General features: G+C 44.2%; 4 protein-coding genes, 1 long non-coding RNA gene and 2 pseudogenes across 5 annotated transcripts; 4 read left to right on the top strand and 3 right to left on the bottom strand.

Moving 5' to 3' along the window:
• Positions 1-29,701: 29,701 nt before the first annotated feature.
• Positions 29,702-66,837, top strand: LOC114229942 (adhesion G protein-coupled receptor E2-like). The gene is made up of 17 exons (XM_054718333.1): positions 29,702-29,741; positions 32,892-32,942; positions 33,119-33,241; positions 33,733-33,891; positions 46,497-46,646; positions 47,043-47,089; positions 47,211-47,288; positions 47,696-47,873; positions 55,348-55,455; positions 55,643-55,873; positions 56,059-56,225; positions 57,320-57,517; positions 57,788-58,023; positions 65,179-65,245; positions 65,516-65,607; positions 66,437-66,605; positions 66,691-66,837. Exons 1-17 carry the CDS (start codon positions 29,702-29,704, stop codon positions 66,835-66,837), a joined length of 2,241 nt encoding a protein of 746 aa, XP_054574308.1.
• On the bottom strand, positions 37,226-38,094 carry LOC129149480 (probable 18S rRNA (guanine-N(7))-methyltransferase; annotated as a pseudogene).
• Positions 66,838-79,415: 12,578 nt separating the features above from the next.
• On the top strand, positions 79,416-80,357 carry LOC103304709 (olfactory receptor 2Z1-like). The gene has a single exon (XM_008161530.3). The coding sequence runs from the start codon at positions 79,416-79,418 to the stop codon at positions 80,355-80,357; it is 942 nt and encodes a 313-aa protein (XP_008159752.3).
• An 8,773-nt stretch (positions 80,358-89,130) lies between these two features.
• On the bottom strand, positions 89,131-99,247 carry LOC103304710 (uncharacterized). Its single transcript, XR_008556224.1, has 3 exons — positions 99,116-99,247; positions 89,383-89,509; positions 89,131-89,176 (listed from the first exon to the last, which is right to left on the bottom strand). It is a non-coding gene; the product is annotated as an uncharacterized LOC103304710 (long non-coding RNA).
• Positions 99,248-106,871: 7,624 nt separating this feature from the next.
• On the bottom strand, positions 106,872-107,544 carry LOC129149288 (60S ribosomal protein L21-like; annotated as a pseudogene).
• A 7,486-nt stretch (positions 107,545-115,030) lies between these two features.
• On the top strand, positions 115,031-115,597 carry LOC129149565 (putative methyl-CpG-binding domain protein 3-like 3). Its single transcript, XM_054718334.1, has one exon. It carries the CDS (start codon positions 115,031-115,033, stop codon positions 115,595-115,597), a length of 567 nt encoding a protein of 188 aa, XP_054574309.1.
• Positions 115,598-128,730: 13,133 nt separating this feature from the next.
• Positions 128,731-129,297, top strand: LOC129149566 (putative methyl-CpG-binding domain protein 3-like 3). The gene has a single exon (XM_054718335.1). It carries the CDS (start codon positions 128,731-128,733, stop codon positions 129,295-129,297), a length of 567 nt encoding a protein of 188 aa, XP_054574310.1.
• Positions 129,298-144,179: the final 14,882 nt, after the last annotated feature.

Below are 144,179 nucleotides of genomic sequence, written 5' to 3' on the forward strand. Positions count from 1 at the left end.
AAATTACAGATTGTTACTTAACCGGGAATGAAGACAGAATGAATGATCTCTTATCTGTGGGCTAGGCTGTTTGTGCTCGCAGGTGACTCAGGTAAAAGCTGACAGGTTCCATCCTCTCTGACCCTCTCCTGATGTACCTACTGGCCTCCCAGACTCATGGGGCCTCTGAGAGGAAGGTCTCTGTGTGGAAGTCTGAATTGCTCCCTGGATGGTTGATGATGGAGACTGAAGCTCTGCCCCACAGGAGACAGCAGGAAGGAGTGAAGCATCAGTTCCTGAGCCAGCTTTGGAATCAAAAGCAACAGCCATTCCCTGTCCCCCAGGGTTGTATAGACTGAGGACTGCACAGGGGGGATATTTACAGCTCATCAGGCACATTTCCCTCATGTTTTTCCAACATCTAAGCACGTGATTTCACTCTGGGCCTCTGGAAAAACAAAGGAAATTTTTCCTAATGATTCTCTGATCCTAAAAGGCCAGGTTGGAAGTCGTTAATTCAGTTTTTATGACTCCTTGTCTTAATCTCACATGCCTTCTACTACCCTATCCCATCCCTGATTTCACAGATTCTTCAATGTCTGATTGCGGGGGGGACAGTGACCTGATATCTCTGGAAAATTGCTATTCTCCTCTTCAACAAGGCAGAACTATGCTCCTTTGATATGCAATCCAGGGCTCCACATTCTTTGGCTTCCTGACACATTTGTCAAAATCATTAGGGATGCCGAAACCGGTTTGGCTCAGTGGATAGAGCGTTGGCCTGCAGACTCAAGGGTCCCAGGTTCTATTCCGGTCAAGGGCATGTACCTTGGTTGCGAGCACATCCCCAGTAGGGGGTGTGCAAGAGGCAGCTGATTGATGTTTCTCTCTCATCGATGTTTCTAACTCTCTATCCCTCTCCCTTCCTCTCTGTAAAAAATCAATAAAATATATTTTTTAAAAAATCATTAGGGATTTTATACTTATATATCACATGTTAAGAGCTGTCATTTAATACCTCTAATTACCAAGGCCAGTATGGCTTGTGGAATTGGCATGGAATAAGGGACAGTTAAACACTCAGAGGTTCAGGAAAGTAAGCTTTTATTCAAAGCAGCGCTGCTGGTTCAGGGGACTCAAAGATCCAGATCCTGAAAACCTGGACAATGAGATTTTCTCCTTATATATTACTAAGTTTTTTTTGTTTCCTAACTACCAAGCTTCTGTGGTGCACTTTCACAGCCCCTCCTGAGTCAGTTAGAATGGTTAATTTAGATTGTATCTAATGTCTATCCTGGGTGGCGCCAGTGACCTCCCTCTAGTTAAGCTGTTACATCCTTGGTTTATGGCCCTTGTAAATTGGGAGTATTTAGGTAATTAGGTCTTGCAAGACCAGATAATTAAGGAAGGGGCAGTGACTTGATTATGCGCTTACACGACTGTGCATTGGGGATAGTGATTAGCTATGTACAGAGTCAGGCTGCTAGCCTCCTACATTCTTTCACAAATAGAGTTAATTATCAGCTAGCAAGAGTGTGCTTTAGAATGCAGGTTACTGCCACAGATTCAGATTGCTAGCCCCTCTCCCCCCACCAAAAAAATGTCTTATGTTCCCCATCTACTCAGTTGGTTGAGCATCATCCAATGCACTGAGAGGATGCTGGTTTGATTCCTGTCAGGGTATATGCCCCAGGTGTGGGCTCCATCCCCACTAGGGGGCATACAGGAAGCAGGTAATTGGTGTTTCTCTATCATAGATGTTTTTCTCCCTCTCTATCTGAAAAAAAAAATCAATAAAAACATATTTATAAAATATTCATTAATGATAAGAGATATATTTAGATATTGTTATGCCACATGACTTGAGCTAAGCATTTTCTAGGAATTATCTGATTTAATTTTTAGAAAAGTTCATTCTCTATTCCCCATTGCAGGAATAGGGCTCAAGTGAGGTAACTGATCTGCTCAGAGGTCAAACTGGTAAGAATTCTGTCAGGATGCCTCTAGTTTTCACTGTGGGGCAGTGGTTCTCATCCAGAGATGACTGTGCCTCAAGGGCTCTTTGGCAATGTCTGAAGGCTGCTGCTGAACACTGACAATACCCAACACACGTAATTATCCTGCCTCAAATGTCCACATGAAAAGGTGAGAACACCTAGTCCAGACCAGCACTTCTCCAACTTCACTGTGCATACGAGTCACCCAGGAGTCTAGTTCAAATACAGAATCTGAAGTATCAGGTCCCGGAGGGATTGAGATTCTAAAATCACACAGTCACCCATGTGATGATGCTGCAGGTCCTGGCCGGAGGACCACTCTTTGAGTAGAAGCCTGTGGTTCTCTGTTAGAGTCGGGTGCAGGTAGTTTTAGATTTTCTGAACAAAAAAAAAAAAATCATAGTTGCATGTAATTTTTAAAAAATAGGGTATTCACTCATTCAAGAGGCTATTATAAATTCATTGTTTATTTACTTTATTTAAGGATTCTTGAAGGATACAACATGATATAGTCCAAAAAAGCCTCCTTTAATCCTTTTATATAAGGGTCCTTGAGAAACCCAATAATATATTACTGAAAAAGATTTTATAGTAGGCAGAATGAGCACCTCCAAAACATGCTAATATTCTAGCCCCAGAAAATTATAATATGTCATTTTTCATAGCATAGAACAATTAAGGGGTAAATGAGATATGTTCGCTAATCAGATGACTTTAACATAAAATTGGCCAGACATCAAAAACAAAAATAAACAAAAGGCAGAGGACGGTGGGCAGGTGAGAAGAGATCAACCAATGAACTTGTGTGCATACATGCATAACCCATGGACACAGACAATAGTGGGGTGGAGGCCTGGGATTGGGGACAGGGGCAGGCTAGAAGGGGTCAGTGGAGGAAAGATAGGACATATGTAATACATTCAACAATAAAGGTTTTAAAAAACAAGTGGGACTAAAATAAACCGAAAAGCTTTGCCCAGCATAAAACAACAACAGCAAAAACGAAAATACCAACAAGACAAAAAAGCAACCTACTAAATGCAAGAAGATATTTGCAAATGATATAGCTGGTAAGGGGTTAATGCAAAATTTAGAAATAACTCATACAACTCAACATAAAAAACAAACTGTTATGTTAAAAAATGGACAGCTACAGAGGAGACCTGATGCCCCTTTTCCCTGGAAGAATTCAGTGTCAAAAATCCATAAAGGGAAAATAGAACAGGACAGGACGAATACAGTTCAACAATAAGACCCCTTCCATATAAATCTAATTTCATAGATATGAGATGATAATACTAAATGAGAGGGGGAAGGACATGTAGTAAGAGTAGAACCACAGTTGTTTAATGATTATTCACCTTACTAACTACAGATAGATTTTCTTACAGACCCTGGGAAACTGACCGACATGTTACAAGGAGATCAAGCCATGGAGACAAGGTATCCTGAAGCCCAGATCAAGGATGGAACCTATCTGAAGGGAGAGAACATTCCAGGGCTAATCTTTGTAAGGACAATGAAAGAAGCAAACCCTGGGAATTCACTAGCTTTAAATTTTTTTCCCCACCCACTAACTCTATGTGAGAGAGTGTTTAAAATTAAATGTTAGAGCAGAATTTCCAGGGGGAGCGACTGCTCTCTCCATACTGCTAGCACGATTGAAATAAATGCTCAGGTATTTCTTTCAATAATAAATATATGGTTTAATTTGGCTCAAGTAGTGATAGGCATTCTTGGACCCATTGTATCTGGCATTGTAACCAGACAAACAATGGGTCCGTGCTGCCTGTCACTACATGAGCCAATTAAGCAGAGACTGGGTTGAATCATTTATGATTGTTTGTTCCAATATTGCCGGCAGTATGGGAGAGCAGCAGGTTATCCACAAAAATCTGCTCTGCAGCCCAGCATAAGCCAGCTGCTTCTATAGCAAAAGGGCAGTTTACAGATATGCAAAAGGACTAGGGGTCTTCGAAGGGTTTAGTGGTATGCAAGGGCTGGGGTTACATAGAGAAATACCAAAGGGAGTGCCAAAACCAACAGGTAAGCAGGCTGGGGATTTGCAAAGGCCTGCAGGTGTGCAAAAAAAGGCTGGGGGTCCTCAAAGGGCTGGTTGTCTGAGAGTTTAACCAATTGTTATGTAAATTCAGTCCATCTGGTTTCTGTCACAAATCTTTGTTAATCTTTTCATGATGATAGGCAGCTCCAAATGGAGAGGAAGGGCTGCATCTTTAGGGTCAGCTCCAGCCAGGGTAGAATGTGTCTTCTTTAATCAGAATAAAACAATCACGGTTAACAGAGCACGATTACTATTTCTTGCAATACTAGCTGGCTCCCCAACATTCTATTGCTGCCCCGTTTCAGTACCACAATCATGTATTTCAGTTAAATCCAAGCTCTGCTTGACATTTATTAGTTGGCTAATCTAGTAGTTTTAATAGTTCATGTGATGAAGAAAAAGAAATAACCTAATGCTAGTTTCACAAAATTAGTAATCCTAGAGAAATAATTGAAGTCCAAGTGTGTGGGTTCCCTAAGACCTTGAACCAGCTCTTGCTGTTTATTCTGCATAATCTTTACCATCAAGCACTGCCTCATGGGTAATGCTGCCTCCCTTCAGCTTAGCCAGGATGTGATGGCAGTGGTTATGCTAGTTTTTACCAATGTCTGGAAATATCAGATCTGGTAGTCTGCTTAAAGAAACGTGTCTCTATACTATATTGTTTTTCAATTTTAATTGAAAGTCTCACTTGCTCTACTCCAGGCTTATGAGCTAAAGACTAACTTGCAAAACTGTTGTTTTGCTTAAGTTATGATGGACTGAAATTTACATAACAATTGGTTAAACTCTCAGACAACATGTAATACCCTATTTAGGACATAATACTGCAGAGGTTCTTAAGCTCCTCCTCCTCCTCCTCCCTCCTCCTCCTCCTCCTCCTCCTCTTCCTGCTCCTCTTCCTCCTCCTTCTCCTCCCTCTCCTCTTCCTTCTCCTCCTCCTCCTCCTCCTCAAGTATCCTTACCAGCAGAGGAATGTGAAATCTTAAGCGGTTTGGGGCAGTTTGTCACCAGCTTTCAATTTCTTTGAAGTGTCTGTTTTTTAATCTTACAATATCAGAGGATTTTACATACCACTCTATGATATGTTAATGTTTGTTTTGAATTTTCAAAATATTTTACATTGTCAGGTAAATTATGTAACTTTCCCTTCCAGTTATTTTTTCCTTCTTCAAATGCTTCTTTTTTAAATTTTTTTTTTTATTCTTGAGATTATTACAGATGTCTGCCATTTCTCGCCCCCCCCTTTGTCCCTCTGCACCCAGGTTCCGCCCCACCACAAGCCTTCACCGCACTATTGCCTGAGTCCTTGGGCTATGCATATCTATAATAATCTATAATAATAAAAGCATAATATGCAAATCAAATGGCTGAACAGCAGTATGACCATCCAGATGACCATGCTATGACACACACTGGTGCCAGGCCAGCCAAGGCGGGTGCGATGAGATTGGTCTGAGATTGGTCGGGGCGGTGTGTGTGGGGGGGGGCGGGGGGAGGTGTGTGGCCTGCCATCGCCCCACAATCACCGCTAAGAGGGAGGCCCAGGTCACCCACTGCTGCACGCAGGCCCGTGGCCTGAGCCTCCCTCTGTGGGGTGTTCAATCGCGGAGACCCCGCCCCAATTGATCGCCCCATTGACCGTGGCCTGGACCTCCCTCTTTGGGGCAATCGCCCCGCTGGCCAGTGCCCTGAGCCTCCTTCTGTGGGGCAATTGTGGGGCGATTCTGGGGAGATGGCGGGGGCCCTGACTAATCACATCACACCCGACATGGCTAGGACTTCCAGTACTGTGTTGAATAAGAGTGGTAAAAGTGGACATGATGTTTTGTTCCTGGTTTTAGTTTTTGCTAATTTAGCATAATGTTGGCTGTAGATTTGTCATATGCGACCTTTATTATATTGAGGAATGTTCCCTATATTTCCATGTTGCTGAGAGGTGTTTTTTTTTTTTTATCAAAAATGGCTACTGGATTTTGTTGAACGCTTTTTCTGTGTCTATTTATATGATCATGTGATTTTTATGCTTCATGTTTTTATGTAATGTATCATGTTTATTGATTTGTGAATATTGTACCAACCTTGCATTCCTGAATAAATCCCAAATGGTCATGGTGTATTTTCCTTTTACTGTATTGTTGAATCCAATTTGCTAATATTTTCTTGAGGATTCTAGCATCCATATTCATCAGGAATAGTGATCTATAACTTTTTTTCTTTGTGGTATCTTTATCTGGTTTTGAAATTAGGATAATCCTGGACTCATAAAAAGAGTCTGGGTGTCTTCCCTCCTCTTGAAATTTTTGGAATAGTTTGAGGAGGATTGGTTTTAGTACTTTTTTGAATGTTTAATAAAACTCCCCTATAAATCCATCCTGTCCAGACTTTTATTTGCTGGGAGTTTTGTGATTACTGCTTCAATTTCATCAGTTGTTATCAGCCTCTTCAGGTTTTGTGATTCTTCCAGATTGAGCTTTGAAAGATTGGATGTTTCCAGAAATTTACCAATTTCACCCAGGTTGTTTAGTTGGATGGCATATAGATGTCCACAGCATTTTCTTACAAACCTTTGTGTTTCTCTGGTGTTTGTTGTTACTTTGCCTCTTTCTTTTATGATTTTATTTATTTGGGTCTTCTGTCTTTCTTTCTTGATGAGTCTGGCTATAGGTTTATCAATTTTGTTTACCTTTTCAAAAAACTAGCTCTAGGTTTCATTAATCTTTTGAATTGTTTTGGGTTTTTTTAGTCTATATGTCATTTATTTCCACTCAGATCTTTATTATTTCCTTCTTTCTACTTACTCTGAGCCTTTCTTGTTGTTCTCTTTCTAGTTGTTTGTTTGTTTGTTTGTTTGTTTGTTTTGTGTTTTGTTTTTTTTTTTAGTTATAGGGTTAGATAGTTTAATAGATATTTTTCTTGTTCTTGAGGTAGGTCTGTCATGCTATGTACTTCCCTCTGAGGACCATTTTTGCTGTATCCTATAGATTTGGGATTGTTGCATGTTTATTTTCATTTGTGTCCAGGAAGTTTTTTATTTCTTTCTTGATATCATTGGTAACTAATTCATTATTTAATAGCATGCTATTTATCCTCCATGTGTTTGAATGTTATTGAGAGTTTTTATTGAAGTTGATTTCTAGCTTCATGCCATTGTGATCCAAGAAGATAATTGATATGATTTCAATCTTCTTGAAATTGTAGAGATTTGTGTTTTGTCATAACATGTGTTATATCTTTGAGAATGTTTCATGTGCACTTGAGAATAATGTATATTGGGCAGCTTTTGGATGAAATGTTCTGTAATATCAATTAAATCCATCTGATCTAGTGTGTCATTAAGGTCACTTATTCCTTTTTAATTTTTTGTCTGGAAGATATATCCAGTGTAGTCAGTGGGGTGTTAAAGTCCCCTACATGATTGCATTGCTGTCTATCTCTGCCTAAGTCCTGCAAGTGTTTTTTTATATATTTAGGTGCTCCTATATTGGGTGCATATACACTGAGTGGCCAGATTATTATGATCTCTGAATGCATTATAATCTGGCCACTCAGTGTATATCCTATATAATAAAAGGCTAATATGCAAATTGTTCCCTCGGCCAAGAGTTCAACCAGCAGGCAGGCCAGCCAACCACCCATGTCCCTTCCCCCTGGCCAGGCTGGCTGGAACTCAAATTCATGAACCGGGCCACTAATATATATACAATAAATAAATATATAATAATATATATATATAAATATATATACATATATATACACACACACATACTGAGTGGCCAGATTATTATGCGTTCAGAGGTCATAATAATCTGGCCACTATGTGTATGTTTACCAGGGTTATATACTCTTCTTGGATTGATCCTTTTATTGTTATGTAGTATAATTATTTGTCTTTTGTATGGCCTTTGTTTTGAAGTATAGCTTCTCAGATATAAGTATTGTTTCCCTTGCTTTTATTTTGCATGGAATATATTTTACCATCTCTTCTCTTTCATCCTATGAGTCTTTTGTTCTGTGTTGAGTCTCTTGTAGGCAGCATATATACACTTCATATTTTCTTAACCATTCAGATATCCTCTTTTTTTATTAAAGCATTTAATCTATTTACATTTATGGTTACTATTTTTTGGGTACTTATTTATTGCCACTTTTATTCTTTATGCCTCTGTTCTTCTCTCTCTCTTTCTTCATCTTCTTACAGCAGTCCCTTTAACATTTCTTGCAATGCTGGTTTGTGTTAATAAACTCCTTTAGTGTTTCTTTTTTGTTTATTTGCTTGCTTGTTGTTGTTGGTGGTGGTGGTGGTGGATTTTTGGTCTGGAAAGCTCTTTATTTCACCTTCAATTTTATTTTTATTTTATTATTATTTTTTTTAATTTCTTTATTGATTAAGGTATCACATATTTGTCCTCATGCCCCCATTCCTATCCCACACCCCTCCCCACACATGCCCCCACCCCCCTGTTATCTCACCTTCAATTTTAAATGGTAGCCTTACTGGATAGAGACGTCTTGTTTACTATTTTTCTTTTTTGTTACTTTGAATACTTGATGCCATTCCCTTCTGGCCTAGAATATTTCTGTTGAGAAATAAGCTAACAGTTTTATGGGAACTCCCTTGTAAGTAACTGACTGTCTTTTTCTTGCTGCACTTAAGAATCTCTTTTTGTCTTTAATGTTTGCCATTTAATTATGATGTGTCTTGGTGCAGGTCACTTTGGGTTCATCTTCATTGTAACTCAGTGTTACCTCAGCTTTGTGACTTTTATCTTCACAGGGTTATGTAAGTTTTCTGTCGTTATTTCTTCAAGCAGGTTCTTGATCCCTTGCTCACTTTCTTCTATGCACCCTGTGATGCGGATGTTGTTATGTTTCATGTTGTCCCAAAGATCCCTTCATCTGTTCTCATGCTTTTAAAGTATTTTTCTTTTTGCTGCTCTGAAAAACTTATATTTTCTTTCTTATTTTATAATTCTCTGATTCAATCCTCTGCTTTTTCTTACCTACTACTAATTCCTTCCATTGTATTCTTTATTTAAGCTATGTCATTCTTCATTTCCAAATGGTTGTTTTTATGGTTTCTATGCCCTCCTCCATTCTGTTGAGCATTCTAAAAACCATTACTTTCTACTCTGTTTCTGCCTACATTTCATTTAGCTCTTTTTCTGGGGATTTCTCCTGCTCTTCCATTTGGAGGCTATCTTTGTTGTCCAATTTTTCTGTTCTTTTGTGTTTGTTTTTGTGTATTGCATAAGGCTGCTATGCCTCTGAGTCTTGGTAGGGTGTCCTCCTTATGGAATCCAATTTTGTAGTCTCCTTTATCTTCTGAGATGGTTGCTCTAGGAATGTTTATTGTGTTGGTTGTGTAGGTCTTTATTGCATTTGGGTCTTGATTGCTGATGTCCCATTTGTGGGTGGGCTCAGCCCTCAGTCTTGCTGAGTGTGATGCTCTAACCCAAACATGTTGTGCCAACTATTATACAAGTGCTTGTGTCTGCTATTTGTGGAGCTCACTGGATTTTTATGTGATGTTGTTGGATCTGGCCCACTGGTATATTGGACCTGGGCCTCCTGGGAGGTTTTCTACTGCAAACCTATGTGAGTTATTGCCTTTGCCTAGTCTTGGCCAGCCTTACTAGATCACAGTAGGGCAAAAACCCAAGTAGTCCAGAGGGTGGGGTCTTGTAGCCCAGAGGCTAGGTCTGCCTGTCTTTCACTTTGAATGTCCCTATTCGGAGCTGTTCTCTCTTCCTCCATGGAACTGAATTCTGCAGGGGTATCTGGGTCTTGACCAGGAAGGTTTAAACAGACTGGAATAGGGGGTGGGTGGGCACTTCCTCTCCTTCTAATGCCTCAGCGATGCCTAGCTGTCTTGCAACACCTTACAAACATCCCAGTGAGGAGGGGCTAAAAAATTAAAAACTCAGCCCTGCTTGTAACTCCAATATTTCAGACTGCCCTCACTGGGAGTGGCCACCGTGTAGGCTCTGAACAGGCCAAATGTCTGAGTCCCCTCTGCCACCAGATAAGCCACATGGGCACAGATTTCAAGCCCAGAGTCGTTCCCCCTTGCCTCAGGTCCCAGCAGGGCAGAGCAGTATCATCTACTCTATAGATGGGGAAAGGCGCATTCCCTGTGCTTGAGGTGGGCAGGACTGATCTTCTCTCCCTGGATCACACTATCCAACCCCCATCTTGCTTACTGTCAGTTCTTCTAGAGAATAAAGGGTCCCTCAGTTTTACTGGTGGGTGTACTAGTCAGACCTCTCCATCAGCCCTGAGTTCTTCCACGTGGCCCCTCCTACAGACACAGGTAGGGGGCAAACATCCCAGGCTAGTGTTGTGACAAAGCAATTGCTTTTTGCCTGCGATAGTGCAGTCTGAGTCTCCCAATTGGACCAAATCACCACTGATTCCCACAGCCCAATGCTACATGGGCTCCCCTTTCCTTCTCTGTTGCTCTGACTGGGGATCCGTTCATGGGGCTAAGACCCCATGCTCCCAGGGGCATAGGTTGTGCTGCTGCATCTTCCCTCTGACTTCCCAGCAATGTAGCTGCACAAGTTGGCTCACCCTCTCTGAGTCTCCTCCTGTACCCTCTCCTTGCTCCCCATTCACAATATTTCAGATAAGCTACACTTCAACTGGTGTTTCTATCTGAATGCTCTGCAGTTTAGCCACAAGTCTGGACCAGTGCTTAGAGCAAGCTAATAATAAAGCTACTCTACAGCCATCTTGGAATCCTCAAGAGGTGACATTTGAACAAAGATCAGAAAGAGGTAAGCCAAGCAATGTGTGGATGTCTGGGAGAGGAAGCGTGGAGTAAGCAGAGGGAACAGTCCATGCAAAGGCTCTGAGGTGGGAACATGCCTGAAGTGTTGAGGAACAGTGAAGAGGCCTATGTGGCTGGAACAGAGTATGTGAGGACAGCAGAAAATAATGATGGTAGAGAGGGGACAGGGCAGAGTGTTTGGGGTCATGTGAGAGGACTTGGGCTTTTGCTCTGAGTGAGGTGGGAGCCATGGAGGGTTCTTGAGTAGAGCAGGAATGGTCCCTGACATGGGTGCTCACAGGCACCCTCCAGTTGCTATGGAGTGTGAGGGTAGAAGTGGGGGACAGGGAGTGATGATGGGAGCTGGATGCAGGAAGTCACCCAGAGTCTACATTCCTACCCCAGTGTAGCAGAGAGCATCAGGATTCCCAGCTCTGCCTGTATGTATGTAATTCTGCATAATCCCACCCCACTCTAGCCTGTTTCCCCACCTGTAAAATGGCTCATGGCCAGTCTTAGTTCATGTGTGGGTGTGAAAAGGTCTGTGGACAGGTCTGTGCTAGCTGCCATGGAGGGTCCCAATGCTCCTGGTACTCAACAGAGGCTATCAGAAATGAGGGGTACAATAAAGAACCCACACAGGGGTGACAACTCCAGTCTGAGTAGTAAATACTTTTTAATTCAACTCTCACTTTATTATGTGCTACATATAATGTCACCCCATTATTTCTCCAGCCTTATCTTCTACATCTCCCCCCCGCTCCCCCCCAACCACACACACGCACACTCAGCTTCAGACACACAGGCCTCTTCCACACCAGGCTCTCCCCTCCCTCAGTGCCTTTGCACAGGCTTTTCCCTCTGCCTGGAACATTCTTCCCCAGATATCTTCATAGCTCTTGCCTCCTCACTTCCTTCAGGTCTTTCCTCAAATGTCACTTTCTCAGGGAGGCCTCCCCACCACCCTACTTAGTTTGGTAACCCCACCCCCACCGACATGCCCCTCCCCGTTCATTAACCTGCTTAATGTTCCCATTCCTGACATTCTCCACAGCATTCTCATGTATCATGTTCATGATCTCCCATGGGGTAGAGGTTTTTCTCTGGCTTTTTCACACCTGTATCCCCAGAGCCTAGAACAGGGGTTCTCAAACTTTTTTTTTTTTTTTTTTTTTTTATTTTATTTTATTTTATTTTTTTTTAAATTTCTTTATTGATTAAGGTGTCACATATTTGTCCTCATCCCCCCATTCCCATCCCACCCCTCTCCCCACGCATGCCCCAATCCCCTGTTGAACTTAACCGTTGGATAGGCTTATATGCATGCATACAGGTCCTTTGGTTGAACTCTCCCCCTCCCCCCACCCTCCCCCTATCCTTCCCTATCCTCCCTCTGAGGCCCGATAGTCCGATCGATGCCTCCTTGATTCTGGTTCTGTTCTTGTTCCTCAGTCTATGTTGTTCATCATTTCCTCTAGATGAATGAGATCAAATGTCACTAGATATATACTAATAAGAACTGAATGTGAGACGAGCAATAATATTTATGCTGACAGGCAAATGAATCAATCTGTAGCGAGCTTCCCCCTGGACCAACAGTTCTTTTGAGACCCAATTTCGATGTCCAGTAGTTCCTTATGTGTACATGTCAGCACTGACCCCTCAGCTCTGGATGGTGGACAAATGGTGGTAATGGAGGTCCGACTCCCTCTGGTTTGGTCTCGGCCGAACCCAGGGGCACGGCGTCACCTGGACTAAGGGGCACGTGGCCTCACCCATACCCAAGGGGCGCGTGGTCTCACCCGGGTCTGGGACCCAGCCTCACCCGGATGGATCCAGGGGCGCACGGCCTCACCCGGACCCAGGATCTGGCTTCACCCGTACCCAGGGACGCTTGGCCTCTCCCAGACCCAGGGGCACGTGGCCTCACCCGGGCTTAGTTGCACAAGGCCTCACCTGGATCCAGGGACACATGGTCTCACCCAGACCCAGGAACGTTTGGCCACTCCCAGACCCAGGGCCACTTGGGCTCACCCGGGCCTAGGTGCACGAGGCCTCATCCGGATCCAGGGACGCATGGTCTCACCCGGACCCAGGGACGCTTGGCCTCTCCCAGACCCAGGGCCACTTGGGCTCACCCGGGCCTAGGTGCACGAGGCCTCACCCGGATCCTGGGACACATGGTCTCACCCGGACCCAGGGATGCTTGGCCTCCCCCAGACCCAGGGCCACTTGGGCTCACCCGGGCCTAGGTGCACGAGGCCTCACCCGGATCCAGGGACATATGGTCTCACCCGGAACCAGGGACGCTTGGCCTCTCCCAGACCCAGGGCCACTTGGGCTCACCCGGGCCTAGGTGCACGAGGCCTCACCCGGATCCAGGGACACATGGTCTCACCCGGACCCAGGGACGCTTGGCCTCTCCCCGACCCAGGGCCACTTGGGCTCACCCGGGCCTAGGTGCACGAGGCCTCACCCGGATCCAGGGACACATGGTCTCACCCGGACCCAGGGACGCTTGGCCTCTCCCCGACCCAGGGCCACTTGGGCTCACCCGGGCCTAGGTGCACGAGGCCTCACCCGGATCCAGGGACACATGGTCTCACCCGGACCCAGGGATGCTTGGCCTCTCCCAGACCCAGGGCCACTTGGGCTCACCCGGGCCTAGGTGCACGAGGCCTCACCCGGATCCTGGGACACATGGTCTCACCCGGACCCAGGGACGCTTGGCCTCTCCCAGACCCAGGGCCACTAGGGCTCACCCGGGCCGAGGTGCACGAGGCCTCACCCGGATCCAGGGACACATGGTCTCACCCGGACCCAGGAACGCTTGGCCTCTCCCAGACCCAGGGCCACTTGGGCTCACCCGGGCCTAGGTGCACGAGGCCTCACCCGGATCCAGGGACACATGGTCTCACCCGGACCCAGGGACGCTTGGCCTCTCCCAGACCCAGGGCCACTTGGGCTCACCCGGGCCTAGGTGCACGAGGCCTCACCCAGATCCAGGGACACATGGTCTCACCCGGACCCAGGGACGCTTGGCCTCTCCCAGACCCAGGGCCACTTGGGCTCACCCGGGCCTAGGTGCACGAGGCCTCACCCGGATCCAGGGACACATGGTCTCACCCGGACCCAGGGACGCTTGGCCTCTCCCAGACCCAGGGCCACTTGGGCTCACCCGGGCCTAGGTGCACGAGGCCTCACCCGGATCCAGGGACACATGGTCTCACCCGGACCCAGGGACGCTTGGCCTCTCCCAGACCCAGGGCCACTTGGGCTCACCCGGGCCTAGGTGCACGAGGCCTCACCCGGATCCAGGGACACATGGTCTCACCCGGACCCAGGGACGCTTGGCCTCTCCCAGACCCAGGGCCACTTGGGCTCACCCGGGCCTAGGTGCACGAGGCCTCACCCGGATCCAGGGACACATGGTCTCACCCGGACCCAGGGACGCTTGGCCTCTCCCCGACCCAGGGCCACTTGGGCTCACCCGGGCCTAGGTGCCCGAGGCCTCACCCGGATCCAGGGACACATGGTCTCACCCGGACCCAGGGACGCTTGGCCTCTCCCAGACCCAGGGCCACTTGGGCTCACCCGGGCCTAGGTGCACGAGGCCTCACCCGGATCCAGGGACACATGGTCTCACCCGGACCCAGGGACGCTTGGCCTCTCCCAGACCCAGGGCCACTTGGGCTCACCCGGGCCTAGGTGCACGAGGCCTCACCCGGATCCAGGGACACATGGTCTCACCCGGACCCAGGGACGCTTGGCCTCTCCCCGACCCAGGGCCACTTGGGCTCATCCGGGCCTAGGTGCACGAGGCCTCACCCGGATCCAGGGACACATGGTCTCACCCGGACCCAGGGACGCTTGGCCTCTCCCAGACCCAGGGCCACTTGGGCTCACCCGGGCCTAGGTGCATGAGGCCTCACCCGGATCCAGGGACACATGGTCTCACCCGGACCCAGGGACGCTTGGCCTCTCCCAGACCCAGGGCCACTTGGGCTCACCCGGGCCTAGGTGCACGAGGCCTCACCCGGATCCAGGGACACATGGTCTCACCCGGACCCAGGGACGCTTGGCCTCTCCCAGACCCAGGGCCACTTGGGCTCACCCGGGCCTAGGTGCACGAGGCCTCACCAGGATCCAGGGACACATGGTCTCACCCGGACCCAGGGACGCTTGGCCTCTCCCAGACCCAGGGCCACTTGGGCTCACCCGGGCCTAGGTGCACGAGGCCTCACCCGGATCCAGGGACACATGGTCTCACCCGGACCCAGGGACGCTTGGCCTCTCCCAGACCCAGGGCCACTTGGGCTCACCCGGGCCTAGGTGGACGAGGCCTCACCCGGATCCAGGGACACATGGTCTCACCCGGACCCAGGGACGCTTGGCCTCTCCCCGACCCAGGGCCATTTGGGCTCACCCGGGCCTAGGTGCACGAGGCCTCACCCGGATCCAGGGACACATGGTCTCACCCGGACCCAGGGACGCTTGGCCTCTCCCCGACCCAGGGCCACTTGGGCTCACCCGGGCCTAGGTGCACGAGGCCTCACCCGGATCCTGGGACACATGGTCTCACCCGGACCCAGGGACGCTTGGCCTCTCCCAGACCCAGGGCCACTTGGGCTCACCCGGGCCTAGGTGCACGAGGCCTCACCCGGATCCAGGGACACATGGTCTCACCCGGACCCAGGGACGCTTGGCCTCTCCCAGACCCAGGGCCACTTGGGCTCACCCGGGCCTAGGTGTACGAGGCCTCACCCGGATCCAGGGACACATGATCTCACCCGGACCCAGGGACGCTTGGCCTCTCCCAGACCCAGGGCCACTTGGGCTCACCCGGGCCTAGGTGCACGAGGCCTCACCCGGATCCAGGGACACATGGTCTCACCCGGACCCAGGGACGCTTGGCCTCTCCCAGACCCAGGGCCACTTGGGCTCACCCGGGCCTAGGTGCACGAGGCCTCACCCGGATCCAGGGTCGCATGGTCTCGCCCGGACCCAGGGACGCTTGGCCTCTCCCAGACCCAGGGGCACGTGGCCTCACCCGGGCCTAGGTGCCCGAGGCCTCACCCGGATCCAGGGACACATGGTCTCACCCGGACCCAGGGACGCTTGGCCTCTCCCAGACCCAGGGCCACTTGGGCTCACCCGGGCCTAGGTGCACGCGGCCTCACCCGGATCCAGGGACACATGGTCTCGCCTGGACCCAGGGGTGTGTGGGCTCTCCCTGACCCAGGGGCGCTTGGCCTCGCCCGGGCACGGGATCCAGCGTCATCCGGGTCCAGGGGCACTTGGCCTCACCCGGACCCGGAGTCCGGCCTCACCTGGACCCAGGGGCATGTGGCCTCACCTAGACCCAGGGACGTGAGGCCTCACTTATACCCAGAGGCGTGTGACCACACCCGAGCCCAGAGGCGCGCAACCCCGCCCGCACCCGGGTCTCAGTGGGGCCCCGTCTTCCCGATCCCAATTCCTGCCGGTCAATCCCCCCTCAGCAATTCCCTTGGCCATCCTTCCGGGGCTCCAGTATGGCTGCTGCAGAACTCGTCGGGCGGCGGCTCGGCGAGGCTCCAGTGCACCCGGTGCATGGCGGTGGGCCAGTCTGGCGTCGCTGTGTCGGCCCTTGGGTCTGCATCGGTGGCCGGTCGCCGAGCATGCGCACCTGGCCGCTTCCGGGGCGTTGAGATTCTTGACGGACTCAGAAGTCAGCAAGCGCGGAGTCTCTCACCCCATGTCTCATAGGGGCTCGTCTGTCCGTGCTTGGCTGCCAGTGGAGCCGTCCCCTCAGCCGGAGACCGCCGGGGGAACTGCGCCGAGCACGTTCCAGGCCGCTGTTGTATCGCCTGAGCCATAGTTCTTTTGTGTCGCCTGAGCTGTAGTTCTTAAAGTGTGGTCTTTGGGTCACCGGCATCAGCATCATCCCACATCCCCCTCTTTTATTCTAGTTGTAGAGCATCTACTCAGCCAGCCCTATGGTGGTCTTGGATGGTGTCTGCTCTGCTCTCTTGTCGTAGTCTCAAAGTTGTTGTGGTAGGCAACAATCAGGCTTCCGCCCTATGCCTCCATCTTGGTCCTCCTTTGTATAGTTAAGTCTTGATTGGTGTTGGTGTCACTGGGGGGGCTCTCTTTGTCTATAAAGGAAGAGTTGCTGTGCAGGAGATACGTTTATGGGCCGGGTCTTGGTGCAGCAAAGCTTTGGCGCTCACTGAATATTCCCGTTGAATGTGTCCCTTATGCACGTGGTTGAAATCTGGTGTCATCTCCCACAGACCACTAGATGCCCTCGTTTCTGGGTCTCCAATGGGGTGTAGATCAGCTACTGCCTTAGGCACTCAGCAAGGATTACAGCAAAAACTGTAGTTTCTTCCTCCTGTCTGAGTGGCCCTGGAGCAGTCCGACTAGAACAGCAGATCATCTGGTCCGCTGCCAGAGGGCAGTCCACCCACATGCATAAGCCGTTGCTTGGGGCGCAGGTGTGCCTGCAAGACTTTCGGGGCAGGTCTTCAAGACGTGCGGGGCGGGTCCCAGGGCGGGGCGGGGTCTCAGGGCGCCAACAGGCCATGGTGTGGCGAGCCTCGATGGCTGTGAGTCTGGTCCTTCTGCCTTCCATGTATCTAAGTCCCCTCGTTCCGCACTCCAGCGCAGCAAACACTGATTGCTGGGCGCACCTCTGCAAGAGTCCCGCCTCTCCCCGCAGGCATCTGGGTCTCCCGGGGTTCGCCAGAAGATGGGTTTCAGGGTGATGGAGAGCTAATCTCCCTTAGGTTTGGAACAAAAGCCCCTTTCCCCTGCCACCAGCCAGACCCACACACCTCCACACCTCATCCCCTCCGATTTCGCTGGGTGCGAGGCAACAGAACAGCCTTTAACCTCCGCCGCCATCTTTTTCAAACTTCTCAATTTGTACTTCTTAATCCCTTCATTTCAGTCAACTTTACTGAAGTCTAGCGCCGCCGGGAGGTGCACGGAAAGGGCGCCCGGGCCTCCGTCCGGTGCGCGGTGCGCGCGTCCCGCGGAACCAGGCGTGTGAGGGCCGCGCGGCTGGGACGGGCGCTGGGCGGCCGCCGAGCTCCAGGCACCGCCATCGCCGTGTTCCGGACGTCGCCGCCGCGGCGTCCCCCCAATTTATACTTCTTAATCCCTTGAATTAAGTCAACTCTACTGAAGTCTAGCGCCGCCGGGAGGTGCACGGAGAGGGCGCCCGGGCCTCCGTCTGGTGTGCGGGGCACGCGGCCCGCGGCACCAGGTGCGCGGGGGCTGCGCGGCGGGGACGGGTGCTGGGAGGCCGCCGGGCTCCGGGCGCCGCCGCTGCGGCGGCGTCCCCAGCGTCCCGGGCCGGGCGGCCTGCGGGGGCGGCGGAGTTGCGAAAGTGAGTGAGTTTCCCAGGGTTTCGCCCGGAATGGGGTTCAGTGCAATCGGAGCCGGTGCTCAGCGCACTCCGGAGCCTTTATCTCCTTCCTGCCAGTGAACTCCGGCCAGGTCTTCAGCCGCCCCCTCCTCTCCGGTTCCATCCTCCCCGCAGGCGCGTGTGCTCGTGTCTCCGCCCGTTTCTCCATACCTCAGGCTTTTACGGCTTCCCCGACTGTCCCCGTGGCCTTCTCCTTCCCCCCAGCTGTGGGCATTTCAGTCCGCCAGCTCTCCTGTGGTTCTGGACGATGTCCGTTCTGACCTCTAGTTGTATTTTTGAAATTGTTGTGCCCGGCTGCAGGTTAGGTGTTTAACCTATGCCGCCATCTTGGTTTCTCGGTTCTCAAACTTTTTAAACAGGGGGCCAGTTCACTGTCCCTCAGACCGTTGGAGGGCCGGACTATAGTTTAAAAAAAAACTATGAACAAATTCCTATACACACTGCACATATCTTATTTTGAAGTAAAAAAAAAACAAAAAACAAAAAAACGGCAAAACACGCGCATATGGACCACGGGCCGTAGTTTGAGGATGCCTGGCCTAGAATAATGCCTGGGATGCAGCATTTGTTGAGTGAATATGTGACTGTCAGATCTGTAAAAAGGAGGAGGGTAATGCCTACTTCAGATCAGACAGTGGAAAGATGAACTAAGGGGCAACCTGTGAGGCACAAAGGAGAGGCTGTGACAGCAGAGATGCCCAGGGTGGGGCTGGGGGACAGTGCCATCACCCACTTGGGATTTTTTAAAGCTGGGCTGAGATTCACAATGATGTGAAATTTACCATTTAAAAGTGAAAAATCCAGTGGCATTCATCACACTTACATGCTGGGTGACCCCCACCTCTATCAAAACTTCATTCCTTTTTGTGACTGAATACTATTCCATTGTGTGCATGGATCCCATTTTGTTCATCCATTCATGTGTCAATGGAATCTGGTTTGTTTCCACCATTTGGCGATTGGGACTCTCGCTGCAATGAACGTAGGTGTACAAGTATTTGTTGGAGTCCTTGCTCTCAGTTATTTTAGGTACTTACCTAAGAGTTGAGTTACTAGGTCATGGGGGAACTCTGTTTAACTTTTAAAGGATGTGACAAAAATGTTGTATACAACTGGTGAAGGGAGACCCCAATCTGATAGAGTGCTGGGGATGGGTTTAATCTTACTGAAGTCCCTGGCTCTCAGAATACATCACTTCTGTCTGAGACTGGTCATGACCATCAGCACCATTGCCCAAGACCCCAAAAACCTATGATGGAGGGCGGGGTGCAGCTGGGGAAACTGAGGCACAAAGAGAGGTTGACTTGGGCATTCAGCCTAAACCCTCTTCCTCCCTCTGCCCCACCCCAGCCCACATTCTGGTACCCCCTTGCAGGTTCCCTGGGAGACAGGAGCCCTTTGTCACTGGGCACTCCCAGGAGCCCTTGCAGAATGGGAAAGAAGCTCTGAGCTTCGATAAAGCGACCAAAAAAGTACTGACTGTTATCAGCTCCATACTGCATAGCTTCCTGTTGGCCGCTGTCAGTTCCTCCACTACCCACCACCTCTCCCCTCCCCCCCTAGCTCATCCCCTTCCCCACTGGGGTCTCCCTAAGACTGGGAACATCTTTCCATCTCTTCTTCCTCTAATCACTTCTCATTAGAGACTTAAAACATTTTAAAAGTTCAAAAAGAAAGTTTTACAGTGTCTCAGATTCAGAAAATCAATTTCCCATGACCAGCTCTAGCCAGTTTGGCTCAGTGGATAGAGTATCATCCTATGGACTGAAGGGTCCCGGGTCCAATTTCAGTCAAGGGCACATTCCCAGGTTGCGGGTTCTATCCTCAGTGTGGGGCGTGCAAGGGGCAGCCGATCAATGATTCTCTCTCATCATGGATGTTTCTATCTCTCTTTCCCTCTCCCTTCCTCCCTGAAACCAATAAAAATATTTTTAAGAGAAAATATATATTTAAAACTATTTCCCATGACCAGCTTTATTTTATTTTATTTATTTATTTATTTTTAATCCTATAAGGACCCCCCTTTTCAGTCCCCCACCAAGAACTGGGACATGACCCTGCTCTCTCCCTCCACCAGCTCAAATTTTGTTTCCTGTTCTCTCATTCATTTTTTTGTCTATTTGTTCTCTTGCACATCTGTATGCCAAAACCTTGTTTCATTCTCTCTGTGTCTGAGCTTTATGACAACGGTGGCTTTTGTATGGGTCTCTGCGGAATTCTCTTTGATCAAGATTTTACTACAACCAAATCATTAGGTAATACCTTTTAAATATATTTTAATTTATTTGTCCATTGTGCCTCAGTAAACCTGATAAACTAAGATTCTACTACAAAATCCATCAAGCAAATTAAGATGTTTGTACATCACTCAGTGATTAGAATCCAGAAAGGAGTATGTTGTTAAGACTCAGCCATCGGGGGAGGACACCTCCGGCACAGAAGCCATGCCATCTTGAAGAACAGAACTGTTTCAGACTAGGATCCTAGCCTCACAACCACCCCATCTGGTCTCAGACGCAAACCGGGACCCTACAGCCACTTGGGTAAAAGACCTGCAACCACAGCTGCAGATCCACAGACACCAAGACTCCAGGCATCCAGGCCTCGGATTTCTGTGAGTCACAGAGCTCATCCCCCTCTCCACCTGCCCTTTGCAGCTGCATAGGAACTGCTAGACCCGCTCTGCTCCAGGCAAGCAGGCCTCCTGCCCACACATGGTGGCTGTGCTACCCAGTTTAGCCTGGGTGCGCGGACTCGGGGAGTTAGTTCCCCACAGTGCGCACTCCCACGACCTGATCCCACGCCCACACAGGGCAGCTGCCCTACCTAAATTTGAGCCTGGGTGTGCAGACACGGGGTGCTTGTTCCCCACAGCAGGCACTCCGTGACCTGACCCCATGCCCACACAGGGCGGCTGCGCTAACTGAATTTGAGCCTGGGCCCATGGACACAGAGAATCCGTTTCCCACAACACGCCTTCATGCAACCAGACCCCAGGCCCACACAGGGCAGCTGTGCCATCTCACTCTGATGCTGGATGAGGGCACATGGAAGTCTCTCTCCTGCAGCACAGGATTCAACCTCCCGCTGACACAGCGCGGCTGTGCAACCCTGTCCTCCAAGCAAACCTGGGACCCTCATTCTCCATGTGAGAGACAGCACTGAGCACCAGTGACTTGACTCTGTTTCTCATTGCCTGCGCACGGGATCCCTGATTTCGAGTCCATGCACAATAAGAGACGGTGACTCAAATTCTCGGCACGTGTGCCCACAGGGGCCCTGGGACAGGGGATGGAAACACACAAAATGTTAGTGAAGCATAGTAACCTCCATCTTGTGTAAAAACTGCTGTTTGAAATTTTAACCCTGCTATTTTGGCTTCTGTAAACACTTGCTTGCTTAACTATTGGGGAAAAATAAGACTACTCCCATTCCAGAGAGACCATAAGCTATGCCCCAGACAGAGTTGTCAGTGCTGGCACCAGGCCAGGCCTTGAGATATGGTCTCACGGCCCGTCCCAGCATGCAAGCCTTCTTTCTCAAAAGGTCTGGAAGTCTCGTAGTCTCGTTCCAAATTTGTTAGACAAAAAATAAATAGGGAAGACTTCCACCATGTTGGGGCCCAGAATTTGACAGAGATATTCTACTCTGAGCCCACTAGCACTAGCATATTAAAAAAACTCCAAATTAATTTGGCTTGTTGATTAAGGGGTCTCCTGTTTTAGTTCACTGATATACAATACAACATTAGAAGGTTCAAATCCCCAGAGTCCTCTCTCTCTTCTTCTTGTGCTCCCTCTATCTCTGTGACCCGCACTCACCCCTGCGTTCCCATGCTTGCCTCAGTAGCCATGTGACCTTAAGCAGTCATATAGCCCAAGGCTGGACTGGACTGGATTTTAATAGGGAACAGAAGTTCTGGGCAATGACCTTAATTCTGGCCCTGCTGAAGACAAGATTGGACTTTTTCCATGACGAGATGAACAGAGATGGGACCTTGGAGGGGAACCCGCTTAAGTTTACATCATCAATAAAACTTTCTGGAGCGAGAAAAGATGGCGACCAGCAGGAAGGTAGGGAGAGAGAGAGTGTGAGTGAGGAACCCATAGAGGAGAGTGTAGACATGTGTGGTGTGTGTGTGTGTGTGTGTATGAGCTAGGGTCAGTTAGATTCTGCACGTCTTCCAAGGGGCTGCCTAACCGGGCAGTCCTAGACGGCGGAGCCCCGCGCACAAAGCAGACACTTCTCGGCGGCTGGTGCGGACGCGAAGACCACGCCATCTTGAGAAACAGAGCTTCCGGAGACTCGGATCCTGGCTTCTGACACAAACCAGAACCCTGCAGCCACTGGGGACAGAGAACTGCTATCACAGCTTCAGACCAACAGACAACAAGAATCCAGACTTCCCGGGAGATTTCTGTGAGTCAAAGAGCCTATCCCCCTCCCACAGGCGCGCAGATAGCGCCATAGTAACTGATAGACCCGCCCCTCACCGAAGCTGCAGAGCACCCTCAGCCTCGCAATAGCACCAAAGTAACCGATAGACCCGCCCTTCACCCAAGCTGCAGAGCTTTGCACAGGGACTCGCTCCCTCTTAGGGAATTTGGCGCACACGGGACAGAAGCAGCTCCCCGTCGGGGAAATCTGTCAGCTCCCCGTCGGGGAAATCTGTCAGTGCTCACAGAGGGTTCCCCTTCGGGGAATTTGGCTTGAGGGTCACAGCTCCCCCTTTGGGGAATCTTGGAGCATGCACAGAGGGGCTTCCCTCTGGGGAATTTGGCGCACAGGACGGACTCTGCCCCCCTTCCGGGACTCTGGGAGAGTGCATGGAGCCAGCTCACCTTCGGGAAATTAAGAGTGTGCGCCCTAGCCGGTTTGGCTCAGTAGAGAGAGCACACACAGGACACAGCTCCACTTCAGGGAATTTGGCATGCCAGACACAGCTGCCTGGGATCCCTGACTCACAGCGCATTCACACTAAGAGCCAGGGACCCCAATTGTTGGTGCATGCACACAAAGGGACCCTGATTCTCAACGAGAAACCACACAAGGCAACAGAGACTCTGACACTTGAGTCTTGGTGCAGACACAGGGAAACTCTGACTCCTGGCACATACTAAGGATCTCATTTTCGGCACATACCAACAGTGTGGTGCAGACAGGGCCCCTGATTCTAAGTGTGCACATGAGGCCAAACGGAACACTGAGGACACTGACGCTGGGCAAGTCTGGTTCCCACCAACCAAAGGCATCCACAGTCCTAGTGTCAGAGCACTTCAGTGAAACTCGGGTGGAGCGAAGTCCCCACAGCACATGGCCCAGGTCCACGCAAACAGAAGCTTGAGCTTTCTGGTGATAGCCAGAATGGGGAAACGAAATAACTCACAGAGGAAAGAAAATGTGGAGTGGCCAAGAAAGGAAATTAGTGAAACTGAAGCTTGCAACATGACCGAAAAGGAGTTTAGAGTAATGGTTGTGGAATTTATACATCGGATGGATGAGAAAATAAACAACTTATGCAAGAATCAGGAAGAAATGAAAAGTGATATAGCTACAATCAAAAACACCATGGAAAGTTTCAATAGTTGACTATAAGAAGCAGAGGACCGAATTAGTGAGTTAGAAGATCAGGTACAGAAATAAGCTCAATCTGAACAGCAATTGGAGAAAAAAATTAAAAAGCAGGAGGAAAGCCTAAGGGAGCTTCAGGACAACATGAAACGAAGTAACATGCATATAATAGGGCTGCCAGAAAGACAAGAAGAGCAGCAGAGATTAGAAAATCTATTTGAAGAAATAATGACAGAAAACTTCCCGGATATGGGAAAGATAAAAGTTACGCAAGTACAGAGAGTCCCAAGCAGGATCAACCCCAAAAGACCCACACCAAGACATGTCATAATTTCAATGGCAAATATAAATGATAAAGAGAGAATCTTAAAGGCGGCAAGAGAGAGACAGAGAGTTACCTACAAAGGAATACCCATCAGATTGTCAAATGATTACTCAACAGAAACACAACAAGCTAGAAGTGAATGGAAGGAGGTATACAAAGTATTGCAAAGCAAAGGACTGAATCCAAGAATACTATATCCAGCAAGACTATCAATCAAAATTGAAGGGGAAATCAGGAGCTTCACAGATAAAAAAAGGCTCAGGGAGTTTATCACCACCAAACCAGCAATGCAAGAATTGCTAAAGGGAATACTGTAAAAAGAAGAAATAAGCAGGTAAGAAGGAATACAGACACAAAAATAGATATGACTACAAAAATATACCTTTCAGTAATAACTTTAAATGTAAATGGACTAAATGCTCCAATCAAAAGACACTGAGTAGCTTAATGGATAAAAAAACATGACCTATATATATGCTGTCTACAAGAGGCCCACCTCAGAACAAGAGACTCACACAGATTGAAAGTGAAGGGATGGAAAAATATCTTTCAGGCAAATGGAAATGAAAAAAAAGCTGGGGTAGCAATACTTATATCTGACAAAATAGACCTCAAAGTAAATGCCATAACAAGAGATAAGGAAGGCCACTTCATAATACTAAAGGGAGAAGTCCAACAAGAAGAAATAATTCTGGTAAACATATATGCTCCCAATATAGGAGCACCCAAATACATAAAAAACTCCTGGAGGATATCAAGGGAGAGATTAATAGCAATACAATCATAGTAAGAGACTTTAATATCCCACTATCACCACTGGACAAATCCTCTAAACAAAAAATCAGCAAATAAATCCTAAATGACTCACTAGACCAGATGGAATTAATTGACATCTTCAGAACATTTCACCCCAAAGCCACAGAATATACATTCTTTTCCAAAGTGCACATGGGTCATTTTCAAAGATAGACCATATGCTGGGTCACAGGCAAAGTCTCTTCAAATTCAAGAAGATAGAAATTATATCAAGCATCTTCTCAGATCACAGTGGCATAAAACTGGAAATCAACTACAATAAATACAATCCAAAGAAATCAAACACATGGAGACTAAACAGCATGCTATTAAACAAGGACTGGGTCACCAGAGATATCAAGGAAGAAATAAAAAACATCATGGCAACAAATGACAATGAAAACACAACAATCCAAAATCTGTGGGACACAGCAAAAGCAGTCTTGAGAGGGAAGTTCATAGCTCTACAAGCCTATTGCAAAAAACAAGAAACAATGGTAATAAATTACTTAACCCTACAACTCAAAGAGCTAGAAAAAGAGCAGCAAGAAAAGCCCAGTGTAACCAGAAGGAAGGAAATAACAAAGATCAGAGCGGAGATAAATGACATAGAGAAACAATACAAAAGATCAACAAAACCAAGAGCTGATTCTTTGAAAGGATAAACAAGATTGATGGACCTCTAGCCAGGCTCACCAAGAAGCAAAGACAGAGGACCCAAATAAACAAAATCAGAAATGAAAGAGGTGAAATAACAACAGACCCCGCTGAGATACAAAGGATTGTTACAAAATACTACGAACAACTCTATTCCAACAAACTGGACAACCTGGAGGAAATGGACATATTCCTAGAAAAATATAACCTTCCAAAAATCAATCAAGAAGAATCTAAACAGCTCAATAGGCCAATAACTATGGATGAAATTGAAGCAGTCATCAAAAAGCTTCCGGCAAACAAAAGCCCGGGGCCTGACGGCTTCACAGGAGAGTTTTACCAAACATTCAAGGAAGAACTAAAACCTATCCTCCTCAGACTATTCCAAAAAATTCAAGTGGAAGGAACACTTCCAATCTCCTTCTATGAAGCCAGCATCACCCTAATACCAAAACCAGATAAAGACAACACAATGAAAGAGAATTACAGACCAATATCCCTCATGAACATAGATGCCAAAATCCTCAACAAAATTCTAGCAAATCGGCTCCAGCAGCACATTAGAAAGATCATACACCATGACCAAATAGGATTTATCCCAGGAATGCAAGGATGGTACAATATCCGCAAATCAATAAACATGATACATCACATAAACAAATTGAGAGATAAAAATCACATAGTCATATCAATTGATGCAGAAAAAGCATTTGACAAAATCCAACACCCTTTCTTGATAAAAACTCTCAACAAGGTGGGAATAGAAGACTCATACCTCAACATAATAAAAGCTATATATGATAAATCCACAGCAAACATCATACTCAATGGACAAAAACTAAAAACATTTCCCCTAAGAACAGGAACAAGACAGGGATGCCCACTCTCACCACTCCTGTTGGACATAGTACTGGAAGTATTAGCCATTGCAATTAGACAAGAAGAAGAAATAAAAGGCATCCAAATTGGAAAAGAACAAGTAAAGCTGTCTTTATTTGCAGATGACATGATATTGTACATAAAAAATCCGAAAGACTCCGTCAAAAAACTAATAGACTTAATAAATGAATTTGGCAATGTAGCAGGATACAAAATTAACGCCAAGAAGTCTATGGCCGTTCTATACACCAATAGTGAACTTACAGATAGAGAGACTAAAAAGGCAATCCCATTTACCATCGCACCAAAAAAATTAAGATACCTAGGAATAAACTTAACTAAGGAGGTAAAAGACCTATACACAGAAAACTACAGGACCCTGAAAAAAGAGATAGAGGAAGATGTAAACAGATGGAAGAACATACCATGTTCATGGATTGGTAGAATCAACATCATTAAAATGTCCATACTACCCAAAGCAATCTACAGATTCAATGTACTCCCCATTAAAATACCAATGACATATTTCACAGACCTTGAAAGAACTCTCCAAAAATTCATCTGGAATAAAAAATGACCCCAAATAGCCACAGCAATGCTGAGAAAAAAGAATAAAGTAGGAGTGAGCTCAATACCAGATTTCAAGCTGTATTACAAAGCCACTGTTCTCAAAACAGCCTGGTACTGGCATAAGAACAGACATATAGATCAATGGAACAGAATAGAGAATCCAGATATTGACCAAAACCACTATGCTCAATTAATATTTGACAAAGGAGGCATGAACATACAATGGAGTCAAGACAGTCTCTTCAATAAATGGTGTTGGGAAAATTGGACAGATACATGCAAAAAAAAATGAAGCTTGATCACCAACTTACGCCATACACAAAAATAAACTCAAAATGGATACAGGACTTAAACATAAGACAGGAAACCATAAAAACACTAGAGCAATCCACAGGCAGCAAAATCTCAGACATATGCCAAAAGAAATTCTTCACCGACACTGCCCGTAGGGCAATGGAAGCTAAAGAGAAAATTAACAAATGGGACTACATCAAAATAAAAAGCTTTTTCACAGCAAAAGAAACCATCAACAAAACAACAAGAAGGCCCACTGCATGGGACAACATATTTGCAAATGGCATCACTGATAAAGGTTTAATCTCCAACATCTACAGGCAGCTTATACAACTTAATAAAATGAAGATAAATGATCCAATAAAAAAATGGGCAATGGACCTAAATAGAATATTTTCAAAAGAAGACAGAAGGAGGGCCAAGAGACACATGAAAACATGCTCAACGTCACTAATTATCCGAGAGATGCAAATCAAAACAACAATGCGGTACCATCTCACACCTGTCAGAATGGCTATCATCAACAAATCAAGAAACGACAAGTGTTGGCGAGGATGCGGAGAAAAAGGAACCCTCATGCACTGCTGGTGGGAATGCAGACTGGTGCAGCCACTGTGGAGAACAGTATGGAGTTTCCTCAAAAAACTGAAAATGGAACTCCCATTTGACCCAGTAATCCCACTCCTGGGAATATATCCGAAGAAACTAGAAATACAAATCAGAAAGGATATATGCACTCCTATGTTCATAGCAGCACAATTCACCATAGCTAAGATTTGGAAACAGCCTAGGTGCCCGTCAGCAGATGACTGGATCAGAAAACTGTGGTACATCTACACAATGGAATACTATGCTGCCATAAAAAAGAAGGAATTCTCATCATTTGCAGCAACCTGGATGGAATTGGAGAACATTATGTTAAGTGAAATAAGCCAGTCAATGAAAGAAAAATACCACATGATCTCACTCATTTATGGATAATAAAGAACATTATAAACTTGAACAAAAAAATAGATACAGAGACAGTAAAGCATCAGACTGTCAAATTACAGGGGGAAGGTTAGGGAGAGGTGGGGAAGATAAGAGATCAATCAAAGGACTTGTATGCATACATATAAGCATAACCAGTGGATGCAAAACTCTGGAGGGTGAGGGCATATATGGGAGTGGGGTGGGGGTGGCAATGGTAAGATATGTACACATATAATACCTTAATAAAAAAATAATAAATAACAATAAAAATAAAAATAAAACTTTCCACGAAACCCCATCTTCCCCTGCGGCTTCAGCAAATCTTTTCCTTGCAGCACCCCAAGAACTCCACTTCCACTGATAACAATGGGACAACCTGAAATAAAAACTTTTAAACTAAAAACTAGTCATGGAAGGTAGCCAAGTCTTAGACGTGTATCTTCCCTGACAAAGGCCAAGATTTACCTTCACTGAGCTTGTCTATTGTCTTTTTGCATCTACATAACATACCTTTGCAATGTTAGGATAACTTCCTTACATCCAGTCCCTCAGAGCACACTCTCCCACCTGGACAGGAGACCACAGAACCCCTCACTGTTATTGTTATCATGTGGATTGTGAACTCTTCACTCTCCTGTACCCACCTGCATAAAGGAGTCTGCGTCTGTTCCTTTTACTTTTTATCCAATCCCAGAGATTTCTGTGCCTGCCTCCCCAATCTACCACCAGTGGATTTCTTGTAACCCCCTTCTGCCTCTTCCTTTGATGGTAATGTATAAAATAAGGTGCAAAACTGCCATTCTTGGGAGAATTTTTTCAATCTGTTGGGATTTTGCTTCTAGGCAATTGCTGTCAGTTTGGCTCAAATAAACTCATAAAAATTCTCTACAGGTTGGAATGTTTCTTAGGTTGACAGAGGGGAACAGAGTGTGGGGACAGGAGCCAGGGCACCGATGTGGGAGATGATGGGGCTACACCAGGGTGGGGCCAATGAGGAGAAGTGGGAGGATTTGGGGTCTAGTTGAAGTCAGAGCCATCCGGCTTGCTGCCAGGCCCGGTTATAGTGGTGGTGGCGGGATGTTCCTCTTCAGGCCTCCCCCAAGCTTGCAGCAAACATCTCAATGCATTTCCAGTATGTTACCCCAGTTCTGCCTCATCCTGCTGCATGAAGCCAGTGGCAGGCATTGTATTCCCATTCATCAGACAGGAAGACTGAGTTCCAGACAGGTTAGGGCTCAAGGCACATCCCAGGGGTGGAGAAGGCAAAACAATAGATGATTCTGTGGATGGTGTGGGGACACCGCCCTGGGCAGTGGCTCCTCCACCCCCACTCACAGGCTGTATAAGGGCCAGGAGGCCACAGAAGGATGCACAGCTGCCCAGCCTGACAACACGGAACCACCCTTCCCAGGCCATGGGAGGCCCCCACCTCAGCGCCCTTCACGTCCTACGCGGTAAGAATTTGGGGCTCCTAAGGGAGGGGTAAGAGAGCTCCTGGTAGGACCCCTTTGGTGCCTCCATTTCCCAGTCTCCCTACACCACCCCCACCGAGGAGAAATAGGAGGCACCGCTGGCAGCTCTGGGGCCTGACATGGAGGAAGCCACATGGTTAGGCGGGAACCAGGGAGCCTCAGCACATGAGAGAGCAGCCGGCAGTGCCCGGGTACCCCCACGCCCGGGCAGGAACCCCCCGGGTGCTCTAAGGGTCTGTTCCCCACCCCCAGAGGGATCTCCAAGCTCCTTCCAGATCCACTTGGGAAGCTGCTCCCTAAGAGGGGAAACTGGAGCCGGTGGAAGAGAGGGGGCGAGTGAGTGCTGTGACCCCCTCAGGAAGTCACTCTTAACAGAGGGCAGAGAGGGGGCTAGGGAGCTAAGGGGGACCCTTCCACAATGGGGTGACGCCCACACATCTCCATCGTGTGGCAGGGGAAGCCCAGAGACCCCCCTCTTATGCTCCCCCAGACCCAGCTGGGACTCAGCTGTGCGTTGAAGGCTTTGCTGCTGTGGGTTGAACCTGAGCTCTGCTGTGACTTCCCCCTGGCCTCCCCTTCCAGCCCCACCCAGGGTGGCTCTAATGGTTATCAGGTTATCAGGGCAGCTCGTTGCCTGGGCAACCGGGCAACAAAGAGAGTTAAGAAATGACATTTGGGGTGCCACTCAGAACTTCCCCGGGCCTCAGGGATGGGGCTCCCTGTGCGGGCCCTGGGTGCCAGGCAAGAGCTGGGTTTTTTTGTTGTTGTTGTTTTTATCAAAGTGAGGTGTAATTTACACAGCATGTAATTGGCCTGTTGCATGATTACAATTAGATGATTTCTAGTAAATTTGCCCAGTCCCTGTGGAGCTCACCTGCAGGGGGCGATGTGTCAGGGGGCCAAGTCACAGAGCCCCTGATCCTCACTTTCCAGGTCTGTGAAATGGGGCAGAGCAAGACTGGTCTCCACTTTACAGGCTTTTGTTGAGGGTTGAGTCCTGGATCACAGTAAGAATTAAGTAAACGTTGTTGTTGTTGTTGTTAATGTTACTATTATTATTTTTTCACTGGAGGGTCTGGGGGATGGGCTGTGGGGGGGGGGGGGATCCTTAGCAGGAGGAGCCAGGAGAGAATGACTGCCCCACCCCTGCCACAGGGGCCCCAGGCAGGAATCGGACTGCCCAGGGCTCAGCTAGGGGAATGCAACCCAGATGGGACTGGGAGCAGGGGACCAGCCACCCTCTCCAGGCTCCTGTTTGGGGGACTTCCTGGCCCACAGGTGGGGGTCTGGCCCAGCAGCTTCTGTGGTGGGTCAGTTAAGCCCAGCTCAGCACAAAGAACCCCCTCCAGGCAGGGTCTGGGGAACTTGACCCCTCACTTCCATCTTCCCCAGCCCCCTCTTCACCAGATTCTCCATAAGCCTTTTCTGGGCTCTGAGCCTCAGTTTGTCCATCTGCAAAGTGGACATAAACAGAGCCTCTGTCTCCTAGGGCAGTTGTGAGCATGGAAATTGCTACTGGGACTTTGGGTGCTGGGGACGAATCGGCCCAGGAACAACCCTGCCAGGGAAGGTCATTTTGTGGTCTGTCCTACAAAGAGGAAGTGGATTTCCACCAAAGGGAGAACTAACCAAACCCTGTGGCCAGAGAGGAGGAAGATGGGAAGTCCAAACTCAGTTTACCACATCTGCGTGGGCCTCAAGGAGGGTGTGGGGGTCTTTGCCCTCTGTTGGCCTGAGGGGTATCAAGTTTGGACATTGGGACTGAGTGCTCAGGGGACCCTCCAGTCTGCACCCTCCACAGCTCCCCAAGTGGTGCTCATACTGACAGACTCAAAATTCCCCTGGGAGCCCCTTCATAGGCAACTGGGAGCCATAAGTTATCCCTTCATTTGGCCCAGGAAGTGACTCACTCCTGCCCTGTCTCCCTGGCCCCCATCCCTCCACCCACTGCCCCCCATCTGTTCTCTGGATTATCTGGGTCTGGGCTGCCTCCCCAGCATCTCTAGACCAGCAGAGACTGGATGGATTCATCAAGCCCTCCCCACACCCCACTGCTGCCCAGACACTCACCCTTACTCCTCCCTTCTACCCTCCTTCCTTTCCCCTTCTGTTTCTCTATCTGACTCTCAATCTCTCTATCTCTCTGTGTCTCTCTGTCTAATCTCTGGCATCCGTGTCTCTTCCTTTCTAGGCGTTCCCTATTTCTCTGTCCATCTCTCTAGATCACTGTCTTCTTAACTCTGCCTCTCTGTTTCTCTCTCCATTTCTGTCTTCTCTCTCTCTCTATCTCTCTCTCTTTCTTTCTCTCTCTCTTTATTTTCTACCATCTCTGTCTCCTTGTCTGTCTCTCTGATATATAGGTCCTCATATCTAGACCCCCTGCTGACTTAAGGAGAACCTCCAGGACATGCCCTGGGATGGGGTGCCCCTGAGCAGCAGGAAGAGCAGGACTGGGGGACCCATGTACCTCCACCCCTAACATGAGCCCCCAGCATCTTCCTCTGTGCAGGGAGCCCGGGGGGTGAAATGTCACCACTGGGTCCCAAGCTGGTCGTTGTGGCTGACAGATGTGGGTGCAGTGTGCTTGCACCTGTGTCCCTGAGGAAAGGTGTGGGCCGGAGCACCTTGGATTTGGGAGATCTGAGAGGACACCTGGCCCAACCCCTTCATTGTTACATAAAGAAATGACGGCAGTAAGCACTCTGACACACCAGGCAGTACTGTGTGCTTAACTCTCACACTCTAGGAAAGGGCCCCCTCTTCATCCCCATTCTACAGAAGGGGAAACTGAGGCACTGAGGCACCTGACCAAGGTCTGGGAGTAGAACCAAGGCCACCTGGCTCCAGTATGTTCCCTGAACTGCTGCCCACAGGTCAGCAGAAGCCAAGACCCCTGCCAGGCTCAGGCCCCTCCCCATCCTTCAGTTCCTGAAAGCCCCCCTCAGGGGATGGGTGCAGACCCTCTGGCCAGGGGCATTGGAGGCCAGGGAGGTGCCACCTGCCACTCTCTCCTTGAGTAATGGACAGAGCCCGAGCCTGGGAGGGGTGAGCAGCCCCTTCCCTCAGATGTGTCACCCTCAGACCTCCCTTCCCTGTTCTGTTCCCCCCTGACCCCCCATCTCTCTGTTCCAGGGCTGTGTGTCTTGCTGATTCTGTTGAAAGATGGACCCCAGAGCACCAGGGGTGAGTCTGCTGGGAGTAACTCCGTCCACAGGAGAGTCCCATCCCCCACCTGCACCTCTCAGCCCAGGCAGGAGAAAGGCCTGTTGCAGGGGAAGCTCAGGAGGGTTGCCCCTCCAAACACCCCGCCCCAGCCTCTGGCTCAGCCTCATCTTCTGACCATGGTCTCTGTCCCACAGCCTCTGCCTGTCCCCCGAAGTGCCCTCCAGACTCCTCATGTGTCGGTGGCACTGCCTGTCGCTGTAAACCAGGATTCCAATCTATATCTGGGGAAATCGTCAACCCCGGGGAGACTTGTGAAGGTACAGAGGCTTGGGTGGTGGATGGCTACATGGAGAGGGAATGGTGGTTGGTGGCCTCAGCCTTTGTTCTCAGACCATCATGAAGGACAGAGAAAAGAGAAAGAAAAAGATATGAAGGTGGAAAATGAGAGGTGAATGAACATGACTTCATACAGAGGGAGGAGCTGGGTCTCTAGGAGCCTGGAACTTATGCCTCAGTTTACCCTTCCAGGCCTGGGAAGGGGGATACAGAGCTTTCACCCACCCACCACTTCAGCAGTTGCTCCTGTATCCAAATCCAGGTGACAGACAGAAAGCTGAGCAGAGCAGAGCGGACTTAGTGGTTTTCAGGAATGGCTTGCTCCAGCCACAGCAGTGTTGCCTGAGAGTCTAATTATTTCCTAAAAGACACTGATGGAGCATCAGGCTCCATGCTGGGTATGGGACCAAGCTCTCTGCCCTGAGAGCACTCATGGCTTTGGGAGGTGACCCTTTATCCGGTTTTGTTGCAGACATTAACGAATGTGAACAAGGCAGGCCAGGGACTGCCTGTGGAAGAAGCGCAGACTGCCACAACACAATGGGGGGCTACTACTGCACATGCAGCCCAGGATACAGGCTTGTCTCTGGGGCAACACAGTTCAGTAATGCGAGTGAGAACTCCTGTAAAGGTAAGAATGACCCTGCATCTTCATCTCCCCGTCCATGAGGTTTGAGTCACCATAGCCATTCCTGCAGCATACAGGGGGCCGGACCCTGGTTCCAGGTCTGAATGGGACAAGTGTGCCTGTGCCTGTCCCACTAAAACAGAGAGGTGGGGTGGCCTTTGAGCCATGACCCAGGTCCTGGTTTTGTACTTTGACAGCTGGGCATGCAACACCAGCCAGGACACTTATTCAGAAACTAGAGGCCCAGTGCACAAATTCGTGCGCCAGTGGAGTTGGGCTGAAACTGGGTCTCTGACATCCCCGTGGGGTCCCAGATTGCAAGAGGGTTCAGGCCAGGCTGATGCACCCCACAAGTGCAATATCGGGGTCTGGGAAGGACAAGGGAGGTTGGCCAGCCAGGGAGGGAACGTGGGAGGGCTCCACGGCATGTCCAACCCATCTTGCTCAGTACCGGCTGGACCACAAGAGCAAGCTAACCTACTGGTCAGAGCATTTGCCCCCTGGTGGTCAGTGGACGTCATAGCGACTGGTCGACCAGTGGACTGTCTGCCCCCTGATGGTCAGTGCATGTCATTGCAGTTGAGCTGCCTTAGCATATCATTAGCATATTATGCTTTGATTGGTTGAACAACCAACCAGTCAACTGGACACTTAGCATATTAGGCTTTTATTATATAGAATCACTGGTAACGTGCAAGATGTGATAATATTACTGTGATTATGTGTGTGTGTGTGTGTGTGTGTGTGTGTGTTGTGTGTGTGTTTTAAAAGAGTGCCTACCTTTTACAGATTAAAAACAAAAGTAGCTATACCTTTTGTTAACTGTATGACCTTGGACATGTTCTTTACTGCTCTGTGCCTCAGTTTACCCATCTGTAAAAGGGAGTGATAATTTTGCTTACCTACCAAAAATGCTAGGAAAGTATAAGTGATTACAGAGCACAACATAGTGGTGGCTGTTGGGTTTTTAGACTATACTCATTCTTTCTCTTTACTTTTTATCTTTATTGCTGAAAGTATTACATAAGTCCTCTTTTTTTCACCATTGATCTCTTCCAGCCCGCCCCCGCCTCATCCCCTCAGGTCCTCACCATCTCATGATCTATGTCCATGGGTTATTCTTATGCATAAGTTCATTGGTTGATCTCTTCCCACCCATCTTCCCCTGCCTTCCTTCTGAGGTTCAACAGTTCGTTCCATGCTTCTATGTCTCTGGGTCTATTTTTGTTCATCAGCTTTTTTATTTTTCTTTCTCTGACTGGCTTAGCATAATACTCCCCTGGCCAATCCATACTGCTGCAAATGGTAAGAGTTCTTTCTTTCATACATCCATGTAGTATCCCATTGTGTAAATCAAACATGTCAAACTCAAAGGCTAACAAGTGCCAAATAAATGAGGCATGCAGCCTGCAGGCCACGAGTTTGACAAGCTTGGTGTAAATGTACCAATGTTTTTTTATCCACTCATCGGCTGATGGGCACTTAGGCTGTTTTCAAATCTTAATTATTGTAAATTGCACTGCTATGAACATAGGGGTGCATATATTCTTTCTAGTGAGTGTTTTGACTTTCTTAGGATATTTTCCTAGAAGTGGGATCACTGGGTCAAATGGGAGTTCCATTTTTATTTTTTGAGGACACTCCATTTCATTTTCCACAATGGCTGCAGCAGTTTGCATTCCCACCAGCAGTGCACTCGGGTTTGCTTTTTTCCTCATCCTCACCTACACTTGGCATTTGTTGATTTGTTGATAATAGCCATTCTGCCAGGTGTGAGGTGATATCTCATTGTTCTTTTGATTAGCATCTCTCTGAGGAGTAGTGACTTTAAGCATTTTTTATATGTCCTTGGAATTTCCTTATGTCCACTTTGGAGAAGTGTCCTTTTAGGTCCTTTGCCCAGTTTAATTGGATTGTTTATCTTCCTTTTGTTAAGTTGTATAAGTTCTCTATATATTTTGGATATTAACCCCTAATCGGATATCATTGGCAAATGTGCTCTCCCCATGCAGTGGGCTCTCTTGTTGTTTTGTTGACGGTTTCTTTTGCTCTTCAGAAGCTTTGTATTTAGATATAGTCCCATCTGTTTATTTTCTCCTTAGTCTCCATTGTCCTAGGAGATTTATTGGCAAACATATTGCTACAAGAGATGTCTGAGATGTTGGTGCCTATAGTTTCTTCTAGGATTTTTATGGTTTCACATCTTGCATTAAAGTCTTTTATCCATTTTGAGTTTATTCTTGTGTATGGTGTAAGTTTGTGGTCTAGTTTCATATTTTTGCAAGTACCTGTCCAATTTTCCCAACACCGTTTATTTATTTAATTTTAATATATTTTTATTGATTTCAGAGAGGAAGTAAGAGGGAGAGAGAGATAGAAACATCCATGATGAGAGAGAACCATGGATCGGCTGCCTCCTACAAGTCCCCCACTGGGGATTGAGCCCTTGATCAGAATCGAACCTGGGACTTTTCAGTTCGCAGGCAAATGCTCTATCCACTGAGCAAAACCGGCTAGGGCCCAACACTATTTATTAAAGACACAGTCTTTCCTCCATTGTATGCTCTTGCCTCCTCTGTCAAGTATTAATTGAGCATAATGGCTTGGGTTGATTTCTGAGTTCTCTGTTCTATTCCATTGATCGATATGCCTGTTCTTGGGCAGGAGACAGGCTGTTTTGAGTATGGTCGCTTTGTAGTATAACCTGATATCTGGTCGTGTGATTCCTCCAACGTTGTTCTTCTTTCTCAAGATTGCTGCAGCTATTTGGGGTCTTCTTTGGTTCCATGTAAATTTTTGGAGTGTTTGTCCTAGGTCTGTGAAATATGCTGTTGGTATTTTAATAGGCATTGCATTGAATCTGTAGATTGCCTTGGGTATTATACACATTTTATTTTTTTCCATAGAAAGTGGTTTATTACTTTTACAACAAAATAAGATGCCATTAGAACTTTAAAGAAGAAAATAGCATTAGAACTTTTTTAAAGTTGTTAATCCTCACCTGAGGATATTTTTTTCCATTGCTTCTTCAAAAAGAATAGAAGGAGGGGGGAGAGAAACATCGATGTGAAAGAGACACATCAATTGGCTGCTTCCTGCACACACCCCGACCAGGGATGGGGACCAAACACATGACCCTTTGGTGCGCAGGCCGACGCTCTAACCATTGGGCCACATTGGTCAGGGCTATTAGAACTTTTCTAGACACTATTTTGTAAGCTAATGAAGTTGATACTTCAATATACAAAACTTTTCAGATGCAAGTGCCTGAGCTGGATGGCACAGCTCACAATTGTATGGACCCTGAGCTGTCTCACCATTCAATGCAGTGAACTACTTAGAAGTAGGGCTTGCACTTGCGGCCTGTGTACTGAGTGTCAGGTCTGACTTCCTTGCCCTGGCCTCTACAGCGCTCTTTCTTCTCCAGCACCCACTCCCGGGTCTTCCTCACCACCCCACGCCGTGCAATCCTGTACAGGACCCTCTTGTTGGTGATGTGGATTCCTTTGCCTCCTCTTCTTCCTTAATTTCATTTAGGCCCTTTGGCAGAAAGGCTGATGGCCCAGAAAACAAACAGAGGTAGCACTTCTTTGCTTTGGCACTGTTGGGGAGGTCCACCACTACACCACCATGAAACCAGCCCTGGTGGCCTGGGTCGTAATTAGCTCCAACTCTTCTGAGTTCTCAAGGTATAGCTGCAGAACAGCTCAGGCTCCATGGACCAGCACAGAGTAAAGAGAAGAAAAAAAGCAGTACAAGCGCTTGGCAGGAATGTCTGACTTCTTGTTAGCATTACAGAGCCACTGCACAGCAGAAATGCTGATACAACAATCAAAGGAGCCCGGTTTGAAGGGAATGCCCTGGCCCATGTCCCCCAGAAGTAGGTCTCCTTGTGCTTCTGGGTCCCAAAGCTGCATCCAGCATGGCAAGGCTGATGTCTATGCCCACCCAATAGTGCCCCTCATCAGAGAGATAATCTCCACTCAGCCCAGTACCACAGCCAATATCCAACAAGAAACAAGGCTTCTCAACAGGCAGATCAAGGAGCTGCAATGCTCGCCCAGTCATCTTGGTCTGCACATTAATCATCCTAGAGTTGCGCATGTATTTCCGGGCTTCACTCTTGTTGTAAAACAGCTCTGGGGGTCCACCGTGCTCTGTCAGCACCGGCAACACACCATACCCAAGCCTCAACTGCACAACCATTGCTGGGGTCTCCTGAGTCCCGCTTTTAGATCATCAGGTCCACGACTGCCTCGTAATACACATCTAGTATGGACATTTTAATGATGTTGATTCTGCCAATCCATGAACATGGTATATTCTTCCACTTGTTTATATCTTTCTCTATCTCTTTATTCAACATCCTGTACTTTTGTGAGTACAGGTCTTTTACCTCCTTGGTTAAGTTTATTTCTAAGCATCTTAATGCTTTTGTTGCAGTGGTAAATGGGTTTATTATTTTAGTTTCTCTTTATGAGAGTTCATTATTAGTGTATAAAAACGCCATGGATTTTGGGGTGTTAATTCTGTATCCTGCTACATTTCTGAATTCATTTATTAAGTCTAATAGCTTTTTTTGTGGAGGTTTTAGGGTTTTCTATGTAAAGTATTATGTCATTTGTGAATAATCACAGTTTTACTACCTCCTTTCCAAGTTGGTGCCTTGTATTTCTTCTTCTTGTCTGATCTCTATGGTTAGGACTTTCAATATTATGTTGACTAAGAGTGGTGAAAGCAGACATCCCAGTCTTGTTCCTGTTCTTAGGGGAAATGCTTTTAGCTTTGGCCCCTTGAATATGATGTTGTCTGTAAGTTTGTCATACATGCCTTTTATTATATTGATGTATGATCCCTCTATTCCCACATTGCTGAAAGTTTTTATCAAAAAATGGTGTTGCATTTTGTCAAATGCTTTGTCTGCATCAATTGATATGATCATGTGATTTTTGTCTTGCAATCTGTTTATGTGCTGCATCACATTTATATATTTGTGAATTTTGTACCAGCCTTGCATTACTGCAATAAATCCCACTGGGTCATGGTATATGATCTTTTTAAGATATTGCTGGATCTGATTTGCAAATATTTTGTTGAGGACTTTAGCCTCTACATTCATCAGTGATATTGGCCTATAATTCTCTTTATTTGTAGTGTCTTTATCTGGTTTCGTATTAGGATAATGCTAGCCTCATAGAACGAGCTTGGAAATGTTCCTTCATCTTGGATTTTTGGAATAGTTTAAGGAGGATAGATGTTATCTCTGTTTTGAACATTTGGTAAAACTTCCCTGTGAAACTGTTCAGACCAGCGCTTTTGTTTGCTGAAAGGTTTTGTTTTCTTTTGTTTTTTAATTTCTGCTTCAATTTCAGCAATAGTTATCAGCCTATTAAGGTTTTCTGATTCTTCCTGATTGAGTTTTCTAGAAAAATGTCCATTTCTTCTAGGTTGTCCAGTTAGTTGGAATAAAGTCATTCATAGTATTTTTTTTTTTTTTTTTTACAATCCTTTGTATTTCTGTGGGGTCAGTTGTTACTTCATCTCTTTCATTTCTGATTTTGGATCCTCTCTCTTTGTTTCCTGGTGAGTCTGGCTAGAGGTTCATTGATCTTGTTTATTCTTTCAAAGAACCAGCTTTTGGTTTTATTGAACTTTTGTATTGGTTTTTGTTTGTTTTATTCTGTGTCATTTATTTTCTACTTTCTACTTACTCTCTACTTTTCTTGCTGTTTTATTTCTAATTCTTTAAGTTGTAGTGTTAGTTAACTTATTATGAGCTTTTCTTCTTTTTTGAGGTAGACTTGTAGTGCTATAAACTTTGCTTTCAGGACTTCTTTCACTGTGCCTCATAGATTTTGGATTGTTGTATGTTCATTTTCATTTGTTTCTAGGATGTTTTTTAATTTCTTCTTTGTTAACCAATCCATTGTTTAATAGCATGCAATGTAGCCTGCGTGTGTTTGATTGTTTTTGCGTGCTTTTCTGGTAGCTGATTTCTAATTTCATGTCATTATGGTCAGAGAACATGCTTGATATGATTTCAATCTTCTTGAATTTGTAGAGACTTATTTTGTGTCCTAACATGTAGTCTACCTTTGAAAAGTTCCCTTGTTGCACTTGGGAAGAATGTATATGCTGTAGCTTTAGGATGGAATGTTCTGAAGATGTCAATTAGTTTCATGTAATCGAGTGTGTAACTTAGGATTGCTGTTTCATTGTTGATTTTTTTTTTGTCTTGAAAATTTATCAAGTTTTGTCAGTGGGATATTAAAGTTCCCTATTAAGAGTGTATTGCTGTGATCTCTCCCTTGATATCCTCCAGAAGTAGTTTTTATATATTTGGATGCTCCTGTATTGGGGATGGATATATATATATATATATATATATATATATATATATATATATACACACACACACACATATACACTAGGGGCCCGGTGCACGAAATTCGTGCTCTGGTGTTGGGGGCTTTGGGGGTCCCTCAGCCCAACCTGCCCCCTCTCACATACTGGGTGTGCCCTCAGGGTATGTCCTACTGATGGCTTAGGCCCACTCCCCACGCTCCTTTGTGGGAGGCAACCAGGCTGATCAGGGGAAGGCACCAGCCCCATCACCCTGCTGCTGCAGCCACTGCCAGTCACCACAGCCACCAAGGTGTTTTCATCAACACGGACTCCAGTCCCTTCACCAAGGAAAAATGACAACTTTCTTTAGGCATTTTCAAGATGTGTCTTTCATAGGATATGCATTTTTTTTAATCCTCACCTGAGGGTATGTTCCCATTGATTTTTAGATAGTGTGGAAGAGAGAGGGAGAGAAAGAGAGAAACATCAATGTGAGAGGGACACTTTGATTGGTTGCTTCCTGTATGAGCCCTGACCATGGGCACCAGGCTGGGGGGCATGCAGGGACCCCTGGGCCACACACAGCAGTGGCCACCAGGGGTCTCCACACACCCCAGAGGCCAGCAGCCAGCCCCCCGTCATGTGCGCCAGGCTGGGGGCATGGACCCAAACTGCCTCTTGGTGCTGGAGCATTCCCAAGCAGCTGGGGGCACTATGGTGACATGGGATGTTCCCGCCCCGCCCAGCCCCCAGCCCCTTGGCACCTGCACCTATAGGCTCAAAGTGGCCAGGGGGTGTTCTGGGACCCCTGCCACTCAGGACCTAAGCAAGGGGCCTACAGGCTCGGACTGGCCTGAGTCCTAAGGATGTTTGCGGGACCCAGCCCCTTGGCGCCTGCATCCTTAGGCTCCAAGTGGCCAGGGGACATTCTGAGCCCCTGCTGCCCAGGACCTAAGCGCGGGCATGCAGGCTCTGAGCGGCTTAGGACTGGAGGATATTTTCCCAGTCCCAGACCCCAGACTGCTGCAAGTGTTTGGGGGTGGGAACATTCCTGCATCACTATGGCGATGTGGGAATGTTCCCGCCCCGCCAAGGCTCCCAGTGGCCAGGGGGAATTCTGGGCCCTGCCGCTCAGGACGTAAGTGCGAGCCTACAGGCTCTGAGCGGCCTGGGTCCAGAGGATGTTTATGGGACCCAGGCCGCTCAGTGCCCGCATATGCAAATTAACTGCCATCTTGTTCACTCTGATTGGCTGTGGGCGTAGCAGAGGTGCGGTCAATTTGCACGTTTGTCTATTATTAGGTTAGATATGTTTACCAGAGTTATATCCTCTTGTTGTATCAATCCTTTTAGTATTATGAAGTGGCTTTCCTTATCTCTTGTTATGGCCTTCATTTTGATGTCTCTTTTGTCAGATATAAGTATTGCTACCCCAGATTTTTTTAAATTTCCATTTGCCTGAAAAACACTTTCCATCCCTTCACTTTCAGACTTCATGAGTCCTTTGTTCTGAAGTGAGTCTCTTGTAAACAGTGTATATATGGGTCGTGTTTTCTTATCCATTCAGCTACCCTTTGCCCTCTGATTGGAGCATTTAATCCATTTATGTTTAAGGTACTCCTTTGTTGCCATTTTTATTCTTTATGCCTGTTTTCCTCCCTCCCTTTCTATTTCTTCTTTTTACAATAGTCCCTTTAGCATTTCTTCCATTGTTAGTTTGGTGGTTATAAACTCCTTTAGCCTTTTTTGTCTGTGAAGCTCCTGACTTCACCTTCAATTTTGAATGATAGCCTTGTTGATAGAGTGTTCTTGGATTCAATACCTTGATTTTTATCATTCATGCCATTGCCTTCTGGCCTGATGTGTTTCTATTGAGAAATCCATTGACAGTCTAATGAAGATCCCTTTTAAGTAACGTTCTAGCTCTCTCTTGTAGTCTTTAAGATTCTTTCTCTGTCTTTTACATTTGCCCATTTAATTATGATGTGTCTTGGTGTAGGTCCTTTGGGGTTCATTTTGATTGGCACTCTCTGTGCTTCTTGGACTTGTGTGACTTTTTTCTTCCCCAAGTAAGAGATGCTTTATTTCTTCAAACAGGTTTTCTATTCCATGCTCAGCTTCCTCTCCTTTGGCACCCCTATTATGCAGATGTTGTTGTTATTGTTTTCATGTTGTCCCAAAGCTCGCTTAAAGTCTCCTGCATTTTAGTGTAGTTTTTTTTTTTTTTTTCCCAGTTGCTGCTCTGCTTGGGTGTTTTTTTCTACCTTGTCTTCTAACTCACTGATTCTGTCATCAGCTTCTTCTAGTCTACTGTTGAAACCTTCCAGGGTGTTCTTTATTGCACTATGTCATTTTTCATTTCCTCTTTATTCTTATTCATGTTGATGTATTTCTCATTCAGCTCCTTATACTTCTCATTGAGTTGCTAGTAATTTCCATTCAGGTGTTTGAGCATCCTTATAACCATTACTTTGAATTCTTTATCTGACAAATTATTTACCTCCATTTCATTTAGTTCCTTTTCTGGTGATTCTTCCTTTTCCTTCATTTGGGGGTTGTTTCCTTGTCTCTCCATTTGTTTGTGCCTTCATTTATTTCTTTGTATTACTAGTAAATCAAACTGCTATACCACCTAGATTTTTTGAGTTGGTCTTATGTAACTCAAAAAAGGCAATCATTCAAAATTGAATATGTGTTTTGTGGGACCCAGAGGTGTAGTCTCTCAGGTTTCCTGGGATGGGTGTTCTAGGAAGACCACCCCCCCCAATTTGGATTCTCCTGTTGTTGTTGGGTCTTGAATGTTATTGTCCCATTCGTGAATGGAGTCTCCTTCCAGGGTGTCTGATTATGTGGCTTACCCTGACCACACTGTGCCAACCATTATGGAAGTGCTGACCAAACAGCACAAAATACAACAAAAGAAAACATGACACAGGAGAAACAGAACAAGAATGTACGTAAGTCCATTATAGCCCCAACAAAAGTGACCATCAGAGAAAAGAGAATTAGGAAAGAGAAAATAGAGGAAGAATGATAGAAAAAAGAAAGAAAGATATGGGGAGAAAACACAACACAACAAACAAAAACACCAAGAAATGGGGGAAGAATCTGTAAATACAGAGCTTAAATAAAGAAACAAGAATAAAGAATTAGAGGAATAGGGGAAGGAACATGGTGTAGAATAAAGGAGGGAGAAAAGAAATGAGGATATAAGATAAAAAATTTTTGAAAAGGAAAAATAGCAGATAAACCTAAATTTAGGAAGTGAATCGAGAAGTTAGTAGAAAAAGAAAAAAGAAAGAGAAGAGAGAAATAAAATGAGTGGTGAATAAAAAGAAAACAGAATGGAAAATTGAATAGGAGAGGACAATTAGATATATGAACAAAACAACAGAGACTAGAATAATAACAAATCAATATAGCAGAGAGATAAAGAAGATAAATTTTAAAGGAGGGGGCAGAAAGGAAAGAGAAAAACTGAAAAGGATCAAGGAGAATAAAAATGGGAGTGAACAGGAGAAGAAAGGAAGGAAAAAGTTGGGGGGGAAAAGTGAAGTGTCGTTCATTTCAACTGAGTTTTAATGCCCCATGGGAACTGGCTTAGGACCCTACTCTTTTGTTCTGTCTGCCAATTCTAGGTTCCTGTTAAGTATTTAGGGGCTAACTACTGTCAGGTACTGTCTGTTGGCTTTTAGAACCTGCTTCGAGCTCCAAGCAATGCACCGGTCCACCGTTTGTGTCTGTCTCCACAGGCCTTGGCTGTAAGCAGGAGGGGCCAATCGGCCCTCTAGAGTAGGTTGGTTAGCTGCGCAGGGCCAGGGCTGGTTCAGCACACTTCCCCCGATTCCCCAGTTTCCACCTCTTCCCACCTTGGCCTGTCAGACAGCTGTCAATCTTAATCACTCTACAGTCTGTTTCTGACAGGGCTTTAGGTAGGTAGGTGCTCTTTTGCTTTCAGGGAATATGATGAGGGTGTTTCCCTGTCCCAGAGCGAGCTACTCTTCCCTGAGTGGCCCAACATATTCCTCTGCCCTTGGCTGGACAGAGATCCTTGTACGGAGACCAATGTGGTCAGCTGGGACCCTGCAGTTTTTATCAGTCAGGATCCTAGAATAGTGCGGCAGATGGCCCCTCCTCCAATCTGCTCACTGAGGGCTCCTTGAGACTGTTCTACTCTTAAACTTGGCCTCTACCTTTGTTCCCTCAGTAAAGCTCAAAATTTGGGGTCTGGCAGCTTGTATCACCTAGGGCAGGGTTTATTTCTTTTCTTTACCTGCCCTCTGGGGGTGGGGAGCAGCTAGCTCCTCCCAGGAAAAGTGGTCGTTTTGGAGGTGTACAAAGGACCCAATACAGGACTCCTGGCTACTGTTTTTTTCAAGTCTCCCTGCACTGCTTCCCACCCCAGCTCTCCTCAGGCACCTCAAGTCCTTGCCTCCCTCCCTGGCCAATGCAACAAAACTGCTGCAATCTCTCCCACTGGCTCTGGTCTGCTGGGCCTGGACTCTGCTACTACCACCAGCCCTGCTACCTTTCATAGCTGATTGGATGACACGTGTGCCGTGGGTCACACCACAGGTGTGTGGAGCCCAGCCTGTGCTCCTGGCTCCTCTTTTCTGAGGGAACAGTTCTCCCCATAGCACAGTGCTCCCTCCTCTCTCAGCTCCCCTCCTCTCACAGCCTCTCCCTTCCTACCTGTCTCCAGGTGTTTCCTGTTCTTCCTGTTATAAGTTACATCCTCAGCTGGACCTCAGTTGGTAATTCCAGGTGAATGTTCTCTAATTTAGTTGTATTTCCAGACTGGCCCTGGGACAAGGTACCCCACAGGTCTGCCTATCCGGACACCATTTTCTCCTCCCCTCTAGACTACAGTCCTTCTGATCTCACACACCCTCTCCGGGTTGGACATCCCAGGGGACCATGCCCAATAGTGGGTGCTCAGAGAACAGCTGGCCTGGCCGATCCCCTCACCAGAGTCCCAGGAGAAGCCAGGCCTGCACACATCACCAGGCTCTGTTCACTTTCCAGGGAACAGGGAAGGGGCTTCAGGCATCCACAGGTAGATGGGGCCAGCAGTGGTCAGGCAGAAGCCACAAGTCACCCAGAGAGAGGGGCTTAGTGCAGAATACAGAGAGCGGGGGAGGAGGCTGAGCTGGGGATCCTAGAGGCTCTGAGCAGGGTCTACAGGCCCGCCCTGCTGAGACAGAAGAACCTGAAACCAGGTGTCATCAGGGACCATAGCCGCAGGTTCAATCCTCTCCCGAGGATATCAACCCAGATGTCATGGGGGCCCATACCAGTAGTGGACAGAAGACGGAGGCTGAGCCCCTCTGGCCAGGCCCACAAGTCTGTGTCCCTGGTGGGAGATCAAGGAGCCAGATGACAGACATGCCTGCCACTCTTCACCCATCAGCCCCTGCGCCTGCTCCAGGCACCCAGCCCTTGCCCACCACTGGCCTTGCTCACATGTGGATTCTCATCACTCCCTGCCAGTCCAGGGGATGCCTTCAGGGGGATCAGAAGGGGCACCTTCCCACCCCAAGGCTGCATGGCTGGATGTCAGCCCTACTGCCCTCATGGCCAGGCACCCGCTGTCCAGGTGGCCCTGGCCTGTCTGGCATCATTTTCACATTTTGCGCCCCGGCCTAAAAGCCTTGTCTGAGAGGGGTCAGGCTCAGGGGTGGTTCTCGGTCCATCTCCATGGGCTGGAGTCTCAGGAGTCGTGTGGATGGGAGAGCGCTGTCTCAGCAGAGTCACCAGGATCCAAGGAGATCTCAGCCAACAGCCCCCCCCCCCCCCCCCTGGGGAGCCAGGACCAAGGCCGCCGAAACGAGCCTGCTCAGGCCCGCAGCACTTCTCCCGCCCTTGGTTCCAGGAAGGCCCAGCCTGGCCTTTGCCCAAGTCCTCAGGCTGGGACCCAGGTGGAGGTGCTGTCGCTGCCTTAGCTGGGAGCTGCCCAAGGGGGATGGTGGTAGAGGGAATCAGAGGGAGGACTTGGGCCGCTTCTGGCCACATTTGGACAACAGAGCGTCTAGGCCACCATGCTTACCCACAGGACACCTCCATGTGAATTAGAAAAGGCACCTCTCACCTGGGAGGAGGCAGTGGGGCCTTCCAGCCGCTTCCATGACCGGAAACGTGGCTGACTCCCAGGCTTGAAGGCTGCCCACGGCTGCAGGCATCCACCACCCTATCCTCCCCCTTGCAAGAATGGACGAAAGGCAGCTGAACCCCGAAATCTGACACTGTCTCTGCTTTGTCCTCAGATGTGGATGATTGTAAACCTGGGCAAAACTCCTGCCACAAATCCACCCAATGCCACAACACCGAGGGCAGCTATGAGTGCCGCTGCAGGTCTGGCTGGAAGCCGGTTCCTGGGTCCCCCAATGGCCCACACAACACCGTCTGTGAACAAGGTTCGGAGTTCAGATGCCACATGTTCATGGGCAGCCGCAGGAACCCAGCACAATGAATGCTTGGGGTGCCAGGCTTCCATTCTTTGAGACTAAATGGGAAAAGATCTGGGGGTCCTGTGGAAGGAGCTGGGGTAGCAAGGAGAAGGCTTCTGGGGGACCCCAGGCAGCAGTTAATTACTAACTGGGACAAAGATATCTAATAGCTCACAACCTGTACCTCTGTGTGGGGCTCACCTGCTGTGTGTCAGGCCTCTGCACACTTCCCATAACCCGTGCTACCCCCACTCAGGGATGTGTAGTCACCAGGTGTCATCAACACACACACACACACACACACACACACACACACACACACACACACACACCCCTAATGACCTGCTGTTCTGTCCCCTGCAGAGATCTCCTTCCCTACCTGGACCACACCCCCTGAAATCAAGAGCCAGGTGAGTGACTCCAGCGGGACCAGAAGGCAAGGTCCCTCCACTCAGCTCACTGTCCACCCATTTCCCCATGCCCCCCCCACCCACACATGAGGGCCTCTAAGGCCTCATCTCCTTTCTCCAGAGTCTCTCCCGCTTCTTTGAAAGAATCCAGGACCTGCTCAGAGACTTCAAGCCTGCCTCGGCCCAGGACACCATCCAGGTAAGGACAGGACCCAGGGGAGGCAGGTGGAGGCATTCCATAGAGACCCGAGGAAGCCTTGGTCTGGAAGGAGACCGACCCCAACACCAATGGCACCCTGCTGTGAGGCCCTGCTCTCCCAGGGTGGGTGGGAAGAGCATACCATGTATTTGTACTCACTGTTAGACCCACTAACACCTTTCCTCTTGTTTCTGGCCACTGGAATTGCATTGTCTTTGGTAGTCATGACCAGGGTTTGACCTCTGAGTGGCGGATTGCACTAGCAAAGACCCAGGGAATCCCATCCGATACCACCTTTATCCCCAAATAGACAGGCTCTAGGATTTGTTCTCAAAAGCTGAGTGTCAGGGTCTTCTTGAATCTTCTCTGGCACAAGATCCACTGGTTCTGTGTCTCCATCCCCCCAGGACATCATACAGGAGGTGGATAATCTGCTGGATTCCCCGGGGGACCTGCTTACCCTGCCTCTTTCAGAGCAGCACTGTGTGGCCACTATCCTGCTCACTGGCCAGGAGCAGATCCTGAGAGAGCTGAGCAAGGCCTTGCCCAATGGGCCACTGACCTTCGGGACAGCTATAGGAACAGGCAAGTAACCCCGCCTATCCCCAGGCCCTGCTCTGCCTGCTCCTCACCTCATTCCTCTTCCCATCGCACTAGAGCTGAGTGTACCTCCCTGTTACTCTCATAAACATATTAAGATAAGAGATCAAAAGAAAATGAAAAAAATTATCAATACTACACATTCTCATTGTAATATAAATTATCAGCAGATGAAATAATTATCCTATCTAATATAGAGGGAATATGCTAATGGAACCTTATGCTGTTGCAGAGATGGCAGTACCCACAGCCAATAAGGAGGGAATATGCTAATTGACTTCCACACCCTCAAAGATGGCAGTGCCCCAGCCAATAAGGAGGGAATATGCTAATTGAATGCCATGCCCTCAAAGATGGTAGCACCCACAGCCACAAGATGGCAGCACTCAGTCTCCTCAGCCCCACCAGGGCAGCAGGTGCATGGCAAGGCTGGGCCTGTCGCTCCATGCTCCAGCCTCCAGAGTCTCCCAGTCCCCTCAGCCCACCAGCCACCCAGGGCCAGCCTGAGGTCAGGCAATCCTCGGATGGCAGCTGCCCAGCCGCCCAGGACCACCCAAGGCTCAGGTAACCAGGGCCAGGCGAAGCTTGCACTGCCAGCAGTGGCAGCAGCACACATGTGATGGGGAGTCACCTTCCCATGATCACCGGGTCACTCCTGCTCCTGAGGGCTCCCAGACTGTGAGAGAGGGCAGGCCAGGCTGAGGGATGACCCCCTTCAGTGCATGAATTTTCATGCACCAGGCCTCTAGTAATAAGTAAATTAGATAAAATAGATATGGCCTAAAAGAAAACAAATTATTAAATTTGGAGGAATACAATTTAATATTATCTGATATTTAAGTGATTTGTTTTATTGAGGTGAATTTCACATAACATAAAATCCACCATTTTAATCGAAGTGTACAATTCAGTGGCATTTAATACATTCAGAGTTGTACAGCCAGCAACTCTATTTCTTTTCTTTTTAATATATTTTTGTTGATTTCAGAGAGAGGGAGAGGGAGAGAGAGATAGAAACATCAATGATGAGAGAAACCAAAGAACCTATATACTTACATGCATAGCCTATGGACATGGGCAATAGGGTAGTGAAACCTGGGATGAGGGGGGAGTGAGGATAGGGGCTTGGAGGAGGGGGGTAAAGGAGGTAAAAATGGGAGATATCTGTAATACTCTTAATAATAAAAAATATATTTTTAAAAATGTATTTTAGCCCTAGCTGGTTACACTCAGTGGATAAAGCATCAACCTGTGGACTGAAGGGTTCTGGGTTTGATTCTGGTCAAGGCACATGCCTGGGTTGCGGGCTTGATCCCCAATAGGGGTCATGCAGGAGGCAGCCAGCCAATGATTCTCTCTCATCATGTTGTTTCTGACACTCTCTCCCTCTCCTTTCTTCTCTGAAAGCAATAAAAATATATTTAAAAATATATTTTTTTATTTTTTCTTTCTTTTTTTTTAATGGTGGCTGCCTCCTGCACGCCCCCTACTGGGGATTGAGCCAGAAAGCTTAGCATGTGTCCTGATCTGGAATCCACCTGTGACCTCCTGGTTCCTGGGTTAATGCTCAACCACTGAGCCACACCCGCCAGGCCATCACCTCTATTTCTAAAGTATTTTCATCACCCCAGAAGTGAGCACTATACCCACTAAGCAGTTACTTCTCATTTCTCCCTCCCTCAGTCCTTGGCAAGCATTTATCTGTTTTCTGTCTCTATGAGTTAGCCGATTCTGTACATTTCATACAATACATGACTTTATAGTCTAGCTTCTTTCACCTAGCATACTGTTTTCCAGGTCATCCACATGGTAGCATATAGCATATGGTTGAATACTATTCCATTGCATGCATACACCATCTTTTGTTTATCCATTCATCCATTTATGGACATTGGATTGTTACCACCCTTTGACTATTGTGAATAGAGTTACTATGATTTTGGTGTACACATTTCTGTATGAATAACTGTTTCAGTTCTTTGGGCCCATATGTAGGAGTGGAATTGTTGAGTGATATGCTAATTATATGTCCAAACTTTAGGAGCCACCAAACTGTTTTCCAAAATGGCTGTGTCCTCCACCCCCAGCAATGTGTGAGGGTTCCATTCTTTACATGCCCAGCAAAACGTCTTACTTCCATTTTGTTTTGGTTTTATTAAAGCCTTTCTAGTGTGTCAGGTGATATCTCATTAGGGCAAGCATGTCAAACTTGCAGTCCATGGGCTACCTGTGGCCCTCAACGAGTATTTTTGCAGTCCAGCCAATATAGTGGTATGTAAAAAAACGTTTTAATAAAAATATTGTAACTTAATGTTTACAATATCCTGTTATACATAATTATTAATAACAAACTACAACATTTGCTAATGACTGATTACTATAATCATTCATTACTATAATGAATCATTGCATTCATTTCCCTTACGCGCCTTACGTGCAGATGCACCTTTTCTCTCCACTAATACCAGCAGCGAATATTTTAGCAGCCAATTGCCAAGTCATTTGTCTTTTACTGACTTGTTTGGTGTGTGCAACAGAAAATATTTTGCTTTCGGAGAACAAGAAAAGTAGGTTGATTTGCGTTACGCCTATTAATTTATGCAGTTATTCAGTGTCTGGTAAGCTAATGTTCAAGAAAAAATATTAATTTTTATAAAAATTTTCTATTATTTTATGTTAACAATTACTCATTTATTTCAGCCCTTTGTATTCAGCATGTCCCTATCGAAATCAAGTGGTAGTAAAACTAAATGAAAAATTGGTGACAAACATCGAAATTTCCAAGAAAAGTGGAAATTGGAATATTTTTGCTCTGAAGTAAAAATAATCTGCTTGATCTGTAATAATGCTATTATACATTGAAAATTGAAGCTTTTGTTTTTTTGCAGCCCACATAAACTTAAACTTTGTTTATTTGGCCCGTGTTAGCCTTTGAGTTTGACATGATTGCATTAGGGTTTTGATTTACATTTTCCTAATGACTAGTAATATTTAATATCTTTTCAAGTGATTGTTGAACATTTGTGTATCTTTTTTGGAGAAATGTCTGTTCAAGTCTTTTGCCTATTTTTTAATTGGGTTGTTTGGCTTTTTGTTGTTTAGTTTTAAGTGTTCTTTATGTATTTGCTAGTAGACCCTTATGAGACATGTGATTTGGCCGAAACCGGTTTGGCTCAGTGGATGGAGTGTCAGCCTGTGGACTCAAGGGTCCCAGGTTCGATTCCGGTCAGGGGCATGTACCTTGGTTGTGGGCGCATCCCCAGTGTGGGGTGTGCAGGAGGCAGATGATCGATGTTTCTCTCTCATCGATGTTTCTAACTCTCTATCCCTCTCTCTTCCTCTCTGTAAAATATCAATAAAATATAATAAAAAGAAAAGAGACATGTGATTTGCTAATATGTTTTCCCATCCTATAGATTCTTTGCACTTTCTTCATAATCTTTTTACTTTAATAAATAGATGTGTGAAATTTTGATAAAGACCGTTTTGTTTATTTTTTTCTTTTGTTGTGCATTTTGTGTCATATCTAAGTATTGATTGCCAAATCCCAGGTCATGAATATTTACTCCTGTGTTTTCTACTAACTTCTATTTTTATTTTATTTTTAATGTTTTTATTGATATTTTTAGAGAGGAAGGGAAAGGGATAGAAAGATAGAAACATCAATGAGAGAGAAGCATCACTGATTGGCTGCCTTCTGCACACCCCCATGGGAGACAGAGCCTGCAACCCGGGCATGTGCCCTGTCCAGGAATCAAACAGGAGGGGAAGGAGGGTGCCTCTTGGTTCCTGGGTCAACCACTGAACTACATGGGCTGGGCCTCACTGCTCTATTTGTAGCTCTTAAATGTAGGTCTTTGATCCATTTTGACCCACTTTTTATGCATTGTGTGAGGTGTGAGTCCATCTTCCTTTTTTCGCTTGTGCATAGCCAGATGCCCCAGCGCCATTTACTGAAGCGACTATTCTTTCCCTCATTGAAGGGTTCTGTTGAAAATCGGTTGACCATAACTAAATGGGTTTATTTCTGGACTCTCAATTTTATTTTGTTGGTTTATATGTCTACTCATATGGTAGTACCATACTGCTCTGGTTATTGTATACTAGTAATAAATTTTGAAATCAGGAAGTGTGAGTCCTCCAACTTTGTTTTTCATTTTCAATATTGTTTGGATATTGGGGCCTCTTACAATACCATATGAATTTTAGAATGAGCTTTTCCATTTTTGCAAAATATATATATATATATATATATATATATATATATATATATATATGCTTTTGGAATATTGTTAGTATTTCATTGAATCTGTAGATCAGATTTGGGAATCTTGCCATGTTTAAAATATTAAGCCTCCCAATTCATAATCACAGCATACCTTTCCATTTATTTAGGGTTTTTAAATTTCTTTAACAATATTTTGTAGTTTTCAGTGGACAAGTCTTAAGCCTTCTTGGATAACTTTATTCCTAATATTTTGTTGAAGATTTTTGCAACTATATTCATAAGAGTTAAAGTCTATAGTTTTGTTTTCTTTTGATGTCTTTTTCTAGTTTGGTTTTTAGAGTAATTGTGGCCTCATAAAATTATTCAGTGTTCCTTTTCATTCTATTTTTTAGGAGTGTATAAGAATTTGTGTTAACTCTTCCTTAAGTGGTTGGTTGAATTCAGGTCTGAACTTTTCACTTAGAAAGTTTTGATTACAGATTTGATCTTCTTACTTATAACAGGTCTGTTCAGACTCTACTTCTTCAGTTACTTTTATAGCTCATGGGTCTGTAGGAATTTGTTTATTTCATTCAGGTTATATAATTGGTAGTTACTCTGATAATCCTTTGAAAATTCAGATTGGTATATATATCATTATTACATATATAAAATACGTGTCTTATTATAACACTAGAGGCCCGGTGCATGAAATCGTGCACAGGGTGTGTGTGTCCTTCAGCCCAGCCTGCATCCTCTCCAATCTGGGACCCCTCAAAGGATATCCAACTGCCCATTTACACCCGATCCCATTAGGATAGGGCCTAAATGGATAGTCAGACATCCCTCTCACAATCCAGGACTGCTTGCTCCCAATCGCTCGCCTGCCTGCCTGCCTGCCTGATTGCCCCTAACCACTCCACTGCCAGTCTGATTGATGCCTAACTGCTCCCCTGCTGGCCTGATTGCCCCTAACTGCCCTCCCCTGCTGTCATGGTCACCCCTACTGCCCTCCCCTTCCAGCCTGGTCTCCCCCAACTGCCCTCCCCTGCAGGCCTAGTACCCCCAACTGCCCTCTCCTGCAGTTCTGATTGCCCCCAACTGCCCTCTCCTGCAGGCCTAACCCCCCCCAACTACCCTCCCTTGCTGGCCTGGTTGCCCCCAACTGCCCTCCCCTACAGGTCTGGTCCCCCCCAACTGCCCTCCCCTGCAGACCTGGTCCCCCCCAACTGCCCTCCCCTGCAGGCCTGGCCCTCCCCTGCAGGCCTGGTCGCTCCCAACTGCCCTCCCCTGCAGGGATGCCCCCCCCCAATTGCCCTCCCCTGCAGGCCTGGGTCTCCCCCAACTGTCTTCACCTCCAGGCCTTGTCGCCCCCAACTACCCTTCTCTGCCAGCCCAGTCACCCGTAACTGCCCTCTCCTGCTGGCCTGATCACTGCCAACTCTCCTCCTTTTCAGGCCTAATCACCCACAACTGCCCTACCCTGCTGGCCATCTTGTGGTGACCATCTTGTGTCCACATGTGGGCAGCCATCTTTGACCAGATGGAGGAGGCTATTTTGTATATTGGAGTGACAGTCAATTTGCATATTACCTCTTTATTATATAGGATATATATGACATTATTTGGTATACCTATAATAATATCACAGATAACATTTTTTATATAGTGAAACAAAATCTATACTAATAAAATGGTAATATGCTAATTAGACCGGGTGACCTTCCAGACATCCTTCCAGACAAAGCCATGGTTGTGGGGCCAAGACAGAGGTGGTTAGGGGCAATCAGGCTGGCAGTGGGGGGAGAGCAGTTGGGGGCAAGCAGGCCAGCAGGAGGGGCAGCTGAGGGCAAGCAGGCCAGCAGGGGGTGGCAGGTAAGGGCGATCAGGCTGGCAGGGGGGGCAGTTGGGGGCAAGCTGGCTGGTGGGGGATGGCAGTTGGGGGTGAGCAATCCACTGGGGGGGGGCATTTGGGGACAAGCAGGCTAACCACTCTGCCTGCTGGCCTGATCAATCCCAACTGCCCCCCCCCCTTCTGGCCTGATCATCCCTAGCTGCCTGCCCCAGCTGGACTGATTGCCCCCAACTGCCCTCCCTGCCAGCCAGCTCGTCCCCAAATGCCCCCCATTGGCCTGCTCACCACCAACTGCCATCCCCCACCGGCCAGCTTGCCCCCAACTGTCCCCCTGCAAACCTGATTGCCCCTACCTGCCACCCCCTGCTGGCCTGCTCACCCGCAACTGCCATCCCCCTGCTGGCCTGCTCACCCCAACTGAATCCCCCCCTGCTGGCCAGCTCGCCCCCAACTGCCTATTTACACCCGATCCCATTAGGATAGGGCCTAAATGGACAGTCGGACATCCCTCTCACAATCCAGGACTGCTTGCTCCCAATCGCTCGCCTGCCTGCCTGCCTGCCTGCCTGCCTGATTGCCCTTAACCACTCCACAGTCTTGGGGTTCAGGGGCTCTCCCATCTGCTTGTGAGAGGGATGTCCCAGATTGGAAAGGGTGCAAGCCAGGCTGAGGGACACCCCTCCCCCGTGCATGAATTTCATGTACCAGGCCACTAGTCTATACTAATAAAAGAGTGATATGCTAATTAGATCAGGAGACCTTCCAGACGTCCTTTTGCACAAAGCCATGGTGGTGGGGCTGAGGAGGCAGAGGCGGTTAGGGGCGATCTGGTTGGCAAGGGGGAGGCTGGTGGGGGCAAGCAGGCTGGCACAAGGAGGCAGTTTGGGGCAAGTTGTCTGGCAGGGAAGGCAGTTGGGTGTAATCAGGCCGGCAGGGGGGCACAGTTGGGAGTGAGCAGGCCAGTGGGGGGGGCGGAGTTGGGGGCAAGCAGGCCGGCATGGGGGGCAGTTGGAGGCGAGCAGGCCCGCAGGGGGGGCAGTTAGGGGTGATCAGGCCAGAAGGGGGTAGCAGTTGGGGGCAATCAGGCCGGCAGGCAGAGTGGTTAGGGGCGATCAGGCAAGCAAACAGACAGGTGAGCAGTTAGGAGCCAGGGGTCTCGGATTGCAAAAAAGATGTCGGACTGCTGGTTGAACTGGTAGTCAGACATCCCCCGAGGGGTCCCAGATTGGAGAGGGTGCAGGCTGGGCTGAGGTACACCCCCACTCTGTGCACGAATGTTGTGCACTGGGCCACTAGTATACATATAAAAGATATCTATACATTAAAATGGTATTATAGCTACAACTGCAGGCACAGTTACTAATCTAACTCCCTTATGTAACTCCCACAACTCATAGAACTATCCCTGGAGGTGAAGGAGCAAGAAGACAAGAATGTCACCCTGAGTATTAATCAGGCAACGATGATGGTGAACTGGGATGTGGTGCAGGACTCAGGTGGCTCAGGTAATGATAGATATGGAGAGAAGGTCAACGAGGCTTTACAGTGGAACATGACACCCAAGGATGTGACAAACAGAGAATTAAATATTAAGGGAAGTATGGGTTGTGGTTGGTCAAAGGAGAGAATGCATCCAAGAAGGAAGGGGGCCTTTGGGACACCGCAAGATGTCAACCTTGTCCTTGTCTGTAGGCCCTTCTGTGGTGGGCCTTGTCTCCTCTCCAGGGATGGGCAAGTTGCTGGCTGAGGCCCCACTGGTCCTGGAAACTGAGGAGCAGTCAGTTCTGCATGAGACACACAAGGGCCTGTTGCAGGAACGCTCCCCTGTCCTGCTCTCAGATGTCATATCCGTCTTTGTGAGCAATAAGGACTCTCAGAACCTCAGCTCCCCGGTCACCTTTGTCTTCAACCACGTGAGTGCTGGTGAAATGGGGCTGTGGGTGTGCAAGAGGCATGAGTCCTGGACACAGTCTTGGGGTTCAAGGGCTCTCCCATGGGTGCATCTTCTCCCCAGGAAAGCCCATCACAAGCAGGATTTGGGTCAACATTTATGAACACCAGAACCACCTGCTCACACCTCGCCCTGTTCCTACAGTCAGTGACCCCAGGACCAAGGCAGAAGGTATTCTGTGTCTTCTGGGAGTCTGGCCAGAATGGAAGTGGTCATTGGTCCACCAAAGGCTGCTGGATGGTGGGCACCGGAGACACCAGTACCACCTGCCAATGCACCCACCTCAGCAGCTTTGCGATCCTCATGGCCCACTATGAGGGGCAGGTGAGAGCCTTGAGAAGGGACTTTGTTCAATGTCTATTGCTATGTAATAAATTCCCATGCATGTTGCACCTAAAAAACATAATTTATTATTCTGCAATTTATGTAGGTCAACAAATAAACATGGTGCAGCTGGGATATCCAGTCAGGGTCATACACAAACATCTCATCTGAGGATTGCTATCCTCCATTTTCTTTATCATATTCACACTTGTTTTTTTCTCTCTCCATCCCTCTTTCTCACCTACTTACACTAAAATTAATTTTTTAAATATATCTCCTTATAGATTTAAGATAATTTGAAAAATCAGGCAGGAAAATTTTTAATCTTTAAAAAACAGGCAGGAGCCCTAGCCACTTTGTCTCAGCGGCTAGAACATCAGCATAAGGACTGCAGGGTCCCGCTTTTGATTCTGGTCAAGGGCACAAGCCCGGGTTGCAGGCTCAATCCCTGGTAGGGGGTGTGCAAGAGGCAGCCGATCAATGATTCTCTCTCATCATTGATGTTTCTAGCTCTCGCTCTCTCTCCCTCTCCCTTCTTCTCTGAAATCAATACAAATATATTTTTTTAAATAAATAATAAAAAATTAGGCTGGAAATATTAATTTCAAGCTACCACCATCATCAATACTTTTCCTTCTTTAATCAAGGATTTAAGTCTGTAAGGAACAGGTGTTGCAGGGATGAGGTGAATAAGTCCAAGGTGGGAAGTTGATCCCTGGACATCGAGTCTCTGGATACAGACTCTGTCACACAGTATCACTTCATGGGGATGGAGGATGATGCTCAACATGGAGCCGTGTGCCTCTGTGACTCTCACATGATAATCTATAAGCTTAGTCATGAAGGAAAATCAACCCTATGATTTCCAGGGCTTGGTCCTGAATGAGGACTCTCTTATCCCTCAATGTGTACAGAGTCTGAATTAGTCAGTTCAGGACCCCCTAGAATTCTAACAGTATCCATAAACATCACAAATTTACCTGGCTCCTCTACTCCTAATTGTGTTGTACCCTGCCCAAAACTGAAAATGGTAGAAGGATCATTAACCCAGATTAGGAAAGTATGACTGCTCTCTCCTCTTTGCTGGGTCCCAGGAGGAGGATCCCGCCCTGGCTGTGATCACCTACGTGGGGCTGAGCCTCTCTCTGCTGTGCCTCCTCCTGGCGGCCCTCACCTTCCTGCTGTGCAAAGCCATCCAGAACACCAGCACCTCACTCCACCTTCAGCTCTCGCTCTGCCTCTTCCTGGCCCACCTGCTCTTCCTCACAGCCATCGACAGAACAGAGAACAAGGTACTGACACTGTCCCAAAGGATGCATGCCCTGACCATGGAATGAGGAGTACATTTGCATTGGACACCTTAATAAAATGACTTTGGGTTTAGGGAAGGTTAGAGGGGTACGTACCAATTTTACATTGACTGACCCAAATAGAAATCATACCTTCTTTGGACAATTCCTTCATATACAGCAGAGTTCTCTCAAATGGCAAGGTATAGGAGAGGTCCTGGGTCCATGCTCCACCCTGACAATCCCACCTGGTGACTCTCACTCCTCCCCCAGGTGCTGTGCGCCATCATCGCGGGTGCCTTACACTATCTCTACTTGGCCTCCTTCACCTGGATGCTGCTGGAGGGCCTGCACCTCTTCCTCACCACACGCAACCTGACGGTGGTCAACTACTCCAGTGTGAGCAGGTTCATGAAGAAGTTCATGCTCCCTGTGGGTTACGGAGTCCCAGCTGTGATTGTGGCCATTTCTGCAGCATCCAGGCCTCACCTTTATGGAACACCTGCTCGGTAAGGGCAAATTCCCATTTCTTTTACTTCTCCATGACCATGGCTTTATGGAACCAACATAGCATTCTGATTATGACAGATCATATGAATAGAGACAATAAGTGATGATGGTTAGAGCATCTTTCTGATGGCTTTCCTATATAATAAAAGGCTAATATGCAAATTGACCAAACAGCGGAATGAGCAGTCGCTAAGATGCGCACTGACCATCAGGAGGCAGATGCTCAACCCTGGAGCTGGCCCCTCGTGGTCAGTGTGCTCCCACAGGGGGAGCACCGCTCAGCCAGAAGCCAGGCTCATGGCTGGCAAGTGCAGCAATGGTGGCGGGAACCTCTCCCTCCTCCATGGCAGTACTAAGGACCCCTTGGGGGATATCCATCTGCCGACTTAGGGGAGCAGGCCTAAACTGGCAGTCGGACATCCCCAAAGGGGTCCCAGACTGTGAGAGGGCACAGGCCGGGCTGAGGGACACCCATCCCTCCCACCGCCAGTGCACAAATGTCATGCACTGGCCTTCTAATTTATAATGCTTACGAAGAATGTCTCTAAAACTCTCCATAAATAACAAAGGTATAATGAAAAAAGGTGCTTAGGACATCATTATAAACAATTTAACCTACCTCTTTATCCAAATCGTACAGGTTGTCCCTAATTTATGTTTGGAAAAATAGAGCTGATTTAAATAATTTAAACTATAGATTGTAACATAGTTGAGATTAACATGATGCTTACTCTGTGCCAAGCCTTTTTTAAAATATTTACTTCAAAGAGAAAGGGAGAGGGAGAGAGAGAAACATCAATCATTGATTGGCTGCCTCCTGCATGCCCCACACTGGGAATTGAGCCCACAAACCAGGAATTGAACTGTGACCTCCTGACTGGGAATCAAACTGTGACCTCCTGGTTTATAGGTTAACTCTCAACCACTGAGCCATGCCGGCTGGACTGTGCTAGGCCCTTTTGTATTTCTTTTTAAAAATATATGTTTTTATTGATTTTTAGAGACAGAGGAAGGGAAAAGAGAGATATAGGAACATTGATGGGCTGCTTCCTGCATGCCCCCTACTGGGGATGGAGCCCACAACATGGGCATGTGTCCTGACTGGCAATCAAACCAGCAACCTCTCAGTGCATAGGATGATGTTCAATCCACTGAGCCATATCAGCCAGGCTGTGCCACGCACTTTTCTAAGCATTTTTATATTAGTTAGTGCAATGCTTCTTCACACCAATACTGTGAACTAGACACTGTGATTTGACCCATTTTACAGATAAGTAAATCGAGGCACAAATAGTTTAAATAAATGCCCAATAAAAAGGGCACAGCTAGTAAGTAGCAGAGCTGGGATTCAAATCAAGGGAGTCAAGCTCCAGAGCTTGCACTCTTTTATTTTCACCTTTTTATACTAGGCTTAATGTTTTCACTTCTTTTTGAAATATATTTCACATACCTTTAAAGGGTTCTTCCAATAATCACAGAGTTGTACACCTATCACCACAATCAAATTTCACAATGTTTTCAATTCCCAAAAGGAAACCTTGTGCCCTAGATGGTTTGGTTCAATGGACAGTGTGTTGGCCTGTGGACTGAAGGGTCTCAGGTTTGGTTCCAGTCAAGGGCATGTACCTCAGTTGCAGGTTTGATCCCTGGTCAACCCCGGTTGTGACCCAGTTGGTCAGCATGCTTTCAGGAGGCAACCAATCAATGTGTCTCTCTCACATTGATGTTTCTGTCTCTCCCCCTATCTTCCACTCTCTCTAAACATCAATGGAAAAATATTCTCGGGTGAAGATTAACAACAACAAAAAGAAAGAAATCTTGTATCATGCAGAATCATGCAGTCCTCATTCCTGCTAGCTACTCCTCCTCCCCAACCCCTGACAACCACTAAACTATGGATCTACCTACCCTGGATTTTCCCATAAATGAAATCATAAGTGCTGTGTTTTGTGACTAGATTCTTAGCATGATGTGTATAAGGTTCATCATGTTGTAGCAAGTATCATGACCTGTAGGCTATGGAGTCCCGGCTATGATTGTGGCCATTTCTGCAGCTTCCAGGCCTCACCTGGAATTGTTGTTGTTTCTGGTATTGTTATTTTGTAAATAATATTCCATTATATAGATATATCACATTTTTTATCCATCCAACAGATGACAAACATTTTGATTGTTTCCATTTTTTTTACTACTGTGAAAAATGCTGCTATAAACATACAAGTACAAATTAAAATATTTTAAATTAGATTTATTGGGGTGACATTGGTTAATAACATTAAATATGTTTTAAGTGTACAGTTCTATAATACATAATCTGTATATTGCATTGTATGTTTACCATCCAAAGTCAAATCTCCTTCCATCAACCTATATTTTCCCCCTTTACCCTTTACTTCCTCCTCCTACCCCTCTTACCCTCTGGTAACCACCATACTGTTGTCTGTGTCTATGACTTTTTTTTTAATATATTTTTATTGATATCAGAGAGGAAGTGAGAGAGGGATAGAAACATCAATGGTGCGATAATCATTGGTTGGCTGCCTCATGCATGCCCTCTACTGGGGATCAAGCCCACATGTGCCCTTGACCGGAATCGAACCCGAGACCCTTCAGTCCACAGGCTATCACTCTATCCACTGAGCCAAACCAGTTAGGGCTGTGTCTATGACTTTTTGTTTGTTTATTGTCTTGTTTGTTCATTTCTTGCTTTCAGTTTTGTATCTTACAAATGAGTGAAATCATAGGATTCTTGATTTTTTTTTTTGGTCTGAATTGTTTTGCTTAGCATGATATTCTCAAGATCCATCTTTGTTGTCACAAAGACAATTTCATGTGTCCTTATGGCGGAGTAGTATTCCATTGTATATAATAAGTACATCTTCTTTATCCAACCATCTATCGAAAAACACTTTGGTTGTTTCCATGTCTTGTCCACCATGAATAATGCTGCAGTGAACATAGCCATGTATATATCTTTGTGAATAAATGTTTTAAAAATTTTTGGATAGATATCCAAAGGCAACCCACTAAATGGGAGAAGGTATTTGCAAACAACACTTCTGATTTGTTGTTCCATTTATTTATGCATTCTTGTTGATTTATTTATGCATTTATTGGTTGATTCTTGTATGAGCCCTGACCTGGGATTGAACCTGCAACCCTGATGCATTGGGACCACACGCCAACCAACTGAGCCACCCAGCCAGGGCCTCAGACAAGTTCTTGTTGACACCACCTGAAATCACAGCAAAGTTACTGACAGGCATGCCCTAAGGGCAGGCTGTTTTTGTCTCTCACTGAGATGAGCTTTCAGTGGAATAAAATGCACACCAAATTTGGAGACTACAGGTTTCCCAGATAGCTAAAGGGTCAGAAAAAAATACTGACTTTGCTCTGGAGATAATGATGATACTTTCAAATGAGCTCCAAAAAATGCCAGATCTCCCTGTTGTCTGCCATGCTATCAGCTGTTGGCGGCCTCACCACTAAGCTGGGGAGAGAAGGAGTGGAAATAGTTCAGAGTTGAAACATCACAAAGTCCTTCCTCACCAACCTTATCAAGCTTCAGTAGTTTCTCTTGGATAGACTACTTCAGTTTGTTGTGTGGCTTTGGGTAGTTGTCAGAGTTTTGAAATGGTTGGTTTTAGTTGTTTTGCTTATGTGTTTGTTGTTTTTAGAAGGAGAGCAAGTCTGCACACTTACATTCAGGAAGTCAGTCTCCCAGAAGCTGCACTCTTCCCCACAACATGCTGCTCAAACTTACGTGTGCCTGCATCAACTCAACTCTAGAGAGATTCCTTCTTGGACACATTAGTTCTTTCTTGCTTACATTTTTCTCAGTGTACATTTCAGTGTCCTACTACACTCTCCATTGCCCTGAAATGTCCTCTGCACAAGCGTAGGCAAAAGGTTTACAATTGTTGGTATGGAAAACAATACAATAATTAATAAGTAATAGTACAAGAATAAACTGCTTCACATATATACAACTGTAAGCCTACTTTTTCCCACCCCTGTTCCTTACCCTAAAGTGGATCAAGAGAGAATTCTGTCACTGTTTATCAGTAAAACCTTAAGCCCTTTATACTTCAGTTACAAACCTGTAATCAGAAGAGAACTGTTTTGCACTGTTGTTAAAATTAAGTGGAACAACTCAACAACAAAAGACAACCCAATTTAAAAATGGACAAAAGAGAAAGAGGACCTATATTATACTTTCAACAATAAAGATTTAAATAGCTCAGCCAGAGTGGTTCAGTGGTTGAGCATCAACCTGGAAACCATGAGGTCCTGGGTTTGATCCCATATCAGGGCACATGCCTGGGTTGTAGGCTTGATTCCCAGTGTGGAGTGTGCAGGAGGCAGCTGACTGATGATTCTCTCTCATTATGATGTTTCTATTTCTCTTTCCCTCTCCTTTCCTCTCTGAAATCAATTTTTTTAAATTAAGATTTAAATAAATAAAATAAAAAATAAATAAGTGAAAATGGACAGATTTGAATAGACATTTCTTCTAAGATATGTAAATGACCAGTGAGTGTATAAAAAGTTGCTCAACATCGTCAGTCATTAGGAAAGTGAAAATCAAAAATATCAAAATGAGATGTCACTTCACTGCAATTAAGTTAAAAGGTTAAAATAAAGAGACTGCCCTAGTCGGTTTGGCTAAGTGGATAGAGCATCAGCCTGCGGACCAAAGGGTCCTGGGTTGATTCAGGTCAAAGGCACGTACCTTGGTTGTAGGCTCCTCCCTGGCCCTGATTGAGAGCGTGTGCAGGAGGCAACCATTTGATGTGTTTCTCTCACATCAATGTTTCTCTCCGTCTTTCCCTCTCTCTTCCACTATCCCTTAAAAAAAATCAATGGAAAAATATCCTCGGATGAGTAATAACAACAAAAATAATAATAATTTTTAAAAAAGATTATTCAGCCATAAAAACATAATGCAACATGGGTGAACCTTGATTGAAAACATGCTAGGTGACAGAACCCAGTCATAAAATACCACGTATTGTACAATTCCATTTATGTCCAAAATAAGCAAATCCATAGAGACAGAAAGTAGATTAATGATGCCATGGGGCTATGGTGGGTGGTGAGGTACATGGAAGCAGGAATGAGGAGTGACTGCCAGTAGGAATGAGTTTCTTTTTGAGGAGTTGGAAATATTCTAAAGTTAGATTGTGGTAATGATCGCCCAACACTAAATTTTTTTAAATATATTTTTATTGATTTCAGAGAAGAAAAGAGAGGTAGAGAGAGATAGAAACATCAATGATGAGAGAGAATCATTAATTGGCTGCCTCTTGCACGGCCCCTACTGCAGATCGAGCCTGCAACCCAGGACCTTTCAGTCTGCAAGCCGATGCTCTATCCACTGAGCAAACAAGCTAGGGCAACTCTATGAATATTTTAAATGTCACTGAACTGTACAGTTCAAATGGGTGAATGTTCTGGTTATGTGAGTTACCTCTCAAAAAAGCCATAATTTAAAAAACTCAGCCCTAGCTGGTTTTGCTCAGTGGATAGAGTGTTCCCATTTTTGTTTTGTTGTTGCAGGGTGTCTCATTGTGTGTCTGTGAGATGTGTGGGATTGAAGGCCATGCTTACTTTCTTCACGACGGTATCTTCAGAGCCAACCACAGAGCTTATCACAGAAGAGACACTCAATGTTTGCTGATGAATGAATTAATGAATGAATTTGCATAATTGTTCTACATTTCTAAGGACCGATGCATTTTTATTTTTTTTTTATTTTTTTATTTTAATTAATTTCTTTATTGATTAAGGTATCACATATTTGTCCTCATCCCCCCATTCCCATCCCACAACCCTCGCATTCCCCCACCCCCCTGTTGTCCTTAACCACTGGTTAGGCTCATATGCATGCACACAAGTCCTTTGGTTGATCTCTCACCTTTACCCCTACCCTTCCCTACCCTCCCTCTGAGGCCCGACAGTCTGATCCATGCCTCCTTGTTTCTGGGTCTGTTCTTGTTCATCAGTCTATGTTGTTCATTATTTCCCCTAGATGAGTGAGATCATGTGCTATTAGAAATACACTTAATAAGAACTGAAAATGAGACAAGCAATAATGGTTATGCTGACAGGCAAATGAATCAGTCTGTAGTGAGTTTCTTTCTAGGCCAACAGTTCTTTTGAGACCCAACTTCAATTGGGTCTCAAAAGAACTGTTCCTTATATCAGAAATGACATTTCAGTTCTGGATGGTGGACAAATGGTGGTAATGCAGGTCCGACTCTCTCTGGTTTGGTCCTGGGCAACCTGCAGTGACGTACAGCTGCTAACTGCTAGTATGGCAAGGCGACGTCAGCGTCTTCCATCTCTGGACTGCTTCTCTTCTGTCTTCATGCTGGAGTAGTCTTGTCGATTCCTCTCTGTCGCTAGAATCCACATGGTCTCGGAGTTGTTTTCTGAAAATATACAAACATATTCTCGACCAAAAGTTAATAAAGGAATTTTTTCTATAAATTTGACTTGGGATCCTATTTCATTTTTTGCCCAAATGATTTTCTTCTGGCTTGTTTTGACACCTTGTGTGTTTTTTTATGGGTGTCTTGCTTTTAGCCTTACAATTAATTTTCTAAAGTATTAATTTTCTAGATGTAATTTACTTATAGGATATTTTTTCTTACATGATATTCTTCTACTATTCCCCCCCTTTTTTATTTAAATATTAGGAGGCTTTTGAAAATTTTATAATGTAGTCTTGATGGCTTTTAAATTTTAATTTTTTGCACTATAATCTGTTTTAGGTTCATTCCATGGTGCGCAATTTTATCATGAGATGCACTACCAATAAAAATTTTAGTTAACACTTTAGGAACTGCTTTTTGTCCACTACAATTAATTTTTCTAGAATATTTGCTTGTTTCAACTAGCCAATTTAAATTTGCCTGAAAACTTGACTACTATTTTACTGTCAAATTTATTACTCTAACAACAATCTTATTTTACCCTGTAAATATTAGTGGAAAGGATTATTTGCCTTCTTGAGTAGGTCCTGAGCATTCCTGGTGGTAGGCTGGATTTTGATATCATAAACCCACTTCCCCACACCATGGGTACAAGACAACTCAAAAAATTCTTGTTGGAGTGAGACGATGCATTTTTAATTCTCTCTCTTTTCTTAGCTGCTGGCTCCACCCGGAAAAAGGATTTATATGGGGCTTCCTTGGACCAGTCTGTGCCATCCTCTTTGTGAGTGAAGACATCAGAGCATCCTTAAGGCTCAGCTGAGGGTCATTAGACTTATAAAGAGGTGGGAGGATGACATGAGCAAGAATGTCCCTGGGTTGCCTTGGGTTTGCTTTGGTTTCCTAAGACTGCTCCTAAAACTACAAGCTCTAGCTTTAGTAGTTTAGTAGTGTAATATGAAAACTACTTAAATGTGGAATTTCTGTGGAACAGGCTAGGCTAGAGATAACAAACTAAAATTGTATTCACTAAACCTTGTGTGTTTTCCTGAAGGTCAATCTAGCTTTCTTTCTGATGACCCTCTGGATTTTGAAAAGCAAACTGTCTTCACTCAACAGTGATGTGTCCACCCTCAAGAATACAAGGTAAAATGGAGAAGAGGGTGACAACCCCACAGACATGTGTGGTCCCAAGAGCAAATCCATGTGCCTTAGAAGCCATGACGTCTCTTCGCAGGGTCTTCTGAGGGAACCCAGAGTAAAGAGATGCAGCTGTCCTCCAATGGCAGCCAGCTTGGATTCAGTGGTGGGCTGCTCACCTTCCAGCTGCAATGTTCTGTCTCTAATCTCAGCTTGTAACTCCCTCAGCAACAGGAAGGATTGACATTGGTTGATAAACATTCTTTGGACTTTTGTCAGCAGTCCTACAACAAAAGTACAAAGAACCTGTGTGCACTTAGAAAAATCTGTGACTCCTCCCAAAACCCAGTCTATACTTCAATACCCACTCTCAGTCAGGCTCCTTCTCACCCCTCTCTAATGTCCTTTCTACATTTTGCATGTCATTATTCCGTTGTGTTAGTCATTGGAATAGCCTGTGACCTTTATGAAAATAGAAATCTTGCCTCTGTTACTTTTAATGCCCGGGCCCCAGAACACAGCCTGATGCACAGAACACACTCAGTAATGTTGGTTGAATAAAATTAGGCATCACCAGGGAGCATTATAGAATTTTTTTGAAACTGACATTATGAAGTGTCACAACCCTACTCAGTTCAATCAAAATGCCATCCTGGACCCAAGTAGCATTTCTGTTGTGGAGAATCATTGACAGTCAAGGTCAAACCTGAACACAACTCTGTCTGTGAACTGATTACCAACAAGGGGAGTCAGGAACATTCATAGGGAGGAGATGAGAATGGCCTTATTCTGTTGCTCTGGCTGCACCATGGGCCTCTCTTCTCCTCCTACCCAGGATGCTGACATTTAAAGCGATAGCTCAGCTCTTCATCTTGGGCTGCACGTGGTGTCTGGGAATCTTGCAGGTGGGTCCAGCTGCTCTCGCCATGGCCTATCTCTTCACCATCATCAACAGCCTGCAGGGCGTCTTCATCTTCCTGGTGTACTGTCTCCTCAGCCAGCAGGTACCATTGTCCACCTCCTGCTCAAGATTCTTTCCACTCTCACTCCTCTCAGTGAGCTGACTCAGAGCATGCTTTGCCTCTGCAGGTCCGCCAACAATACAGGAAATGGTGGGAAGGGGTCAGGAAAACCAAAGCAGAGTCTGAGCAATACACCCTCTCCAGCGGACTCCTGTCGGATGCCCCTAAACACAGTGTGGTAAGGTCATGCATTGCTCCCAGAGAACTTCACTAACTGATAGAGTACCTCATGCCCAACACACTGGATGACATGGTTATACAGCAGGTGATGCCCGAGGATGGCTCCCACTGAATTTATTCTTTGATTCCTTAACCTTTAGCAATGGTCTCACTTAGAAAATATATATTTTGCTCTTACTCCTGAGGAACTGTGTTCATCTTGACTTTTACACATTAGCACTATTATTGAACACCTGCTGTGTGCCATGCATGGTTAGCTAAATAAGCAAGAATCAATGATATGAAGCAAGAATGCCTGTTCCACTCAGACGCACATTATCTTACCCTTCATCTACCTCTATCTCGTAGTCTCTCAGCACCACACAACAAAAAGAGAACTGCGAGCTAGAATAAAATTCCTGACAACAACAGGCTTTGTTTCAAACGGCCAACTATTTTCTATGTTAATCTAACCTTCCATACAAGTACCGTATTTATCCAACGCCTTCACAAGTATAAAAATCTTTCATAAGGAACCTATCTGCCCCAGCCGGTGTGGCTCAGGTGGTTGGGGCACGTCCTATACACCAGAAGGTGGCGGGTTTGATTCCCAGTCAGGACAAAAGGGGAAGGCAACTGGGATCGGGTCTAAACGGGCAGTCGGACATCCCTCTCACAATCCAGGACTGCTGGCTCTCAACTGCTCGCCTGCCTGCCTGATTGCCCCTAACCGCTTCTGCCTGCCAGTCTGATCACCCCGTAACCACTCCGCTGCCAGCCTGGTTGATGCTTAACTGCTCCCCTGCCAGCCTGTTTGCCCCCAACTTCCCTCCTCTGCCAGCCTGGTCACCCTTAACTGCCCTCTCCTGCAGGGTTGATCACCTCCAACTGCCCTCCCTTGCAAGCCTGGTCCCTCTCAACTGCCCTCCCTTGCAGGCCTGGTCCCTCACAACTGCCCTCCCTTGCAGGCCGGGTGCCTCCCAACTGCCCTCTCCTGCTGGCCATCTTGTAGTGGCCATCTTGTGTCCACATGGGGGCAGGATCTTTGACCACATGGGGGCAGACATATTGTGTGTTGGAGTGATGGTCAATCTGCATATTACTCTTATTAATAGTATAGAGGCCTGGTGCATGGGTGGGGGCCAGCTGGTTTGCTCTGAAGGGTGTCCCGGATCAGGGTGGGGTTCCCTTGGGGCGTGGGGTGGCCTGAGTGAGGGGCCTGTGGTGGTTTGCAGGCCGGCCATGCCCCCTGGCAACCCAAGTGGAGGCCCTGGTATCTGGAATTTATTTTCTTTCTACAATTGAAACTTTGTAGCCTGGAGTGAAGCCAAGCCTGCTGCTCCCTCCGGGGCAGCAGCCATTTCTGTGGCAGTTAATTCACCTTCTACAATTGAAACTTTGTAGCCTTAAACAGGTGAGCCCAGCCAGGGTGTGTGGAAAGCTTTGCTTCCCCTGTTGCCACTGGCAACCCTGGCCTGCTCTCTCAAGCTCCATTCTGCTGCCATTTGTTTGAATTTGTTTACCTTCTATAATTGAAACTTTGTAGCTTGAGTAGAGGGTTAGGCCTGCAAAGGCTATCAGAAAGCTTGGCTTGCTCTGTTACCTGGGAAACCTTGCTCTCTGTGGCTGTAGCCATCTTGGATGGGGTTAATTTGCATACACACCCTGATTGGCTGGTGGGTGTGGCTTATGTAGTGGAGTGGTGATTAATTTGCATATTACCATTTTATTAGAGAGGATGTATATATTTTTGCTTAATCCCTTCACCTTTTTTTACCCAGCTCTCCAAAACCCCTCCCATCTGACAGCGGTCAGTCTATTCTATGTATCTATGCTTCTGTTTCTATTTTGCTAAATTACTTTGTTCATTAGATTCCACATATAAATGAGTTCATGTGGTATTTGTCTTTCTCTAACTGGCCTATTTTACTTTGCATAATAATCTCCAGGTCATTCATGCTGTGGTAAAGGATAAGATTTCCTTATTTTTTTTATAGCCACATAGTATTCCATTGTGTAAATGTACCAACAGCTTTTTTATCCACTCATCTACTGATAAACACTTCAGCTACTTCCAAATCTTGGCTATTGTAAATAATGCTGCAATGAACATAGGTGTGCACATATTTTTTTGATATTAGTGTTTTGGGTTTCTTCAGATATGTTCCCAGAAGTGGAATCTCTGGGTCATAAGGTACTTCCACTTCTAATTTCTTTTTAATTTTTTTCTAATACTCACCCAAAGACATGCTTAGAGAGAGGGGAAAGGAGAGAGAGGTGTGATGGCAAAACACTGATTGGCTGCCTCCCATACTCTCCCTGACTAGGGATAGAACCCACAACCCAGTTGTGTGCCCTAACCGGGAATCAAACCCACAACCTTTCAGTTTCTGGGACAATGCTTCAACCAACTGAGCCACACTTGGTCAGGGCCCATTTTTATTTTCTGAGGAAACTCTGTACTGTATTCTACAGCAGCTGCACCATTTGTTCTTCATGTGCTCTGTGCTAAAGTGGGGAAAGGCCAATGGGCAGAGAGTGTGTGCTGGTCCAATCCATCCCCTTGGTTCTCAGTGCCTCCCAACTTGTGGCACCTTCCCATTAGTGCTCATTCTCAGGCATGACAAAACGCAGTCCCTCAGGCAGCCCCTCAAAATGTTAGAATGCTGGAATACAATTCAGTCATCTCCTGTGGTAAGATGGTGCCATGAATTTTCTTACTGGCTTCAATGCAGCAGGTGTCATACTCAATTGGGGTGCAGGAGCCTCTCAAGCGATCTCTGGATTTTTCACAAAGGAAATGGATTCATGTACTGTTGGTGAATTGATGTGTCCATGAGGGGAAGTCTGGAGCTTTCTATTCTGCCATCTTGCTGACATTACCCCTAATCTCCCTTCTTTGAGTAAGGACACAAGTCATATTGGGTTAGAGCTCATCCTAAGGTCCTTATTTTAACTTAAAACCTCTTTTAAAAACCCTTTGTCTAAGTATAGTCATGTACTGAGGTCCTGGAGGTTAGGATTTCAACATATGAATTTTGAAGGTATAGAATTCAACCAATAACAATGGTACAACATGAATGACCCTCTAAAACATTAAGCTAAGTAAAAAAAAGAAATTCAGATATAATAGCAGATATAATAGGTTATATATTGGACAATTCTATTTATATGAAATATTCAGTATAATAAATCTGTGGAGACAGACAGTAGATTGGTTGTTGACAGGAGCTTGGAGAGGGTGATGGGAAATGACTACCTAATGAACATGGAGTCTTCTTTGAGGTGATGAAAATATTTTAGAACTAGATAGAGGGGAGGAGTGCATATAGCAAATGTACTAAATGCCACTGAATCATACACTTTCAAATGATTTAATTTATGTTATATGAATTTCATATATTATATAAGTTTGTAAATTTGATATTAAGTGAAAGTGTGTGTGTTTATGTGTGTATAAAGAGATAAAACAGCCGAAACCGGTTTGGCTCAGTGGATAAAGCGTCGGCCTGCGGACTGGAAGGTCCCAGGTTCGATTCCGGTCAAGGGCATGTGCCTTGGTTGTGGGCACATCCCCAGTGGGGGGTGTGCAGGAGGCAGCTGATCGATGATTCTCTCTCATCGATGTTTCTAACTCTATCTAGACCTCTCCCTTCCTCTCTGTAAAAAATCAATAAAATATATTAAAAAAAAAAAAAAAAAAAAAGAGATAAAACAATGTCATAAAAGAATATAATTGGTTACAAAAGAATATAATATAAAATAATTGGTTAAAGGTACATGAATGTTCCTTTAAATTTTCCAGAAAAACTGAGAAAAGATTTGAATATTTATTTATTTATTAGCCATTTCCATAATTTTAGTTTTATCTCTTCCCCAGGTAAAAGATGATGGAACAACAGCAGAAAAGAGAAAATTAAGTCAATTATAAGAAAACTAAAAGTGAGTGATTAAAGAAAAACAGGTAAAATCATATGATTTTTATCCTTTTCTGTCTGACTTATTTTACTTATGTCCTAATACTCTCAGGACTGATGTTGCAAATGGCAATATTTAATCTTTTCTATGACTGAATAGTATTCCATTGCATATATGTACCACATCTTCTTTATCAATTCATCCATCAATGGACACATAGTTTATTTACATATCTTGACTATTGTAATTAGTAATGCAATGAACATATGCGTATACATATCTTTTTAAATTTGTTTTTTATACTCTTCAGATAGATACTCAGGAAAAAAATTGCTAAATTATATCGAATTATATATAATGGTAACATTATAACATATAATGTTGGTAACCAATCCTACCTCAACAAGGAAGGTATATATAATGGTAACATTATAACATATAATGTTGGTAACCAATGCTACCTCAACAAGGAAGGAAGGAAGGAAGGAAGGAAGGAAGGAAGGAAGGAAGGAAGGAAGGAAGGAAGGAAGGGCGGGAGGGAGGAAGGAAGGAAGAAAGAAAGAAAGGAAGGAAGGAAGGGAGGGAGGGAGGAAGGAAGGAAGGGCTATATTCCACAACTATCTCCCTGGTTAAACTTTTCCCAGTAGAATGAAGTGGGGTGGGGGGGGGGGGGTGTTGGTGATAATGTCTAAACTTTTCAAAATGTGAGTATCTCTCAATATAAAATTTTCTGGCCCATGATTGCACAGGAAAATTTTATACCTTGAGTTAAATACATGATTTCAAAAAAAAAACAATAAATAGAAAAAGTGCCCCAAGTAAAAACAAAAGAAAGTGTGTGTCTCAGATGTTGTTGGTGCTAAGAGAGGTCATCATAACATCACACTCAATGTCAGTCATTCCTTACTATTGTGTGCTCCTCCTGAACTTGTTTCCTCGGGACCTTCTACATTTTGCCAAAAGCAAAGGTTCTTTTCTACAATGAGTCAGTCCTCCAAAAGTTGAGGGAGTAAAAAGAAAATCTTGGAAATGTAAGCAATGGAGTAGACTTCTTACCAAACAACTGTTAACAACTATGTTCATTTGGCAGTCAATAGGAAGTGATGTTTTAAGTATTTTATATTCTAACATGATATTTTATTACTGACACATAAATCTTTAATTGGTTTTAGCTATATTTCAGGAAATTGGTGAAGAGTTATAATACAATCTCTCTCATTTAAAATAATGGACTATAGGGTCAAAATGGGCAGTTTTGTGTGCATCTGCTTTTTAGGAATAACTGACATTAAGCAGTAGGTACCTGAATTAAGAAAATGTTAGTATGGGTAGTATATGGAAATGGCAAAAATATGAAGGTGTATGCAAAGAATTAATAATTGAGGCACACATCTAGAGTACTAACAGTTTCTTTGCCATCTTTTTCTCTTACCCTGTTCTTTAGAACAACATGACTCAGTTACAAATAACTTTAATCGTGGCTTATCCATCCGTCCATCCATCCACCCATCCATCTTTGAAGCAAGTCAACATGCCAGGTGTGAGAATTACCATGGCCCACTTCTCCATATCTTAATTTTTTTTCCAAATTTCTGCCTGTTGCAGCCTTTCCTGTGCAATAAACATTGCTTTGTCCATGTGCCTTGGCTACCAATTACACAAAAATGAATACAGCAGGTTCCTTGCCATCAAGGCACTCATAGTTCATGGCAGTGTTACTCAAAATGTGGTGCATGAACTGGTATTGGCCCTTGAGGAAAACTTGTATTTGGCCCTTGGGGTAGACTGTAAATCAACAACATCACTAAGCTGTAGTTCAACTGACATGTATTTCATTCCATAACAATATGTTATCAATAAAGGAAGCAATGTGTAGTGTAACTTTCTGGTGCAAGCTCCTTCTCTCCATGCAGACTATCACCACTGCTCTGAGTACTGGTCTAGAGTCTTCTTGCAAAGTGGATTTCATGACAAATGTTAAAAGCAATCGATAAAGTCTAGCTGTAAGGTGTGCTGATTTGAGAAGCTCTATCCAAGCTCAGAAATAGAAAGCAATGAGATTGATTACTAATTTCTGCCATGGGCTTGGAACTAAAGAGTGGTGGCATGGTACAAGGAATTTGCTGATAGTTACCTATTATATAGGTCAGGTCCTTAACATATGTCACTTTTATTATTGCTTCCACCCTGGTTCCAGCTTATTGCCACCTATCTTACTCAGCTTTGGCCTGAACATCACTATTCGTAACTCACTCTACCTTGGCCTTGCCTGTGACTTACTGCAGTGGGCTACTACCGTTTATGGTAGCCTGGCTCTCTGGTCTCTGTCCTGGCCATGAACATATGATAAACTCATGGACACTAGAATAATTTATCTATAGAGCATTGCATCATCTCCTGGTCTTGAAGGGCCCTTAAGAATGGAGTTTAAAGAAGAAATGTCCTGCTCTAACAGGTTTGGCTCAGCGGATAGAGTGTTGGCCTGCGGACTGAAAGGTTCCAGGTTCAATTCCAGTCAAGGGCACATGCCTGGGTTGCGGACTCTTATCTCCAGTAGGGGACGTGCAGGAGACAACCGATCAATGATTCTCTCTCATCATTGATGTTTCTATCTCTTTCTACCTCTCCCTTCCTCTCTAAAACCAATAAAAATATTTAAAAAAAAAAAAGAAGAAGAAATGTCCTGACCCAGGGAAGCTGCCCCTGCTTTCCCACAACCATCACTGTCTCATTATTTAACTCAGAATAAGTCTCCTGGACATCATAATTGGTGGGGAGAGATGAGGCATAGGATGCATTTGCTGTAATGGATTCCCACATCTCTTCCTCTTGATTATATCTAAACAGAAAGACTTGGACATCTGTCACATTAAGTTATCCACATCAATGCTTCCCATTCTTCCTGTGGTTGAGAGATGAGTACATGTTTTTCCACAGTCTTCCAGGGACAATCCAAATACCAAGGGCTTTAGGCTTCCACTATAATTTTCTCTCTAGCAGAAATAGAGACCCCGAGGGGTTTCTGATGCAACAGCTCTCCCTGGAGCCTCTGTCTCCAGATAATGACATCTATCTCTGCATAGACAAAGGCAGCACTGATTAAGCCCATAATGATAGAATCCAGGGAGGTTTGATTAGAGTCTATCCTGGAATGAGAGTGGTTGACCTGCTCATGGGGTATTGAGAAAGGTCCCTCACTCTGCACACAGACCCTGGTGAGTGGGAGGGTGAGAACTTGAAATCTTACTTGTGGGAATCTTGGGAGTCCAGGCATGATTTAGACATTAGACCTTAGTGGAAGGATTGCTAATGTTTTCCACAGACATGATGGGTTGGGTGTATACAGGTATTTAGATAGAAAGATGGACTTTTGTCTACTTCTTTGATATTTGCCAAGCCACAAATAGATGTCTTGTTATGCTGAATGCTTATTCTTTCCATAACTGTCTTCATTGCTATAAACCCAAGAAAGTCAGGCCTCTAGATAGCAGGAAGTCATCTATGTTGATATGTTGAAGGTCAACTCACGCTGACCTTCCATAAAAGCTGTTGGAAGTTGTTGAGCATGGGCACCTGACAAAAACAATGTATCTGGAATGGTTTGGGGTCTTTCCCAGCTCACCTTCTGAGGACAGGCCATCCTCCCCTCACTTCCACCCCCCAGAGGAGTTCTCAGTTTTGAACTCATGGGCAGAAGAAGTGAGCATTAACTTCAAGAAACATGCAACATTCAGAGTTGAAAATGCTCAGGATTTGGAATCAGATGGGACTTTGAATTATAGCCTGCCCTCTTAGTAGGTGTGTGACTTTAGATTAGTCACTTACCCTCTCTCAGTCCGTTTGTCAATAACATTAGTTCCAACAAAAATATTGTTTCCTTGCAGGATGTCTTCATTGAGCACAGTTTATTTAGCAAGCTCTGCTGTGGATTTTTTGAGTGGGGGTAATCAGATGTGAGGATTAAATAAAGAGTCAATGACAGTGTCCAGCAAATTGCTATTTATTTAATTAGGTGACCAAGGGTCCAGATCATGCCTGGTCATAGTAAAGATATGCAAAAGTTTTATTGGCTACAAAAAGGTGAGTAATGCTAGTGCCTTTCCCCTAGTCACTTAGCATCACCAACGGAACCCCTAGACCCAAATTTTGACATCACTCAGGTAAATGAGGAAAGGAAGAGGTGAAACCACAACTTGGAAACTTGCTGAAGGGGCTCCTCTTCAACCCACAGGAGAAGTCTTGATTTAGGAGTCACAGTAAGAGGATCCAGCCCAGATTAAAATGAGTCATAGCTAGCTCTGCCCAGCTCTGCCTGCCTGACTGACAGGGAAGAGGTTGGATGGCTGGAAATATTTTTCCCCAAAGAGATGTCTTGGAAGGAAATAGTTTATTAAAAACTCAGGGCACAAGGGGATCACAGCCAGAATCTCTAGCCACAGGGGAACTGCTGGTGGAGAGATTACAAACACCCAGAGGCGTGCCTTTTTAAAAAGACAGATCAATAGCAGTGGAACCGCCTGAGCACCCTGGAATGAAAGGTAAGTTTGGGGACATGCAGGACTGAATGTACACAGTGTGCGTGTGTGTGTGTGTGTGTGTGTGTGTGTGTGTGTGTGTGTAGCAAATCCTGACATATCTCTTATAGCATTTAAGGGGAGTGTGTTGAGTGCAAAGGGAAAACAGGGACTTTAGAATCAGATCCCTCTCTTGTTCAAATCTTTGCTCTGTTACTTCCTTGCTGGGTGATGCTGGAAAAGTCACCGCACTTCTCTGAACCTCTGTCTTCTAATCCAAAAAAAAAAAAATACAGATAAATAATATATACAGGCAGTGTTTCTTTTTATTGTGATAAAATATACACAATAAAAATGAAATAAAAGTTTACCATCTTATTCACTTTTCAATGTACTGTTGATGCCATTAAGAGTATTCACATTATTATGCAAACATGACCACCATCCACCTCCAGGACTTGAGTATTGACGTGTTAAGCATGTGAAACACTCCATGTCTCCCACACAGTCAGCACTCATTTGGCATCAGCTGCTTTCAGGGTGAGGATATGTGAATGGACAGAGAGAGATCAGATTCATTTGGACACTTAAATAGCCCTTGATAGTAGTCTGCAGCAAAAGCTATTTTACCAGCTGGGAGAGTTGGTGATTTTGGAAATTGATTGGTTATAAGTTGGAAGAAAATTGTGAGGATTAGTTTGAGGTTTTGTTCCTATATGAAGACCATAAAAATAAGTGCGATATTCCCAAGGTTTTTGCTGGGTCTGAGCTTACTACAGTTTTAGAATAAACATCAGAAGAGGAATTGCTGAGCTTACTACAGTTTTAGAATAAACATCGAAAGAGGAATTGCAGGTTACAGTGTCTTTTTTTTTTTTTTTTTCAGGTTCTCAGCTGGGGGTGATTCTGGCTCTCAGGGGACATGTGACCAGATGTGGAGTGCTTTTTGGTTTTCATGAGTAGGAGTAGAGGAGAATGCAACTGGCATTAAATGGGTTGAGGCCAGGGATGCTGCTGAACTTCCTATAAGACAGTTCCTCACAACAAAGAATTACCTGTCCCCAAATAATGCTAGGATGGAAAACCCCTGTTGTAAACGAATGGTGTTGGGAGTGAATGAGCTTTTAGAGACTCTACTAAGGGATCAGAGAGGCCAGAGAAGGGGTATGTGGGTTTCTACCCAGGAAGTACAAGGACATCATAGAACAGCACTGAAGAGAATGATCTAGATTGGGTCAGGTTTGACCATAGAAGAGGCCATAATGTTGAACATAGTAGTCCCCCATTATCCATGAGGGATATGTTCCTAGATCATAATATGCACATTAAATTCCCTCAGGAATTAACAGATGTTATTAGAGATCATCATTATTCCTTTTTAGATTAATATGTTTTTATTGATTTTCAGAGAGAGGAAGGAAGAGAGATAGAAACATCAGTGATGAGAGAGAATCACCAATTGGCTGCCTCCTCACGCCCCTCTCTGGGGACCTCCTGGTTCACAGGTCAATGCTCAACCACTGAGCCACGCCAGCTGGGCGATCATCATAAACACGTTACAACTTCTCTTTGACATATCCAAATTGCCAGCATCACTACTCTTGCACTTTCGGTACATTATTAGGTAAAATAAGTGTTACTTGAACAAAAGCACTGTGATACCATGACAGTGGATCTGATAACCAAGTCCGTTACTAAGGATCAATGGTGGGTAGCACTACAGTGTGGATACACTGGACAAAGGGATGATTTGCCCCAGACTGGATGGAATAGGATGGCATGAGATTTAATCATGTTGCTCAGAATGATGTACAATTTAAAACTTATGAATTATTTATTTCTGAAATTTTTCATTTAATATTTTTGGGCCATGGTTGACTGCAGGCAACTGAAGGTAAGGGGGGACTAATGTAATAACAATAGGAACCAACATTGATGAGAATGTCCTATATGTCTGGCACTGTGCTAAGCACTGATCATCCAGATAGCAATATTTAATGCTTTCTCCTTAAGAGAATTAGTAATAATTTATAATTATACAAGTTATAAATATTATTTAATATATTTAATAATCATATGTATAATGATTTACTACTTATTAAGCACTTGACACATGACAGGCACTACTTAGCTCTTAACATTTATCCCTTCATTTAATCTTCACAACAATGCCTGTGACCCAAATTACTGCCACCCATTTTATGGATGAAGAAACTGAGGTTGAGTAGCTACCCAAGGTCATGTACTTAAGCTAACCAAGGTCATATACAAAGTACTTAAGCTGGGATCCAAGCTCATTTTATTCTTACTCCTGGGTATACCCTCCTAACCAAAAATCCATACAGCCTATGTGCTACATTCCTTCTGCTTGGAACAAACTTCCCTCCTCTAGCTGCCTGGAAAACCCTTACTAGACCTTCAAAATGCAGCTACACTGCTGCCTCCTCTGTGAGGCCTTTCCTGATTTGATCCCAGGCAGAGTTCCATCCTCTGGGTACCCATGGCATTGTGCATGTGCCTCTACTACATTGTTGATCAGACTATTCTGAAGTGATGTGAACAATGCTCAGTTTCCCTCAAACTCCAAATTTTATAACCACAGAACTAAGTTATCTTATTCTCTTATGTCATTGACTGACTTTGGAAAATGCCAATAGGGCTGCTCGTTCCATTTTTGGTTGGATTTCACTGTTAGAAAGTTCTTTGTTAGGGTGAACCACACAGCTGGTCTCACTAACATCCACCTCACTAACATCCCAGTAGCAGGAAGCAGTTGGTTCTACCACATCCCCATCCCGCTCATTGAAGCACTTCTGACACTGAGGGCATCTGTCATCTCTCTTGAGAGGTTTCCCTGACCATGGCCTTTGGTGTCCCCAGCCATTTCCTACAGAACATTCTACCCACTTCCCTTACTGTGCTTCCATCTATCACTAGGTCTTGTCTATCTATCTCCTTGTTTGTCATTGGTACCCTGATGGAGACTGTAGGGTCCAGGGAAGTGGGGACCTTGCCTGGGTGATTCACCTTTGAATGTCTTATGCCCAGCTCAGCATGTGACAAATTTTTGTTGAATGCATGTGTGAATGGTAGGTTGGGGGCTTAAATGTAACAGAAAAATCAGGTTGGTGAATAATTAAACATTGCCTTTAGGCTATCTGAGTGAGGATGGCAGCCTTAAGACAAAGAGCTTCAATAGAATCCACTTGCCTTTAAATGACCTGTCTTTCTGCCTCTTTACCTACCTGCAGTTTGGAATAAACATTCCTCTGGTCCTGCATTGTTCACTGTTGGAATTGTGTGTAGTGTATAGTACTCCAGGGCAATCTGGGTTTACCTGGGTGCTTGTAGGTTGCCAAGAGAATTAAGTATCCCTAATTTAGGTATGAGGCTCCTTCTTGTCCATGGCCATCTTTCTTATCCAGTTAAGCAATATTTATTAGAGACGCACAATCTCCCAGGCCTAGTGCCTTACCCTAGTCCTTAAAATTGAGTCAGGCTGCCCACATGTTGCTACTCTCACATCCAATGCAACAAAGTTGCCAATAATATGTGATCTCATTGACAACTGTCCCACCCACCTAACTCCAGGCCATTTGACCCCCAACATGCTGTCACCCAAGTGTGTCTGTGACTCAGAGTCCCTAGATTTACACCTTCAATTTGACCCCAGTGCTGGCTCACAATACATTTATCTTTGCCCTAGATTCTCATCCAGGTATTTGGGCCCAGGCCCATCTCCCTGTTTTCTGGCTTGGATTGTTGCTTTGGCTCCGTCATCCTCTCTTTCACCTCCTGGCCTTTTCGGAATCTCACCTCTGCTCTGGCTCCAGGACCACTGAGATGAGTAATGTATAAATGTTCTACCGGGGCAATGTTACTGTCCTTGACTAGGACCTCAAAACCTGGACTACAAGAGTTAGTGGGAAGCTCTTGATTGGAGTGTGGCCAAGTGTCTTATTCAGAGATGTGAGTTACTGCTCTCTCATCCCATGGCTATGACAAATATCATTAATTGAGTATGCCTTTCCTCCTTACTGATTCTAGCTGCAACCTCATAACTCTTCTCAAGAAGGTACGTTAAGCATCCACTACCAACTGATGGCCATTGGCAGGTGGGATGAAACTTATTTATCATCCCACTCAGCCTTCTTGCCATTGGTCTCCTGCTTTTCCTGCAGCAAGGGTCTATTACATAAAAATGGGGGTTGTGAATCAGTCAGTGACCTCTGACTTCCTTCTGGTGGGCCTCTGCAGTCACTCAGGGTCATGTCCACTACTCTTCTCCTTGGTGGCTGCCATGTTTATCATGGGCCTTCTGGGCAACACTGTTCTGCTCTTCCTGATCTGCATGGACCCCCGGCTCCACACACCCATGTACTTTCTGCTCAGTCAACTTTCCCTCTTTGATGTTGGTTTCCCCCTGGTCACCATCCCCAAGATGGCATCAGACTTCCTGCGGGTGGAAAGTTCCATCACCTTTGGGGGTTGTGCAGCTCAAATATTCTTCCTTACGCTTCTGGGTGTGGCTGAGGGCACCCTGTTGGCTCTCATGTCCTATGACCGCTATGTTGCTGTGTGCCACCCCCTGCGGTATCCTGTGCTTATGAGACGCCAGGTGTGCCTGCTCATGGTGGGCTGCTCCTGGGTGGCAGGTGTGCTCAACGCCTCCATCCAGACTTCCATCACTCTGCACTTTCCCTACTGTGCCTCCCACACCGTGGACCACTTCTTCTGTGAGGTGCCAGCCCTGCTACAGCTCTCCTGTGCAGACACCTCTGCCTATGAGTTGGCGCTGTCCATCTCAGGGGTGCTGATCCTTGTGCTTCCCCTTTCCCTCATCGCCATCTCCTATGGCCACGTGTTGAGAGCCGTTCTACGCATGCGCTCAGAGGAGGCCCGACATAAGGCTTTCACCACCTGCTCCTCGCATATCACAGTTGTGGGGCTATTTTATGGTGCAGCGGTGTTCATGTACATGGTACCAGGGGCCTACCATAGCCCACAACAGGACAATGTGACCTCCCTCTTCTACAGTGTTATCACCCCCATGCTTAACCCTCTCATCTACAGTCTGAGGAACCGGGAAGTAAGAATGGCTTTGGTCAAGTTGATCAGCAGATCTGGGCTCAGGCCAAAGTGATGACCACCTAGGGGGCTGCTGGTGTGATCTCAACAGTCTTCCATCGCATCCATCACCTCAAAACACCCACTTGTGATGCAACCGTGAAGACCTTATGTTAAAGGCTAAGTGTCCAGTTTCTTCTCATCCCATGACTAGCTGGGTTCATGTTTTCTCCCATGGGCTAGTGGGAATCAACAGTAGCAGCTCCAATCACTTTTAGTATATTCTTCCCCTAATTTTTAGTACTATTTATATGAATGAAAGGCCCTACTTTGTGAAGTTAAGATCTTGCTGCTAATGAATGTTTTCATCTTCCCACACTGTCTTGATAAAACACAACAAACTGTGTGGCTTAAACAACAGGAATTTCATTTCTCACAGTTCCAGAGGCTGCGATATCTAAGATCAAGGTACTGACTTATTCTATTCCTGGTGAGGGCTCTCCTCCTGGCTTGTAGACAGCTGCCTTTCACTGTGTACTCAAGTGGCAGAGAGAGAGTGCTCTGATGTCTCTTTCTCTTCTTATAAGTGTATTGGGCCTATGTGATTGGGGCCCTGCCATTATGGTCTCATTTAATCTTTATCACCTCCTCACAGGCCCTATCTCAAATACATTCACATTCATGGTTAGGGTTTCAATATATGAATTTGGGGGGGACACAAATATTCAGTCTCCAACAGAAAATTAATAATTATGATTATTAATAACAATAATTATTAGTTATAATAATTAAAATAAGATATTTTATAAATAATATATAAACTATAGTAATTATAATAAGGGGATATTGGTAAAAATAATTATATTAGCAAAACTAACATTTGTTGACTATTTGATTTGACAGTTGTTTGTCATTTTATCCTCTCATCAGCTTTGTGATGGAGGAACTGCAATTTTTTATGTGTATGGGGGGGAAATGAGTCTTTAAAGAGAAAAAGTAACTCACCAATGGTTGCACATGGGGAAGTGGCAGAACTGGTAGTTGAACCCAGGGTTTTCTATTGGTAAAGACAGTTCTTTAAACAACTGTGCTTTATTCACTGTTGAGCAGATGATGACTGCAATAGGTTGTATGTTTGCATGTGTGGGGTATTTGGACAAAGAAACATCAGTGACCATCCAATTCTGGATAATGTAGCCCTAACTGGTTTGGCTCAGTGGATAGAGCATCAGCCTGTGGACTGAAGGTTCCCAGGTTTGATTCCAGTCAAGGGTACATGCCTGGATTGCAGGGTCAATTCCAAGTAGGGGGCGTGCAGAAGGCGGCCAATCCATAATTCTCTCTCATCATCAATGTTTCTATCTCTCTCTCCCTCTCCCTTCCTCTCTGAAATAAAAAATATATATATTTTTTTAAAAATATTCTGGGTAACGTAAATGGCAATGGGGTCAAACTCCAAGGTATATTAAAAACATTTCTTAAAATTGGAAGAGATATTAGATATCTATTCTCTATAAAGGAGTGACTATTTTATTAAGGCCTTTTTATTTTAATCATTTCATTTTCTTTTTCATTGAGGAATAATTGACAAACATGATTATATATATTAAAATTGTATAATGTGACAATTTGATATATACATATACATGTGGAAAGGTTACCAAGATCAAGAAATTAACACATCTATTACTTCACATAATTTTTTTTTTGTAGTGGGAATGCTTAAGATCTACTGTCTGCAAATTTCAAATATACAATAACATTATTAACTACAGTCAACATGCTGTATATTAGATCCTCAGAATTTATTTTTAACTAAAAATGTGTACCCCTTGACCTACATTACCCCATTTCTCCCTCCCGGAGCAACCACCATTCTATTCTTTTATTTCTATAAAATCAGCTTTTGTTTCCCCTAAAGATTCCACATTTAAGTGATACCATACAATATTTGACCTCTGTCTGACTTATTTCACTTAACATAATACTCTGTAGATTCATTCATGTTGTTATAAATGACAGGATTTCCTTCATTTTATGGTCAATATTCTAATATATACATATACAAAAATATACCACATTTTCTTTATTCACTCACCTACAGGCCATCTAGGTTGTTTCCTAGTTGTTGTGAATAATGCTGCAATAAACATGGATGTGCAGATACTAATTTCACTTCTGTCAAGGCCTATTGAATGATTTGGGGAGGCAGGTAGATTACCAGTTCGATTCCCAGTGAAGGCACATGCCTGAGTTATGGGCTCAATCCCCAGAGTGGGGCATGCAGGAGGCAGCCAATTGATGTTTCTCTAGCATTGGTGTTTCTATCTCTCTCTCCCTCTCCATCCTCTCTGTGAAATCAATTTTAACAAATCACATGACTATACTCTAGCCTAAAATTGATATATATCAAATTTATTACAACTATTTATTAATATGGAAAATAGAAAAAAATGCTCTGATCCCCATCACCTCTCAAAAAGAGCTTTGTCAGAGAAAAAAAATACAATATATGAACAATAAGGGGCCACATATTAAACCTGACAAGCTTAGGGGAAGCCTGCATGATGGCCTTACAAACTCAGAAACTGAAAGTAACCACATAGGATGGTCTGAAATTAAAACTTTCTAACTTGCCCGACCGGCGTGGCTCAGTGGTTGAGCGTTGGACCTATAAACCAGGTCACAGTTTAATTCCCGGTCTGGGCACAAGCCCGGGTTCCGGGCTCAATCCCCAGTGGGGGATGTGCAGGAGGCAGCCAATCAATGATTCTCTTTCATCACAGATGTTTCTATCCCTCTCTCACTCTCCCTTCCTCTCTGAAATCAATAAAAATATATTTAAAAAAAAAAAAAAAACCTTTCTAACTAAAAGCAGTACGTGGTGGGTAGTTATGTTCTAGGCCAGTGTTTTTTCCTAACAAATGTCAATCTTTATCTTAACTGGACCTATCTGTTGTCTTTTTGCATCTATCAGACCTGATAACAGTACTTTTGGAATATCAAAGTCATTTATTTTTTTTCTGAACCCCTCAAAGCACAACAGCTGAACCAGAGACCACAAATCCCTTCAATGTTATTATCATGTTAATTAACTATTTACTACCCTATACCCACCTATGTAAAAGAAGTACGTCTTTCCCACCCCACCCCCCTTGCTTTTTATCTCATCTCAGAGATTTCCCAGCTTTGCTTTCTCCAGCCTCCCTAAGCTATCACCAGTGAATTTCATGTAACCCTCTTACACTTCCTTTGTTTCTGATGTATAAAATAAAGTGCAAAACTGCCATTCTCTGGAGCACTGTCTCAATCTGTTGCGTTTTTGCTTCCCAACTATTGTCAGTTTAGTTCAAATAAACTAATAAAAATTATTACAAGTTTGGACATTTCTTATGAGGTAGGATAGTTAAGAAGCTAGAAAAATCCCTTTGCAAGTTGGAATGGGGTAACTGAGAAAATGGCTGATCAATTTACAGCCAGCTGCAAAAGGCCATCTCCCCATGTTGCCGGTAGAAGTGGGATTCTTAGTGTCACAAGGACAGCCTTCTAGGAGACCCACAAGGGTGGATGAGGTCTGGACATTTGTAGTATCAGATGCAAAATCAAGAGTGCCCCTTCTGGCCCTACCTGGTTTTGCTCAGTGGATAGAGCATCAGCCTGTGGACCAAAGGGTCCCAGATTCGATTCCAGTCTAGGGCGCATACCTTGGTTGCAGGCTCCTCCACAGCCCTGGTAGGGGCTCCTGCAGGAGGCAACCAATGGATGTGTTTCTCTCACATCGGTATTTCTCTCTATCTTTTCTTCTCTCTTTCACTCTCTCTAAAAATCAATGGGAAAAAATCCTCAGGGGAGGCTTAAAAATAAATAAATAAATAGTGCCCCTTCTAGGTTCCCAATGTTCCATCTTTTTCCATCCTGCCATGGAAAACCTGAGTCAGAAATAGGGCCAATGTCCAGAAATTCTGTGCCATGTTTAAAGCTTAATCCTTTGGAGCCATGCAATCTGCTGCAGACCCAGTGGCTGCTGGACCCACGTGATCACTAGAGAGAACTCCTGAGCAAACAGGGCCAGCACCTATTATCCGGTGCCAGAGAGAGAGCTCTTTGGTCCCTGGGACGATATTATCTCAGGCTGGGCAGGACCTGGTGCTTTTTCAACAACTTCCCAAGCTTTCATGGGCTTTTGATGAGTCCACCCCTAACCAATTGACTCCTTTCCCAGGTTAGACTGACAGGCCTCTAGAGTGACCATCTTGGCCCCTATCTGCATGCCTCATAGAAGTACCTCCCCCGGTGCCATTTTGACTTCTGCTGCTCATGTGCTTGCCTCTCCTTTTATTGTTTTATCCCTTCCCCCAGTGACTGGAGGGGAAGAGATTGGTGGTTTCCTGGGGAGTGTGTGAAGCTATGACTTCCTGGTGAAACAAGCAGGCCCATGCTCCCCAGCTAACCATGCTTAACAATGTCTGATTCCCTTTGCTTCCTTCCTTTATTAACATACTAGTGACCCAGTGCATGGATTCATGCACATTGAAAGGAAATTAATTAGAAGGTGGCCAGCAGGCGGGACAGGCAAGACACGCTCTAGAGCCAACCTCCCATGGTCCCTCCCCGGCCAGCCGCACCTGGAATGGCGCTGTGGCTTGAAAGGCGTCTGTAGAGTGAGCGGGGTCCCTTTGGCAGGTGGGGTCCCTCAGGCTGATCTGTGGGGATTGGGCCGAAACCAGCTCTCCAACATCCCCCGAGAGAGGTTCCGGAGTGCAAGAGGGCACTCTACAAAGTTGCTGTCATACAGGGTGTGGAACGCAAATGGAAGTGTGCTGTAAACCAGATTCAGGGCCAACAGTGCCCCAGCAACAACATAACCCACAGCTGAAGATGGAATCACGCGGCCCCACAAGGAATCGGGCTCCCTCCTCTCTGGTTTTGGGGTGAATCACCCGAGAACCGCCACTGCCAAGTCACTGAAGCTCGGCAGCTCCTCCGTTGTCTGCCCCCTGGTGGTCAGTAAGCATCATAGCAACCGGTCAGATGGAGGGAGGGACACTTAGCATATTAGCCTTTTATATATAGAGATAGCTACCTATGCTAACACCTAGAGATAACATCTAGGCTTCCTTTGTATTTCAGCTCCAGGCCCAAAAAAGCAGCAAAACCAGATGGTTGACACTAAGATCAGCTGTGATGACTAATAACCCCCTGCGCTGGGGCTGACCAATCAATGGAGACCACGAACCCTGAAAGGGATACCTAGAAAACTGATGAGAAACCCTCCCTGACACCTCCCCCAAGAGCCCCACCTGCAAGTGAGATAAAGCTTTCAAGTCAAAGGACCTGGCCTGTGTGCTATCCCTCCAAGGAGCACCCCCCACCCCGACGCCGTACCTTTCTCTTCTCCCTCTTCTTCCCCCAAAGGCATGTATCTCCTAAATGCCCTGCTCAGGGCAAGGTCCCCTGTCCAGTAACATTTACATTGATGAAAATATATAATGGACTGGAGATATAAAGAACTGCCACTGGCCACTAGGAAAATCCAAATACCAAACTGTCCTTTTCAATGGGCCCTTAACATAGAACAAGTAAAACATTTTAAATAAATTTAACGTAATTAAATATATAAAAAAAATACACTTTAATTCATCCATGGATCTAACAGGCTTCAAAATCAAGAGAAAATTATTTTTAAATATATTTATTTAGCCCTGGTCAGTGGCTAGGTCGGCTGGAGCATGGTGCTATACACCAAAAGGATGCAGGTTTCATTCCTGGTCAGGGCACATACCTAGGATGCATACGGGAGGCAACCAATTGGTGTTTCTCACATCAATGTCTCTCTCTCTCTGTCTCTCTCTCTCTCTCTCTCTAAAAATCAATAAAAACATATGCTCAGGTGTGGATTAAAATAAATAAATAATAAATAGCCAATGCTCTAAAAAAAGTTAATTTATCAAATTTATTGGAGGGACATTAATAAAATTATACAGGTTTAAAATACACATTTCTACAATATATCATCTGTATATTGTATTTTTGTGTTTACCACCCCAAGTCTCCTTCCATCACCATTAACCCCTCATTTACCCTCTTCTACCTCCCCTATCCCCCTTCCTTCTGCCAATCACCATACTGTTTTCTGTGTTCATGAGTCTTTTTCTCTTTGCTTAATCCCTTCACCCTTCTCACCCAGCCCTCAACAACTTCCTCTCCAACCCCCATCAGTGTGCTCTTTATATCCATGAGTCTGTCTCCATCCACTTTGTTAGTTTACATTGTTCATTAGATTCCACATGTAAGTGAAATCATGTGATACTTATCTTTCTCTGACTGGCTTATTTCACTTATAATACTCTCAAGGTCCATCCATGCTGTCAAAGAATAAGATTTCTTTCTTTTTTATGGCTGAGTAATATTCCATTGTGTAAATATACCACAGCTTTTTTAAAATTGAATTTATTGGGATGACAGTGGTTAATAAAATTATATGGGTTGCAGGTACACTGTTCTACATATATCATCTATAAATTGTATTGTGTGCTTACCACTCCAAAAAATATGTTTTATTTAAAGGTTTAAATTAAGAAATTTTTTAAAACATTATATCATTCAATTTTATGTATTATTGTTTAAAGAAAACTCATTATCTCATGTGATACATTTCTGAAAGTAATTAGTAGAAATTCACAGTCCAGTGACACACTATAAAAAGAGGTTCAATAAACACAATATATTTGCACATTAATTATAACTTACGTTGAAAGTTTTCTGGCACATTATACATAAATTAATTTGTATCAAGCTTTCTCACGTTAGCATGTTTATTTTTGTGTGGGAGTTTTCACATGTAAGAATGTGGACCAATTCAATGTATACTGTATACATTCAAGAATATTAATCTAGTGTGAGTCCTTTCATGCTTTTGATAGAATCTAATATAACTGAGGCCTTTCCCAAATTCTGCACATTTCTGTAATTTTTCTTCAGTGTGCACTGTCACATGTCTTCAAAAGGTTGTGTGGTCTCAATAAAGGCTTTCCACCTTTCTTATATTCTCAGAGTTTCTCTCTAGTCTAGTATGAGCTCTTTCGGGTCTTTGAAACAAACTGGGATCTTTGTAGACTTTTCCACATTGTTTCCAGTCACAGGGTCTCTCTCCAGTATGAGCTCTTTGGTGCCTTTGTAAGAAACTTGGATCTGTATAGGCTTTATCACATTGCATATATTCACAGGGTTTCTCTCCAGTACGAGTCCTTTTGTGTCTTGATAAGAAACTTTGATATCTGTAGGCTATGCCACACTCTTTATATTCAAATCATTTCTTTCCAGGGTAAGTTGTTTCCTATCTTCGAAGATAACTGAGATACCTAAATGCTTCACTACGTATTTTATATTTATGGGACTTCTCTGTGGTGTGCTTTCGTGAGTTTTTCAGGAACAGTGATATCTGTAGATTAGCACACTGTTTACATTCATAGGGCTTCTCTCCAGTGCGAGCACTTTCCTGGGCTTTTAGGGAACAGTGATGTTTGTCGGCTTTACTGCCTTTTTATGTCATAGAGTTTCTCTCCAGTATGTACTTTTTTATCTTTTGGAAGTGAACTGGAATAAGTAAATGCTTTGCTACATATTTTACATTTATAGGGTTTCTCTCCAGTGTGAGTTCTTCCATGTATTCGAAGATCACCAAGATACCTAAATGCTATGCTACATATTTTACATTCATAGGGTTTCTCTCCAGTGTGAGTTCTTCCATGTATTTGAAGTTCACTCGGATACCAAAATGCTGTACTACAAATTTTACATTTATGCGATTTCTCCGTAGTGTGAGAACTTTTGTGTCTCTTTAAGGACCTGTAAGATATGTAGGCTTTACCACATTTCTCACATTCATAGGGCTTCTCTCCAGTATGAACTCTTTCATGTATTTGAAAAGACCAGTGGTCTCTGTAGACTTTAGCACATATTTTACATTCATAGGATTTCTCTCCAGTGTGAGTTCTTCCATGTCTTCGAAGATTACTGAGATACCTAAATGCTATACTGCATATTTTACATTCGTAGGGCTTCTCTCCAGTGTGAGTTACTCTATGTACTTTAACATTTCTGGAAGACCTGAAGACTTTACCATATATTTTACATTCATAAGGATTCCCTCCATTGTGGGTTCTTTCATGTTTTTCCAACCAGTTTAGATAACTAAAGGCTTTATCACATTCTTTACACTTATATGGCTTCTCTGCATCTTTTTGAAATTCATATGTTTTTTGTCCAGTGTGACATCTGTAGTGCTTACTAAGCAATGACCGACATACGAAGACTTTTCCACATACACTGCATTCGTGTTGTTTCACTCTGGTGGTTTTTTTGTTCAGTTTGAGATTTGAAATGAGGCTGAAGTTTTCTCCATATCGACTAACCTCTTTACTTTCAGAGAGTTTCTCTACCATTGGATTTCTGTAAAAAAATGAGAAGCACAAAATTAATTATTTCTTTATTAATGATAGTATATTCATGATATTTATTCTGATTTATAGGTAAAACATAGGTATTCTGCCTTGTCTGAAAATAAATTATGTAATACTCTCCAAGAAAACTTCACCCTTGCAATTATCAGACTGTGATATTTATATATAGAATTTATTAATACTGTTTTTAAGTGAATATTTTGCAAACACTTGAGCATGTATATTACATCAAAGAGAGTATTTTTAAAATTTTTTCTAAGAAGAAATATATTTGAAGCAGGGTTTATTTGCTTTGTTTGCTATTTTTTTAAATTTCGTAACACACTAGAATTCTCACATAAGACACTGCTTTCTATTGTGAGTGTGACTCACCTTAATTTTCTCTTCTGGTTTTTGTATTGGTCTTCAATGTCATGTTCTTCCCATCTTTTACCTAAAATGCAGACCCAGAAAATTGTTTCCAAAGAATTAAAATGGTTTTTTAAAATGATTACATTCTAGATCCATGATGAGCTATGCCCATGCCTAGATTATTTACCACCATCATCCATCTCTACATTACAGATCTTAGAACAATATTGGTGACCAAGAAACACTTGTCCTCTAATTAACGAGGTGAAGGTAAGTTGTCATCCTTACCTATGGAGGCCAGGTTCCTGAAGGTTTCCCTCATCACATCTCTGTAGAGTTTCTTCTGTGAAGGATCCAGTTAGACCCACTCCTCCAGAGTGAACTTCACAGCCACATCCTCATAGACCACTGAATCCTAAAACACTCCAAATACAGGGAGAGTAGGATGTGTGAAACTGATAGCACTGGACACCTAGACTCCATTTATAGGAAGGTAACGTACGATTCTCTCATCTACAAACATCTCATCTATGACTTGATGATCAGAAATGTATTCTCTGTTCATACCACCTTGAACACCTGGATATTACTTACACATTCTTACTGTAGTTACAATACATCTTATTTTTCTGTAACAACAGGGTCTTGACCATCTTGGGTAATAACAGGAATGTCATACAGGTGAAATATATATTATCATTTTAAGAATTAAAATTTGCAAAAATAATTATTTCATCTATTTCATTATTACCCACTATTCACAGCAATCCACAAGGCAGAGGGTTAAACCTGCATGGAGTTTTAATTAATAAAACATAGTGAAAAATTGAAAGCTTTTCCTTCTCATCCCATTACCAAATATGAGAGTCCAGGAGGTCTGTGAAAATTACTTACAACAAAACCAATTGACCATGTTGCCTACAATCCTCCAGGCCTTTACCCTAATCAGGGGCTGGCTCAGTGTAAATATGCTGTGGAGAAGCATTGTTGTAACTTGTCTAGTATTTATCACAGACTCAGTGCTTCCTTCTCTCTGTTCAGTTTAATGGGGCTTGGAGAGTTATTTGGAACTTAAAGGTCAGGCACAAGAAGGAGGCCTAACAAGTTACTCCATAAATCTCTGTACATGTGTGCTCAGATTTGCTTCCAACCAAATTTTAATTGGCCAGGCGAGCTATTCCCAGTCAAACCCTAACAGGGCACCATGGGCCTCACTGCCCTTGAGGAACAGGTTAAGAGCTGCAGATTCAAGGGAGTTCATTGAAGTCCATATGGTCTGATGGTGAATTTGGCCATGATTATAGAACACATCAAAGATTCAACACTACTTCCTTCTAAAAGAACACATAATTTCCGTTCTCCCATTTCAGGAGGAAAATCTTCCTGACAAGTCACTCTAGACACTGCCCTGCCACCTTCTGGTGTGACACTTAAGGAACTTCAGAGCTGCCAGTCTCAATCTCATCAAAAAGAAAAAAACAACACGTGAAATAATCTACTCTTCTTAGACCCAGAAGACCTTTGAGGTTACAGGGAAAATGGTATCTCCAAAGTCAGGTATCTCATCTATGACATGACTTGATGATCAGAAATGTATTCTCTGTTCATACCACCTTGAACACCTGTGATTTGACAGAAATAGAACAGATGGTATCTTGATATATGCCCCAAGTATTCTGTTCTTAACAAGGCCTAAACTAAAAAAATCCATTTCACGGGAATCCAATGAAAAGACAATAGAAAACAAAAATGACAGAACACAATATCCATAAAAACTAAAACATCTTCATTAACATGAGGATTAAAATACCTGAAAAAAGGAAAGACAGAAAAAAAAACCCAATTAAAGTAATGATCACCAGGCTTTTCTAAAATTAATGACAGATAACACACTGTAGATCAAGAAAGTTCTAAATCACTAAACATGAAAAATACCAAAAATGCATGCAAAAGTGTATTGTATTCAAATTAGACAAAAATTAAAGAAAAAGAGAACATATTGAAAGAGGCCAGAGGGTAAAACAGACCTTAGGTATAGAAAAACAAAGATAAATTAAATTCAACTTGTTTTCAGAAACTGTGCAAAAAAGACCAGATTGTAGTAAAATATCAAACATTTTGAAATAAAAAATAACATCTGTAGAATTATGTATCACGGAAAATGATCTTTCATAAAAAAATAAATAAGGAATTTCTAAGACAAAAATTGAGGGAATTTGCCCTAGCCAATTTGGCTCAGTGGATAGAGTGTCAACCTGAAGACCCAAGGGTCCCGGGTTTGATTCCAGTCAAGGGCATGTACCTAGGTTGCCGGCTCCTCCCCAGCCCGGGCCCTGGTTGGGGTTCATGCAGTAGGCAACCAATCGATGTGTTTCTCTCACATTGATATTTCTCTCTGTCCTTCCCTCTCTCTCCTCCACTAACTCTAAAAATCAATGGAAAAACATCCTCGGGTGAGGATTAAAAAACACAAAAATTGAGGGAATTTGTCATTAGTACAGCTACTTTATATTAAATGTTCAAAAGTTCATCAGAAAGAATATAAATAATGAAGGTGTAGGGTTAGAAAAAAAAAGAAATGAAGGTAATTTTTTTTCTTGTCATATAACACATGGTGCTTTGTTTAAAAAATATTAGCAATAATGTGTTTGGTATTATAAGCTCATGGGTAATGAAAATAAATGACACTGTGACAAGGGATATTGACGGGGGAACTGGGAATACTGTGGTAGGAGGTACTTGCACAAGCAGTGAAGTGGTACAGTGTAATTTGACAGATATGGGTTAATTGCAAATATGTACTCAAAACTCAAGGAAAACCACTAAAAGAGTTCCTTTTTGTTAAATGTGTGAATGATATGCTGAGAAAGAAGGAAAAAAACACAATTTGGTAAAATCCTCAGTTAAAACCAAAGAAGGTAGAAAAATGTTGAAAACAAAAAGTAACAAAGAACAAAGCAACAAATAGAAAACAGTAAAAGATCTGGTAAATATTAATCCAAATGCACCAGTAACCACTTTAATCATCAATGGTCTCAATACAATTGAATGATACAGAAATATCAGATTTTTAAAAACCACACTGTCATGTTGTCCATAAGAAACACTTTAAATATGAAGACACAGATGGATGAAAGGTAAAGGGAGGAAGAAAATGCCAACAGAAATCAATAGACAGACATATGAATTATAGATAATAAATATTTCAAACCAAGGAAAACTCAGAGATAAAGAGGAACATTACATAATGTCTCCATGAGGGCATAGCAATCTTTTAGGTTTGTATGCCTAACAACACAAGTCAAACTACATAACCTAAGGCAAGAGCATAGAATGTGGAGAAATACATGAGTCCACAACTGTGGCTGGAGCATTCAACAACCCCTTATCATTCATTATAAATTCCAGTAGGGAGAACATCAGGAATGACAGAGTGGAACAGAGCAGCACTATGAAACAACTGGATTTAATTTTAACCTATGGAATACTTCATGCAACAACAGCAGAATACACATTCACCAAGACAGAACACACCCTGAGACATAGAGCATACCTTAAACATTTCAAAGAACTAAAATCATACAAAATATGCTTAGACCACACAGTAATTAGTGTAGAAATCTATAACAGAAAGATAGTTAGAAAATCCCCAATACATGGAGATTCAACAACACACTTCTAAATAATAAACAAGATCAAAAGAGAAGTCAAGAAAATTTAAAGTTATTTTTAATTTTAATTAAATTTTTAAAATTGTATTTTAGAGAAAAGAAGGGAGGGAAAAAGGAGGACATCCGTAATACTCTAAATAAAGATTTTTTTGGGGAAAAAAATCAATTGGTTCCTCCAGCACACACCCCAACTGGAGATCAAACCCAAAACCTGGGTGTGTGTCCTGACCAGGAGTCGAACCTGCTGCCTTTTGGTGTATGGATGATGCTCCAACTGAGCCACACCAGCCAGGCAATTAAAAATTATTTTTTAACTAAATAAAGTAAAAACACAACCTATACTATTTTGTGAGATACAGCAAAAGTAGTGCTTACAGTGAAATTTATGCAATTGAACAAATATATTAAAAACTGAAAGTTCTGTAACCAATACTGTAAGCATCTACTTCAGAAAACAATAAAAAGATGAGCTAATTAAACCCAATGTAAACAGAATAAAAGAATATGTGAAAAATCAATGAAGAAAAAAATTTTAAAGCTGCTTCTTTGATGACATTAGTAAAATTGATAAACAGGTAGACTAGATAACTAAGAAAAGTGGGAAGACAGAAATTATTAATGTCAGAAAGTAAAGGAGGGGAAACTAAATTTTTTTTAAAAAGGATCTGAGCCCTAGCTGGTTTGGCTCAGTGGACAGAGCTTCGGCCTGCAGACTGAGGGTCCTGGGTTTGATTCCGGTTAAGGGCACATGCTCAACCCACATTGGGGGGCATGCAGGAAGCAGCTGATGAATGATTCTCATCATTGATATTTCTCTCTCTCTCTTCCTCTCCCTTTCTGGTCAATAAAAATATATTTTTTAAAAATAAGATTTGATAAAATTGAACATTTGCTTATGATAACAAGCTAGCAACAGAAGGAAACTTCCACTTTTTGAGACAGAACATCCTCAAAACCTGTAGCTAAATTAATCACATTTCTTCCTTATGACATGATTGTCTATGTGAAACACCAGAAAGAGCCAACAACAGAGATAACTCCTGGAATTAATAAAAGAGTAACTGAGGGCTACACAAGTCAATAGACCCAAACAAATATACTCAACTGATCTTTGACAAAACAAGAAAGACAATTCAATGGGTGGGGGGGGGGGGATTCTTTTAAACAAATAATGCTGGAAATCATGAGTATCTACATATACCAGTAAATCCACACACAGAAAATAAATTAGACACAGGTCTTACACTTTTAACAAAAATTCATTCAAAACACATCATAGATCTATATGTAAAATGCAAAAGTAATAAAGTCCTACAAGATAACACAAGAAAATCTAGGTACAAATAAATCAATAACGTGGTGTCACTCACTACACGCTTATTAAATGACTCAAATTCTAAATACTTGAACACCATATACTGGTGGAGATGTAAAGCTGGAAATAATCCTAATTCATTGCTGGTGGGAATGGAATTGGGCATGTCTACAGTGGACACAGGAACTTTCTCTTAATGCAAAATATACTTGTACTACGATTAGGAAGATCCAGCAATCACCCTCCTTGTTATAGACCTAACGAATTGAAACCTAATGTTCCCACAAAAACCTGTACATATTTGTAGACATTTTGTTCATAATTGGCAGAAGTTAGAGTTCAGCAAGATGTCCTTCAAGAGACAAACAGACAACTGGTAAGTCCATGCAATGAAATGGGGTATTATGCCATGAAAACACATGGAAAAACTCAAAAGCACTTTGCTAAGTGAAAAAAAGCCAATCTCACAAGGCTACACACTGTATAATTCTGAGTATATGACAATCAGGGACACACACACACAAAAAAAAACATGAGCCAATGAAAAAGGCCTCTGGCCAAAACCGGTTTGGCTCAGTGGATAGAGCATCGGCCTGCGGACTCAAGGGTCCCTGGTTCGATTCCGGTCAAGGGCATGTACCTTGGTTGCGGGCACATCCCCAGTAGGGGGTGTGCAGGAGGCAGTTGATCGATGTTTCTAGCTCTCTATCCCTCTCTCTTCCTCTCTGTAAAAAATCAATAAAATATATGTAAAAAAAAAAAAAAAAAGAAAAGGCCTCTGGGTTTAAAGGATTTAGGGGTTGGAGGGAGAAATGATCAAATAGGTGGAACACAGAAGATTTCTGGTAAATAAAACTACAGTATATGATATAAAAATTATGAATACACATTATTTTATGTTTGCTCAAAACCATAGATCCCATAACAACAAGAGTCAATGGTAATGTAAACTATGCATTTTAATGCATGAATATTGGTTAAGCAATTATCACAACTGTACCACAGTAATTCAACATGGGAAAAATAGTGCAAACTCTATGGTAGCACAGGGCTGATGTAGGAACTCTCTGTACTCTGATCAATTTTTCAGTAAACTTAAAACAGCTTAAAAAACTGGTGTATATAAAAAAAAAAAACTAAGAAAAAATGAAGACAGACTCATTACAGTTCATCCCTGATGACTACCTGTTAACAGTAACTTAAAATTTTTCCTGCCCTGACTGGTTTGGCTCAGTGGATAGAGCGTCGGCCTCAAGGGTCCCAGGTTCGATTCCAGTCAAGGGCATGTTCCTTGGTTGTGGGCACATCCCCAGTAGGGGGTATGCAGGAGGCAGCTGATTGATGTTTCTCTCTCATCGATGTTTCTAACTCTCTCCCTCTCCCTTCCTCTCTGTAAAAAATCAATAAAATATATTTTTAAAAATTTTTCCACCTTCCTATGCATCATTTATTTTAAATAGAGAAATTTATACATACCACATTTACCTATGATCAATTATTATTATTAACAAAATACTGCTTTTTAAATTTAACTTAATATTTTCAATATAACAAACCACTCCAAGATTTAAACACTAAATTATATAAGAATGCAGAACATAAAAATTTATAAATCCCTTTCCAAATAAAAGGACAAAAAGCATTATGACAGTTTTCTCTATCCTATATAATAAAGAGGTAATATGCAAATTAACCCTCATGCCCTCACAAATGGCTGCTTATGACCAGGCCGGCAGGGGGGTTAGTAAGGGGTGACCAAACGATTTAACAGCAGGCTGTGTGGGGTGACCAGGCCAGCAGGGGGTGGGGGGGCAGTTGGGGGCGACCAGGCCGGCAGCAGGGGCAGTAAGGGTGACCAAGCCAGCGGGGGGGGGGGGGGAGGGGCAGTTAGGGGTGACCAGGCTGGCAGGGGGAGGGTGCAGTTGGGGGCGACCAGGCCAGCAGGGGGGACAGTTGGGAGCAATTAGGCTGGAAGCGGGGGTAGTGAGGGGCAACTAGGCCGGCAGAGGGGGGAAGTTAGGGGTGACCAGGCCAGCAGGGGGGCAGTAAGGGGTGACCAGGCTGGCAGGGGGGGCAGTTAGGGGCGATCAGGCTGGCGGGGGGGCAGTTAGTGGGCGACCAGGCAGGCAGGTGAGCAATTAGGAGCCAGCAGTCCTGGATTGTGAGAGGGCCAATCATCGCCTACACCGGCAGTCAGACATCCCCCGAGGGGTCCGGATTGGAGAGGGTGCAGGCTGGACTGAGGGGAACCCCCTGCACGAATTTCATGCACTGGGCCTCTAGTATCTTCCTACCTAATAAAAGCATAATATGCTAATTGACTGTACCTTCGCTATGCCCACAGCCAATCAGGAGTGATATGCAAATTAACCCAGCAAAGATGGCGGCCCCCACGCACTGCCCTGCCCCCCATCACGTGAATCCCGGCCCCCACGCCTTCCGCCAGCCTGATCAGCCACCACTGAGGGGGGACCGATCGGGACGGCGGGAGGCATGGGCGGCAGGACTCGCGAGCGCCTTCTGCCGCTCCGATCAGTGGTGGCCAGAGCCAAGGCCTGGGTCCCCAGTGCCGGAGGAAAACTGGTGCCGGCAGCCAGGTGAAGGAAGGTCTATTACACAAATCTTCGTGCAACGGGCCTCTAGTATCTAATAAAGGAGTGATATGCAAATTGACTGTCACTCCAACACACAAGATGGCTGCCCCCATGTGGTCAAAGATCCTGCCCCCATGTGGACACAAGATGGCTGCCACAAGATGGCCAGCAGGGGAGGGCAGTTGGGCCTCTACTTTCATAATAAGGACATACAAAAGAAATTAGTCAATATAATACATTAAGTGTTAGCAATTAAGCTCTGAAATGTACTATAAGTTTCAAGTATTTACATAGGCTTACACATGCTTTAATGTGTTTCTCAAATGTATAAAAATTAAAATTATTTTCTTTTTCCTTCACATTTATTAAAACAGCAGTTAATTTACCTTAGGAATAGTACAGCCTTTTACATGTCAAAGTACTTTAGGGAAAGGTCCATACAAAACTGACCTAAATTTGGAAAAAGCACCTGAGAACTTGAAATCATTCATCTGACATCTTTAAGTTCTCTGGCCTGAGTGGAGACAAAATTCAACTTGGTTCCACAATTATCTTGCATTACACGGTATCTCTCCATCACCTTAAATATTAAAAGCCCAAGTGTTAATGGAAACTAGAGTCAAAGGGCTGCCATATTCATTGAAGAGAAAAATCCAACAAGAGAAAAAACAGATTATGGAATCAAGACAGTTCCAAAGGAAAGCCACATTCAGTAAGGTGAACATAACTGCAAACAAACATGGGGTGTAGACAGGTCTGACTGAGACAGAACCCGGGAGTGGGTCAGGCCCTAAGCATGGATGGGAGGGACACCTGAGCAGACCCAGAACTGAACTCTGGGAGCTCCACACATCCTCTTCCCTCTCCTGGAAGCATGGAGGCACTTCCTCCCCAGCCTTCCATTCTCACACTGAGGAAACTCGGCCAGATTCAGTTTAAGTTCTGACCACATGCACCCCTGATTCATAAACCTTCTGTCTAGAAGCTGGAACCCCAACTTCTACACAGACTTTCTCAATATGCATAAATTAGACTTGAGGTCAACTGCACTGTGAATGGAAAGCTCATATATAAGATCTAAAAATGGCCTGGCCTTAGAGACCACAAGCACACCTCGGAAAGGGTATCCCGACTCCCAACTCCATTCTAGGAACCCTCCCCCGCTTTCCAGGGCTGTAACTTCTCTCAGTGTAAAGGTTCCTAAATGACACAAACCCAGAGTTTGAATGATCCAGCAAAATCACTTAAATACAGCATTTATATGGAAAGAACAGAAGAAAACTGTAAGGGTCTTTTCCTAGTTCAACTAAAAAACCCCAAATATCTATTCATTTCAGAAAAAAGATGTCAGTTACTTATATTTCTAGAAAAAGGGACTGGTTTTTAAATAACTAATCATACTTGAACACATCTGCTCTGCAAGTCTAAACCATGCAATTTGATTGGAAAACCCACAAAAGTAAACACCAGACCTCACCCATTTACTGCACATGCCCAGCAGGAGAAAGAGTGAAAGAAACAAAAATAAAATGTAATCACAGAATTTTTTTCTAAAATTCACCCATTTCTTTTTGCACTTTTGTATTTTATGGTCTTTCAAGTTATTTTCAAGGTGAGAAATCCAGGGAGGGTCCTTGCTGACAGCAGAGCTCACCCAGGAAAATTTCCAAACAGCAAACTCCTCCCACGGGCATTCCCAAAGGATGTATGTGCCCTGGAAAGATCCAGAGGGAGAGGCCCGGGATTTCACAGAAAGAAGTTCCAGGTGGTTATTCTTGCTTTTCCTCTTATAAAATAGCCACACTCACAAATATAAACAAACAAAAAAACAGCAATGACTCTGTGGGAAAAGAATAAACCATAAAAATATTGGGTCTATTTGAAATGCATCACAGGGGACAAATAGTTGATAACGATGCGGTGACCAGAGGAGAGAAAGTTGGCTCCGGAATTCCAAGAGGGAACTGGAAATTTGGGGACTTGTTGCAAGTCCCAGAAAGAGGCAGGCTAGGGGCTCAGAGTCCTGGATCTGAGACCCTGCTTCCCACACCTTTGGAAAACTCGGGAGAAAACCTGTCCCCTTGGGGGAGGAGGAAAAACTGGGGACACCCCCCTCCCCTCAGACAAACCCTGCAGACCGAGTCACGACTGTCCCCTGATGACTCCCCATGGTCACTGCAGGGGGAAAGGGTGCTGGGGGCGCAGAGCCGCCCAGACAGACTCCTGGACCGAAGTCACCGCTGGCAGTGACGGAACAGGTCGCCCGGGGGACCGGCAGCTGCCCCAGGCCCCACGTAACGAGCCAGAGGGGACCGAGGTCCGAGCGGCGCCCCTAAGGGCCTGGAATCCGCAGACTCCCCAGGTGAACCGGGAAAGTCCGGTCCCGAAATCGCCGCTGCCAACAAGCCCCCCCGCGTCTCCGCACCCGCGCGCACACTCACCATTTCTAGGTGCCCTGGGTCTCCCCGACTCCGGCCTACAACTGCCACCTCCGGTGCAGATCACGGGGAACAGAGGTTGCCGCACCCCCACCGAACACTTTGGCAGGCGAGCTACCGAGCCCCTCTGCACACCTGAGGATACTAGGGAGGTCCACGACTTCCGGGTGCGTTGCCCCGCCCACCTGCCCCAGCGACGCCCCTGATTGGACAGTTCACGTTCCTGAGTGACAGCTGGGGGCAAAGACAGGCTTCTGGGAAACCAGCTCCCCTGTTGGGCACCCAGTGCTTTTAAACAAATTCAACTTTTTCCTGGCTTGGGACTTCCTAAGTTGTCACCCAGGTCTTTGTGAACTCGAGGGCACCTGTTGCAGGCCGAGCAGAACAGACAAGAGGGTCAGGCCAGGTCTTTTTTTTTTTTTTTTTTAATTACTTTATTGATTAAGGTATCACATATTTGTCATCAACCCCCCCTCCCCCCCCAGGCCAGGTCTTATTGGAACAAATGTGTCTTAAGTCCTCTAGGGGTCAAGGGCTTGGAGTGAGGCTGTGAGGCCACTCATGGAACTGTTGTGTTGTGACCTTTGTTTAGAAACACAGACACTGAAAAGTGAGGCACTGTCTTTAAAAGAGTCTGGATTAATTTTTATTTCTTTTCCATAATTTTTATTTACTTATTTATGGTTTTTATTTAAACTTCCTCCCCTTTTTATTGAAGTAATAGGAGTGACACTGGTTAACAAAATTATACAGGTCTCAGGTGCACAATTTGACCTTTGATACTTTCAATCATTGAGCTTTCCACCCATCTCTTCCCCAACCCCACTCCATTGGTCCTTAAAAGAAAGAATCCCAGAGTATTTGCCTCTGATGAGAAATTCAAACCCCTCCTCCCCTTCCCCAGCCTAGGAACAAAGACTCTTCTCAGTCTAACTACAGGGTGTCAGATGTGTTCATTATATTCTTGAGTGTACATTTTTAAAAATATATTTTATTGTTTTTTACAGAGAGAAAGAGAGAGGGATAGAAAGTTAGAAACATTGATGCCCTAACTGGTTTGGCTCAGTGGATAGAGTGTTGGCCTGCAGACTCAAGGGTCTCAGGTTCGATTCCGGTCAAGGGCATTACCTTGGTTGCGGGCACATACCCAGTAGGGAGTGTGCAGGAGGCAGCTGATCAATGTTTCTCTCTCATCGATGTTTCTAACTCTCTATCCCTCTCCTTTCCTCTCTGTAAAAAAATCAATAAAAGCCGAAACCGGTTTGGCTCAGTGGATAGAGCGTCGGTCTGCGGACTCAAAGGTCCCAGGTTCGATTCCGGTCAAGGGCATGTACCTTGGTTGCGGGCACATCCCCAGTAGGGGGTGTGCAGGAGGCAGCTGGTCGATGTTTCTCTCTCATCGATGTTTCTAACTCTCTATCCCTCTCTCTTCCTCTCTGTAAAAAATCAAGAAAAAAAAAAATCAATAAAAAACAACTTTTAAAAAAAAAAAAGAAAGAAAGTTAGAAACATCAATGAGAGAGAAACATCGATCAGCTGCGCCTCCTGCACACCCCCTACTGGGGATGTGCCCGCAACCAAAGTACATGCCCTTGACTGAAATCAAACCTGGGACCCTTCAGTCCCCAGGCCAACACTCTATCCACTGAGCCAAACTGGTTAGGGCTTGAGTGTACATTTTTACACTGGAAGGAAATTTCATTCAAATCAGCTTTTGCATTATAGTTTAATTAAACTTGTCTTAAATTTATATTTGAAATACAAATGATCATAATATCCCTAATTGTAACAGGGAATAACAACTTTATACTACTCTGACTAACCATGAAATGGAATTAGAATAAAATGTACCAACAAACTGATCAAAGGAACCCACATACTGACAGTTTCCTTGTAAGCATATTGCAGACATCAGCAGTTCCGGTTCCTGCTTGGAGAAGAAATGGCCTTCACCACGACTTTGATTGACACAGAGTGCCCAACTGCAGGAATTTGGCTAGCACTGACCAGCTCCAGGATGCTGACATTAACAGTCCATATCAGGACCAGCAAGGACACTGCCTGCACACCCACCGCCCCTCCTCCGGATCTCTTTGCTCCGCCTTCCCTCTCCCTTCCTGTAAAAACCCCTGCCTGCACTGAGATGATAAAATGGTCTTTGAATAGGAGTGCCCCATCTCCTCAAGATGCAGTCACTCGAATAAACCTCTTTCCTCTTTCACCAGCATCTGTCTCACAAGTTTGGTTTCCATGGTGGCAGGCAGTCGAAACTTGGAGAGCCTGGGTCGTATTTTGACTAATTGGTCCACCTGCAGCTAGGCGGCAATGACTAAGAAAGAGATGATTTTTCTATTGTAACACAGCTTGGCCGATACACGTTTTGGGGTCTGAAGAGCAATGACCCCTAAATAGTTCTTGGAACTACTGTGCTGTTTTGCAATTGGGGTTGTTTTGCCAGAGTTCTGGTAAATGGGATAAGATCTCTTATGTGCAAGCTTGCATATTGTTACATCGTAAGAATGCTACTCAGGAAGATCTAGACTGATGGTTTAAAGAGAGGGAAAAGGTCTCACTCCTCTCCCAGATAGTAAAATTCAATAAGAAAAATATGAGGAAATGAATCTTTTAAAACCTCTAAATCAGCGGTTCCCAACCTGGGCCACGTGCCCCACAGGTAAATTCATCTGAAGATGGCTTTTAAAGGGGGCAATTGGAGAATGAGTTCTTAACAGTGAAATTTTTGCATTTCTTATGGTTCTAGGGTTCTCATATACAGTCTATAAATATATATTGTGACATATTTATACGTTTCAGTTCTCTATTATATGTTTTGAAACTTTATTTGCTTTGTTCATATCACTTCATGTTATTATTATTTTTTTAACAATTTATTAGTGATTTCTTCCTCAGTTCTTCAACTGTCCTTTCGTTCTTTTATTTTTCTCTTCCATGGATGCCATGTTCTTTGGAAGCTTGTTTAGACGGAGTTGATGGCCTTTTAGGCTTCCTCCACGTGAATAGGAATTCACTTTTTGAATAATAAGAAGTATATGTCACGGGGGGGGGGGGGGCATCAGGATTTTACGGGGGCATGGCAAAAAACAAGTAGGGAGCCACTGCTCTAAATCTTCTTCCTCAAGGCCTAGAGGTTGCTGTGGTTCCAGGAACAGTGAGGGAATCAGCGCAGCCCCCGAGCTCTGGGTGGGATGTGAGAGAGACAGAGAGAGAAACTGGTCACTTAACTGACCAGAAAGCAGTCCAAGTCTGATATCTCCTCCACTCTTTTCCAGCCTCCTTGCTGGGTTAAATGATAAACATTATTGATTATCTAGATATTTTGAAATAGCAGGGTACTGAAATATACACTGAGTGGCCAGATTATTATGATCTCTGAATGCATAATAATTTGGCCACTCAGTGTATATCCTATATAATAAAAGGCTATTCCCCCATGAGGAAAGATTTTCAAATCAGTGTTTAAAATTACATCAGTCTTCTGGGAGAGGCCACGTGCCCCCGGGTCCAGGTGAGGCCATGTGTCCCTGGATCCGGGTGAGGCCTCGCGCACTTAGGCCCAGGTGAGGCCACGGGCCCCTGGGTCTGGGAGAGGCCATGCGCCCCTGGGTCTGGGTGAGGCCTTGTGCCCCTGGGTACGGGTGAAGCCGGATCCTGGGTCCGGGTGAGGCCGTGTGCCCCTGGATCCATCCGGGTGAGGCTGGGTCCCGGTCCCAGGTGAGGCCACGCGCCCCTTGGGTCTGGGTGAGGCCACGTTCCCCTTAGTCCGGGTGAAGCCGTGCCCCTGGGTCCGGCCGAGACCAAACCAGAGGGAGTCAGACCTCCGTTACCACCATTTGTCCACCATCCAGAGCTGAGGGGTCAGTGCTGACATGTACACATAAGGAACTGGTGGACATTGAAATTGGGTCTGAAAAGAACTGTTGGTCCAGAAAGAAACTCACTACAGACTGATTCATTTGCCTGTCAGCATAACTATTATTGCTCGTCTCACATTCAGTTCTTATAAGTATATCTCTAGTGACATATGATCTCGCTCATCTAGGGGAAATGATGAACAACATAGACTGAGGAACAAGAACAGAACCAGAAACAAGGAGGCATCGATCGGACTATCGGGCCTCAGAAGGAGGATAGGGGAGGTTGGGAGGAGGGGGGAAAGATCAACCAAAGGACTTGTGTGCATGCATATGAGTCTATCCGAATAGGAGTTCAACAGGGGGTGGGGGCATCCGTGGGGAGGGGTGTGGGATGGAAATGGGGGGATGAGGACAAATATGTGACACTTTAATCAATAAAGAAATTAAAAAAAATAATTAATAAAATAAAATAAATTAAAATTACATCAGTCTAATGGCACTATAATAATTTTAATACATCCATTTAGTAGCCATAGCAGCAGATATCAAAATCTTTAGGACCAAATATTGTGATAAAATTAGAATATATAAAAATTTATCAACCAGCATCACTAAAGTATGAATGACAAGTTGTTTGTTTGGGTGTTGTTTGAACAGCTGGTATTTGGGCAGTTTGAGTATGTAGAACTCAATAGTACTGGCTTTCATGTACAAAATTTGCTTAAAACTTATTTAAATGCCCCCCCAAAAAAAAAACAGTTTAAAATACTATATAATTTTCATCAAACACATATGATCAAATTTTTTTTCTTTAATAAAGATCTCACATCATGTGTATAATGGAAACAAAATGTTATGCAAACAGTCTAGTAAATAAACTTTTACTGTTTATGTTAAAAAAAAAAAAAGGCTAATATGCAAATTGTCCCCTCAACCAGGAGTTCGGCCAGCAGGCAGGCTGGCCAACCACCCATGTCCCCTCCCCCTGACCAGGCTGGCCGGACCCCACCCATGCACTAATTCATGCACCGGGCCTCTAAAATAATATAAATATATATATACTGAGTGACCAGATTATTATGCGTTCAGAGATCATAATAATCTGGCCACTCAGTGTATATTGATCTGAGTTTTCCTACTACTTTTGGTGTTTCATTGCAAAGAAGCTAGAAGATGGATTTGGATCTGTTAATAAATATATCTTGAATTTCGCCCTAACCGGTTTGGCTCAGTGGCTAGAGCGTCGGCCTGTGAACTGAAAGGTTCCAGATTCGATTCCAGTCAAGGGCATGTACCTTGATTGCAGGCACATCCTCAGTAGGAGGTGTGCAGGAGGCAGCTGATCGATGTTTCTCTCTCATTGATGTTTCTAACTCTCTATCCCTCTCCATTCCTTTCTGTAAAAAAATCAATAAAATATATATTTTAAATATATATATATCTTGAATTTCATTTGAAATATGTCTCTTGAAAATGTGAATGTATTTGCCAATGAAAGAAGCTGTTTCTGGAAATTATAAAATGTATTTGCCAATCTGAAGAATGTTACTTACTTCCTTGTCACTAAAAAGATCAACGTGTCTAAGAGTTAAGAATTCTAATTAAATTGGAAAGAAATTGTATGGTTTTGGTAATATAGGATTGAAAGTAGGCTGTTCTAACGTTGGTTATTTCTGAATGAGTTAAAAAGAAACAAACTCGCCCAGCCAGCGTGACTTCGTGGTTGAGCATTGACCTATGAACCAGGAGGTCACAGTTCAATTCCCCGTCAGGGCACACACCCGGGTTGCAGACTTAGTTTGCCATGTTGTTCTAAATTTCTCCAGAAAATGAGAAGGAACTGTATGCAGCTGGCTGAATGGAAATATTCTTGGGGAGAAGCACTGCTCTTATCTGATGAAATATTAACCGCAGATTCAGCCCTTCTTTTCTCTTTGTCTGATTTGAAGGGTTAGAAGTTTATTGGGAACTTAAAGCTCAGAGAAAAGGAAGAAGTGTTAACGTAAAAAAACCATTGAAACCTATAAAGAATTTTTGTGAGTTTATTTGAGCCAAACTATCAACATACGTCTAGAAGCAGAACCTCAATGAATTGAGATAATGCTCCAGAGAATGGCGGGTTACATTTGTATTTATACATTGCCATCAAAGGAGGGACATAGGTGGGTTACATGAAATTCATTGGTGATAGATTAAGGAGATGGGATAAAGCAAAGCAGGGGTGGAGGGGAACCCCTGGAATTGGATAAAAAGTGAAATGACATACTTAGGTGGGTGCAGGAACAATTAACATGATAATGAAGGAATTTGTGGTATCTGTCCTGGTGCCCACCACATTTGGTGTGCCCCAGGGGCTCCAGAAAAAGGAAGTTACAAGTTACCCAGACATTTCCAGGGTATGTGATCATAGATGCAAAAAGACAGATAGGCTCAGTTAAGGTAAAGGTTGACCTTGTCAGTAAAGATACTGGCCTAGGACATAACTACCCACCATAACTGTGTTTAGTTAAAGTTTCATTTCAGACCATCCTTTGTGGTTACTTTAGGTCTCTGAGTTTGCAAGACTGCCATGCAGGCCTCCCATGAGCTTGTCAGGTCAGCATGTGGCCCCTTTCGTCCACAGAAGGCATAGCAACGTACTCCACCAACCCCTACACTCATGGGCCTCCGGCTGCTTCTGGGCACACACAGGCACACACGCTGAGGTAATAATAGGCCAGAAGAGCTCTTTCCAGCACAACCATAGCAGTCTATCCGGGGCCCTGCTGACACAGAGCAAGGGCCAGAGCTTAGATTGCAAGGGAGTGTGTTGATGTCCAGACGTCCACAATGGTGTGATAACGAACTTGCTCGTGATTATGACATATGTAAAGGCTGCAGTAGTGATTTCCTCCAAAGGAACATATGACATCCATTCTCCAACCAGGAGGAAGTGTTTCCTGACCAGCCTCTCTAGGGGCTGCCTCCAAGCTCCCAGGGGAGTAAAGGAACAATAGCTCAACCCTCAGCTGATGGCAGCACACACCACCCGCAGGGCATGAAAGGCTTTGTCACTGTCACAATGGAGGTGTCTGCATAGAGCAGGGCAGCTTCTCAGAAGGGCATTAAGTGGCCTGTGGGAGAAAACATGGTGCATGGGCATGTTGTGTTAGGAGGTTACCGGGGGAGCTAGTGTGCGACTTCACACACAAGGGCAGGAGCTTGCGAGGATTCAATCATTTGCTACCACAAGAGGGCACACTAAGGCTTTCTTACCACCGTGTACAGATGTGGGCGCAAGAGGAGGGAGGAGGAATGAGGTCCTAAAGCTGTCAGCAATCAATCATCAAGAATTGGAGCAGGAGCCCTAGCCAGTTTGGCTCAGTGGATAGAGCACCGGCCTGCAGACCAAAGGGTCCCAGGTTCGATTCCGGTCAAGGGCACATACCTCAGTTGCAGGCTCCCTCCTGCCCAGGCTCTGGTCTGAGTGCATGGCAGGAAGCAACCAATCGATGTTTCTCTCTCACATCGATGTTTCTCTCAGTCTTTCCCTCTCTCTTCCACGCTCTCTAAAAATCAATGGAAAAATATCTTCAGGTAAGGCTCAAAAAATAAATTTTAAAAAATAAGGATTGGAGCAGGAGCCTGCCGGTTTCTGGTCTGTTAGTGTTTGTTGAAGGGCTTGCAACTATTAACAGGCTAGCAGTTCTGTCTTTCTTTCTCACTTTGCAGCCACTCTGATTTAATTTAGGACATCTCAGCATTTCCTCCTCATCAAGTTCTATTCCCTTTTGCCATTTTGGTGGCGGTATTGTTATGCAGATGGTGTCTATTAATGACATAACCCAATATATTGCTACACTTCTTTCTTTTTCTTAACAGTGCAGTGGTTTGTTTGTTTACACTTATGCCATGAATTTATGGGGAATGGGTTCCAGCAGCTCAGGCTCATTCCCGTTGGTTCTCATAAACTGTGCTTCTCCAGGTGGAGCAGGTTGCTGCTTCAGTTGAACCCAGGTACCTTTCTCTTTGGCTTCCCTCTTTCTCTGATCATTTTCCTTCACACATTTCAGGAAGCTAACTTGGCTCTTAGAATACTTAACACATCGTAGACCAGTAGTTTTATTTCTAGCTTTACCCAGTGGCCAGATAAGTTTCTATTGAACGAGTACGAAAAAAGTTTTACATGAATGTTAAAGGCAAGCTTTAAAATTATATACCCACTGCATTTTGAAGTTATGTATTACATGTTCAGATTTAAAGGACAAACTTTCTGGTCCACAAAGTTCATGTGCTCAGTAGTACGTTAATTCTCTTGGCAAGAATCTTGCCTTTAACTTGTTTGTTTACAACAATGCCCGCCATACGCTGGGTGACACTGTCGACTCATCCAGTGTTGCCCATGGTAACACTTGTGGGCATTCCTTTTTGAACAGCGCCCATTCCCTTGATGTCCACAATATCACCTTCCTTGTAGATTCGCATGTATGTGGCCAAAGGAACAACTCCATGTTTTCTAAAAGGCCTGGAGAACATACAGCCGGTGCCTCTCCTCTTGCCCTTTGTGTTAGTCATTTTGGCAAATTACTAGAAGATGGCAGTTTGGGGAATTAGTAGACTGTTTAAAAAGTTTGAGCACACGTGGTCTACATATTTAAACCCAAGAGTCCCTGCTGGAAAACAATATTCCAGGAATGACTGACAGGTGATCACACTGCATTGCGGGTAATTTGTTCTGTTATCCTGTGGCGTGACTTTCTGCAGCATTTTGGGGGTTTTCAATCTTGATTGTTGGAAGTATTACAGATGTCCCCTTTTTCCTATCATTGAGCACTTCTAACCCCCACCCTGCACCTGCCCCGGGTTCACCACACTATGGTCTGTGTCCCTGGGTTATACACATCTGCATAGGAGTCCTTTGGTTAATCTCCTCACACCCACCCACCCAGCCCTGCCTTCCCTACAGCAGTTTAAATGCCTGCTGGCTGCTGTTCCCAGGGCAGCTAAGCCACACCCAGTCTGTGCATAAGTGAGAATTCCCAGGGAGCTGAATGGTCTTATGCTCAGTGAAATAAGGCAGATAGAGAAAGACAAATACCACATGTTTTCCATGATATGTGGACTATAGAGGACAACATAAATGAACAACAACAACTTGCCCAGTTGGTGTGGCTCAGTGGTTGAGCATTGACCTATGAACCAGAAGGTCACGGTTCCATTCCTGGTCAGGGGACATACCCAGGTTGTGGGCTCGATCCCCAGTGTGGGGCATGCAGGAGGCAGCCAGCTGATCAATGATATTCTCTCACCATTGATGTTTCTAACTCTCCCTCCCTCTCCTGTCCTCTCTGAAATCAATAAAAATATATTTAAAAAATAACAATGGAAACAGACTCATAGATACAGAATACAAACTGATGGCTGCTAGTTATGAGGGGGATTGCTTAAAAAGGAGAATAAGTTAAGAAATGCAAATTAGTAGCTATTAAGTGGTCATAGTTATAATGTACAGCATAGTAAATAGAGCCAATAATATTGTAATAACTATGTATGGTGCCAGGTGGATACTAGACTTATTGAGGGGATCACTTCTTAAATTATATAAATGTCTAACCACTATGTAATATACCTGAAACTATTATAAACTAATATTGAATGTAAATATGTATATATACATATATATATATATATATATATATATATATATATATATGTTAAATGGCTGAAAAGAACCTAAAGTGAATGTAAAATATATTGGAGCCCTAGCTGGTTTGGCTCAATGGATAGAGTGTCGGCCTTCAGAACTGAAGGGTCCCAGGTTTGATTCTGGTCAAGGGCACATCCCCGGGTTGCTGACTCCATCCCCAGTAGGGAGCGGCATGCAGGAGGCAGCTGATTAATGATTCTCTCTCATCATTGATGTTTCTCTCTCTCCCTCTCCCTTTCTCTCTGAAATCAATAAAGAAATATGTATATTTTAAAGGCATTGGAGAAGACAAAGACCAAATAAGCAAGAATATGGTCTAAACATAAATAAGATAGACATCAACAGAGCACCATTTTGTAAATGTTAAAAGAACTCTCACATCAAATCAGAATTCTATATCCAAAAACAATATTGCCCAAAATAAAGATGTCTTAAGGAACACTTAAAGTGCAACATTTGTTAGCCACCTTTAATTAGAAAAAAATATGCAAGTGAGTTATTAAGTCCAAAGGAAAATAATCCCAGGTTAATAACCAGAAATGCAGAAAGAAATGAAGAGGGAAGGAAAAGAGAATTTATAAGTAAGTAAAAATCAATTTAGTTCTATGAAACAATTCTTGAAATCTCTCATGAAGATGTATAATTAAAATGCATGACAACAGTAATGCAAAAGTCAGGAAGCTTAAAAATAGACTTGAAAGAGTTCTAAGGTTTTAGATTTGGGGTGGTAGGAAAAGTAATTAACTGTAGAATAGTATGTTAAATAAAGGATACATGATTTAATCATTAATGTAATTACACAAAGGTTTGTACACGATTGCAACTAACAGGTTAATAGAATAGTGGAATAAAATAGTTAGATCAATGTCAATAAAGTAGGAAGTAAAGGAATATTATCTAATGAGGTCAAAGGGAAGGAAAAGAGTAAGATGGTTGAGTAATATCAAATTTGTCAGTAATTAGGTAAAAGGCAAATGTACGGAATATTAGATTACTTTTTTGTTGTTGATGTTAATCCTCACCCAAGGCTATATTTTTTCCATTTATTTTTTGTTAAGAGAAAGTAGAAGGGAGGGAGAGAGAGAGAGAGAGAGAGAGAGAGAGAGAGAGAGAGAGAGAGAATCAATATAAGACACCTTAATTGGTTGCCACCAACAGTGGCCAAAGATCAACCCTGCTACCCAGGTGTGTACTCTTAGGTGGATTAGAACCCTCCACCCTCGGCCCAAGGGCTGATGCTCTAACCCAGGAGTAAAACTGGATTAGACCTATTGGTTTACTACAAATGGCTGTATCATGTATTATATAGATTTATTAATAAGTATTTTGGATATTCTCTTAATAAACATTTACACAGTCTCTATGCTTTTCTATTAAGATATAAACTGCATGGCCGAAACCGGTTTGGCTCAGTGGATAAAGCAGCGGTCTGCGGACTGAAAGGTCCCAGGTTCGATTCCGGTCAAGGGCATGTACATTGGTTGCGGGCACATCCCTCGTAGGGGGTGTGCAGGAGGCAGCTGGTGGATGTTTCTCTCTCTTCGATGTTTCTAGCTCCTTATCCCTCTCCCTTCCTCTCTGTAAAAAAATCAATTAAAAAATATATATTTTTAGCCCTGACCGGTTTGGCTCAGTGGATAGAGCGTCGGCCTGCGGACTCAAGGGTCCCAGGTTCGATTCTGGTCAAGGGCATGTACCTTGGTTGCGGGCACATCCCCGGTGGGGAGTGTGCAGGAGGCAGCTGATCGATGTTTCTCTCTCATCGATGTTTCTAACTCTCTATCCCTCTCCCTTCCTCTCTGTAAAAAAATCAATAAAATGTATTTTTTTAAAAATATATATATATATTTTTTTAAAAAAAGATATAAACTGCATGGAAATTTTTGTGCATACAAACTTCCATTCCTGTTCTTTTTCTTTTTAAACACATAAGAATTATTTTATTTGGTTTTTTTAAATGTATTTTTTAAAAATATATTTTATTGATTTTTTACAGAGAGGAAGGGAGAGGGATAGAGAGCTAGAAACATCGATAAGAGAGAAACATCGATCAGCTGCCTCTTGCACACCCCCTACTCGAGATGTGCCCGCAACCAAGGTACATGCCCTGGACCAGAATCGAACCTGGGACCCTTGAGTCCGCAGGCCGACGCTCTATCCACTGATCCAAACCGGTTTTGGCTTTTTTAATGTATTTTAATTGATTTCAGAGAAGAAAGGAGTGGGAGTGAGAGATAGAAACAGCAGTGATGAGAGAGAATCATTGATTGGCCACTGCCTCCTGCTCAAATCTCCACATGTTCCCCACTGGGGATTAAGCCTGAAACCCAGGCATGTGCCCGGACTGGAAATCCAACCATGACCTTCTGGATCCTAGGTTGACCCTCAACCACTGAGCGATACCGGCCAGGTCCATTCTGTTCTTATGGAATGTAGCCATAGTGGGTCCTAAAATCATTCAAATGTTGACAGGAACTGCAAATACCACCCCATCCACAAGTGCGGTACTTTCTGAAAACAGAAACAGTGTTGAACAATGTCAATAATCCCATCTTTTTGTGTTTCAGTATAAAGATGTAGGAACCAGGTGAATATGAGATAGGATTACCTACTGATGGGGTTATCCACTCCCTTCCTCCATAAAAGGGAGGCAGAGGAGAAAGCCACTGCAGTTTGGAGCAAGTCTCAGGCTGTCTGCATGTCAGGAGTGGCCCAGCAACACAGCTCAGCAGCCATGGGGGAGCCTGGGTCAGTCATGGAGACAAACCAGCCTTCTCTGGTGAGTACAGATTCCCTATCAGCAGCCAGACCGTCCATTGTATACTTTTCCTTTTGTGAAACCTCAGGAATTAGTAGACTGTTGCTCTTAAATCAAGAAAGTGTCTTCCTCAACGCCATTTCTTAGGTGTTAATGTTTGTTAAGTAATGTTCAAAGTCTTGTACTTTTTAGTACATAAGGCTTCCTCGGGTTAATAGTCCTGATGTTTTTGTCCTGTCTTGGCTTTTTGTTTTATTGGTTGGTTTTTTTTGTTTTTGCTTGAAAGAGAGAGAGAGGAGAGGAAAGGGGAAGAGTGGAGAGGAGAGTGAGATCAATTGGTTGCCTCCCATTGTAGGGTTGAACCCACAAACTTTGGTGGATAGGACCATGCTCCAGCAACTGAGCCATGTCAGCCAGGGTGGTTTTGCTTTGTATTATTTGTTGCTATATTTTTAATTTTATATATATATATTGATTTCAGAGAGGAGAGAGAGGGAGATAAACCTCAATGAGGAGAGAATGGGTCATTGATCATCTGCCTCCTACACGTCCCACAATGGGAATGGGCCCACAACCCAGGCATATGCCCTGACCGGGAATCAAACCATGACCTCCTGGTTCGTAGGAGGATGCTCAACCACTGAGCCACACTGGCCGAGCTTTGCTCTGTTTTTAACTAACATCCATCTCTCTAGAAATTGGAAGTCGTGTTTGACCCTGCACAGTTTAAATTGTGCACCTCTCTGGAAAATGTTTGCATACAGTGTGCTTGGTTATTTAAACCAAAATTTAGGCCCATGCTGGTTTGGCTCAAGATATACAGCATTGGCCCGTGGACCCGAGGATCCCAGGTTCGATTCTCATCAAAGGTAGTTCAATTACCTTCCAGGGCACGAACCTCCGTTGCAGCTCTACCTGGCCCGGGCTTGGTCAGGGCTCAAACAGGAGGCAACCACTGATGTGCTTCTCACATACTTATTTCTCTCTTGTCTTTCCCTCTCTCTTCCACTCTCCCTAAAAATCAATGGGAAAATATCCTCAGGTGAGGATTAAAAAAAATAAATTCATTTCTGTAATCAGATATATCAGCAGTTAGTTTTTCCTTAATCTCTTTGGCATCAATAATTGTAGTTCTTGCCTTGCTTTATCCCTCCTAACCTCTCATCCTCCATCCCTGCTCTCCTTCTCACGGTCTCTGACCAGGCCTGACTGTTTCTCACATCACTTACTTGTACCTAACACCATGTCAGACATGCATTAGTGCAGTGGGGAGGCAGGGTGTCCAGAAAGGCACTGGCTTACACAGGATATGAGCACCAACAAGTGACTCTAGGGGACCCTGAGTTAGTGCTGAATTATTTGTGGAACTGGCTGGTTGGGCATGACACCTGGTCTCTGAGTTGAGTCCCAGATACTGACAATAATGGGGTGAGTGGGCAGATGGCTATCTGAGCCTCAGGATTGAAGGCAGATTACACTGATTCCAGGGGCATATCTACTTCATTCATGGGTTTTGTAGCCAGAGGAATGAATGCGATGGCCCAGAAAGGGTGTGGATGTAGAACAACTGTGAGAGCAGGACTGACTTCTAAGAAGCATTGCTTGGGTTAAGTCGGATAAAAGGGCAGAGATTAAGCGGGGGAGTAGGAGGAGAGAAGGAAGGTTAAGCGGGTTGTTTACAGTGGAGGTCTTTGTGTAAAAAAAGGAAACTGTGATGAAAATATAGTATTTGTGAATTACAATAAAACCTCAAGATAACAGATTAATTTGGGCAAAGGGAGGGGAGTGTCCGATAAAGCTGAAAGTCTGTTCTATAATAAAGTAGGCTTTCCCAATGTATGTTAAAAAAATTGACAAATAAGCCTGGGACGATGTGGCTCAGTGGCTGAGCATTGACCCATGAACCAGGAGATCACAGTTCAAATCCCAGTCAGGGCACATGCCCACCTTGTAGGCTCAGGGATCCAACATAGCAGGCATGCAAGAGGCAGCTGACTAATGACTCTCTCATCATTGGTGTTTCTCTCTCTCTCTCCGTCTTTCTTCCTCTTTGATATGAACAAAAATATGTTTGCTTGTTTTTAAAGAAACATTTGACTCTTGCCAATTTGGCTCCTTGGATAGGGTATTGGCCTGTGGACTGAAGGGTCCCAGGTTTCAGGCTACACCCCCAGTAGGGGTGAGCAGAAGGCAGACAATCAATGATTCTCTCTCATCATTGATGTGTCTATCTCTCCTCCCTTCCTCGCCGGAATGAATAAAATATATTTAATATTTTTAAAAAAATAAACATTTAACAAATTAGCCCTCTTATTTTCACCTATGTAGACCCATTTGTGTAATTAAAATTAAGTATTTATAAATGTTTAATTTCACAGAAAACTTTTCTATTATATTACAGCAGTTTTAAATATATGCTGAATAGATCTAGTAAATGAATGTCACCTTGAGCATTGGCCTGCAAGCAGTAAAACTGCTGCAGAAAGTAGGTCCAGGGTCCAATAGCCCAATTACCTCCCATGATGCAGTGTGATCACATCCTAATCATTCTCTGAATACTGTGAACCAGTAGTGACTTTTGGATTGAAATATGAAGACTATAGTTGTAGACATATAATATTTATGTTAGTAAAATTGCTACAGTGATTTTTCCAACCTGTGACCTATTCGCTGAAATTTCTTAAAAGTAACAGTGGCTCAGTCTGCACAGCTCAGTAGTTGAGCATCGATCTATGAACCAGGAGGTCACGGTTCAATTCCCAGTTGGGACATAGGCCTGGTTTTCGGGTTTGATCCCTAGTGTGAGGCATGTAGGAGGCAGCCAGTTAATGATTCTCTCTCATTATTGATCTTTCTATCTTACTCGCCCTCCGCCTTCCACTCAAGTCAATAACGAAAAGCATTTAAAAATAACTGAATCAATAATAAAATATAACCTGTTGATAAAATTTTAAGTAAATCTTTGTGAAAAGCATTTTAAAATGAACAGGGTGTTAAATATTCATGTATGACATATGGACTGGGAATTTTGTCCATTAAATACTAAGTCTGTTAAATCATGGTCCAAAAATTGAGTGCTTACTATACTCTTGAACCAAAGAATATCTGAGTAAAGAAGGGACTAGGGTGTGCAAGTGAACGTGCATATTGGGGGGTTGAAAGTCTAACCAGTGAAGTCATTAGACTCTATTCACCATTAGAGGATATCAGCATCTGTGGAGTGGACATTGACAAACATGGAAAGAGAGAACCATCTTCAGAGAAAGTTGGTGGAGGAAATGGTCTGGAATGGAAACAGGATAATGACCTTGATTCTTCTGCTCTTGGCTCATATGAGTTTGATGTCCCAGGATCTGGCTGTTAATGAGCATCAGCATCTGGGAACACTGGGGAATATAAATTCTTGGCCTTGCCCCAGTCCTACTTGGGTTGAGGTTCACAAAACTGAGTTTCAACAACTTTCCAGATGACTGTGATGAACAGACATACTTCTCCAGAAGGAAATTTGGGGTCCACATGCAATGGAAGTCCTTATCTCCCACTTTACTCAAACTGTACATTTCATTTTGTTTTCAAAGGGAAAGCTCCAGAGAAATATGATGCCCCAGGCTTTAGCGAAGAAGAGACAATTGGTTTTAGCCATGAGCAAGCGGAGACGTCGGGAAAGGGCTGAACATCCAATGAGGCTCACCAGCTGCATTTTTAAAAGCGCAGTCACCAAGGTCACTGCACATCCTGGCAACGTGGTCAGGCGCAGGCGGCAGGAGGAGACCTTGGAGAAGCCCCAGCAGATGAGTGCCTACAGGAGACTGCAGGGGCTCCAGGCCTGCAGCAGTGAAGGGGAACTTATAAATACTTTTGATATGACAAATGTGATGAGAATAAGTGCTCCAGGAAGTAGGGGTGAACCCCTAGGCCGTGCTGGTCCTGGCTCTCTACACAGCAGCCCCCAGCCCAGCGCGGCACAATTGTTACATTCGGCAGAGATGATTCCAGGACCAGATCTCTTCGGCCCACAGCTTCTGGACATGCAACAGGTCACCCGTGGAGACATCCAGAGACAGAATTTCAGAGTGAGGAAAGCAAGAGAGAGACTGGCTGCGGCTTTGAGGGAAGACAAGCTGGCCAGGGAGGCAGAGATCCAGGAGTCAAGAAGAATGTTTTGATTTCATACAAATCTGATTTCATTGAACTTGCTATTATATCTCATTCTAACATAAAATATATCTATGTTTTAATTTATTATTCTTGTTGTTATTGTTATTTTGGTCAAACCTCATCTGAAGATATTTTTTATTTTGTACAAATTCAAATTCATATTCAAGACATATATATATGGCTATTATGCAAAGTGTCTCCTCAAGAGTTAGTCTGGGAGAACAGGAGTTTGATTGCTCTCCATGATGTGTGCTGACCATTATGGGCAACCAGCAGGGTGCTGAGGAAGCCAGGGAAGGAGGAAGTACAGAGGAAGAGAGGCAGGAGTGGGGGGGAAGCCACGTGGTGGCAGATCCCAGTTGGTGAGTGAAGGAGGAGGGTGGGAGGTGGGGAACCTGATCAGCGACCTGTACTGGGGACCCCACCAGAGCACAGATTTTATGCACTGGGCCTCTAGTTATAATTTAATTAGTACTTATGCTACTTGCATCCTTATCTGTTACTAAAAACTCCTGGGTGATTTGCTCAGAGTGAACCTTAGATTCTTAAGAAGGAAATGTCTGGAAACATTCTACATGGAGAGAACCACCTTGGGCCTGACACTAGGTCTTGAGTCAAGAAACTTGTTCACCTGCTCACAGCATCCGGGACATTTTAATCTTTCCATCAACAACCCTTAAAGTATTGGAATACTTCATACAGTCACAGCAGAATACTTTTTTTTTTTTCTTCAAGTTCACATGGGAATCTTCACCAAGATAGAACATATCCTGGCATATTCAATACACTTTGAACACATTTGAAAGAACAAAAGTCATAAAAATAAGTGCTCACACCAGGCATTAATCTAGATAGCAATAGCAAGAGAGTGGAAAACATTCATGTATGTGAATATTCAACAATGCACTTCTAAATGATACATGGGATCAAAGAAAACATCTCAAGAGAAATAAAAAATGATTTGAATTAAGTAAAATAAAATTACAACTTCTCAAAGATTGTGGGAGGCAGCAAATGCAATGCCTAGAGGAAAATTTATGCCATTGCACAAATTCGCTAAAATAAAGAAAAATAGGTGACCAAATAATGTAGGCATTTATTTTAGAAAACAAACCAAAAAAAAAAAAAAAAAAAAGAATTAAACTCAAAACAAGCCACCTAGCCAGTGTTGCTCAGTTAGTAGAGCTTTATCTCATGCACCAAGAGGTTGTCAATATGATTCCCTATCAGGTCACAAGCCCAGGTTGTGGGCTCAATTCTCCAGCAGGGGCTGAGTAGGACATAGTCAAACCATGTTTTTTCTCATTGATCTTTCTCTTTTCTCTTTCACTTTTTCTTCCTCTAAAAAGTCAGGGAAACATAATTTTTAAAAAGCAAGCAGAATTAAGTAATAAAAATTGGAAATCAATATAATTGTGGGAAATCGAGGGAGAAATTTTAAAAAGCTGTTTTTGGACAAGATTAATAAAATTCATAAGCATTTAGTAAACAATATAACTAAGAAAAGAGGAGAAAGAAATCATAGGCTTAATGGGTAACTCGACAGTACAGGAGTATCTGAGGACACTCCAGGTGCCTGTTGTATGGCAATCTATCCACAGAGCCTTCGATGGTAGGGGTGCCACAAAATTACCAGCATAAATGGGCTCTCCAAGCCCAGGAATGCCTTACCTTCCAAATTCCAAAAAAATCTAGACAGTGTTGTGGGTGCTATTTCTTCATGTGTGGTGGTTTTTTTTTAATCTTTATTGTGTTTTTTGTTGTTTTTTTTATTTTTTTCCTTGTTGACTTTTTTTTATTCTTTAAAGTATTACATATAGTAGTACATATATCTCCTTTTTTTCCCCATTAACCTTCCCCCAGCCTCCCCTAACCGCTGTCGCATGCCCTCATCCCACACGCCCAGTGTCTTGTGTCCATTAGTGTGCTTATATGCATGCATACAAGTCCTTCAGTTGATCTCTTCCCCCCGACTCCCCAGCACTCCCCAGCCTTCCCGCTATAATTTGGCAGTCTGTTGGGTGTTTTACTAGCCTCTCTATCTATCTTTTTATTCATCAGGTTATAATGTTCTTTATTTTCCATAAATCAATGAGATCATGTGGTATTTTTCTTTCATTGCCTGGCTATTTCTTCATGTTTTAAGAAAGGGAGTGACCTATTTATTTAAAAGATTTTTTAAATGTAACCTAGAGGTCTGGGTTTAATGGGTGAGGCAATGCTTCATCTGGTTTGTGTGAGCTCCTCTTTCCAATCTATGTCCTACAGGTCAAACAAATGTCCACAAAGGAGAAGGTCATTAATGTAATGTCACAGCTCCTGGGGCAAGGTGAACACAGCTCAGACCCCACCTACAGAAGCTCTGTGCAGTGGCAGGAATGTTGAGCTTCCTTGAAAGGAACCAGGTAAAGGTGTGTCCTGTCCCGATGGAGGTGCCGGCCAACTGCGGCTGAGGCTGTGGACACAGACATTGAACAAAGCAGACTTACCTAAATCTATGGTCACAAAGTATGTGCCAGTTGGGGAGTGGACGGAGTCAGTAATTCCTATAAAGCGGGGGGCTGGGAATAGAGTTAATTTGGTGGGACCACAGCCTCCAGGTGTTGGTAATCCACTGTGAGGTGCCATTCTTTCTTTCCTAGTTTGAGATCAGAGCAAATTCAGGTGTTCAAAGGACAAGCACTGGGAATAATCATTTGTTCCTGAAAAGATTCTATAACAGTTTTCTTTTTCTTTTCTTTTTTGTTTTTGTTTTATTTTATTAAGCCTCACCTGAGAATATACTCTTTGCATTTCTTTTTTTTAAATATATTTTATTGATTTTTTACAGAGAGGAAGGTAGAGAGAGAGAGAGAGTTAGAAACATCGATGAGAGAGAAACATCCATCAGCTGCCTCCTGCACACCCCCTACTGAGGATGTGCCCGAAACCAAGGTGCATGCCCTTGACAGGAATCGAACCTGGGACCTTTTCAGTCCGAAGGCTGAAGCTCTATCCGCTGAGCCAAACTGGTTTTGGCTGCATTTCTTTTTCAAGGAGTGAAAGAAAGAAGGGAGAGAGACAGAGAGAGAAAGAGAGAAACATCGATGTGAGAGAGACAGGTTAACTGGTTGCTTCCCACATGTACCAGGACGGAGAGCAGGAAACCTGCAACCCAGGCAGGTGTTCTTAACTGGGAATGGAACCTGGAACCCTTCCATGCAGAGACTGATGCTCTAATCGATTAGCAACACCAGCCAGGGCAATTTCATATATATATATTATTGATTTTAGACAGAAAGGGAGAGGAAGAGAGCTAATTATTGGTCAGCTGCCTCCTGCACGCCCCACACTGGGGATATGCCCGCAACCAATGTACATGCCCTTGACCGGAATCGAACCTGGGACCCCTCAGTCCGCAGGCCGACGCTCTATCCACTAAGCCATACCGGTTTCAGCCCCACTGCATTTTGAAGTTATTTATTACATGTTCTTACAAGCTAATATCTTTTTAAAGAATTCTTAAAGATTTAATGGACTTCAGATTTAACGGACAAACTTTCTGGTCCACAAAGTTCATGTGCTCAGTAGTAAGTTAATTCTCTTGGCAAGAATCTTGCCTTTAACTTGTTTGTTTACAACAATGCCCACCATACACTGGGTGACACTGTCGACTCATCCATTGTTTCCCATGGTAACACCTATGGGCATTCCTTTTTGAACAGCGCCCATTCCCTTGATGTCCACAATATCACCTTCCTTGTAGATTCGCATGTATGTGGCCAAGGGAACAACTCCATGTTTTCTAAAAGGCAAATGGAGAATGTACAGCTGGTGCCTCTCCTCTTGCCCTTTGTGTTAGTCATTTTGGCAAATTACTAGAAGATGGCAGTTTTGGCTGAGAAAAAGTACACATTTCTTTACGGTTTGTAGTCATTCCTCACTCCACTACAGCTTTGCCCACACCCGTGTCCTCTGTGCCTTTTATTGTAAACACATCTCTTCGTTTCCAACCAAATACAAAAATTAGTGAAAAGTTTAGACGTTCGAATATTTTACAAGCGAATCGAGTGATTTGATTTTTAACTTGAAAGTCTTAGTGACCCTTGTGTTTGCGACCTGAGTGCAAGGGAAGCCCATTGGCAGTTTCTCTGCACCAGGGAGACTCCCAGCACCTATGGCTACAGTTCACACAGGGTCCTCACCTGCTCACACAGATCACTGAGGACAAGTGGACCAGGTGGCTGGTTTCAACACCGACTCGAGCTCCAGAGATGCTTTTTTGTCCGGAGAAAAAGGGCACAAAGATTGCTTTTGAGGCCCTTCCCAGGAGGGAATACAGTTGTTCGGTAGGAAGACCACCCATTTACCTTTTGGTTTTGTATTCACTGATTTAGGCTGTACTGAGGGCAGACTCCCCCACCCCCCAGTAGACTTGACTGGGTTCTCTGGCCAAGAGGAAGCAAGCAGCTTTCCGCTGGTGCATTTGATTTGCAGAACTCAGTTGGCTGGATAGAGATTGGATGTGACTCACTGAAAGCGGATTTATCACTAAAGGTTGAATTGTAAATGATTTCCACAGTAAATTCAAGACTTTAGAGATTTTAAGGCCCTAGAGCAGGGTTTCCAAGCTCAGCACTCTTAGCATTGGGATGGGATAATTCTTTGTGGTGGGGCTGCGCTGGGCATTGAAGGATATTGGACAGCATCCCTGACCACTACACTCCAGATGTCAGGAGACTGCCCTCTCCCTCACAATTTGTGGGAATTAAAGTGTTTCCAGACACTATCCAACGTGGGGGGAGGGGTGGTGAGGGGAGCACAGGCCTCCAGGTGGGGTGATGGAGGGGACTGTCTGAGGAGGGGCTGGCCCGGTGCTGAGCTGGAGGAAACAGCAGCTGCAGGCTGGCCCTGGGGATCAGCTGAGCCCGAGGGGAGGAAACAGGGCTCAGGGAGGGATGGAGGGACTCTGAGCCCTGACAGGGATGCCTGTGGTCAAAGCCCCTCCCCTGGGTCAGAGGGAACCAGGGCCCCTGTCACTGACCCAGGTCTGTCCCTCATGCGGGCTTTGGCAGGCAGAGCCGAGAAGACAGCCATCACTGCCCAGGGTGGGACCTCTGCTTCTCACCACCCTCTGGTCCTCCAGCAACGCCTGCTGCTTCCTGGGGTCCCGGTCGCCCTGGCTGTGCTGAGAGCTGGACATGGAGGGACTGGGACTGAGGCGGTGGGCGGGGCAACTGGTCCTGGCCTCTAGGGTCCAGGTGTTTCAGTTTGTGCACAGTACTAGTAAGTCCTAGATTTATTGGACCTCAATTTAATGGACTTCCGATTTAACGGACAAACTGTCTGGTCTGTATGTCATATATGAAAATTAACACCCTGTTCATTTTAAAATGCTTTCAACCAAGATTTGCTTACAATGAATTCAACAGGTTATGTTTTGTTATTAATTCACTGTTATTTTAAATAAATTTTAGTGAATAGGCCATATGCTGAGAAAAACCACTGTAGTAATTACATGATTTAGAATTACATACCTACAACTATAGTCTACACCAGGCGTCCTCAAACTACGGCCCACAGGCCACATGCGGGTGTTTTTGCCATTTTGTTTTTTTACTTCAAAATAAGATATGTGCAGTGTGCATAGGAATTTGTTCATAGTTTTTTTTTTAAACTATAGTCCGGCCCTCCAACGGTCTGAGGGACAGTGAACTGGCCCCCTGTTTAAAAAGTTTGAGGACCCCTGGTCTACATATTTAAACCCAAGAGTCCCTGCTGGAAAACAATATTCCAGGAATGACTGACAGGTGATCACACTGCATTGCGGGTAATTTGTTCTGTTATCCTGTGGCGTGACTTTCTGCAGCATTTTGGGGGTTTTCAATCTTGATTGTTGGAAGTATTACAGATGTCCCCTTTTTCCTATCATTGAGCACTTCTAACCCCCACCCTGCACCTGCCCCAGGCTCACCACACTATGGTCTGTGTCCCTGGGTTATACACATCTGTATAGGAGTCCTTTGGTTAATCTCCTCACACCCACCCACTCAGCCCTGCCTTCCCTGCAGCAGTTTAAATGCCTGCTGGCTGCTGTTCCCAGGGCAGCTAAGCCACACCCTGGCTTGTGCATTAGTGACAATTCCCAGGGAGCTGAATGGTATTATGCTCAGTGAAATAAGGCAGATAGAGAAAGACAAATACCACATGTTTTCCATGATATGTGGACTATAGAGGACAACATAAATGAACAACAACAACTTGCCCAGTTGGTGTGGCTCAGTGGTTGAGCATTGACCTATGAACCAGAAGGTCACGGTTCCATTCCTGGTCAGGGGACATACCCAGGTTGTGGGCTCGATCCCCAGTGTGGGGCATGCAGGAGGCAGCCAGCTGATCAATGATATTCTCTCACCATTGATGTTTCTAACTCTCCCTCCCTCTCCTGTCCTCTCTGAAATCAATAAAAATATATTTAAAAAATAACAATGGAAACAGACTCATAGATACAGAATACAAACTGATGGCTGCTAGTTATGAGGGGGATTGCTTAAAAAGGAGAATAAGTTAAGAAATGCAAATTAGTAGCTATTAAGTGGTCATAGTTATCATGTACAGCATAGTAAATAGAGCCAATAATATTGTAATAACTATGTATGGTGCCAGGTGGGTACTAGACTTATTGAAGGGATCACTTCTTAAATTATATAAATGTCTAACCACTATGTAATATACCTGAAACTATTATAAACTAATATTGAATGTAAATATACATACATATATGTATATATACATATATATATATATATATATATATATATATATATATAATTATGTTAAATGGCTGAAAAGAACCTAAAGTGAATGTAAAAGATATTGGAGCCCTAGCTGGTTTGGCTCAATGGATAGAGTGTCGGCCTTCAGACTGAAGGGTCCCAGGTTTGATTCTGGTCAAGGGCATATCCCCGGGTTGCTGACTCCATCCCCAGTAGGGAGCGGCATGCAGGAGGCAGCTGATTAATGATTCTCTCTCATCATTGATGTTTCTCTCTCTCCCTCTCCCTTTCTCTCTGAAATCAATAAAGAAATATATATATATATATATATATGTATGTGTGTGTGTGTGTGTGTGTGTATTTTAAAGGCATTGGAGAAGACAAAGACCAAATAAGCAAGAATATGGTCTAAATATAAATAAGATAGACATCAACAGAGCACCATTTTGTAAATGTTAAAAGAACTCTCACATCAAATCAGAATTCTATATCCAAAAACAATATTGCCCAAAATAAAGATGTCTTAAGGAACACTTAAAGTGCAACATTTGTTAGCCACCTTTAATTAGAAAAAAATATGCAAGTGAGTTATTAAGTCCAAAGGAAAATAATCCCAGGTTAATAACCAGAAATGCAGAAAGAAATGAAGAGGGAAGGAAAAGAGAATTTATAAGTAAATAAAAATCAATTTAGTTCTATGAAGCAATTCTTGAAATTTCTCATGAAGATGAAAATATATGTATAATTAAAATGCATGACAGCAGTAATGCAAAAGTCAGGAAGCTTAAAAATAGACTTGAAAGAGTTCTAAGGTTTTAGATTTGGGGTGGTAGGAAAAGTAATTAACTGTAGAATAGTATGTTAAATAAAGGATACATGATTTAATCATTAATGTAATTACACAAAGGTTTGTACACGATTGCAACTAATAGGTTAATAGAATAGTGGAATAAAATAGTTAAATCAATGTCAATGAAGTAGAAAGTAAAGGAATATTATCTAATGAGGTCAAAGGGAAGGAAAAGAGTAAGATGGTTGAGTAATATCAAATTTATCAGTAATTAGGTAAAAGGCAAATGTACGGAATATTAGATTACTTTTTTGTTGTTGATGTTAATCCTCACCCAAGGCTATATTTTTTCCATTTATTTTTTGTTAAGTGAAAGTAGAAGGGAGGGGGAGAGAGAGAGAAAACAAATCAATATAAGACACCTTGATTGGTTGCCACCAACAGTGGCCAAAGATCAACCCTGCTACCCAGGTGTGTACTCTTAGGTGGATTAGAACCCTCCACCCTCGGCCCAAGGGCTGATGCTCTAACCCAGGAGTAAAACTGGATTAGACCTATTGGTTTACTACAAATGGCTGTATCATGTATTATATAGATTTATTAATAAGTATTTTGGATATTCTCTTAGTAAACATTTACACAGTCTCTATGCTTTTCTATTAAGATATAAACTGCTTAGAAATTTTTGTGCATACACTTCCATTCCTGTTCTTTTTCTTTTTAAACACATAAGAATTATTTTCTTAGTTTTTTTTAATGTATTTTTTTAGAATATATTTTATTGATTTTTTACAGAGAGGAAGAGAGAGGGATAGAGAGTTAGAAACATCGATAAGAGAGAAACATCGATCAGCTGCCTCTTGCACACCCCCTACTGAGGATGTGCCCGCAACCAAGGTACACGCCCTTGACCAGAATCAAACCTGGGACCCTTGAGTCCGCAGGCCAACGCTCTATCCACTGATCCAAACCGGTTTCGGCTTTTTTAATGTATTTTTATTGATTTCAGAGAAGAAAGGAGTGGGAGTGAGAGATAGAAACAGCAGTGATGAGAGAGAATCATTGATTGGCCACTGCCTCCTGCTCAAATCTCCACATGTTCCCCACTGGGGATTAAACCTGAAACCCAGGCATGTGCCCGGACTGGAAATCCAACCATGACCTTCTGGATCCTAGGTTGACCCTCAACCACTGAGCGATACCGGCCAGGTCCATTCTGTTCTTATGGAATGTAGCCATAGTGGGTCCTAAAATCATTCAAATGTTGACAGGAACTGCAAATACCACCCCATCCACAAGTGCGGTACTTTCTGAAAACAGAAACAGTGTTGAACAATGTCAATAATCCCATCTTTTTGTGTTTCAGTATAAAGATGTAGGAACAAAGTGGATGAGACAGGATTACCAGCTGATGGGGTTATCCACTCCCTTCCTCCATAAAAGGGAGGCAGAGGAGAAAGCCACTGCAGTTTGGAGCAAGTCTCAGGCTGTCTGCATGTCAGGAGTGGCCCAGCAACACAGCTCAGCAGCCATGGGGGAGCCTGGGTCAGTCATGGAGACAAACCAGCCTTCTCTGGTGAGTACAGATTCCCTATCAGCAGCCAGACCGTCCATTGTATACTGTTCCTTTTGTGAAACCTCAGGAATTAGTAGACTGCTGCTGTTAAATCAAGAAAGTGTCTTCCTCAACACCATTTCTTAGGTGTTAATGTTTGTTAAGTAATGTTCAAAGTCTTGTACTTTTTAGTACATAAGGCTTCCTCGGGTTAATAGTCCTGATGTTTTTGTTCTGTCTTGGCTTTTTGTTTTATTGGTTGGTTGTTTTTGTTTTTGCTTGAAAGAGAGAGAGAGAGGAGTGGAAAGGGGAAGAGTGGAGAGGAGAGTGAGATCAATTGGTTGCCTCCCATTGTAGGGTTGAACCCACAAACGTTGGTGAATAGGACCATGCTCCAGCAACTGAGCCATGTCAGCCAGGGTGGTTTTGCTTTGTATTATTTGTTGCTATATTTTTAATTATTTATATATATATATATTATTGATTTCAGAGAGGGAGAGAAACCTCAATGAGGAGAGAATGGGTCATTTATCAGCTGCCTCCTACACTTCCCACAATGGGAATGGGCCCACAACCCAGGCATATGCCCTGACCGGGAATCGAACCATGACATCCTGGTTCGTAGGAGGATGCTCAACCACTGAGCCACACTGGCCAAGCTTTGCTTTGTTTTTAACTAACATCCATCTCACTAGAAATTGGAAGTCGTGTTTGACCCTGCAGTTTAAATTGTGCACCTCTCTGGAAAACGTTTGGATACAGTGTGCTTGGTTATTTAAACCAAATTTAGGCCCATGCTGGTTTGGCTCAAGATATACAGCATCGGCCTGTGGACCCAAGGATCCCAAGTTCGATTCTCATCAAAGGTAGTTCAATTACCTTCCAGGGCACGTACCTCCGTTGCAGCTCTACCTGGCCCAGGCCCTGGTCAGGGCTCAAACAGGAGGCAACCACTGATGTGCTTCTCACATACTTATTTCTCTCTTGTCTTTCCCTCTCTCTTCCACTCTCTCTAAAAATCAATGGGAAAATATCATCAGGTGAGGATTAAAAAAATAAATTCATTTCTGTAATCAGATATGTCAGCAGTTAGTTTTTCCTTAATCTCTTTGGCAACAATAATTGTAGTTCTTGCCTTGCTTTATCCCTCCTAACCTCTCATCCTCCATCCATCCTCTCCTTCTCACGGTCTCTGACCAGGCCTGACTGTTTCTCACATCACTTACTTGTACCTAACACCATGTCAGACATGCATTAGTGCAGTGGGGAGGCAGGGTGTCCAGAAAGGCACTGGCTTACACAGGATATTAGCACCAACAAGTGACTCTAGGGGACCCTGAGTTAGTGCTGAATTATTTGGGGAACTGGCTGGTTGGGCGTGACACCTGGTCTCTGTGAGTTGAGTCCCAGATACTGACAATAATGGGGTGAGTGGGCAGATGGCTATCTGAGCCTCAGGGTTGAAGGCAGATTACACTGATTCCAGGGGCATATCTACTTCATTAATGGGTTTTGTAGCCAGAGGAATGAATGTGATGGCCCAGAAAGGGTGTGGATGTAGAACAAATGTGAGAGCAGGACTGACTTCTAAGAAGCATTGCTTGGGTTAAGTCGGATAAAAGGGCAGAGATTAAGCGGGGGAGTAGGAGGAGAGAAGGAGGGTTAAGCGGGTTGTTTACAGTGGAGGTCTTTGTGTAAAAAAAGGAAACTGTGATGAAAATATAGTATTTGTGAATTACAATAAAACCTCAAGATAACAGATTAATTTGGGCAAAGGGAGGGGAGTGTCCGATAAAGCTGAAAGTCTGTTCTATAATAAAGTAGGCTTTCCCAATATATGCTAAAAAATTGACAAATAAGCCTGGGACGAAGTGGCTCAGTGGCTGAGCATTGACCCATGAACCAGGAGATCACAGTTCAAATCCCAGTCAGGGCACATGCCCACCATGTAGGCTCAGGGATCCACCATAGCAGGTGTGCAAGAGGCAGCTGATTAATGACTCTCATCATTGGTGTTTCTATCTCTCTCTCTCCCTCTTTCTTCCTCTTTGATATGAACAAAAACATGTTTTTTTAAAAAAAGAAACACTTGACCCTTGCCAATTTGGCTCAATGGATAGGGTATTGGCCTGTGGATTGAAGGGTCCCAGGTTTGATTCCAGTCAAAGGCACATGCGCAGGTTTCAGGCTCCACCCCCAGTAGGGGCACGCAGAAGGCAGACAATCAATGATTCTCTCTCATCATTGATGTGTCTATCTCTCCTCCCTTCCTCGCCGGAATGAATAAAATATATTTAATATTTTTTTAAAAAAAGAAACATGTAACAAATTAGCCCTCTTATTTTCACCTATGTAGACCCATTTGTGTAATTAAAATTAAGTATTTATAAGTGTTTGATTTCACAGAAAACTTTTCTATTATATTACAGCAGTTTTAAATATATGCTGAATAGATCTAGTAAATGAATGTCACCTTGAGCATTGACCTGCAAGCATTAAAATTGCTGCAGAAAGTAGGTCCAGGGTCCAATAGCCCAATTACCTCCCATGATGCAGTGTGATCACATCCTAATCATTCTCTGAACACTGTGAACCAGTAGTGACTTTTGGATTGAAATATGAAGACTATAGTTGTAGACATGTAATATTTATGTTAGTAAAATTGCTACAGTGATTTTTCCAATCTTTGGCTATTTCGCTGAAATTTCTTAAAAATAACAGTGGCTCAGTCGGCCTGCGGACTGAGGGTTCCCGGTTCGATTCCGGTCAAGGGCATGTACTTTGGTTTCGGGCACATCCCCAGTGGGGAGGGCGGTGCAGAAGGCAGCTGGTCGATGTTTCTCTCTCATCGATGTTTCTGACTCTCTATCCCTATCCCCTCCTCTCTGTAAAAAAATCAATAAAATATATTTTTAAAAAAAGAAAAAAAATAACAGTGGCTCAGTCTGCACAGCTCAGTAGTTGAGCATCGATCTATGAACCAGGAGGTCACGGTTCAATTCCCAGTTCGGACATAGGCCTGGTTTTCGGGTTTGATCCCTAGTGTGAGGCATGTAGGAGGCAGCCAGTTAATGATTCTCTCTCATTATTGATCTTTCTATCTTACTCGCCCTCCGCCTTCCACTCAAGTCAATAACGAAAAGCATTTAAAAATAACTGAATCAATAATAAAATATAACCTGTTGATATAATTATAAGCAAATCTTGGTGAAAAGCATTTTAAAATGAACAGGCTATTAAATATTCATGTATGACATATGGACTGGGAATTTTGTCCATTAAATACTAAGTCTGTTAAATCATGGTCCAAAAATTGAGTGCTTACTATACTCTTGAACCAAAGAATATCTGAGTAAAGAAGGGACTAGAGCAGTGATGGCGAACCTATGACACGCGTGTCAGCACTGACACGCGTAGCCATTTCTGATGACACGCGGCCGCTGAGGCGGCCGCATGCCGAGGATGAAACATTTGCTGCTCCTGAGGATGAAACATTTGTGAAATAATGTTTTTTCCTCAAAGTGACACACTACCCGAGTTATGCTCAGTTTTTTGGCGAAGTTTAACACACCAAGCTCAAAAGGTTGCCCATCACTGGACTAGAGTGTGCAAGTCATTAGACTCTATTCACCATTAGAGGATATCAGCATCTGTGGAGTGGACATTGACAAACATGGAAAGAGAGAACCATCTTCAGAGGAAGTTGGTGGAGGAAATGGTCTGGAATTGAAACAGGATAATGACCTTGATTCTTCTGCTCTTGGCTCATATGAGTTTGATGTCCCAGGATCTGGCTGTTAATGAGCATCAGCATCTGGGAACACTGGGGAATATAAATTCTTGCCTTGCCCCAGTCCTACTTGGGTTGAGGTTCACAAAACTGAGTTTCAACAATTTTCCAGATGATTGTGATGAACAGACACACTTCTCCAGAAAGAGAGGGGGGTGGAGGGTCCACATGCAACGGAAGTCCTTATCTCCCACTTTACTCAAACTGTACATTTCATTTTGTTTTCAAAGGGAAAGCTCCAGAGAAATATGATGCCCCAGGCTTTAGCGAAGAAGAGACAATTGGTTTTAGCCATGAGCAAGCGGAGACGTCGGGAAAGGACTGAACCTCCAATGAGGCTCACCAGCTGCATTGTTAAAAGCGCAGTCACCAAGGTCACTGCACATCCTGGCAACGTGGTCAGGCGCAGGCGGCAGGAGGAGACCTTGGAGAAGCCCCAGCAGATGAGTGCCTACAGGAGACTGCAGGGGCTCCAGGCCTGCAGCAGTGAAGGGGAACTTATAAATACTTTTGATGTGACAAATGTGATGAGAATAAGTGCTCCAGGAAGTAGGGGTGAACCCCTAGGCCGTGCTGGTCCTGGCTCTCTACACAGCAGCCCCCAGCCCAGCGCGGCACAATTGTTACATTCGGCAGAGATGATTCCAGGACCAGATCTCTTCGGCCCACAGCTTCTGCACATGCAACAGGTCACCCGTGGAGACATCCAGAGACAGAATTTCAGAGTGAGGAAAGCAAGAGAGAGACTGGCTGCGGCTTTGAGGGAAGACAAGCTGGCCAGGGAGGCAGAGATCCAGGAGTCAAGAAGAATGTTTTGATTTCATACAAATCTGATTTCATTGAACTTGCTATTATATCTCATTCTAACATAAAATATATCTATGTTTTAATTTATTATTCTTGTTGTTATTGTTATTTTGGTCAAACCTCATCTGAAGATATTTTTTATTTTGTACAAATTCAAATTCATATTCAAGACATATATATATGGCTATTATGCAAAGTGTCTCCTCAAGAGTTAGTCTGGGAGAACAGGAGTTTGATTGCTCTCCATGATGTGTGCTGACCATTGTGGGCAACCAGCAGGGTGCTGAGGAAGCCAGGGAAGGAGAGGCAGGAGGCTGGGGGCAGGAGTGGGGGGGAAGCCACGTGGTGGCAGATCCCAGTTGGTGAGTGAAGGAGGAGGGTGGGAGGTGGGGAACCTGATCAGCGACCTGTACTGGGGACCCCACCAGAGCACAGATTTTATGCACTGGGCCTCAGTTATAATTTAATTAGTACTTATGCTACTTGCATCCTTATCTGTTACTAAAAACTCCTGGGTGATTTGCTCAGAGTGAACCTTAGATTCTTAAGGAAATGTCTGGAAACATTCTACATGGAGAGAACCACCTTGGGCCTGACACTAGGTCTTGAGTCAAGAAACTTGTTCACCTGCTCACAGCATCCGGGACATTTTAATCTTTCCATCAACAACCCTTATAACAAATTATAAATTCCAGCAGCAAAAAAATCACAGCAGAGTTGATCTGAACACTGCCATGTAACAGCAAAATTCAATTATGTAATTGTGATAATCTATGATTTAAAATCTTTGCCTTAAAATTTTAAATATATTTTATTGATTTTTTACAGAGAGGAAGAGAGAGGATAGAGAGTTAGAAACATCGATCAGCTGCCTCCTGCTCACCCCCTACTGGGGATGTGCCCGCAACCAAGGTACATGTCCTTGACCGGAATCGAACCTGGGACCATTCAGTCCGCAGGCTGACGCTCTATCCACTGAGCCAAACCAGCTTCGGCTGCCTTAAAATTTTAAAGTATTGGAATACTTCATACAGTCACAGCAGAATACTTTTTTTTTTTTCTTCAAGTTCACATGGGAATCTTCACCAAGATAGAACATATCCTGGCATATTAAATACACTTTAAACACATTTGAAAGAACAAAAGTCATAAAAATAAGTGCTCACACCAGGCATTAATCTAGATAGCAATAGCAAGAGAGTGGAAAACATTCATGTATGTGAATATTCAACAATGCACTTCTAAATGATACATGGGATCAAAGAAAACATCTCGAGAAATAAAAAATGATTTGAATTAAGTAAAATAAAATTACAACTTCTCAAAGATTGTGGGAGGCAGCAAATGCAATGCCTAGAGGAAAATTTATGCCATTGCACAAATTCGCTAGAATAAAGAAAAATAGGTGACCAAATAATGTAGGCATTTATTTTAGAAAACAAACCAAAAAAAAAAAAAGAATTAAACTCAAAACAAGCCACCTAGCCAGTGTTGCTCAGTTAGTAGAGCTTTATCTCATGCACCAAGATGTTGTCAATATGATTCCCTATCAGGTCACAAGCCCAGGTTGTGGGCTCAATTCTCCAGCAGGGGCTGAGTAGGACATAGTCAAACCATGTTTTTTCTCATTGATCTTTCTCTTTTCTCTTTCACTTTTTCTTCCTCTAAAAAGTCAGGGAAACATAATTTTTAAAAAGCAAGCAGAATTAAATAATAAAAATTGGAAATCAATATAATTGTGGGAAATCGAGGGAGAAATTTTAAAAAGCTGTTTTTGGACAAGATTAATAAAATTCATAAGCATTTAGTAAACAGTATAACTAAGAAAAGAGGAGAAAGAAATCATAGGCTTAATGGGTCACTCGACAGTACAGGAGTATCTGAGGACACTCCAGGTGCCTGTTGTATGGCAATCTATCCATAGAGCCTTCGATGGTAGGGGTGCCACAAAATTACCAGCATAAATGGGCTCTCCAAGCCCAGGAATGCCTTACCTTCCAAACTCCAAAAAAATCTAGACAGTGTTGTGGGTGCTATTTCTTCATGTGTGGGTTTTTTGTTTTTTTTTTATCTTTATTGTGTTTTTTGTTGTTGTTTTTTTTATTTTTTTCATTGTTGATTTTTTTTTATTCTTTAAATTATTACATATAGTAGTACATATATCTCCTTTTTTTCCCCATTAACCTTCCCCCAGCCTCCCCTAACTGCTGTCGCATGCCCTCATCCCACCCGCCCAGTGTCTTGTGTCCATTAGTGTGCTTATATGCATGCATACAAGTCCTTTGGCTGATCTCTTTCCCTCCCTCCCCAACACTCCCCAGCCTTCCCGCTATAATTTGGCAGTCTGTTGGGTGTTTTACTAGCCTCTGTATCTATCTTTTTATTCATCAGGTTATAATGTTCTTTATTTTCCATAAATCAGTGAGATCATGTGGTATTTTTCTTTCATTGCCTGGCTATTTCTTCATGTTTTAAGAAAGGGAGTGACCTATTTATTTAAAAGATTTTTTAAATGTAACCTAGAGGTCTGGGTTTAATGGGTGAGGCAATGCTTCATCTGGTTTGTGTGAGCTCCTCTTTCCAATCTATGTCCTACAGGTCAAACAAATGTCCACAAAGGAGAAGGTCATTAATGTAATGTCACAGCTCCTGGGGCAAGGTGAACACAGCTCAGACCCCACCTACAGAAGCTCTGTGCAGTGGCAGGAATGTTGAGCTTCCTTGAAAGGAACCAGGTAAAGGTGTGTCCTGTCCCGATGGAGGTGCCGGCCAACTGCGGCTGAGGCTGTGGACACAGGCATTGAACAAAGCAGACTTACCTAAATCTATGGTCACAAAGTATGTGCCAGTTGGGGAGTGGACGGAGTCGGTAATTCCCATAAAGCGGGGGGCTGGGAATAGAGTTAATTTGGTGGGACCACAGCCTCCAGGTGTTGGTAATCCACTGTGAGGTGCCATTCTTTCTTTCCTGGTTTGAGATCAGATCAAATGCAGGTGTTCAAAGGACAAGCACTGGGAATAATCATTTGTTCCTGAAAAGATTCTGTAACAGTTTTCTTTTTCTTTTCTTTTTTGTTTTTGTTTTATTTTGTTAAGCCTCACCTGAGAATATACTCTTTGCATTTCTTTTTTTTAAATATATTTTATTGATTTTTTACAGAGAGGAAGGGAGAGAGAGAGAGAGAGTTAGAAACATCGATGAGAGAGAAACATCAATCAGCTGCCTCCTGCACACCCCCTACTGGGGATGTGCCCACAACCAAGGTACATGCCCTTGACCGGAATCGAACCTGGGACCTTTTCAGTCCGAAGGCTGAAGCTCTACCCGCTGAGCCAAACTGGTTTTGGCTGCATTTCTTTTTCAAGGAGTGAAAGAAAGAAGGGAGAGAGAGAGAGACAGAGACAGAGACAGAGACAGAGAGATAGAGAGAGAAACATCGATGTGAGAGAGACAGGTTGCTTCCCACATGTACCAGGACGGACAGCAGAAAACCTGCAACCCAGGCAGGTGATCTTAACTGGGAATGGAACCTGGGACCCTTCCATGCAGAGACTGATGCTCTAATCGCTTAGCAACACCAGCCAGGGCAATTTCATATATATATATATATATATATATATATATATATATATATATATATAATTGATTTTAGACAGAAAGGGAGAGGAAGAGAGCTAATCATTGGTCAGCTGCCTCCTGCACGCCCCACACTGGGGATGGAGCCCGCAACCCGTACATGTGCCCTGATCCAGAACTGAACCCTCACTTCCTGGTTCATACATTGACCCTCAACCCCTGAACCACACAGGCTGGGAAAGGCTAATTTCTTATAAGAGTTTTCAATCCCTGAAGGCCCTTTTTAATCTACTCTGGGTCATATTAACTAATTTAAGCAATTAGGAAAACCAATTAGAAAGTGGTGAAGACTTAATGTAATTTAAATTCATGCCGTGCTGTTTCAGAGCTGTGTTACTCACTATGGGATATTTAGGACAATAAATATCTGACTGAGAAAAGGCAGACTTCTGATGGTTAAGGCAAAGTACACCATTTGTCTTATATGAAATAATCAGTAACTCCCCTGAGATCATGGGCAACTTGCTTAAATATACTGAGATCCCAGGTATAACTGTAATTTAACCAAGCATTGAGGGATTTCGTGAACGTTTCTGAATTACTGTGTGACAAAAGATGGTAACATGAATTTAAAACTTACATTTTGAGGCTCAAAAGCCAAGGAACTCCCTTCTTTGTTAAGTAAATACTTTTAGTATGTTTTGGATTTTCTGTTGGGTCACATTTTCACCTTTTTCAATACCCTTTTAATCTCATCTTTCTCGTCTGTCCTTCACTGTTTTGTATTTTACATTGATGGATAATCTTTGAGGGCCTGGGGATCCTCTCTACCCTGGTATCCATACATTGTTTCTCCAGATGTTGTCAGATCAGTGCCATTAGGGTCAGAGGCTTCCCCCATGGACATGGCTGCTGTGTAGGATGTAAGGGCCTTGGGCTTAAGTCCAGTTTGAACTAATCCCTATGCTGTGCCACAGTGAGGCCCTGGGTGTTGTCCCCACCAGCCTGGAGGGTCAGGGTCTGTGTTGCAGGAGAGGCAGGTGCACAGCAGCAGCAGAGGCACCTAAGGGTCTCATGAGGCCTCTGGTATTAGGAGCGAGGCATCAGCCTACGCGCTGGGGACTGCATGTCCCCCTCTCTTTCCTTTCTTTTTGTCTGACATAACTGTTCTTGAAAGAGTGACCACCTGATGGGTTCACCTTATTCACAGGGAACACTCATCCTTGAACCTCCCTTAGACACCCTCCTATTGTGGTGACTCTAGCCTCAGTCACACCTTCAGGCTAAACACACAATAAGGTTCCAGCCAAGACATTAACCCAGGAACCTTTAAAAGTTTTTCTTTTTAATAGATTTTTAGACAGATAAGAAGGGAGAGAGAGAAACATCAACCTCAGAAGTACACATTCGTGGATCAGCTGCCTCCCACACACTCACCACCAGGGATCCAGCCTGCAACCCTGGCATGTGCCCTGACCAGGAATCCAACCAGCAACCCTTCTGTGCATGGGAGGACACCCAATCAACTGAGGCACTCTAGTCAGTGTGACCCTGACCACTTTAATAACTACACCATTCATTCCCATTTTCAGTTCCCGTGTCAATGACAGGGAATTACCTAAACTCTCATCTCAGGGTCCTTAGTACAGGGCAACAGAGCTCAGGGAGGGGCTCCCAGCCAGCAGCAGCTCCCAGAGCAGGAACCTCCAGTTTCTTATCAGCCTGACAGATAAGAAGTAGGGGAAAGGCAGGGGAGAGGCTTAATTTTAAGTAGTCAAATTCTGACCCCTCTTTTTAAGAACACAAGAAAATGAATTCACGCTGGCTTGATTTTAAGAAACATTAACAGTGTGGACGAAATGGGCCACATGCTCACCTGACAAGCCCAGGAAAGGCCTGCATGGAGGTCTTACAAACCCAGAGATCTAAAATAACCACAAAGGATGGCCTCAAATTAAACTTTAACTATAAGCAGTTATGGTGGGTTACATCCTAGTTTAATCCTAGGCCGTTATCTCCACTGACAAGGTCAACCTTTACCTTCACTGAGCCTATGTGTCTTTTTGCATCTATGATAACATACCCTTGAAATGTCTGGGTAACTTGTAACTTCCCTTTTCTGGACCCCTTGGGGTACAACCTAATGTGCCTCGGGACCAGGACAGATACCACAAATTCCTTCATTGTTAACATTTGTTAATTGTTCCTGCACCCACCTAAGTATGTGTCTATCATTTCACTTTTTATCCAATCCCAGGGGTTTCCCGGCTTTGCTTTCTCCCGCCTCTCTAGTCTATCACCAATGGATTTCATGAAACCCACCTACCTCCTTTCCTTTGCTTGCAATGTATAAATACAGATGAAACCCATCATTCTCCTGTGCATTACCTCAATTCATTAAGGTTCTGCTTCCTGGCATATGTGGACAGTTTGGCTCAAATAAACTCACAAAAATTCTTTACAGGTTTGAATGTTTTTAACAGGAAGACATAGAAGTGATCAAAGTGTTTTACTTGAGGGTGAGTGGAGTAGGAAAGGGCACAGGAGTGGAGCAAGATATGCAGGCAGTGACCTAGGTTAGTTTCCTAGTGTGTGATTTTTTTAATACCTTTTCTGTTCATTATTTATTTAAAGCAAAGATAGAAGTTTATATATATCCTTTTTTCCTATGATTAATCATCATTATTACACAGCTTTGCTTTTTAATGTTGAATTTTCACTTTTCTACATGGGAAACCACTCTAAGGTTTAATGCTTTAAACACTGAATGATATAAAATGCCAGACCGTAAGAAGTTCACACATATCTTTGTAAGTAAGAAAAACAAGGGGGCCGAAGCCGGTTTGGCTCAGTGGATAGAGCGTCGGCCTGCGGACTGAAAGGTCCCAGGATCGATTCCAGTCAAGGGCATGTACCTTGGTTGCGGGCACATCCCCAGGTAGGGGGTGTGCAGGAGGCAGCTGGTCGATGTTTCTCTCTCATCGATGTTTCTAGCTCTCTATCCCTCTCCCTTCCTCTCTGTAAAAAATCAATAACAATATTAAAAAAAAAAAAAGAAAGAAAAACAAGCGGTATTACAATACTTTTTTCATCCACAACATTTCATGCTATGAACCATTTCTCCATTGAGTGACATAACTCATTAGGGGTTTGCAATAAAGCCCTGAAATAGAGGATGAGTCTCAAAGATTTACACAAGCTTTAAGGTGACTTCCTCCTATTAATGAAAGTACACATGCCATTGCTTTTTGCTCACCTCCATTAAAAGCAGGATTCACCCTACCCGCTTTGGCTCAGTGGATAGAGATGGGCCTGAGGTCTGTACGAGGCGTTCATCCAATGGTGCATCGGCGCCAAGGTGTCCGGGGCCACCACGGACTGCGGGAAGGACGTGGCCAAGGCGTTCTCGCTGCTAGACATCCCGGTCCACATGCGCTGCCTCCGCCGCAGGTTCCACGGGGCATTTCAGCTGGCGCGGTGCCGCCGCCTCGTGGAAAACGTCCATCATGGCACCGAGCCAAGTACCTGCTGTATGAGAAGCAGAAGCAGCAGAGGCTGCCCAATTGTATGCAGTTGAGGGACCGTGTTTTCCTGGGGTGTGTGGAGGGCGGGTGGACGCTGGCCATGCAGCAAGGCCTCAAGGCGCAGCCGTTCGCCGTGGCAGGAGCCCTCGGGAAAGACGGTAACAACCACCACCTGATGCTGGACGCGTGTGAGTGGGCCACCATCCAGGGGCTGGGGACCCCCTGCAGCCCTTTGAGCAAGTGTCTGAGATGCTGTTGGCCTCCAAGCATCCCATCGTCAGCATGGTGAAACGAAGCTCAGCATCAGGGAGTTGGACTCCAAGGAGGTGAGCATGGAGAAGGAGGTCACCGCCAAAGAGCTGGCCAGGACCTACCAGGAGACGCGGGAGGTAGGCATGTGCTCCGTGGCCACCTTGCTGGACCCAATTGCTGCAAGAAGCAGCCTTTCTGTCCGCCTCGGAGAAGACGCAGGTGGAGAATAGGGTGTTGGAGGAAGCCAGGGGCCTCCGGGAGAAATTCATTGATGTTTCTATCTCTTCCCTCTCCATAAAAATCATTTTTTAAAAAATGGCCCCCGGGGTGCGTCCTGGAAAAGGGGAAATGAGGGAAACAAATATGGAGCTTCCGGGGACGCGCCTTTGGGGGAAAACAAGCGTGTTTTGGGGCGTCCATTCAAGTCCCAGCGAAAGGGACACCAGTGACCTGCGAAGGCCCGCCTTCAGATCCTAACTACTCAGCGGCCTCACAGAACCAGGACCCGACACATCACTTCCCGCTCCTGAATCCCGCGTGCGCACCAGCACCGCCTTCCAGGGAGGGAGGGTCTGGTGAGATTCCCAGAAATGTGGTAACTCTGGGCGCAGGTGGAAGAAACCGGCCCCGCCCTTGGTACCCGCCCCTCAGGCACCCGAGTAGTCGCTCCCCAAGGGAAGCGTGTGCACACTCTCCTTGGGAGCCTTGGGTCTGGGACGCGCGGGAGACATCCTGAGCCAAAACCTGCTGTCCTGAGGTGAGATGCATTGCACGTGGGGTTGAAGCTGTTGAAAGGGACCGGATCGCGGGAGCGCACATGGAAAAGCAGAAGAGCGATGAAATCAAATAAATAAATAAAATAAAATAAAATAAGTAAATAAAAATGTCTCCAGACTTAACCTGACATGCGGGAGGGGTGGTGAGGGGAGCACAGGCCTCCAGGTGGGGTGATGGAGGGGACTAACTGTCTGAGGAGGGGCTGGCCCGGTGCTGAGCTGGAGGAAACAGCAGCTGCAGGCTGGCCCTGGGGATCAGCTGAGGGCCAGGGGAGGAAACAGGGCTCAGGGAGGGATGGAGGGACTCTGCCTGGTGCGGGGCCTTGGGCTGCACCTGGCGGTCGAAACACCATTTGACCCGGTCCTTATTGAGGACCAGCACCTTATGGGACTTGAAGGTGCTCAACTATTCCACAGGGATACCTGTGGTCCAAGCCCCTCCCCGGTGTTAGAGGGAACCAGGGCCCCTGTCACTGACCCAGGTCTGTCCCTCATGCGGGCTTTGGCGGGCAGAGCTGAGAAGACAGCCATCACTGCCCAGGGTGGGACCTCCGCTTCTCACCACCCTCTGCTCCTCCTGCAACGCCTGCTGCTTCCTGGGGTTCCGGTCTCCCTGGCTGTGCTGAGAGCTGGACTTGGAGGGACTGGGGCTGACACAGTGGGCGGTGCAACTGGTCCTGGCCTCTAGGGTCCAGGTGTTTCAGTTTGTAACAGTAAGCCCTCAATTTTGTGGACTCGATTTAATGGATTTAGGATTTTTTAAAATAATATGTATGTTTTTACTGATCTCAGAGAGGAAGAGAGAGAGAGGGAGAGATAGAAACAATCAATGATGAGAATCATTGATCGGCTGCCTCCTACACGCCCCCTACTGGGGTTCGAGCCCCCAGCAAGACATGTGCCCTTGACTGGAATCATCCCAGCACCCTTCAATCAGCAGGCTGATGCTCTATCCACTGAGCTAAAACGGCTAGGGCTGGACTTCGGATTTAGCAGTCAAAATGTCTGGTCCCTATGTCATGTGAAAAAATAACGCCCTGTTAATTTTAAAATACTTTCAACCAAGATTTTCTTATAATTAAAACAACATGTTACATTTTGTTATTTTTTTCCAGTAATTTTTAACAAATTTAAGCGAATAGGCCATATCCTGGGGAAAATCACTGTAGTGATTTTGCGGACATGAATAAGTATTACATACCTACAACTATATTTAAATCTAAGAGTCCCTGCTGGTAAGGAATATTCCAGAAATGATTGACACATGATCACACTGCATTGTGGGTAATTTGTTTTGCTGTCCGGTAGTGGGACTTTCTCAAGTATCTTTTTTTGTTACCATTATTGTAGAAAGTATTACAGATGTCTTCTTTTTACCCCCCATTGAGCCCTTCTGGCTCCCGCCTGGCCCCTGCCCCAGGCCCTCACTGCACTATGGTCTGTGTCCCTGGGTTATACACATCTGCATAGGAGTCCTTTGGTTAATCTCCTCACACCCACCCACCCAGCCCTGCCTTTCCTGCAGCAGTTTAAAGGTAATTCAAATGTTAAGTGCCTGCTGGCTGCAGTTCCCAGAGCAGCTAAGCCACGCCCCAGCATGTGGAATAGTGGCAATTTCCAGAAAGCTGAAGGTATTATGCTAAGTGAAATAAGTCAAATAGAGAAAGACAAATATGACACATTTTTGATGATATGTGGAAAATAGAGAACAACATAAATGAACAACCAACAACAATATGCCCAACTGGCATGGCTCATTGGTTGAGTGTTGACCTAAGAACCAGGAGGTCACCATGCCATTCCCGGTCAGGGCACATGCCCGGGGTTGTGGGCTCCATTCCCAGTGTGATGTGTGCAGGAGACAGCTGATCAATGATATCTCTCATCAATGATGTTTCTATCTCTCCCTCCCTCTCCCTTCCTCTCTGAAGTCAATAAAAATATATTTACAAAACAGCCGAAACCGGTTTGGCTCAGTGGATAGAGCGTTGGCCTGCCGACTCAAGGGTCCCAGGTTCGATTCCGGTCAAGGGCATGTACCTTGGTTTCGGGCACATCCCCAGTAGGGGGTGTGCAAGAAGCAGCTGATCGATGTTTCTATCTCATCAATGTTTCTAACTCTCTATCCCTCTCTCTTCCTCTCTGTAAAAAATCAATAAAATATATTATATATATATATATATATATATATATATATATATTTACAAAACAACAATAGACACACAGAACAAACGGATGGCTGATAGCTAGGAGGGAGCTTGGTGAAAAAGATGACAAAATGAAGAAATACAAATTGGTCGTTACAAAGTAGTCCCACAGTTGTAAAGGATAGCCTAGGAAGTAGAGTCCATAGTATTGCAATAACTATGGTGCTATGTGGGTACTAGAGCTATTGAGGGGATCAATTTTTAAATTATAGACATGTCCAACCACTATGCTGTATACCTGAAGTGATTGTAACCCAATAGTGAATGTGAAATGTATATATATTTAAATATATGCATATATATTATAATGTATATATATATATATATTAAATGGCTGAAAAGAAACTAAAGTGAATGTAAAATATATTGGAGAAGACAGAGCCCAAACAAGCAAGAGTACGGTTTATAGGGGACATGGAAACATAAATGATTTCATTGTTTTTTTAATTTGTTTTAAAACATAAATTGGATAAACATCAACAGAGCACCATTTTGTAAATGTTAAAAGAACTCTCACATCAAATCAGAATTCTATATCCAAAAACAATACTGTCCAAAATAAAGATGTCTTAAGAAACACTTAAAGTGCAAATTTGTTAGTCAACCTTAAATAGAAAAAAATACTCCAGTGAGTTTTTAAGTCCAAAGGAAAATAATCCCAGATTGAAAACAAGGAACCCATAAAGGAATGAAGAGGGAAGAAAAAGATAATTTATAAGTAAATACAATTCAATTTTTTAAAAAGTAAAAAAATTAAAAAGAACAAATCAATTTTGTTCTATGAAGCAATTCTTGAAATCTCTCATGAAGGTGAAACTATATGAAGAATTAAAATTCATGACAAACAGTAATGCAAAAGTCAGGAAGCTTAAAAATAGACTTGAAAGGGTTCTAAGGTATCAGATTTGGGGTGGTGGGAAAAGTAATTAACTGTAGTATACTATGTTAAATAAAGGATGCATGATTTAATCATTAATGTAATTACACAAAGATTTGTACATGATTGCAACTAACAAGTTAATAGAGGAAACAGTGGAATAAAATAGTTAAATCAATGTCAGTGAAGTAGAAAGTAAAGGAAATTTATCTATTGAAGTCAAAGGGAAGGAAAGAGTAAATGGTTGAGTAATCTCCAATTTATCAGTAATTAGGTAAAATGCAAATCTCCACAATATTAGTTTACTTTTTTGTTGTTGTTGTTAATCCTCACCCCAAGCTATATTTATTCCATTTACTTTATTTTAAGAGAGAGTGAAAGGGAGGGGTGGGAGGAAGGAAGAGAGAGAGAAAAACATCTATATACAAAGACACCTTGATTGGTTACCTCCAGCACAACACCAACAGTGGCCAAAGATCAACCCAGGTGTGTGCCCTTAAGTGGATTAGGACCCTCCACCCTTGAGCCCAAGGCTGATGCTCTAACCCAGCGATGGGCAACCTTTTGAGCTTGGTGTGTCAGACTTCGCCAAAAAACTGAGCATAACTCGGGTAGTGTGTCACTTTGAGGAAAAAAACATTATTTTGCAAATGTTTCATCCTCAGGAGCAGCAAATGTTTCATCCTCGACATGAGGCCGCGTGTCATCAGAAATGGCTACGTGTGTCATAGGTTCGCCATCACTGATACAGAATTATTAATAAGTATTTTGGATATTCTCTTAATAAACATTTACACAGTCTCTATGCTTTCCTATTAAGACATAAACTGCATGGAAATTTTTGTGCATACAAACTTCCATTCCTGTTCTTTTTTTTTTTTAGACACATAAGAATTATTTTATTAGTTTTTTTAATGTATTTTTATTGATTTCAGGGAAGAAAGGAGTAGGAGTGAGAGATAGAAACAGCAGTGATGAGAAAGAATCATTGATTGGCCTCTGCATCCTGCTCATCCCCACTTGTCCCCCACTGGGGATTGAGCCTGAAACCCAGGCCTGTGCCCTGACTGGAAATCCAACCATGACTCCCTGGATCCTAGGTCAATGCTCAGCCACTGAGCAACACTGGCCAGGTCCATTCTGTTCTTATGGGATGTAGCCACAGTGGGTCCTAAAATCATTCAAATGTTGACAGGAACTGCAAATACCACCCATCCACAAGTGCCTTACTTTCTGAAAACAGAAACAGTATTGAACAGTGTCAATAATCCCATCTTTTTGCATTTCAGTATAAAGATGTAGGAACCAGGTGGATATGAGACAGGATTACCAGCTGATGGGGTTATCCACTCCCTTCCTCCATAAAAGGGAGGCAGAGGAGAAAGCCACTGCAGTTTGGAGCAAGCCACAGGCTGTCTGCATATGAGGAGTGGCCCAGCAACACAGCTCAGCAGCCATGGGGGAGCCTGGGTCAGTCATGGAGACAAACCAGCCTTCTCTGGTGAGTACAGATTCCCTATCAGCAGCCAGACCGTCCATTGTATACTTTTCCTTTTGTGAAACCTCAGGAATTAGTAGACTGCTGCTGTTAAATCAAGAAAGTGTCTTCCTCAACGCCATTTCTTAGGTGTTAATGTTTGTTAAGTAAGGTTTAAAGTATTGTACTTTTTTGTACATAAAGCTTCCTTGGGTTAATAGGCCTGATGTTTTTGTTTTGTCTTTCCTTTGTGTTTTATTGGTAGATTTCTTTTTCTTGAAAGAGAGAGAGAGAGAGAGGAGGGTGAGATCAATTAGTTGCCTCCCATTGCAGGGATTGAACCCAGAACGGAGATATGTGTCCTGACTAGGAATGGAACCCACAAACTTTGGTGAATAGGACCATGCTCCAGCAACTGGGCCACACCAGCCAGGGTGGTTTTTCTTTGTATTTTGTGTTGCTATTTTTTAAATTATATATTGATTTCAGAGAGGAAAGGAGAGGGAGAGAAACCTCAATGAGGAGAGACAGGGTCATTGATCAGTTGCCTCCTGCATGTCCTACACTGGGAATGGGCCCACAACCCAGGCATATGCCCTGACCCAGAAAAAAACATAATCTCCTGGTTAACTAACATCCATCTCACAAGAAATTGGAAGTTGTGTTTAACCCTGCACAGTTTAAATAGTGCACCTCTCTTGAAAATGTTTGCATACAATGTGCTTGGTCATTTAAACCAAAATTTAGGCCCATGCTGGTTTGGCTCAAGAGATAGAGCATCAGCCAGTGGACCCAAGGCTCCCGGATTCAATTCTCATCAAAGGTAGTTCAATTCAGGTCCAGGGCACGTACCTCAGTTGCAGTTCCTACTTGGCCCGGGCTTGGTCAGGGCTCGTGCAGGAGGCAACCACTGATGTGCTTCTCTCACATATATATTTCTCTCTGTCTTTCCCTCTCTCTTCCACTCTCCCTAAAAATTAATGGAAAAATATCTTCGCGTGAGGATTAAAAAAATAAATTCAGTTCTGTAATCAGATAGCATGCCATCAGTTAGTTTTTCCTTAATCTCTTTGGCATCAGTAATTGTACTTCTTTTCTTTCTTTATCCCTGGTAACATCTCATCCTCCATCCATCCTCTCCTTCTCACGGTCTCTGACCAGGCCTGACTGTTTCTCACATCACTTACTCATACCTAACACCACGTCAGACATGCATTAGTGCAGTGGGGAGGCAGGGTGTCCAGAAAGGCACTGGCTTACACAGGATATTAGCACCAACAAGTGACTCTAGGGGACGCTGAGTTAGTGGTGAAATATTTGGGGAACTGGCTGGTTGGGCATGTCACCTGGTCTCTGTGAGTTGAGTCCCAGATACTGACAATAATGGGATGAGTAGGCAGATGGCAATCTGAGCCTCAGGGTTGAAGGCAGATTACACTGATTCCAGGGGCATATCTACTTCATTCATGGGTTTTGTAGCCAGAGGAATGAATGTGATGGCCCAGAAAGGGTGTGGATGTAGAACAACTGTGAGAGCAGGACTGACTTCTAAGAAGCATTGCTTGGGTTAAGTCGGATAAAAGGGCGGAGATTAAGCGGGAGGAGTAGGAGGAGAGAAGGAGGGTTAAGCGGGTTGTTTACAGTGGAGGTCTTTGTATAAAAAAAGGAAACTGATGAAAATATAGTATTTGTGAATTACAATAAAACCTCAATATAACAGATTAATTCGGACAAGGGGAGGGGAATGTCTGCTAAAGCTGAAAACTGTTGTATAATAAAGTATGCTATCCCAATGTGTATGTTAAAAAATTGATGAATAAGCCTGGGAAGTTGTGGCTCAGTGGCTGAGCATTGACCCATGAACCAGTAGATCACAGTTCAAATCCCAGCCAGGCACATGCCCACATTGGAGGCTCAGGGATCCATTATAGCAGGCATTCAGGAGGCAGCTGATCAATGACTCTCTCATCATTGGTATTTCTATCTCTCTCTCCCTCTTTCTTCCTCTCTCTGATATGAACAAAAACATGTTTTATCAAATGAAGAAACATTTAGCCCTAGCCAGATTGGCTCAGTGGATAGGGTGTTGGCCTATGGACTGAAGGGTCCCAGGTTCGATTCCCGTCAAGGGCACATGCCCAGGGAGACAATGATTCTCCCTCATCATTGATATGTCTATCTCTCCTTCTCCCTTCTTCCCTGG

This window comes from Eptesicus fuscus, chromosome 6 (assembly GCF_027574615.1).
Source record: "Eptesicus fuscus isolate TK198812 chromosome 6, DD_ASM_mEF_20220401, whole genome shotgun sequence".
Lineage (NCBI taxonomy): Eukaryota > Metazoa > Chordata > Mammalia > Chiroptera > Vespertilionidae > Eptesicus > Eptesicus fuscus.

Bases quoted from the DNA above. Each gene is read 5' to 3' on its own strand.
- LOC114229942 (XM_054718333.1), top strand. From the start codon at position 29,702: ATGGGAGGCCCCCACCTCAGCGCCCTTCACGTCCTACGCG. The intron at 57,518-57,787 runs GTACTGACACTG...CTCCTCCCCCAG, and splicing joins TCGACAGAACAGAGAACAAG to GTGCTGTGCGCCATCATCGC. The intron at 65,608-66,436 runs GTAAAATGGAGA...CCTCCTACCCAG, and splicing joins TCCACCCTCAAGAATACAAG to GATGCTGACATTTAAAGCGA.
- LOC103304709 (XM_008161530.3), top strand. From the start codon at position 79,416: ATGGGGGTTGTGAATCAGTCAGTGACCTCTGACTTCCTTCTGGTGGGC.
- LOC129149565 (XM_054718334.1), top strand. From the start codon at position 115,031: ATGCCCCAGGCTTTAGCGAAGAAGAGACAATTGGTTTTAGCCATGAGC.
- LOC129149566 (XM_054718335.1), top strand. From the start codon at position 128,731: ATGCCCCAGGCTTTAGCGAAGAAGAGACAATTGGTTTTAGCCATGAGC.